This window comes from Pristiophorus japonicus, chromosome 4 (genome assembly GCF_044704955.1).
Source record: "Pristiophorus japonicus isolate sPriJap1 chromosome 4, sPriJap1.hap1, whole genome shotgun sequence".
NCBI lineage: Eukaryota > Metazoa > Chordata > Chondrichthyes > Pristiophoridae > Pristiophorus > Pristiophorus japonicus.
This window is the reverse complement of record NC_091980.1, coordinates 210,797,988-210,942,166: the sequence shown is the minus strand read 5'-3', so window position 1 is coordinate 210,942,166 and position 144,179 is coordinate 210,797,988. Positions and strand designations below refer to the sequence as shown.

General features: G+C 43.4%; 1 protein-coding gene across 4 annotated transcripts; it reads right to left on the bottom strand.

The window, feature by feature from the left end:
- Nucleotides 1–44,256: 44,256 nt before the first annotated feature.
- On the bottom strand, nucleotides 44,257–139,769 carry arhgap5 (Rho GTPase activating protein 5). Of its 4 annotated transcripts, none has more exons than XM_070879053.1 (7): nucleotides 139,290–139,767; nucleotides 133,821–137,726; nucleotides 132,843–132,978; nucleotides 66,712–66,789; nucleotides 53,838–53,969; nucleotides 51,022–51,127; nucleotides 44,257–46,379 (listed from the first exon to the last, which is right to left on the bottom strand). In XM_070879053.1, exons 2-7 carry the CDS (start codon nucleotides 137,544–137,546, stop codon nucleotides 46,064–46,066), a joined length of 4,494 nt encoding a protein of 1,497 aa, XP_070735154.1. In that variant the 5' UTR covers nucleotides 137,547–137,726; nucleotides 139,290–139,767; the 3' UTR covers nucleotides 44,257–46,063. The 4 variants fall into 4 exon arrangements, with proteins under 4 accessions (XP_070735154.1, XP_070735155.1, XP_070735156.1 ...); XM_070879054.1 differs by having other exon boundaries at nucleotides 139,640–139,767; XM_070879055.1 differs by lacking the exon at nucleotides 139,290–139,767 and adding an exon at nucleotides 139,018–139,205.
- Between the last annotated feature and the right edge of the window lie 4,410 nt (nucleotides 139,770–144,179).

Below are 144,179 nucleotides of genomic sequence, written 5' to 3'. Positions count from 1 at the left end.
AGCACACAATGTTTCATAGTCCTTGTCCGTTGGACTTAAGGGCGAGAGGAGACTCTTTATGAGTCCATAGATTTTCGGACCACAAACCGTGAGGAGGACCGCCTGGCGCCGAACTGCGTCTGCCTCTTTCTCCATTTTGTTGGCCACAAAGTACTGGTTCAAGCAGGCTACAAAGTCTGCCCAATCTTCTCCCTCCACGAATCGCTCCAGAATTCCAATTGTGCTCATTGTTGCATGCAAAGGTTCTTGTTACCTCGTCGTCAAATGTTGTGTATGCAATAACTCAATAGACTGAATACTGTAAACTCCGGACAGGTACAAACCTGGCTCTACTTTATTAGGGCCCAAAGTGATTACATTACAAGATGGCTGGCCTTTTGTATCTGGGCCGTACACATATGTGCACAGCCCAATGACCTCCGACAGTGGCGCCACTTGGTGGCAATAAAACCAAGCATACATACATGACATTGAGCAGTAACCTTTTATGTGGCACCTTATTGAATGCCTTCTGTAAATCCAAATATACCACATCTACTGGTTCCCCCTTATCCACCCTGCTCGTTACATCTTCAAAGAACTCCAGCAAATTTGTCAAACATGATTTCCCTTTCATAAAACTATGCTGACTCTGCCTGACTGAATTATGCTTTTCCAAATGTCCCGCTACTGCTTCCTTAATAATGGACTCCAGTATTTTCCCAATGACAGATGTTTGGCTAACTGGTCTATAGTTTCCTGCTTTTTGTCTGCCTCCTTTTTAAAATAGGGGTGTCACATTTGCAGTTTTCCAATCCGGTGGGACTGCCCCAGAATCCAGGGAAACATCTTTGTTTTTTTTTTAAAAACGATAGCTGAAGGAATAGAAAAAACACAAAGTACTGATAGCAATAGGTTCAACAACTCAGCTCTGTTGGGGGCAAAATTGTGCACCGCCCCGGTTGGGGGCAGTAACAGCTGTGAGGTGGGACTTCCTGCACCAGGCACAGAAGTCCCGCCCCAGCAGCTAAATTGGGCTTACCGCCCTGAGAGAAAGTGGAGCACAAAATCTCACGCTCCACTTCCTCTCGGGGGCGGGACCGGGGCGCTAACCATTGGGAATTTTCCAGTGTTATGCGGAGAGGCACGTAGCACTGGCAGAGCACAGAGCCCTTCCCTTCCATTAAAGGTGAGGGCATGCTGTGGACTCTGCATTGGGGAGAATGGGCCACCACTCCACCATTGGGGAAAGGGGTGTCGTGGCAGCAGCCCGGCACAGAAGTGGAGTGCCAGGCTGCAACATCGTGGCACGAATCCCGTGATATGAAGAAGAGAATGCCACCACCGGTAAGTCGCCCATTTATAACATTTTCAGCGCTGCACCTCCCCTTTAATTTTCGCCCCGCGAGCAGCCTAAAGCCCGGCATGTGCCCCGAGAAGCTGTCGCCGGCATCACCTGCGGCAACCACACGGGACTACACTGAACTTACGCTCCAGGGCGAAAAAGGATTGCTGTGCATGGTGATGGCGTTGTCATTGCTGGCACAGCGGCCCGGGGCTCTACTGGTTATCTCCACTGCTAAACTCCCACGGAATTTCGCAGGAGCCAGTAATGATATCGGGCCCAAGCGGAAAGTCATTTGCGCCCTGTTAGCGCTAATGGGAAGCGCAACCGACCCGAATACCCCCCTGCCCAAGTGTTTTAACTCTCAACATAGTTTCATTTGGACTAGACGCTTGCCACGTAGCCATCAAATAAATTAAGTTACTTGAAGTTTGCAATGACCAAATCTTTACACTTTCCATGTAAATTAATTATTATACGTGTTTGCAGAAAAGGCCATAGGTTATTGTAAAGCCAATTACCTACAAGAACAACAACTTGCATTTATATAGCATCTTTAACATAATAAAACACCACAGGAGCATAATAAGACAAAAATTGACACCGAGCCAAAGAAGGAGACATTGGCCCAGAAATCGCGGCCTCCCTGGGTCCGTATGGAGTGTGTACGGGCCTGGGAAGGCATCACAAAAGCCGGTTTTCATTGCACAATGCGCATATGCTAAAAAACGGCATTTCCGATCTGTTAAGCTCCAGTTTGACAGATCCTCCACATCTCGGGAGCCAGGACATTTGCAAGGGCAAGATTGCAGTATTTACCCATATCTTGCCCAACAAATGTCCTGAAAACTCTTGTGCCTGATAAAAGCAGGCGCATAGCCTACTTTTACAGGTGTAAGAGTTTTAAAACACACAAAAACATCATAAAATAAAATTTTAAAAACACATTTTATTGTTAAAAACCCTCCCCACTACGGTAAGTTTATTTTAAACCATAATTAAAAAAGCTTTTTTAAAAAGCGGAATAATATTTTGTTTTTATGACATAAATAACTCATTTAAATTAATAGTAAATATGTGGTGTACTTTTTCTATTTTTTTTATTAGTGTTTTGGGTGTTTAGGGGTGGTTCTCAATTATAATAACGGGAACTCCAATTTACGGAGTTCCCATTATTATGAATGAGAAAATACTTTACCTGGATTGGCTGCCCAGAGCCATGTGACTGCAGCTCCAGCTGTTCGGATGTCCTGACATGCACGCGCTCCGACGCGCAGTGAGTGGAGGCCTCAGGACCAGGATCGCTGGTGGGTGCAATAGGTTCAGGTAAGTGTGCATCTTTTTCCCCTATTTCAGTCGATCCCCCATGGGAAGCAGCCGACCGGGATTTCTAGGCCATTAGGATAGGTAGCCAAAAGTGTGGGTAAAGAGGCAGGTATTAAGAAGCATCTTAAAGGAGGATGGAAGTGGAAAGACAGAGAAATTTAGGGAAGGAATTCCAGAGCTTAGGGCTTAGACGGCTGAAGGGATGGCCACCAATGGTTGGGGCAACGGAAGGATGTGGGGGCTACACGAGAGGTCAAAGTTGGAGGAACGCAGATCTCGGAGGATTATAGGGCTGCTGGAGGTTACAGAGATAGGGAGAAGCGAGGTAATGGAGGGATTTTGAACACGAGGATGTTAACCTAAAATTATTTAGGCTAATACACTCACTTACGTGCTGCTGTCCATACTTCCACATTGATACATAAAATGGCATTTTCCTTTTTGAATTGGGATGTAGCTCTCCAGCTATCATGCACTATTCGCAATGCATACTTTTTCCAGTAGAGGGCTATACTCCCTCAGTGTTACACAACAAAACAGGAAGACAGGGATTTTGTTCACACGAACTGAATATGTATATATGGTGATATCAGTCCACTGGCAGCCAATCTGCTGCTTCTGAGAAGCACCTTTACCAAATCAACAAGCATCTTACATAAAAATGAAAGGAAACAACATTCTAATATGTTTAGAGAGCTAAACCAATAATCAGTGGTCCATCGTAAGATCAGTGCTTCTATTGGGGTTGAATCAGCTGCTTTCATTTCCCCAGCGTAAATAATTTCTCCCATTTGAATCATCAGTGAAAGAAGCATATCAGATGGTTCAACAACTATTTTAAGGAGAAGTGTACATTTTTTAAATTGATATACTGCAGTTCTCAACTCTAGGTCATCAGTTCCATTGAACTAACCAGGATCCTTTTATGTAATTGTACCAAAGTTAGACTACAGCTAAAGAGTAGACTTGAATATTTAGGAGAGCTCAGATAATTATACAGACATTTTGTAACAAACTTTTGATGACAAAAATCACTTCATGGTTCACTGCCGTTATCTTTACATCACTTCAATATTTTATCATATACTGTGTATGATGTATTTCCCCTCCATGCATTTCTTAACATGAGATAACTGGTCCTCCATATAACATGGATACATTCGGAGCAGGGGGCAGAGGAGGAAAGCACACATCACATACACTGATTATATTTCCATTTATTGAATTTTAATGCAGAGCTCCATGCCCTACAAACTGTGCCTGCCTGTGCTACATTCAGTTCTTCACCAAAAAACATTAAGTACAGGGGGAAAAAGTTAAGTGATGAGGCCAGGAGAGAAATATAACACTTCGATTTGACTGCAACGGGGAATATATACAGCAAGTTAGAGAGAGATAAGAGAGCTTGTGTACACCATTCCACATTTTAACTAAGAACTCAAACATTATGCCCCAGAATTACCTACAGTGGTGATAACGTCATGTCCCACCTTTGTGTGCCCCAATCCTCCATTGGTGAATTTACACCAACATTTCCTGAATTTCTAATGCGAATATGCCACAGCGAGCAAAGCAGCGAATCAGAAGCGACACAGCCAATGGATAGTGGCAAAATCAAATTTCACATTTTATTCCATTCAGAAAGTCCATTTTAGCAACCACAAGACAATCATTGTGCAGAACCAACAAATGGAAACAGATCCACTTAAACCCTTCACTGAGAACAAACACATTTCATATACACTTAAACTTTTTAAAATACGCAGTCCCAAATTATGATTGAAAATTAATTGTGAATTGTACAATAAATGTAATAGATGCAACCTTCCCGTAATTAAAAAGAGCGTGTCTAGTAAGTGCTCAGTAGACTTTACAATAAAAATAATAACATAAAAGGTAAAGCTTCCCTCACAGCCAAAATCACAAAAAAACCTTGCAGACTTCTTTAAATTAAAAACATCTCAGAGACCAAGAGCAATCGAAGTCACATGGTCTAAGGATTGTCTGAATGATCAATGGCTAAGGTATCCTGACCATCTGATATCAGAGCCATTGAAATGATGGTTTTCGGGTTTAAAAATCTAAAATAATTGTTGTACCTTATATCAATTCACAGGGGTGGTGGACTCATTATTCAATTTTGTCCAGTTACTCTGTTATAATAATTAGTCTTGCATGCCTCAAGAAAACTTGGCATAACCTCAGCTTACTGGGACTTTGGGACTATACTTGCAAATAAAACCAGTAATCGCATTGGTCCGAAAACCCGTGATCGTACTCTGTCGCTGTAATTACCACAGGGCAGGATTTGCATTTCCTGGTCCCAACCCCATTGAAATTTCTGAGGTCCCATAAAGTGGGTGGGCAGCTCCACCAGTGGTGCTGGTTTGGCGGGGGTGGAGGGGGGGGGCGGTGCAGGGGAGAAATAAAGTTAGCCAAATGCCAGAACCTAGCATTGGCAGATGCATGGATCAAAAAAGAATGGGCCCTTTTTCAGGAAGAACGGTTTGCGACTGCCTGCTGCAAGGAAACTGGTCTTTCTAATTTGAAATGGCCCACTTTTTCCATATTGCAGTACAGTGCAAGTTGCGGGCACCAAGAATGGAACTGGCAGGAATTCCGCGGGATTGGGTCATCTTACCAGTCTCACCTCCTTCTCTGCTGTCATTTACAAAGGGGGACAGACACAAGATACAACCAGCTCACATTGTGGTCAAACAGGATCCTAAGGTTGGAAACAGTCTATTCAGTCTGAGACATTGACTAGGAGGGGGGATGGAATTTGTGGTGGAGGACAAGATGATGGCTTAAGTCTTCTAAGTGTTTAGCCAGAGGAATTATGGCTTTTGGAAGACTGGATATTGAACAAAAGCCACCTGACAGGAGAGAAGCAGTAAAGGTGTGGGTAAGTGACGAAGAGGTCATACTGGGTTGTCATCAGTGTACATATGGCAATGACCCCTCTCTGTGGATGATTCACCAGGGGACAGCATGTAGCTGAGAAAGAGGAAAAGGCTAAGGATGGTTCCTGCACCATCACCTTGCAAGACAAGCCATTGCTGGATCAGCTTTGGCTCTGATCAGATGGATAAGAGTGGAACCAGTTAAGGGAAGTCCCACTGAACTGGGCAATGGAGGAGAGGTGTTGGAAGAGAGCTATGTGGTCACCTGTGTCAAAGAATGCAGAGAGGTCAAGGAGAGATAATGTACCATTATCACAGGTACAGTGAATGTCATTCATAGCTTTGGTTAGAACATAACATAAGAAATAGGAGCAGGAGAAGGCCATTTGGTCCGTCCAAAAATCTATCGATCTCTGTTTTGAATATACTCAACGACTGAGCTTCCAAAGCCCTCTGGGTTAGAGAATTCCAAAGATTCACAACCATCTGACTTAAGAAATTTCTCCTCATCTCAATCCTAAATGGCCAATCCCTTATTCTGAGACTGTGACCACTGGTTCTAGACACCCCAGCCAAGGGACACATCCTCCCTGCATCGATCCTGTCAAGATTTGTAAGAATTTTGTGGGACCGAAATTGTCCCTCTCCTTAAGGCCTGTTACCACCGCAAATCGGCGGCCACACTGCGGAGTGAAGTGGCCGCCGACTTTGTGGATGGCCACTAATAGCCCAATTGCCCTTCCGAGGTTTCCCGGCAGTGCCCATTTGCCACCCCCCCTACTGCTTCGCTGCTGCCAATCTGTGTTATGTGTGACATCACCAAGCACACCGCCGATCTACCGCCCCCCCCCGCCACCAACTCTCTCCACCCCCCCCACCGGCGAAATTCCACTCTGAAAATCTTCAGCCAGCCCAATGGTGCCAAAACCTGTTTTTTTCCCAGTGGTTCAGTGAGGCTGTGGCCTTCTGTAATGACGGTGCAGATTCCCTTAAAGGGGAGGATGCACTGCCGCGGCTGCCATGTTTTTTTTTTGTCGGCCGACTGCCATATCGGCCCAACAATTATGCCCCTGGGTTCGGCCGGGCTGTCAACAGGCAGCCTGGCAACCCCTCTTGGGTGTCCCCTTTAAGTGAAGTAGAGAGCCGTGGTGATGCAGTGCCGTGATGATGTCATCATGACGGTCACTCCACACCCCCACTAAATTCCACCCCTCAGGTGTTGCCAACGCCGCACATCTAGCCCTCTCGTGTACTCACCGCCCCCATTAAGAACGACTTCCGGATCCAAGTTTTAAAAATGAGTGGAATTTTACTCAAGGGGCGACCTCAACCACCGCAACGGTGAAAACACACAAAACAGGGTGGGAGCGCCCTGTTTCGAGCGGGGGGCAATTTCGGCCCCTGTATGTTTCAATGAGATCACCTCTCATTCTTCTAAACTCTAGAAAATATAGGCCTAGTCTACTCAATCTCTCCTCACAGGATAATCCTACCATCACAGGAATCAGTCTGGTGAACCTTTGTTGCACTCCCTCTATTGCGAGTATATCCTTCCTTAGGTAAAGAGACCAAAACTGTACACAATACTCCAGGTGTGGTCTTACCAGAGTGCTATATCATTGCAGTAAGACATCTTTACTCTTTTATACTCAAATCCTCTTATAATAAAGGCCAACATACCATTTGCTTTCTTAATTGCTTGCTGTACCTGCATGTTAACTTTCAGTGATTCGCGTATAAGGACACCCAGGTCCCTCTGAACACCAACATTTGCCAATCTCTCACCATTTACAAACTACTCTGCTTTTCTATTTTTCCTACCAAAGTGGATAACTTCACATTTCTCCACATTATATTCCATTTGCCATGTTCTTGCCCGCTCACTTAGTCTGTCTATAGCCGCTTGAATCATGATTGGCAGAGAGGGGGTAGGGAAAGCCAACTCCAGCGGTACCCTACTCCTGACAAAATGTTTAGAACATGAACTTGTCATCACCAACACCTTGTTCCGCCAGAGGACAAATACAAGGAATCGTGGCAGCACCCTTGCTCCAAACACTGGCACCTGCTCGACTATGTCATCGTCTGAGCCAGGGATCGCAAGGGTGTGCGCATCACCCATGCCATGACAGGAGCTGACGACTGCTGGACGGACCACCACTAAATCTGATGCATCATTGACATCAACATAGCCCCAAAGCAGAGGGGGCAGCAGAAGCAGTGCCACAAAAAAGTCAATGCTGGGGCACTTAAAGACCCAGCTAAAAGAGCCCTATACAGTCAGCACCTCACAGCTAACCTGATGGTGCCTTGATGACCCTGAGACGCAGAATTCCCACAGTGCTTGGACTGCCCTCCAGGCCTCCATAACCAGTGCCTGCAAAGAGACGCTCAGTCACTCAACCAGGAAAAACCAGGATGAGAATGATCAGGAGATCCAAGAACTGATAGATCGTATGCGCAGGGTATTTCTGAGCCTTAAACAACAACCCAACTCAGGAGCAGCAAAGCAGCATTACAGACGGCTCAAGGCTGATGTTATGTCCTGACTCTAATGTACTGACTTACACGAGACATGCTGAAGTCAGGGTCACTCAGGACCTGCACCTTTAATTCACAGCTCTCCAGTGCTGCACTTGCCTGAGACCTCCCTTTATATACCTCAGTGGGACAGGTATGGAGTGTCTCCTGCAAGTGCACCCCTGGTGGTAAGGTATGCTTATTGTTACAGGTCATATCCAGTTACAGTCATGGAAAGCATGGTAAGATACAGTTATATACAGTAATGTGAGATACATGACATCACCCTCCCCCAAGGTCTTATTGCCTTTATAGATTCAGTCTCTCAGGTGGTCTGCGCTCTCGCGTGGAGCGTCTTAGTTGTGGTTCAGTTGTTTGCCTTGGTGCCTGTGTTTCGTTCGGTGTGATTGCTGGTATCTTGCCTGGGCTGTCTGTTTCGTTTGGTGTGATTGCTGGTATCTCGCCTGGGCTGTCTGTTGAGACTGCCCTTTCCTCAGGTTGTTCCACCTGTCTGTCCACCAGGTGTGGTTTGAGTTCCACATTGTAGTCTGTCTCTGGTTCTTCAGTGTTATCAGTGAATCTACTTTTTACTTGGTTTACATGCCTCCGGCAAGTTTGGCCATTGTCCATTTGTACAACCAGTAGCCTGTTTCCCTCTTTGTCTGTTACTGTCCCTGCAAGCCATGTGGGACCCCAGCCATAGTTTAGCACAAACACTTTGTCTCCTATCTCATTCCACCTCCCCCTCGAATGTCGGTCATGGTACTCAGTTAGCTTTTGACACTTAGCCTCAACAATTTCATGCATGTCTGGAAGGATTAACGAGAGCCTGGTCTTGAAGGTTCGTTTCATCAATAGTTGTGCGGGGGGAACCCCAGTCAACGAATGCGGACGAGATCTGTATGCCAGCAGCAGTCGCAACAGGCGGCTCTGCAGCGTAGGACCTTGGATTCTGAACATGCCTTGTTTAATGATCTGCACAGCTCGCTCCGCCTGGCCATTGGAGGCCGGCTTAAAAATGTGCCGTCTTAACTTGATTTATACCGTGGTCAACTATAAAATCGTGAAATTCTGCACTGGTGAAGCATGGACCATTATCACTGACCAATATGCCAGGAATGCCGTGCGTTGCAAACATGATTCTAAGGCTCTCCACAGTGGTGGAGGTGGTGCTCGAGTTTAAAATGGTGCACTCGATCCATTTTGAAAATGCATCAACGACTACGAGGAACATTTTGCCCATGAATGGGCCCGCATAGTCTACATGCACCCGCGACCACGGTTTGGTGGGCCAGGGGCTTAGTGGGGCCTCCCTGGGGGCGTTACTGAGTTGGGCACAAATGGTGCACCGATGAATGCAGAGCTTCAAGTCTGCGTCAATGCCAGGCCACCAGACATGAGATCTGGTTATGGCTTTCATAAGGACAATCCCCGGGTGCTCGCGATGGAGCTCCCGGACAAACGCCTCCCTGCCTCGTAAGGGCATAACTACTCGGCTGCCCCACATCAGGCAGTCTGCCTGTAGTGTGTGGCCTCACCAAGGCCCTGTACAACTGCAGTAAGACTTCCCTGCTCCTTTACTCAAATCCTCTCGCTATGAAGGCCAACATACCATTTGCCTTCTTCACCGCCTGCTGTACCTGCATGCCAACTTTCAATGACTGATGTACCATGACACCCAGGTCTTGTTGCACTTCCCCTTTTACTAATCTGTCACCATTCAGATAATAATCTGCCTTCCTGTTTTTGCCACCAAAGTGGATAACCTCACATTTATCGACATTATACTGGATCTGCCATGCATTTGCCCACTCACCTAACCTGTCCAAGTCACTCTGCAGCCTCTTAGCATCCTCCTCACAGCTCACACTGCCATCCAGCTTCGTGTCATCTGCAAACTTGGAGATATTACATTCAATTCCTTCGTCCAAATCATTAATGTATATTGTAAATAGCTGGGGTCCCAGCACTGAACCTTGCAGTACCTCACTAGTCACTGCCTGCCATTCTGAAAAGGATCCATTTATTCCCACTCTTTGCTTCCTGTCTGCCAACCAGTTCTCTATCCACGTCAATACATTACCCCCAATACCATGTGCTTTAATTTTGCATACTAGTCTTTTGTATGGGACCTTGTCTAAAGCCTTTTGAAAGTCCAAATACACCACATCCACTGGTTCTCCCTTGTCCACTCTACTAGTTACATCCTCAAAAAAATTCTAGAAGATTTGTCAAGCATGATTTCCCTTTCATAAATCAATGCCGACTTGGACCGATCCTGCCACTGCTTTCCAAATGCGCTGCTATTACATCTTTAATAATTGATTCCAACATTTTCCCCACCACCGATGTCAGGCTAACCGGTCTATAATTCCCTGTTCTCTCTCTCCCTCCTTTTTTAAAAAGTGGGGTTACATTAGCTACCCTCCAATCCATAGGAACTGATCCAGAGTCTATAGAATGTTGGAAAATGATCACCAATGCATCCACTATTTCTAGGGCCACTTCCTTAAGTACTCTCGGATGCAGACTATCAGGCCCTGGGGATTTATCGGCCTTCAATCCCATCAATTTCCCTAACACAATTTCCTGACTAATAAGGATTTCCTTCAGTTCCTCCTTCTCGCTGGACCCTCGGTCCCCTAGTATTTCCGGAAGGTTATTTGTGTCTTCCTTAGTGAAGACAGAACCAAAGTATTTATTCAATTGGTCTGCCATTTCTTTGTTCTCTATTATAAATTAACCTGATTCTGACTGCAAGGGACCTACATTTGCCTTCACTAATCTTTTTTTCTTCACATATCGATAGAATCTTTTGCAGTCCGTTTTTATGTTCCTTACAAGCTTTCTCTCATACTCTATTTTCCCCCTCCTAATTAAACCCTTGTCCTCCTCTGCTGAATTCTAAATTTCTCCCAGTCCTCAGATTTGCTGCTTTTTCCGGCCAATTTACATGCCTCTTCCTTCGTTTTAACACTATTCCTAATTTCCCTTGTTAGCCACGGTTGAGCCACCTTCCCCATTTTATTTTTACTCCAGACAGGGATGTATAATTGTTGAAGTTCATCCATGTGATCTTTAAATGTCTGCCATTGCCTAGCTACCATCAACCCTTTAAGTATCATTCGTCAGTCTATCCTAGCCAATTCACGTCTCATACCATCGAAGTTACCTTTCTTTAAGTTCAGGACCCTAGTCCCTGAGTTAACTGTGTCACTCTCCATCTTAATGAAGAATTCTACCATATTATGGTCATTCTTCCCCAAGGTGCCTCGCGCAACAAGATTGCTAATTAATCCTCTCTCATTACACAACATCCAGTCTAGGATGACCAGCTCTCGCATTGGTTCCTCGACATATTGGTCTAGAAAACCATCCCTTATACACTCCAGGAAATCCTCCTCCACCGTATTGCTACCAGTTTGGTTAGCCCAATCTATATGTAGATTAAAGTCACCCATGATAACTGCTGTACCTTTATTGCAGGCATCACTAATTTCCTGTTTGATGCCCTCCCCAACCTCACTACTACTAATAAGGTGTCACATAAAAGGTTACTGCACAGAGAAGAGCAAAAAGTATGATCCCAAGTTTAAAGAGGATGAGTTATAAAGAAAGATCAGTGGCTGGAAGCATGAACGGATGCAAGCAGCAGTTACGACCACAAGTGATTATTGATGACATTTAAGAGGGAATTGGATGAATACTTGAAAGAGAAAAATATTGAAATGTAAGGAGAAAAAGCAGGGAAATAAAAAGAGAGTTTATATCTAGCACTGCACAATGAAGAAAATGGGTTCTATTTCTGCCAAATTTTCTATGATTAGCTTAAGCTCTGCTATGCAGAGAGAAAGTTAAGTGGAAGGGACTCATTGTATATGAAGAATTTAACAGAATATATAAGCTGAACCCAGCAACTTCAAGGCAAGTCAGGCCAGTGGGTCAGGGAACATAAATTTAAATGAATTCAAAGTAAATTTGGAACAGATACCAGAAAAAAATCTTTACTCACAAGGTGATAAACATTTACAATAATCTACCAGGTAAAATAATAGTCAAACGCATTCAGAGCTTTCAAAATGGAGGTAGGTTAAGTGATTTAGAGCACGAAATGAATGAATAGTACACATCTTTTTGAATGTTTTAGTATTGTCAGAGAGACACATAAAGAGCCAAAGTAGGACAGAGGATTCATTTAAAAAAATTGACAACAAAATATCATAGATATCAGAATGATTCAATGTGTAACTTTGTAAGCATTGACTGTAAGCACTGACATAAGGGAAGTTTGGCAGAAACTGTCCCCCAAAGGTAACTTTGAGGCTCCAAATTCATTCCCAGTATGAGCAAACTTGCAGAGACAGACTTGTTAGCTGATTGTTGGGTTACCCAGAACTGCTTGTGGGAGGAAGGAATCCAGAGTTGGGGTAGTGCTCTGCTGCTGCTCCCTCTCCTCGTTCTCTCTAATCACATTGTGGCTGTGCAGAGGTACTGACATAGGGAGAGCTGCTGGTGTTTCCTAGAGTATAAACAGAAAGTGTTGGAAATATTCAGCATGTCAGGAAGCATCAGTGGAGAGAGAAAGAGAGTTAACGTTTCAGGCCAGGGATCTTTCGTCAGAACTGGAAAATGTTGCAGATGTAACAGATTTTAAGCAAGCAGAGACAGGGATGGGGCGGGGGGAGCAAAGAACAAAAGGGAAGATCTATGATCGGGTGGAAGGCAAGTGCAATTAACTGAACAGCAGAATCATTACCAGCAGCTGCTGTCCGAAAAATGGGAGCAGTGGTTAGGATCTGACATTTTTGAACTCGATGTTGATTTACAACCAGAAGGCTGTAAAGTGCCTGATCGAAAGATGAGGTGCTGTTCCTTGAGCTTCATTGGAACAGTGTAGAAGGCAGAGAACAGAGAGGTCAGAGAGGGACAGAAAATTAAAATAGCAAGCAACCGGAAGCTCAGGGTCACACTTACGAACTGAACGGAGGTGTTCCGCAAAACGATCACCCAATCTGCATTTGGTCTCCCCAATGTAGAGGAGACCACATCGCGAGCAGTGAATACAGTATACTAAATTGAAAGAAGTACAAATAAATTGTTGTTTCACCTGGAAGTTAGCCTAACATCTGTCATTGGAAAAATACTGGAGTCCATTATTAAGGAAGTGGTAGCGGAACATTTGGAAAAGCATGATTCAATCAAGCGGAGTCAGCATGGTTTTATGAAAGAGAAATCATGTTTGACAAATTTGCTGGAGTTCTTTGAGGATGTAATGAGCAGGGTGGATAAAGGTGAACCAGTGGATGTGGTGTATTTGGATTTTCAGAAGGCATTCGATAAAGTGCCACATAAAAAGGTTACTGCACAAGATAAAAGCTCACGGGGTTGGGGGTAATATATTAGCATGGATAGAGGATTGGTTAACTAACAGAAAACAGAAAGTTGGGATAAATGGTTAATTTTCCGGTTGGCAAACAGTGATTAGTGGGGTGCCGCAGGGATTGGTGCTGGGTCCTCAACTATTTACAATCTATATTAATGACTTGGATGAAGGGACCGAGTGTAATGTAGCAAAATTTGCTGATGATACAAAGATGGGTGGGAAAGCAAATTGTGAGGAGCACACAAAAAATTTGCAAAGGGATATAGACAGACTAAGTGAGTGGGCAAAAATTTGGCAGATGGAGTAAAATATGGGAAAATGTGAGGTTAACCACTTTGGCAGAAATAATAGAAAAGCAAATTATAATATAAATGGAGAAAAATTGCAATGTGCTGCAGTACAGAGAGACCTGGGGGTCCTTGTGCATTAAACACAAAAAGTTAGTATGCAGGTACAGCAAGTAATCAGGAAGGCAAATAGAATGTTGGCCTTTATTGCAAGGGGGGTAGAGTATAAAAGCAGAGAAGTCCTGCTGCAACTGTACAGGGTATTGGTGAGGCCACACCTGGAGTACTGCGTACAGTTTTGTTCTCCGTATTTAAGGAAGAATATACTTGCATTGGAGGCTGTTCAGAGAAGGTTCACTAGGTTGATTCCAGAGATGAGGGGTTTGATTTATGAGAATAGGTTGAGTAGATTGGGCCTATACTCATTGGAGTTCAGAAGGATGAGAGGTGATCTTATTGAAACTTATAAGATAATGAGGAGGCTCAACAAGGTGGATGCAGAGAGGATATTTCCACTCATAGGGGAAACTAAAACTAGGGGACATAGTCTTAGAATAAGGGGCCGCCCATTTAAAGCTGAGATGAGGAGAAATTTCTTCTCTGAGGGTTGTAAATCTATGGAATTCTCTGCCCCAGAGAGCAGTGGAGGCTGGGTCATTGATTATATTTAAGGCGGAGATTTTTGAGCGATAGCGGAGTAAAGGGTTATGGGGAGCGGGCAGGGAAGTGGAGCTGAGCCCATGATCAGATCAGCCATGATCTGATTGAATGGCAGAGCAAGCTTGAGGGGCCAAATGGTCTACTCCTGCTTCTTATGTTCTTATTTAAGAATGTTTTGGCTTTGGACAGTGGGAAGGGAGGAGGTCAAAGGGCGGGTGTTGCATCTCCTGCGCTTGCATGGAAAAGTGAACCAGAGTGTCCAGGGCTGGATTAATGGCCAAATGGGCCTGGGGAAAACTGATCCAAATGGGCCTATAGTTATGTTTGTTCATATTCATTACATTATGTATGTGATTCTGATTCTGAGTATGAAAACATAGGCCAGTATATTCAACAATGAAAGCATATATTATGTATCGATTAGGTACATATTCTGGTTCTGGTAACATTACAATACTAGATTCTTATGCATATATGCAAATTTCTCTCCATAATATGTGAAATAAAACAGACTAGTATATATTCTGTTCTATATATAGGTACATTAGTGTACATCAATATAAACAAGTGAATCTAGCCTGTATAAGCAAGTATATATTGTTGTGTATGTAAATAAACAGACTAACTGAAACAGGAGTAGTGTAATTAACTGTGTCTTTTATAGCAACTCTCAAAATGGCGTCCAAAACCAGCCTGTTTACAGCAGATGTGAGTAGCCACCTGCAGGGTCCTAATGCCTGTCTATGAAGGTTCGTGTAACCAACAAATAGAGTATGAACACAATATATTTCCCCCCTTCTGAAAAATATGAACAGTCAAAGTCCTTGAGATAGCCAGGTCGTGTTCTGATACGCTGAGAACTGCATGGAGTTTGTGGTGTTTGATCGAGGTTTTCGGTTGGGAAACAGAACGGTGCCTCTGTTCCATCCTGCTGGTCTGTTGGCCTGTGAGTTGGGATCAATCAACGAGCATTCCATTGAGCTCATAGGTGTGAGGGCTGAACTTTCGCCTGATCTGTTTTGGAGGCGAAAGTGAAGAAGTGAGCTTATGACTATGGTTTGGGCGCTTAACTTTGACCCAATCTCCATTCTTCAGTTGGGGCTTTTGAGCACGTCGTTTTGTGTCAGCGTACGACTTTGCTTTTCATTGGTGTTCCGAAATCTGGGATGAGAGTGTGGTTATCTTCGTGTTAGGTTTGGCTGGGGGTTTGAGAATGTCCAGTAGCAAGCAAAGATTCCGCCCAATCATCAGCTCAGCGGGTGTCTTCCCAGTTAGCGAGCGCTTTGTCGAACGTTATCTGCAGAGAATGGTTTGAACTGCTTCGTCAAATTTTGGCCTGCTGCGAGGTTGGTTTTCTTTGATGACGCGGTTAAATTGCTCAACACCTCCATTGCTTTGAGGATTGTACCAAGCAGTAAGGCGATGCTCGATAGCATGACGAGTGAGGAAATCCGCGAACTGGTCAGACACAAACTGTGGTCCATTGTCAGTGATTATGACCTCTGGGAGGCCCCACTTCGTGAACATACGCTGCAGAATAGTGATGATTGTTGATGAGGTCTCAACTTGTAACGATTTCTGGCCATTTGGAATGGTCAGATACTACAACAAGGAAACGCTGGTGCTGTGGAGCTGCTTCAACTGGACTGAAGATATCCAACTCAAGTTGTTGCCATGGTCTTTGTGGCCATAGAATGGGCTTCATTGGCACTGGTCAGTTTTTTTTGGCCTTTTTGCTCAGACTGCATGCTTTGCAAAGTGAGACAAACTCCTCGATGCGAATGTCAATCCCAGGCCACCATACTGAATCGCGCCATCTCTGCTTCATGTGGACAATGCCAGGGTGTCCATCGTATGCTAATGAGAGAACACGCTATTGAAGCGATTTGGGAATTACTGTACTATCACCATGAGCTAGGCAGCCATCGTTCGAAATGGAAAATTCATCGCGAAGTCTGTGCAAGGTTTTCAACTCTTCCGGAATTTGCTTAAGCCACTCAGTCTGGAAGAAGTGGCACAAATGCTGGTAGCATCATGCTGTGATTCGGTTTTGAGTTTGTCGCAGGAGACAAGGTTTCTGATGGACTGAGCGATGATCGATGTGACATATGTGTTGTCATCTGTGAACAAGGCAGCACCAGAGTCCAAAGCAGGTGTCAAGCAGCTGAGCATGTCAGTTACGTGGTTGCTGATATGTCCTCACTATACAGTATAAATGCACACGAGGCCCATACTTGAGAGAAGGTCACTCTGTGACCAGTTACCTTTATTACCAAGACCTCAAGTGATGAAGGTGGGTGGAGCATCCCCTTTTATACCTGAAAGTCCAGGTTAGGAGTGACTCCCACAAGTTCACCCCCTTGTGGTCAATGTTCTCAAGGTGTACAACTTAGGTCAGCTGATATATGGGTTACAATGATAGTTGAATACATGACATCACCTCCCCCCCAAAGTCTTATTGGGATCACAGGTTAAGTCTCTCGGGTGGTTTACGCTCCCTTGTAGAGCGCCTGAGTTGGGGCTCCGGTTGTTGGGCGCTGGCCTGAGTGTCTGCTGTTTGTGGTGCCTCAGGCCTGTCCGGACTGCCCACAGTGACTGGGCTCTCCTCCACTTGGTTCTGGTGTTCGGTCACCTGTGGTGGAGTAAACTCTATGTCGTGTTCTTCCTCTGCTTCTTCTATGGCGTTGCTGAACCTCCTTTTAGTTTGATCCACGTGTTTGCGGCAGATTTGTCCATTGGTACGTTTAACTACCAAAACCCTATTCCCCACTTTGGCAATCACAGTGCCTGCAAGACATTTGGGCCCTGCTGCATAATTAAGGACAAAAACAGGGTCATTGACTTCATTACATCACGCCTTCGCATTCCTGTCATGGTAGTCACATTGTGACTGACGCCTGCTCTCAACAATTTCGTTCATAGTAGGGTGTATAAGGGATAACCTGGTTTTGAGCATCCTTTTCATTAGCAGCTCTGTGGGTGGAACCCCTGTGTGCGAGTGTGGTCAGGATCTATTGGCCAACAGGAGGCGTGATAAGCGGCTTTGTAGGGAATCCACTTGGATTCTGAGCATCCCCTGTTTGATTATCTGCACTACTTGTTCCGCCTGGCCGTTTGAGGCTGGCTTGAACGGTGCCGTTCTGACGTGGTTGATTCCATTGCCTGCCATGAAGTCCTGGATACAGTGCTTGTGAAACATGGGCCATTGTCGCTGACCAAGACATTCGGTGGACCATGGGTGGCGAACATTGCCCGTAGACTTTCTACCGTGGCAGAGGATGTGCTTGAATTTAAAATGGCACTCAATCCATTTGGAGTAGGCGTCTACTACAACCAAAAACATTTTTCCCATGAAAGGACCTGCGTAGTTCACATGGATGCGTGACCATGGCTTGGCGGGCCAGGACCAGGGGGGGCTTCCCTGGGTGCGTTGCCCAGCTGAGCACACATGTTGCACCTGCGAACATGAAGTTCCAGGTCTGCATCTATCCCTGGCTACCAAACTTGTGACCTGGCAATTGCCTTCATCATGACAATGCCCGGGTGCTCATTGTGAAGTTCGCTGATAAACACCTCTCTGCCCCTCTGGGGCATGACTACTCGGTTTCCCCACAGTAGGCAATCGGCCTGAATCGAGAGTTCATGCTTGTGCCTATGAAACGGTTTAAATTCCTCAGGGCATGCCCGTACGTGGCTGCCCAGTCCCCATTCAGGACACATTTCTTAACTAAAGACAGTAGCGGGTCTTTATTTGTCCAGACTTTAATCTGACGGGCTGTCACAGGTGAGCCTTCACTTTCGAAAGCTTTAACAGTCATGACCATCTCAGCATCATGCTCAGTTGTCCCCTCAGTGGTGGCTAGTGGGAGCCTGCTGAGTGCATCGGCGCAGTTTTTAGTGCCCGGTCTGTGCCGAATGGTGTAGTCATAGGCGGCTAACATAAGTGCCCACCTCTGTATATGGGCCGATGCCTTCGCATTTATGGCCTTGTTGTTGGCCAAAAGGGACGTTAGGGGTTTGTGATCTGTCTCCAGCTCAAATTTCCTGCCAAACAGATACTGGTGCATTTTTTTTTACTGCATATACACATGCTAGAGCTTCCTTTTCTCCCATCCCGTAGCCCCTTTCTGCCTGGGACAGACTTCTGGAGGCATAAGGTACCGGCTGTAACTGACCATTGGCATTCACATCCTGCAACACACACCCGACCCTATAGAACGACGCATCGCACGTTAGAACAAGTTTCTTATACGGGTCATATAACGTTAACAGTTTGTTGGAGCATAACAAGTTGCGTGCTCTATCAAAAGCCCTTTCCTGGCTGTCCCCCCAGACCCAATTGCGACCTTTGCGTAGGAGCACGTATAGCGGCTCTAGCAGCGTGCTCAATTTGGGAAGAAAGCTACCAAAATAGTTCAGGAGCCCCAGGAACAAACGCAGCTCCTTCGTGTTACGGGGTCTGGGAGCTCTCTGAATTGCTTCCATTTTGGACGCAGTAGGTCTGATCCCGTCTGCTGCTACCCTCCTCCCCAGGAATTCTACCTCTGGAGCTAAGAAGACACACTTCACCTTTTTCAGTCGCAACCCTACCCGGTCCAGTCTGCGTAGCACCTCCTCCAGGTTGTGGAGGTGTTCTTCAGTATTGCGACCCGTGATGAGGATGTCGTCCTGAAAAACCACCGTTCTTGGAAGTTACTTGAGGAGGCTTTCGATATTTCACTGAAAGATCGCGGCGGCCGAACGAATCCCGAACGGACATCTGTTATACTCAAACAACCCCTTGTGTGTCGTGATGGTGATCAGCTTCTTCGACTCACTTGCCAGCTCCTGGGTCATGTAAGCTGAGGTCAAGTCCAATTTTGAAAAAAGTTTGCCACCGGATAGCGTCGCAGAGAGGTCCTCCGCTCTCGGTAGAGGGTACTGGTCTTGGAGTGATACCCGATTGATGGTGGCCTTGTAATTGCCACATATCCTGACCGACTCATCTGACTTGAGCACCGGCACGATTGGGCTCGCCCAGTCACTGAATTCGACTGGCAAGATGATGCCTTCCCTCAGCATGCGGTCCAATTCGCATTCTATCTTTTCCCGCATCACGTACGGCACCGCTCTGGCCTTGTAGTGTACTGGCCTGGCGTCCGGGTTTATGTGAATCACTACCTTGGCCCCCATGAAAGTGCTAATGCCGGGTTGAAATAATGAGTCAAATTTGTCCAGGACCTGTGAGCATGATATTCGCTCCACAGAAGAAATTGCATTGACATCGCCCCATTTCCAGTTCATGACAGCAAGCCAACTCCTCCCCAGTTGTGCGGGGCCGTCCCCTGGGACAATCCAGAGTGGCAACCTGTCCTCCAAATCTTTGTGGGTTACGACTACCGTGGCGCTGTCTAGCACCGGAATTATCTCTTTTGTATATGTCCGTAGCTGTGCGTCAATCGGCAATAATTTTGGCCTCCTGGCCTTGGACACCCACAACTTTTTGAACTGTTTGATACTCATCAGGGACTGGCTGGCCCCCGTGTCTAGCTCCATTAATACTGGGATGCCATTGAGGAGCACTTTCATCATTATCGGTGGCGTCTTGGTATATGAACTGTATATGTGCTTCACATGAACTCACTCAACTTCAGCTTCCAGCGATTTCCCCCAGTATTCATTTGGCTTCGTAGGGCTTACATCGGGCCCGTCCTCCTCGTACACCAACCTGGCTGCAGGCTTCCTGCACATATGTGCCAAGTGACCGCTGACGTTGCAGTTTCTGCAGGTATATTGCTGATACCTGCAAGCTCTGGCTGAGTGTTTGCCTCCAGCATGAGCTGGAGGCCCCGTTGTTGGAAACAAAAGGTCCATTACCAGTCGATCGTCTCTGACTGTCTCTGCAACTGTCCTTAAGTGTACCATTAACAAGTGTTGATGGCCGCATTGTCCATTGTGATGGCATGAATCGCCGTTCAGCTAGCCATTGTCTCTGTTGAGTTCCCCCTTTGGGTTCGACTACATGCTGGGGCATGTCCGATTGCCCTTGGATGCCTCAAAAACTGTGTGCCGCATTAACAATGTTGACTCCCTGGTCGTTTGCCACATTTGAGCCAAGATTTTTGTCATACATCATTCTGGTCTCTTCCTCCCGAGATAAATATCTGGGCTATCAGAGCCGCTGCTTCCAAGGTCAAGTCTTTGGTCTCAATCAGTTTCCTGAAAAACCCAGCATGCCCAATGCCCTCAATAAAAAAAGTCTCGCAGCATCTCCGCTCTGCATGCATCTGGGAACTTACATAGCCTCGCCAGTCGCCAGAGATCTGCCATGAAGTCAGGAACGCTTTGCCCTTCTCGCCGCCGGTGTGTGTAAAACCGGTGTCTCACCATGTGCATGCTGCTCGCCGGTTTAAGGTGTTCCCCGATCAACTTACTGAATGTCTTGTCCGCCGGCTTCTCTGGCGCTAGAAGTTCCTTCATCAGGGAATACATTCTGGATCCACAAACCGTCAGGAGATGAGCCCTGCGTTTGTTGGCCGAATCCTGTCCCAACCATTCCTTAGTGACAAAACTTTGCTGTAGTCTCTCAATAAAGTCGTCCCAATTATCACCAACACAGTACCTCTTTTCTGTGCTGCTAGTGGCCATGCTCGCGTGGTTTAAATCCCAGTTTCTCATCGCCAATGATATGTCCTTACTATACAGTATAAATGCACACGAGGCCCATACTTGAGAGAAGGTCACTCTGTGACCAGTTATCTTTATTACCAAGACCTCAAGTGATGAAGGTGGGTGGAGCTTCCCCTTTTATACCTGAGAATCCAGGTTAGAGTGTCTCCCACAAGTTCACCCCCTTGTGGTCAATGTTCTCAAGGTGTACAACTTAGGTCAGCTTATACATGGGTTACAATGATAGTTGAATACATGACATCTGCAACTGCCATCAAAGTTATACTGATGAAGCCGATCTGACCATCAGCTGATTCATAGTGGTCTGTGCCCAGATCCAGTTGTAGCGAGTAGCATAGTTAGCACTTGGTGATCTGTATAAAAGGGTAAATTTCCTGCCATAGAGGTAGATGTGCCAGTGCTCACATGCGTAGATGCAAGCGGATGCTTTGCATTCTCCTGAAGCGTATTTACGTTCTGCAGACGAGAGTGTGCGAGAGGCGAAGGCTACTAGGTGTTCCAGGCTGTCAATCCATTGCAAGAGCACAGCACCCATTGCGGTGCCTGATGCATCTGTGGTGACGTACGTAGTGGCATTTGGATCAAAGTGCACGAGGATAGGAGGGGATGTGATTTTCTCCTTCAGGGTGGTGAATGCCTGACCCAAGGGATGTCTTGGCGTAGCAACTTGCGAAGTGGTTCGGCAATGTGCTGTATTGCGGGACGAACTTCAGATAGAAGTTGCAAATGCTGAGGAATGATGAAAGTTCTTTGACGTTGGTAACTGCCTGCATTCGCTGGATCATGTCAGTGTTGTTAAGCATCTGTGCTATAGCTCTGTAGCCCAGAAAGTTTATTTCTCCAGCAGCGAATGTACACTTATTGGCATCAAGTGTAATGTTATGTGTAGCAAGTCTAGCCATAACTGCGTGAAGTCGCTGGTCATGTTCTTCCAATTGTCCATCCATGGACGACGATATCGTCAAGCAGATTGAGGGCTCCTTCTATGCCTGCTATCATCGTAGTGACAATCTTCTGAAATGCACTTGGTGCAGAAGATAGTCCGTAGGGCATGCGTCGATACAGATACAGACCATCATGCGTCGTGAATGCTGTGAGCGGTTTGCTGCCCTCCGCTCGGGGTATTTTCAGGTAACTGTCGAGTTTCGTAAAAACTATTGAGCCGTGGAATTCTGAGGACAGTTTGTCGATGGTAGGAAGAGGGTACTTGTCAGAGATGATGGCCTCGTTGACCTCTTTCAGGTTGATGCATAGGCGTCTCCAATGTCTCCGCAAGATCCTGCAAATCCCCTGGGAGGACAGACGCACCAATGTTAGCGTCCTCGACCAGGTCAACATCCCCAGCATTGAAACACTGACCACACTCTATCAGCTCCGCTGGGTAGGCCACATTGTTCGCATGCCTGACACAAGACTCCCAAAGCAAGCCCTCTACTCCGAACTCCTTCATAGCAAATGAGCCAAACGCGGGCAGAGGAAATGTTTCAAGGACACCCTCAAAACCTCCCTGATAAAGTGCAACATCCCCACCGACACCTGGGAGTCCCTGGCCAAAGACCGCCCTAAGTGGAGGAAGTGTATCCGGGAGGGCGCTGAGCATCTCGAGTCTCATCGCCGAGAGCATGCGGAAAACCAGTCCCACCCACCCTTTCCCTCAACGACTGTCTGTCCCACCTGTGACAGGGACTATGTTTCTCGTATTGAACTGTTCAGTCACCCAAGGACCCATTTTTTTTTTTTTTTTTTTTAAAAAGAGTTGAAGCAAGTCTTCCTCAATTCCGAGGGACTGACTATGATGATGATGATACATAGGTGAATCGCCCCATTTTTATGCCAAGCAATGACTAAGTTCGAGATCCAGGCTGAGTCGTCGATGCTCCCTGAGATTCAAGTCATGTTAATTCTGCGGATACTTGGTCGCGAACTGAGAATGGGAGGTGGCTAGGTCACTGCGTAATCAGTTTGACGGAAGGGTCAATGCAGGGATGATGGCAGAATGTTGTTGTCACTCCAAACCCTGTGAAGATTGAGGGATACTGCTTGTCAAAGTCCATCATGTACATAGGTGTGCCGGTTGGGTCATAAACTTTGAACCCAAGCTTGTCAAAAAGGTCAACACCCTTGAGGCTTCGTCCCTTCGCGACATGAAAGGAAAAGTTCTCCAAAGTTATGTTCTTGTAGTATATTGGGACAGGTATGACCCCAAGTACCTCAATTTTGGAGTTGGAGTACGCATGTAGAGTGGAAGTTGCGGGCTGCAGTTGACAGTGAGTGAAGTGGGTTTTGTACACAGCCTCACTCAATGTGAAGACTTTGGCTCCAAGGTCAATGTTTACATCACAGTTCTTGAATTTGCCCGAACTGATGTTCAAAATGTCACTGACGGTGTAAACCATACTGGGTTCATCACGATCGGGGTTGTCCACATGTCGAATATGCTGTGATGAGCAACAGGCACTAGCAAAATGGTTCATTTTACCACGTGCAGGGCAGTTAGGACTCTTTAGTGAATGTGATTTGTCTCCACCGTTAAAGCAGTGAAAATTAGGCCTGCAATCCATAGTGGGTGGCTTATTACTAGCCCTGAGTCTCTGGTGCTTTTTCTGCTTTGGACGAACGCCTTGCACATGGGCTGTAGCTGAAGTCTGCTGCACAGGGGGAGCAGGGGATCTGATCGCTTTTGAATCAGAAAGCGCTGATTCGATTTGGATGACCAAATTAGTTGCTTTGTCCAATGTAATTTTGTCATCCTCATTAGTAAGTGTTCCCGAATGTGGAGGCTTGTTGTTTTCTCAATAATTTGATCCCTGGTCATTTCCTCTGTGAGTGCTCCAAAGTTACATGTAGCGGTCAGTTCAGTTAATGAAATGATATACTGTTTGAATGGTTCAACGTTTCCTTGCGGCCTTTGATGAAATTTGTATCGCTCCATCATAATACTTTCCTTTGGCCCAAAATATTTCTCTAGGGCACTTACCGCTTTGTTGTAGAGCTCCGTGTCTTCGATTTGGCCAAAGATGCGCTGGCCTTCAGTGCCGAGGCAGTGGATAAGTATTGCACGGTGGCGAGCTGGTGTTACGTTGTCGCCGTCTAACCCACTCGCTGTGATTACAGAGAAAAGCTTTTTATCCATTTCAGCCATGGAATTGGAGGGTCCCCGGGTATGGAAGGAAAGGCGGGCGGGGGGGGGGGGGTGGGGGGGGGGAGGTTCATTTGATTGATTCTCATCAGCAAATTATGTTGAGTACATAACTAAACAGACTAACTGAAACAGGAGTAGTGAAACTAACTTTGTCCTTTATAGCAACTCTCAAAATGGCGTCCAAAACCAAAATTTTTACAGGTGTGAATAGCCCCCACAGGGTCCTAACGCCTGTCTAATGAGGGTTCGTGTAACCAACAAATAGAGTAATAACACAACATATATCTTGCAGATACTTTATAAGATAACATTGCGAGACTTCGTATATGCAAATTTCTCAATGATGTCTCCCATTTCAATTGTAATCAACAAGTCATGTTCGATACACAGAAGTGAAAAGGCATTCAGTCAGATTTGGCCCATCGTTGGCCAAATTTGATTTTTCACTCTCGAGCACAGAAAACGATCGTTCTCCGCTACTGTTCGTAATCATCAGGGATAGGTACATCTGAAGAGCAATTGAAACATTAGGAAATGTTATACATAGTCCATTGTCACTGATCAGTCTGTGCATTTGAAGTTCCCTGCTTTCCTTTCTTATTGTCTATTCTATTCAACCTATTTGGGAGGCCTTATTTTTTTTCCCTACATTTATTTGGTGAGCTTATGTTCTTTGGTGGGCCTGGGGCTGTAGCCCCATCCGCCCCATGGTTAATCCGTCCCTGAGAGCATCACAGAGGGAACGGTCCCATTGGAATGCTGAAAGGAGAAGGATGGGGAAGATGTGTTTGATGGTGGCATTGCATTGGAAGTGGTGGAACTGGCAGAGCATGATCCGTTGAATATGGAGGCTGCTGGGGTGAACGGTGAGAACAAGGGGAACCTAATCCTGGTTCTGGGAGGGAGGAGAAGGGATGAGGGCAGATGTGCAGGAAATGGAACGGACACGGTCGAGGGCCCTGTCAACCATGGTAGAGGAGAATTCATTGTTGAGGAAAAAGGAAGCTATATCAGAGGCACTGGTGTGGAAAGTGGCATCACCAGAACAAATGCGACAGAGAAACTGAGAGAATGGAATAGAGTTCTTACAGGAAGTCGGGTAGTAGGATGTGTAATCAAGGTAATTGTTGGACTCAGTGGACTTATAATAGACATTGGTTGACAGCCTATCCCCAGAAATGGAGATAGAGAAGTTGAGGAAGGGAGGGAAGAGTCGGAGATGGATTGTGTGAAGACTAGGTTGGGGTGTAAATTGGAAGAAAAGTTGATAACATTTTCCAATTCAGGGAGAGAGCAGGAAGCGGCACCAATACAGTCATCAATGTACCAGAAAAAAATATGAGTACTGATTCCTCTTTTTTTTGGTGTGTGGTCCCTTTAAATGGCTGCGCAGCCCATTCAAATTTTCATGCATGCGCGGTTTCTCCCATATAAAAGCTGGTGAGCGGTCTGTGAGGGATCGCCAGACTGCTGCAGCTTAACGGGAATGTTGGACCTGAGTATTTCAATATATCCCACAAAAAGGCAGGGATATTTAGGACCCATGTGGGTTCCCATAGCGACACCTTTTATTTGGAGGAAGTGAGAGGAGTCAAAGGAGAAGTTATTCAATGAAAGAACAAGTTCAGCCAGGTGGAGGAGGATGGTGGAGGATAGGGACTCATTGGCCCTCTGTTCAAGGAAGAAGTGCAGAGCCAGCAGACCATCATGGTGGAGGATAGAAGTGTAGAGTGATTGGACGTCCCTGGTGAAAAGGAGACAGTTAGGGCCAGGAAACTATTAAAGTGGTGGAGGGCGTCAGAAGAGTTGCAGATGTAGGTTGGAAGAGACTGGATAAGGGAAAAAAAAAGTCGAGATAGGGAAGAAATAGGTTCCGTGGGACAAGAACAGGCTGAAACGATGGGTCTACCAGGGCAGTTCTGTTTGTGGATCTTAGGAAGGAGGTAACAGCGGGCTGTATGGGGTTGGGGAACTGAGGTTACTGGCCATGGAGGGTTAGTAGATTAGAATGAGTGAAGGGAGCAGAGAAATTGAGACTGCCCAAGTCACGCTGGCAGTTCCCAATGAAAAGATCTAGAGAGGGTAAGAGGCCAGACGGAGGGGTCCAGGTGGACTGAGATTTCTGAAGGCGGGAGAAAGGGTCTGCTGTGCAGGGGAAGACTCCTGGCCAAAGGATTGGGCATGGAGATGAAGGCAAAAGAAGAGTTCAACATCATGCCAAGCTCGAAATTCATTTAGGTGGAGGTGTAATGGGATGAAGCTGAGGCCTTTGCTGAGGACTGATCGCTCAGGTTGTGAATGTTTAAAAATGTATAGAGACATTGAAGTTGAGAACGTGGAATTGTATAGGGACAGTATAAGCTAACACAGAATTCATGGAGGAATAGCCATGACATCTCAGACTCGAGACTGCGAAATGTTACAACACTAACACATATTGAAACAAAACCCACAGCTTGCAGAAAAACCTCAAGGTCTTATTAAATCATGTTATTAACCTGAAACATTAACAGAAGGTCTTTGTTTAAAATCAGACCATACTTAGGTCGACTTATGAGTGGACAAAGGGAAAGAGGGATCAAAAGAGATAGGCTGGACTAGGATGTCACTCTAGCCCTATCTTGTTATCTTTTGCCGAAAATGTATAACCGTCGTCCCTTTACAATGTAACGTCACTTTGTCCGTAGGAAGTGGGTGCGTTCGAACAGACTTGCATTCCTTCTGTCTGATAAAGTCCCCGATCGGGATTTGCTTTTTAAATAAAAGCTTGCTTTGTTTAAAGCACAAACGGTATTCGTTTCAGTAATTTTGCTGAACCAGATTGAGGTAAAAGAATCCAGAAATCAACAAGGTCAGAGAGTGGAAGGTCAAACAGGATAATGAAAACATGGCAAGGGGTGTGATGTGGATAGGATTGGAGTTCCTAACTTGAACCCCTGCTGCTGGAATGCCTTCTGATGTAATTGGAGTAATTAGAGACTATTTACATGAAGACTTCTCACCAACCAGATGAGCAAAAGCCTGAAGCTATTGTAAACTTACACTTATGAGGTCTTTGCATATAGTTTAAGCACTACAGGGCACTATAGTGGGTAGCAAAGTAAACAGTTAAGAGATTGTTACCTTTTATAGAAAAGAGGTACAGATAGTGAAACAGCTGTGTAAGGGGTATAGAGTTGTAGCAGGAAGGGGCACTTGTAAAATATATAATTTTAATGCCCCCAAAAAAAAATCACAAAAAAACCCACAAAAAAAAATATAAAAAAAGAGGGCAGTTAAAAGTGTCTGGAGTGTCCCCCAGATCGGGGGGGCACTTGATCTAATATTTATTTTGTTCCCCTCCCCAAAAGAGTTGTAGCAGGCAAAGAGCAGACAGATAGGTGGTCAAGAATGGAGATACTGAAGGTGGTGAATTGATTCTGACACCTAAAATGGTTCAGATTAAAAGGGCTTATCAATATTAGGAGGGTCTGAGGAATCGGTGAAGTTCTTCTACCTTATGGTATGGATTATAATTGCCTATTGTATATAACACTAGCTTATGTATGTAAAGCACACTTATAACATAATTAAGGCTGATGGTTAATGAACCATCCTTAACTTAGTAACACATAACTGCTGACCTACTGTCTTTGTTAAGATACATTTTGACTAGAATCTCTGGGGAAGAGAAAAGAAAGCCAATGTTTGGGAACAGTTACGTCAGGCGTCATGGGGACGAAGGCAAAGTTCACATCACTGAACAAACACAATTAACATAGGATGGGAGATGGACAGTTGGGAAACACCACTCAGAGCCAGTCTGATACGAGATGCCAAATCAATGGCGCTGAAATTCCGATGTCCCGGGTCCGTACGAAGTTTTTACGGACCCGGGAAGGCATCGGAAAAGCCGGTTTTCAGCGCGCAATGCGTATGCGCTGAAAACCGGCATTTCCGCTCTGTCAAGTTTCTAGCTTGACAGATCCTCCGTATCTTGGGATCGAGGACACTTGCAGGGCAAGATTTCCGATATTTACGAATATATTGCCCTGCAAATGTCCTTTAAAATCTTGCGCCTGAAAAAGCAGGCATATAGCCTATTTTTACAGGCATAAGAGTGTAAAAACATAGAAAAAACATGATTAAAATAAAAATTTAAAAAACACATTTATGTTAAAACCCTGCCTACTCAGATAATTTTATTTTAAACCCGAACCCTAATTTTTTTAAAAATCTGGAATTTTTTTTAATCTAAAAAAACGTGTAACATTTTTAATTTCTATTTATTGTGTGGTGTTTTTTAAATGTTTGGTAGTGTTTGTGCGTTTTGGGGTTTTTCTCATTTATAGTAACTTACGAATCTCCTACTACTATGAATGAGAAAAGACTTACCTGTGATTGGGTGTCCAGGCACATGTGACTCCTGCGGACGTCCTGACGTGCACACGCTGCGTGTCGTTGGGAGAGGAGGCCTGTGAATCGGAAGTCCCAACGTGCGCAGCAGCTCCAGGTAAGCGCACAGTTTATTTCTATTTTTTCAGGATTTACCCGTGGAAAGCCCTCCTCGGAATTTCAGGGCCAATGTAACTTTGCTGATAAGCAGTAAACCAACCGGTGCTTTTGTGAGGGAGGCACACACTTGGGTTTGGTGTATAAACTGTGGGTAAAAACCATTGTTCTGGGAAGGTTCACGTTTGAACTTTTCCCTTGCATGTGCTCGAAATAAACAAGTTGAACCGAAGGTTTCGTTTGAGTGATTCCGTGGTCGTTATACGGGCACGGGTGTCGGTTCCTTATATCAGGGAGTCCACCTTTAAGGCGAGAAGACTTCTTTTAACCCCTAATCTTGAGTTGAGGAAGTTTCAATTCATTTACAGTCAGTTAACATTTAATGTGCTCTTCTCTATATATGCAGCTTTCCTCATCTCCCGTTTTAATGTCACTTCAAAGGGCCCATGTACATTGCTCAACAGGTGTGAATTGCCATAGCCATACAAACGACAAAAATATTTTATATAATTCTTTGGTTGAGACAGATTAAATCATTTATCCTATCAGGGAGTCCCTACAAGAAACATTCTCACAGCTTGGCTTTGTTCTAAAAGGGAGTGTCTAGTCAGAAACGTTTCTCGGAATGACTTTGAACCCTACTGAATGACCGCTGTATTGAATGATGAAAACGCCTTTTTCACATTCCTTAGTCTCAGTTTGGATTTCAAAATAGAGAGTGGGTATAATTATTGCACTAATCTAGACGAGAGCGAAGGTATGCTTTTGCTGGATAATTGACTATCTGCAGCTCATGAGTACTCTGAATACCCAATTTTGTTAATAAACTTTGCATTACAGATGTGCTATCAGAGAACCTCTAGGATTTTAAAGACTTAAAAAAGCTGGTCTGCAACGGTTCACGAGATGAGGAATATATTGTGATTCATTGTCATCGATCTGTTTATTTTTGCTTCTATTTAATTTCTGAATAAGCCTGATTCCGAATTCATTCTCTGCATGATATGGTCTGTCATTATTTGTCAATCTATCAAAGAGAACCAGAGAATACAAGACATCTGCTGTATTCAATCATAAAGACAGCAGACAACCTTGGCCTTGCCCTCTATTCATGTTTTCCTTCCAATGGAAATGTGGACGCCTCTTACTGATGGCACAGTTGACAAGCACCCTCAGTTCTTTTGACTAAATTTGAGATATGAACAAATAGAAGATAAGATATATTTCTGCATTTGATTACCATGAACTAATTCATTTTTCTGAGTTTTTTTTACATTTTGGAGAATTCCCCTCTTTTTGTAAAAAATATTTGTGTAGAGACCACTCACCTCCACATAACCTTCAAGATTGCTGCCAAAGCCACGCCATAATCAGATAATAGAAGACTGGCTCATTGTAGGTGCAAACAGGCCATGTCAGGTTTTTCTTCTTTCCTCTCGCTAGAGCATTCTACGCGAGAATGCCCTCGCCAGATGAATAATAACCAGCTGAGAGAAATTACACAAAGACCAATGAGTCATGTACTGAAAGGAATGCCTTCATATTAGACAGTTTACTTGGTCACCCAGCAGATAGCTAACCAAGCATATTTCAACAACGGCGGATTCAAGGAACTACAAGCACTGGCCAGCTATCTGTGCTTGTAACTCTACTTCTCCTTTCATTTTAATGGGAGCTAAATCCTAATATGAAGGCATTTCCCTGTGTGTTATCCATTGGTTTCCATTAATGACGCTGAATGTTTCTCTGTTGGTAATTATTCATCTGGTTAGGGCATTATTTGCCTTGTTGAGGTCACCTGGGTTTCCATGATGCTTTTGCATCAGCAAATGTATGTTCAAGGATTCATAGTTATTGTGTAAGTAAACCCATCCCAATATGATGTCAGCTTTCTCATTGAATAGAGAATGATTGGCAGGGTGAACTTTTGAGTTTGCAATGATTATTTACCCACAATTCCTACCAAGTACTTGTTTCTCTGCTATTTTAGTTGGTCTAAATAAATGAACACAGTAATTTAATGGTGAGATAGGTTTCAGAGATGTCGAAAGCCAGTTCTGGTGCAAGATCTATTATGTGAAGTATTTTATTTAACATCACTCCTATAAAAAGTCTGAAAACGCACTGACTGGTATTAGTTGGATAAACTACTAAATTAACTTCACCTCATTCTAAAGTAAAGTTGTTTCAATGTTTTTTTATTTTAACATTATTTGACTTTTTATTTTGCAGAGCTTGGAAGTGATGTAATTTTTCAATGAAAACAAAGTAAAAAGATTAAAATATTAAACATTGTACAGGATTGTGTTACTGTAGAATTTTCTACAAAAGGAATATATCAGATCCTGGGTAAAATAGATTAATAATGGGAACATTTTCTGTTTATGCCGTCATTAACCTCTGGGTGGCAGGCACACACCACAAAATCTCGATGTACATCTGAAATAGTTTAATTTCAAAGGAAAGTGATTCAAAATAATTTGTGGGATTATTCGAGCAGGAAAAATACAAAATTCAATTTTGACAAAAGCCCCTTAAAAGGTGCTTCCATGACAGCACCTCCCCAAAATACGTGACTTCCACCACCAAGCAGGACCAAGGCATGAGGTTTATAGGCAATAAGGGACGGGCAATAAATGCTGGCCTTGTTAGTGGTACCCACATTCAAAGAATTAATTTTTTTAAATGCATTAATGCTACCTGCTTCAACCACTTCCTGTGGCAGCATCTTCGACATTCTCGGCACCCTGTGTAAAGCAATTCTTCCTAAATTCTCAATTTGATCTGTTAGTGGCTATCTTATACTTATTCACTCTTTTTCTGGACATACTCAGAAGTAGAAACAATTTATCCACATCCACCCTGTCGAACACCAAAGATCTCCATCAGGTCTCCTCTTAGATAGTTCTGATAAAAGGTCATCGAATTGAAACGTTAACTCGGTTTCTCTCTCCACAGATGCTGCCTGACCTGCTGAGTATTTTCAGTTTTTATTTCTCCTCTTTTCCAGAGCAAAGAATCCCAGACTGCTCAATGTTTCCTGATAGTTGCATCCTCTCAATTCTGGTAACATCCTTGGCTTTATATATTCACAGGAAGTGCTGCTTTTCTGAAATTATAGTATTGCCTCAGTGGTTCAAGGAACAGTTAAATGCTTACTATGTTCAGTACTTAGTGAATCATAGATTATTTAGCAGTGTTTCTTCACTCTGATTGTTTATGACGTGTAGGCAATGCAAAATAGAGCATTTAATGAAATGCAAAGCCTCGATAGCCTGCTGCCATTTATGCTGTTCGATTTGTCATTGTAGAAAGTAATGTGTAGGACTTACATTACAATTGCATCTTGAGCAGTTACACAAATAAAACTACTTTGGGTTCCATCACTTTGAAAATAAAATGCAATTTCTTCAATCCTTTCGATAACAACTGATAACCCAGTTCAAAGCCGGCTAGTCCCTTCTGGTATACTTTGAAATACACGATTCTATAATTTTCTTCTGTTTAGTGCAGACAGGCAAGAAGTGATTCAATGTCACAATATAATTTGGGATAACTCCTCATATGAGCAATAATCATTCTCTCCACCTTGTGCCAAAGGGAGGGGAAATTGTTACTAAAGTGAGCCAATGGTTGTTATGTAATGATGAGCAGTGATACTTAAAAAAAATGGCCAAATATCAAGATTTTAGCACCACAATTCATTGCCACAATTTCCTATATGGGAATGTAAAAGTACATCTGGGGGCAGTTTGAAAACAAGCTATTAATCATCATCATAGGCAGCCCCTCAAAATCGAGGAAGACTTAAAATACATACATTATAGTTAATAGCAACATGGGAAAATGGACACCCCGGCTGACAGAGAGAGGAACTCAAAGGCCCTTAGCTTCCACGTCTCAAGTTGGCAAGGCTGTAGACAAAGAGGAAGTGTCATTATCTCCTAGAGTTTCCAAACAAGAAATACTGACATGGAGGAGTTCCTGGAAGGATTCTCCTTGCCCTGTCCTCTTTGTTGGATTGAATTTCTGGCAAAGGGAATTAGAGGAAGGAAACCCTTCCACTTTGGAGCCAACCAGCCAGCCTCTAAATACAATGCAATGACCACTGGCTCCCAAAGGAAAACAATGAACTGTATAAGCCAGAATTTTTGGTTAACATGTAACAGACATTTAAAATCCCCAAAGCTATGTTAATTTATAAATGGACTTGTTTTACCATTCCAGTAACCCTCCAGTGTTTGGAGTGCAATTTCTTTCTTTTTAAAAAGCAACACTTCTAGCACCTTCCATCATTGTGGTGAGGATATAGGACCGTTAAAATATTTACATAAACTATAAATGAATTCCACTGTTTGGCATGGAACTGCATTAATTGCTTTTCTAAGCTCTACATTTCCCTTAATGCTAATTACCTAAATCCAAGTAGACTTTTATTGATGAAAAATTATTTTTTTCCTGTCACTGAATTATTCCATTCTTTACAAATACACACAAGCAGTGGAATTCACATTCAAATATTACACTGCATTTTTTCCCCCCAGTAAAACAAACTGGACATAAAGTACTTTATCAGATTTTTTTTTTTATTGAAACTGAACCAAACTTCCAAAAGACAAAAATTTGCCACCTTTTGAACTCCCAGTGAAGATCTGTGAAACCATTCTCAAACTATTTTAGATACATTGGCAAATGCAAACCCGAGTCATCAATCATAAGCAATCCCTCTGAGTCGAGGATGACTTGCTTCCTCTCTAAAAATGAGTTCTCAGGTGACTGAAGAGTCCAATGTGGGATCTGCAGTCTCTGTCACAGGTGGAGCAGATGATGGTTGAAGGAAGGGGTGGCTGAGGTACATGGTTTGCCATGCGATCCTTCCGCTGTCGACGCTTGGCTTCAGCTTGCTCTTCGCGAAGAGACTGGAGGTGTTCAGCGCCTTCCTGGATGCTTTTCCTCCACTTGGCAGTCTTGGGCCAAGGATTCCCAGATGCCGGGGGGATGTTACATTTTTTCAAGGCAGCTTTGAGGGTGTCCGTGAAGTGTTTCCTCTGCCCACCTGTGGCTCGCTTGCCGTGTTGGAGTTCCGAGTAGAGCACTTGTTTTGGGAGTCTCGTGTCAGGCATGTGGACGATGTGACCCGTTCAGCAGAGCTGATCGAGTGTGGTCAGTGCTTCGATGCTGGGGATGTTGGCCTGAGCTAAGACACTTACGCTGGTGCACCTATCCTGCCAATGGATTTGCAGGATCTTGCGGAGGCAGCGTTGCTGGTACTTCTCCAGTGTTTTGAGGTGCCTGCTGTACATAGTCCATGACTCTGAGCCATATAGCAGGGCGGGTATCACCATTGCTCTGTAGATCATGAGCTTGGTGCCAGGTTTGAGGTCCTGCTCTCCAAACACTCTCTTCCTCAGGCGACCGAAGGCTGCACTGGCATACTGAAGGCGGTGTTGGACCTCGTCGTCGATGTCTGCCCTTGTTGACAATAGGCTCACAAGGTATGGAAAATAGTACACTTTGTCCAAGACCTCATTGTTGATTTTGATAACTGGGGGACAGCGCTGTGTGGCGGGGGCAGGTTGGTAGAGGACCTCTGTCTTACGAATGTTTAGTGTAAGGCCCATGCTCTCGACCTCATTCAGGTTGGTAAAGGTCCTCTACCAACCTGACCCCGCCATACAACACTGCCCCTCCGGTTATCAAACCAGAGTACAAATGTCAATATAACTGATAGGCTTCCAGTAGGAAACCTAAGGAGACTTCCTGACTGAAGTGCTACCTCAAGAAAGCTGCAGATCCACAGGTAACACACAAATTATCTCTCAATTTTAATGTCATCTTTATTTTGTTTGGACTAATCTAAATCCAGTTTTATAAGGTTTCCCTACATCTGTTCTCCTCTATCAATGATATCAAACTGAAACTGACAGAACTTCAAGAAGAAAACTGGTATGAAGCCAGCTGACTTAAATAATTATTTAAAACTACTGTTGGGAATATCAGTTTGGCCTGGAACTAACTGGAGGATCATTAAAATAGCCAGCCAAATACATCAGTGATTTGCAAAATCCTTGTAGAGAAAATGACAATTTAGTGCAACTCAGATTTTAAAATGTTAGAAACAATGTCTGTGGAAAAGAACACACTTCCTGGTCCTTCAGTGAACAGAAATTCAACACTACTGATGACAAAAATATTATCAAAACTTGGTTTTGAAAATACTTTTAAAATGCTAGAGCTGGGAATTATGCTCAATTGTTGCTACCAACTACTCCATATGGCACATTTTGATGATCAGATGGAAAGGGAATGGAAAGATTTTAACAGGCTCACAGATAGTATGAAGCAGACAAGAACAAACTTATCCTTTCCTTTGCGTAACATTTATACAATCACAGGTTTGATCCTGAGTTAACTGTCAATGTAATGTTTGTTAGGGTTTTTTTTAATCCATTGCTAGGTATGTTTGATACATTCAATGAAAAATATAAACCTTACTGCAAATTTACTTTACAGTTGAAATAATAAAACTACACATGCAAAGCACTCTCTCTTCAGTTATTTCACCATCTCGCCCCAGCAAGACCAAAAACGAAGTGCGATACAACACAAGTTTCTACCAAGAATACTCCCCAAAATCCTTTTTCTTGAGACGGTACTTAGTTTGCATCTCAATGACCACCATGAAACTTAAGCTTTTGTACATCACTCTAAAGAAATGATTGTCATACATATTAACTAATGCAATATTGGTTATGTAGATGTAACTAATAGAGCACTTTATCAGCTGAATTAAATTACTTTGTGTTCTGCAAGATTGTTAACATCATCTCCCAAGTTTTGTCACTAACCTGTTTTTGTGATCTGACCTCTTTATCTTCAACTGATTTGCAACATTCTGCTTCTAGAAGTGAAACATCTTAATTTCTAATCTAGTAATCTTCAGTGTTCCATCCTAGTTGTACAAGTATATTGGGTAACTTTTATTCCAAATCAGGATTAAAAAGTTCATTAACTCTGGAAGACATAAATGGATATTAAGGGATAACATGCTTCCTCGGTGTATGGGAAATAAAATAGATTCCTTTACAATGAATATGCGCATAATGTTGGCACTCCCAAGCCCAGGGCCTTGTATTATAAAGGAGAACATAAAGATGTTATTTAGAGACACAAAATACAAAATGTCTTTCAGTCCTAGCTCCACAGATGCTAGGAAGATTTGGTACACCTGTTCTGAAGAATTTCCAAGAGAGAATCTCCAACTTACTTCTAAATAGTGAGTTTTTCCTGGAACAAATGTACCTCCCAATCAAAATGGAAACATCCTTAGCCAAAAGCATCTCTGAGTGACAATGGGGACTTTATAACGTCATCCCTTACTATCAATTACAAAGAGTGCTTGAAGATAAATCACGCAATTTTGGAATAGAGACTGACAATAAATGCTAAAATGATACGAATAGTAATCACAAAGTTTTAGCCAAAAATTGACCTTAGAATGAATTTCAAAATAGAACGAATAAATAAATTTTACATGGCTGCAATAATAAAGGCATTAAACTGATAATAGCAAAAGAGACATTTACTAGCATTAAGGAGTTGCCTTGTAACCATAAAATCAACTGGTGATAAGTAGATTAAGTGTGAAGTATGGTTAACAGAGTCAACATGGTTTTATGAAAGGGAAATCATGCTTGACAAATTTGCTGGAGTTCTTTGAGGATGTGGATAAAGTGGAACCAGTAGATGTCATGTATTTGGATTTCCAGAAAGCATTCGATAAGGTGTCACATAGGTTACTGCACAAGATAAGAGCTCACGGGGTTGGGGGTAATACATTAGCGTGGATAGAGGATTGGCTAACTAACAGTCGGGATAAATGGATCATTTTCAGGTTGGCAAACTGTAACTAGTGGGGTGTCATGGGGGTCAGAGCTGGGGCCTCAACTATTTAAATTTATATTAATGACTTGGATGAAGGGACCAAGTGTAATGTAGCCAAATTTGCTGATGATACAAAGATGGGTGGGAAAGCAAGTTGTAAGGAGGATGCAAAGAATCTAGATAGGTTAAGTGAGAGGGCAAAAATTTGGCAGATGGAGTATAATGTGGGAAAATGTGTGGTTCTCCATTTTGGTAGGAAAAATAAAAAAGCAAATTATAATTTAAATGGAGATGGTACAGAGGGATCTGGGGGTCCTTGTACATGAAATACTAAAAGTTAGCATGCAGGTACAGCAAGTAATTAGGAAGGCAAATGGAATGTTGACCTTTATCGCAAAGGGGATGGTGTATAAAAGTAGGGAAGTCCTGCTACAACTGTAAGACCACACCACAGTTTTGGTCTCCTTCTTTAAGGAAGGATATACTTGCACTGGAGACAGTTCAGAGAAAGTTCATGAAGTTGATTCGAGATGAAAGGGTTATCATATGAAGAAAGGTTGAGCCTATACTCATTGGAGTTTAGAAACATAGAAACATAGAAAATAGGTGCAGGAGCAGGCCATTCAGCCCTTCTAGCCTGCACCGCCATTCAATGAGTTCATGGCTGAACATGAAACTTCAGTACCCCCTTCCTGCTTTCTCGCCATAACCCTTGATCCCCCGAGTAGTAAGGACTTCATCTAACTCCCTTTTGAATATATTTAGTGAATTGGCCTCAACTACTTTCTGTGGTAGAGAATTCCACAGGTTCACCACTCTCTGGGTGAAGAAGTTTCTCCTCATCTCGGTCCTAAATGGCTTACCCCTTATCCTCAGACTGTGACCCCTGGTTCTGGACTTCCCCAACATTGGGAACATTCTTTCTGCATCTAACCTGTCTAAACCCGTCAGAATTTTAAACGTTTCTATGAGGTCCCCTCTCATTCTTCTGAACTCCAGTGAATACAAGCCCAATTGATCCAATCTTTCTTGATAGGTCAGTCCTGCCATCCCGGGAATCAGTCTGGTGAACCTTCGCTGCACTCCCTCAATAGCAAGAATGTCCTTCCTCAAGTTAGGAGACCAAAACTGTACACAATACTCCAGGTGTGGCCTCACCAAGGCCCTGTACAACTGTAGCAACACCTCCCTGCCCCTGTATTCAAATCCCCTCGCTATGAAGGCCAACATGCCATTTGCTTTCTTAACCGCCTGCTGTACCTGCATGCCAACCTTCAATGACTGATGTACCATGACACCCAGGTCTCGTTGCACCTTCCCTTTTCCTAATCTGTCACCATTCAGATAATAGTCTGTCTCTCTGTTTTTACCACCAAAGTGGATAACCTCACATTTATCCACATTATACTTCATCTGCCATGCATTTGCCCACTCACCTAACCTATCCAAGTCACTCTGCAGCCTAATAGCATCCTCCTCGCAGCTCACACTGCCACCCAACTTAGTATCATCCGCAAATTTGGAGATACTGCATTTAATCCCCTCGTCTAAATCATTAATGTACAATGTAAACAGCTGAGGCCCCAGCACAGAACCTTGCGGCACTCCACTAGTCACTGCCTGCCATTCTGAAAAGTACCCGTTTACTCCTACTCTTTGCTTCCTGTCTGACAACCAGTTCTCAATCCACGTCAGCACACTACCCCCAATCCCATGTGCTTTAACTTTGCACATTAATCTCTTGTGTGAAGACTTAGAGGTGATTTTATTGAAACGTATAAGATTCTGAGGGGGCTTGACAGGGTAGATGCAGAGAGAATGTTTCCCCTCATGGGGGAACTTAGAACAAGGGGCATAATTTCAGAATAAGGGCTTGCCTATTTAAAATAGAAATGGAGGAGCTTCTTCCCTCAGAGGGTCATGAATCTTTGGAATTCTCTACCTGAGAGCTGTGGAGGCTGAATCATTGAATGTATTTAAGGTGGAGATAAACAGATTTTTGAAAGATAAGGGAATCAAGCGTTATGGGGAGCAGGCAGGGAAGTGGAATTGAGGCCAGGATCAGATCAGCCATGATCTTATTCAATGGCGGATCAGGCTCAAGAGGCCAAATGGCCTACTGCTGCTCCTATTTCTTCTGTTCTAATGTGAAGAATATTGTATGGCTGTGAAAATTGGACCTTGAACACTGAAATAAGTTGGTGCTTGAGTTATGGTGCTAGACGCATGCTAAGAATGGAAAAGAATGATTAATGAAAGGGTCTTTAAGTTAGCACAAGAGGGCGAATAAAGCAATGACATGAAGAATGACACTGTTTGGGAATCACAAGAACATTATTGGGGATGTTACGGTCTGGAAAGGTTGATGGAAACAGATATCATACAAGCCAACTTAGAAAACTAGCAAATGCTGACTAATAGCTTCAAGAAAGCGGACAACTCAAGAACTTGATTATAAGTCACATGAAAACAAGGAGTTACATGGGTTTTATAATTTAAGATGCAGCTAATCCAACATTCCTTCACTTGTATAGGATGAGGGGGAAAAAAGTACTTTGAAGTCTGAAAGAGAAAATCCAAATATTAAAAACACAAAATTGGTCGTGCATTTCTTGGACCCGTCCTACTCGCAGAAAATTTTGAATTCTACATTAAAAAAATGATGCATTTTGATTAATTTCAAGCTTCATAATGTCCAGTTAATCTTAAAAAAAAGGTAAAACACGTTGGCATTTGGATTTTCAACAGGCAAAACAATCACTTCCCTAAAAGTTACAACAGGCACTCTTCCACATCCAAACCTCCTTCCATTCTCAGTTCAGACATCGTTTTCCACCCTACTCTTCCCTCTCCTTCAGAGTCACCCCTTGTTCCTTCAACTCTCCCAGTTCATATTGGGACTCTTCCCAATTCAACTTGGTACTTTTCTTCCACCTCCTGTTCAAGCTGACACTCGTCTCGCTTTTCCTCCCACCCTTCCCATAAACATGGCATTCTTCTCCACCTCCAATCCAGTTCAAACTTGCTCTTTTGTCCCACACTACACTGTTTCTCTCCTCCACTCTGTTGCTCCTACCCAAACAATTATAGCAGCTGACATATACTACAGTTCTTGTAAGAATTCCCACCTATAGTATGAAGTAATGAGAATCACTTGGCAAAGGAACAGGGGTAGAGTGGTGCTGTGGGGCAGGGTCCAATCGGCACTGATTTTTGGTCAGCAAGTACTGACATGGGACTGGGCCTCTTGAAACGCTGACATTTAGCACGTATGAAAATGATTAATAAGGGTCAGGGTTTGCTGTCCAAGAGCCTCAGACTCGAGTTTTTCCTTTGTTAGGTGTAAGAATAAAAGAATAAAAATGTTTAGTAATGATAACATTGATTCTGTGTATGTATATATATAAATAAATGTTAAAGTGTAGATTATACGGAAAGGCTGCAGTTTTGAAAGAAACAAAATGGATAACTTCCCCAAGTCATGTCTCCTCTGGCTGGGCAGAGCTCAAGGAACAAAGGAAGCATGACTTTGAAACTCACCAAAGTAGAAAAGGTGTCAATTGGAAAGCCATTAACCTAATTAAGGAATGGCACCAGGCCTCCGGACAGATATGTATGAGGAGAAGTCAATCAGGAATGGCCCTGGAAACAATACCCAATCCCGAGGCTTTGAGAAACAATGGCCTTCAGGGATATAAAAAGTCAAGCCAAAGATTGCTGGCTCTCTTTCTTTAAGCACACAGCAAAAGCAGGATCTTCCTCTACAGACCAAGAAGCAGGCCATGTGCTTTGTCAGAGGGAAGTGAAGTATACCTTTTTTTTAACTGGAACATCATTGTATTTGTTGTAACTATGTAGATCCATAGGATAGTTGATGACTGCTGTTTCTCTGATAGATGTGCAAGTGTGTGTTTAATAAACTATTCCAACTTGTTTTAAAAGAATCGGTCTTGCTGTCAATTTAATGCCTAAAATCCAATTATCCTGTTTGCTACACACTTTTGAGGTCCACGTTATTGACTCAAGTTCAGATGGGCAATATCTTACAGGCATTTATATCCCACCCCAAGATCTTTATAACATTATGAGAGACCCTGAACGTTTATTTAAATAGGCCCTTTTACTTCCTTAGGGCACTTCAAAGTGTTTCACAGCCAATGTATTATTTTTGAAGCTTTGGTGGCAAATGTGGCAGCCAATTTCCACACAACAATCTCCAACAAACAGCAAATGAAGTAAATGGTGAGTTATCTGTTTCGGTGATGCTGCTTTTCTTCCAATAGTGCCCTGGGATTTTTTTTGCATTCATCTGAAAACGTGAATAGTGGTCTCATTTGGAATACAGCATTCCCTCAGTTTTGGTCTACATTGTGCTCAAATTCTGTAGAGTTTGAACCATCAACCAGAAGCAACAGTACTACCACTAAGCTACGATACCTAAAAAGGAGACCTTGCAACAAGGATAGTATTCTATTGTCCCCTGCTTCTTTATAGTTTTCAAACTGTTAAATAAATCTATTAATTTTCTGTTCATTTAATGAGCAAGATAGCCACATGAAATTGCTGTGGACTTATACTCAATAAAAACTGGTATGAAACGATACAATCACAGTTCATGCAGGACTTCTACATGTGACAGAGACGACGACTTTCATCCCATTATTTTGGGCTCAATTCAAACTCGGGTCTGAGAAGCAAAAGATAATGCATTAACCTATTGCACTACTTAGTCTCCAATCAGGTTAATTTTGAACAATACCAATTGCTTTCTTCATCTCCGAAAAAGATTATGGCCAACAAAGCAAATATGGAGAGAGACCCAATAGTTTAGTAACATTTGAGATAGAAGATTGCACTCTCAGAAATCTTCCATCTTCTATAGTTATATAAAAGTAAATATATTTACTCTGTTCACTCAAAATATTGTTTAATTGTAGCAAAAGAAAACACAGAAAATGTTGTATTTTGTTGAGCATTCCAAGATTCCACCAGTCAGCAAGCACCCTGAACTGAGTCTCTTACTTCTGACTGGGCTAAATAATAACAGGAAACACTAGCAGTAGAGACAGAGTATATATGTGTGAGTTAAAAGGCATTCATTTATAGAATCAAGTGGCAGGCGGCCAAATACTGTTCCATTAATTACTCAAATGCATGAATGTGAGAACTATACGTGGCAAAATGCAAGTTTTTCATTTCAGCATTCAAAACTATGGCAGAGGGAGTACTGTTGTGATCATTAAATGGGAAAAATACCTTTTGCCATTTTTTTCATGTGTACTGCACTCAAAAAAGTAGCTAATCCTGGTCACACTAAATCCTGGTCACACTAAATTACAGTAAACTCCCTCACATTTCTTTCATTTCCCCAACCACATCGTTCCATGATATTCTCCTAATTGCTGTTGGTTCATCAGAGTTTTCTCTTCCATCCATCGATCCAAACTATTCACCACATAAATCAGTTAATATGAATGGTTTTCCAGATTCCAGACAGTTACCCTACAGATTTTTTTTGAATCAGTCAATGGAATTTGTGGTGGCTAACAACAAACCCCCTTTGAAACTGACCACATCTTTTGCGCATGCACATCCTAATGCAGAAATCCTCATGGTTGGTCATTCACTGCTCCGGCACTGGCTGCGCTGTGCCAACTCCCCAACCCCACCATAGCCGACAATCATGTGTAACCAGGGAAATCAGTGAAACTAGCGAAAACATTGGCTTTTCCACAGTAATATCTATTAAGTACCCCATTAAAAGTTAGAATTTGTTGGATTAGCTGTAACTGAAGTTTTAACAGTGTATTGACTGCTAAACAAATCTGATGGCCCTGAAAAACTCACTTCAATTTTGTGGAGTGTCAAATTTCTCCATTCTGGTAAAAAAATTAATTTAAGAAACTTTAACAAAACGTTTTTACCTTTTAAAAAAGTTTTTTCATATTTATTTCAGGTATACTCATGTGAGAACCCCAAGCTTTGTTTTGCTCTCTAATATTTATAAAAGGTCAGAATAAAATTAACTTGACTCCCCGATTCCATCTGAGAATACATTGTGATTGGCTGCTTAGGCAGCTTACCGACGTCACAGCAGCTCACACTATGGGATTCCCACTACGATGCATTGATCTCAATTGAACATTGAAAAAGCCAAACTCCTCACCAGAGATCGCAAGATCTTTGTGGGCAGCTTTCTTCACTGCCAGTGGCGAAAGCTTTTGCTTCGCCGCTGACCGCAAATTACGGTCCAATATTTTAGTAAAAGAAGAGTTGCATTTATATAGCACCTTTCATGGCATCCCAAAGTGCTTTACAGCCAATGAAGTACTTTTTGAAATGTATTCACTGTGGTAATGTACCTTTACCAATATTTCAGTACCCATTTTTCTGAAGTATAATCTTAGTTTCTGTACATGCACCAGCATCAAGTAATTCAAGGAATTCAATTCCAAAACTAAAAAGCAATTTTGGAATCTGAAGTTATGCTCAGTTCATAACATAACTTTATTTCAACTGAATAAATATCTTCCAAGTGGAAGATCCTCCACCACACAGTATACTTGCCAATTAATTTGCTGTCATGAGTTTATCATACTCTTTTGCATTTAGCACTAGTGCATTTTGCAAATGACACTATCAATTTATTATATGGGCACAGTGAGTTCTGGTTACATTTTACCATTAAATTAATCTGTAATACTACTAACTGCTGCAGTCCATTATTTCAACAACAACTTGTATTTACATAGCACCTTTAACGTAGTAAAACGTCTCACGGTGCTTCACAGGTGTTTTTTAAAATTTGACACCAAGCCACATATGGAGATATTAGGGCAGATGACAAAAGCTTGGTCAAAGAGGTAGGTGTTATGGAGCATCTTAAAGAAGGAAAGAGAGGCAAAGAGGTTTAGGGAGGGAATTCCAGAGCTTAGGGCCTTGACTGCTGAAGGCACAGCCGCCAATTGTGGAGCGATTAAAATTGGGGATGTGCAAGAGGTCAGAATTGGAGGAGCGCAGATATCTGAGGGTTGTCGGGCTGGAGGAGGTTACAGAGGTAGGGCGGGGCAAAGCCACGGAGGGATTTGAAACCAGGTGTGCCAATTTTAAAATCAAAGCGTTGCTTAACCAGGAGCCAATGTAGGTCAGTGAGCACAGGGGTGATGGGTGAATGAGACTTGGCAAGAGTTAGGACACGGGTAGTAGAGTTTTGGGTGACCTCAAGTTTACGGAGGGTAGGAACGTGGGAGGCCAGGCAGGAGTGCATTGGAATAGTCAAGTCTAGTCATAATAAAAAGGAATAGTTCCTTGTACTATTTGATTCTGCATCTTTTAGATTCTGAAAATAAGCATTTAAAGAAACTAAACTTCAGCTTTTTGTAATAGTCAACTGTTGTTACCTCTTGTGCTAAACATTGCACGCAAGAGTTGGTTACAATAATAGTCAGCAGTTAGCACAGCAGGCTCAAAACAGGATTCAAACTCTTCTAACTTAGCGAGTTGAGACAACACCAAACAAGAGTTTCATGATAAAGATATTAATAGACTTACCAATCTAGAAAAAAGAAAAAGCAAGTTTCATTTCTTTTAAGGCAGCAATTGAAATGGTCACCTGCACTGTGCAACTCTTTAGTATTATTTCAGTGTTTTATAAAGAATGTTCCAAGGAGTGCAAAAATGTCTTATTCAGCAGTGCTGCAGTTCATAGAAAAAAGGCAGTTTTATTAAGGAAAATGGAGTACAAACTCTTAAGATTTGCTTCTCAAATTATTTATTTACTATAATACATTGTAGATAATGTCAAAATCTTAAGAGTTTTCATACCAGTCCCACTGAGGCAAATAACAACACTGAGCAAAATGAGTTGTTTTCATAGTTAACTAGCACCCAAAACCTATACAAAACATATACTAGCAGCAGAATGTGTACCAAATGATTAACAATTCTCTGAAAGGAAAAGTAGTATTCTGACAAAATAGTCAAATAGCTGCAGCTTTTAACTGACAGTTTATGAACTGAAGTAGAATTGATGCTATTCATACAGCGTTTCTCCACCAAGTACTGAGTACATACCATCCAGCTCAACAATTTATTTTACATTAACTTTCAGGAAAAATTACAGCACTTACTCAAATTAACAAAATATCTACTTAAAGCTGAATAATTTTACAGCAAAATGGGTACCGATTTGAAAAGAAAATGTGTTTTTTTAAAAACAAGATGGTGCTACATACATACAATTTGCACAATGAAAGCTAAAATAATAATCTAAATAAATTTTAGTACAATATACCACAGGAAACAACATGAATACAAGCTTTACAAAATTATACATAAACTGTTGTGTGTAATTGCCAATACCCAAAATATTGATTGCTATGTTAGCAATATTTAAGTCATAACAGGTTACTTGTTAGAGTCACATTAAAATGAGTTAACAGAAACAAGTAGTACTTATAGCTATTTAATACACCATCTTTATTGCAAACACAACATGTGAAAGCCATATAATTGAAGATTATGGAAAGATTTACAATCTCAAATGAAAAATGACTTTTCTATACACCCAATATTCTCTCCTTCCTTCCCAAAGAGGAAAATTATTTCTAAAAATGCATTAGGATAAGGTACAAGACCAACCAGGAATTAAACACATGCATTATTTTCCAACAATTAAGGATACTATAAAATGTCTAAATTTTATCCTTTAAATGAAACAAATGCAATAAGACATATAGGATAAAACTGCGGTAATTTTAAGCTCAGTTTTTTCTCCTGAACTGATCCTTATTGTGCTGTTGGTCATTAAAATAAGTGGATTCTTCCCATAACAAAGAACTACCACAGCTCTATTACCAGTAAACAGAAGGTGCAGTAGACATCAAGTCCTTTACAGTGCACCTGGCAATTTTTCTTAAAACTACATTTTCAGAAGCAGTGCAAATGTTGGGAGGCTGCTATAATGACAGCATGTCCATCTACCCACCCACACAAATATGTCAGGACACAAACACAATGACTCCCAAAACAGCACAAATAAAAGGTCAAATCCAGTCAAACAGATGGAGTTATTTTACTTTATCTTGTTGGCTGAGAAATATAGTTGACTTCATTTTGTACAATTTAGTGTATACATAAACTGTTATTCACAACTGTCAAAAAGTTTGTGAAGAAAACAACCACAAAAGAATCCACAGAAATTGTCAAGATTGCTTTTCTTTCATGCAGCAAGTGGAATGTATTTATTGCAGCCAGTTTGTTTTGTACACAGTAATATTAGAAATTCCATTAATACCCACACTTACAATTGTCTCCTTTGGAAAGTGAGGAAAGGAATGCTAGATTGATTTTAAAGCAATGCTGCTATTATAGTTTGCAAATGCATAACCTTTTTAGATCTTCCAAACTTTTAGCAATTGTACTGTCAGATACACAGTTTAGTTCTTCTAGTAATGAGGTCTGTTCCTATTTTGCTCATATGATATCAAGTTGATCTGTCTGCATTTGTGTTTGGAACTGTTGAGATGGTGGTGGTGGTGGCGGCGGCGGCAATGAGGGCAGTGGTAACAGTGGTTCTACCAACTGACCTGTACAAGGCACCCCAGGAGGGATGAACGTTTCGACAATTTCCCCATTGTAAAAGAGGAACTGGTATTGCTGAATAAACGTCTCAATTGCAGTCTGATTTACTGCAGCATTGGTAAGGGCATCTGGTCTCAGGAAGGTAGGCCAGAAACAAATGGCAAGATTATCTGCATTCATACGATTTGTTTTGCTCTGCTGACTAACCCTGCAACAAAACAGAACACGAAAAAATCAGGTCAGTTTTTCAAAAAAAACATATAAACATTCGGCATTATAACGCCTCAGATCCTGGTCTAGCTGGTTTCTGGTTCAGAGGACTAAATATTTTCTAATGGCCACCATTGTGAACAAACACAGCAGCTACAGAGTTGAAGGTTTGCAACCTTCCAGCAAAGAAGCTTTAAGGTCAGAATTAATTTGCTTTGATAACTTCAAATGCTAACACTAATTATTCATCATACATTCAAGCTGGTCAGTTAATACTGTTGAACATAATGAAATGACATGTTGGAAAAAAAACACATCTGGTCAAAAGTACAGCTCAGCCAAGGATAAAATATTATTCAGTAACGTTCACAGCTTCTTCCTATGGCATAATATATTATTTGTTCCTTTAAATCTTTTCTGATATTCATTTTAAGACAAACCCAAACCTGACTCTGATTTGGATTGAAAGAGGACTGTACAGTGAATCACAAAAGCAATGTAGGACAATGATGTAATTGCCTCAGCACCACCACGAGTCCAATAATCGACTGCTGAAAACTACACACATGCAAAAAGTATAAATATAAATTTTAGGGAAGGAAAAACAGCAAAGACATAGCAAGAGAATAATTTAAAAATATTAAACAGGACAGTAAATGCAGTTGAGTCCTAGTTTTTCAAATTATTCAAAATCTTTTATTCAAATCTAGTTCTAAAGCAGGTTTATTCCCATCATTTGGTTGTTATAGAATTTCAATCATTTTTTTTAAAAAGCTGTAACATAAGTTATAACCTATTTAGCTTGAACATAGTCATGTATGGGATTTGGAGATAATCATCACTCTGAAGTCAAAATCTGAGTCACTACAGTTCAGATTCCTATATCAGTCTGAGAAGACCATGTTGTGTAGATGTTCCTGGTCAGTAGAAACTCAAAATACAAGCAAATGAGGCACTGCTATTGTGAAGATTGGCAAGTTGTTTGGAATATACTTGAGAAAAAGGGGGCTATATGTTTTACACGAGTAAGGATTGCTCAGAAGCAATTAAATCATCAGAGTTATGGAGGACTGTAGAGAGTATAATACCATCCTCTTAAGGCTTCCATCCAATATTCCATTTTTGGAGTTAATTACTGCATTTTTATGGATTTGGGAATAATTCCTAGATGTGGTGTGAAAGGTTATATAATGTTGAATCATCTGCACTTTGAATGACTCAGTTTGTGGTGAAGGAACTGGGATTTTATTAAAATACCTGCTCTTTCAGGTATTAGAGACTTCTCATTTCCTGGCTCAGAGCCTAAAATCTATAGACAATGTGTTCCTCTAATTCATAAATTCAGCCAGCTCTTCCAATTGTAAAAGAACAGTATGTTATTCTGTCAGCATGCAAAGTAAAATAATTAGGACAATGGCTATAACTCAGTGTCCTCCATTTGCACCTGAGGTTAAAGACTAATTCTCCTCGAGATGGAATAGTAATTTGGATTTCAAATACCTGGGGGATACAAATTACTGACCTATCAGGATCAATTCTTCTTCCAAATTTAGACAAGATGATTTAACCTGTTGGGTTGCACTGTCACTTTTATTGCCAGTGTGCTTAAACTGTAATGTTCTTCCCCTTTATTATGCTTATTTCAAATACCCCTGGCTCATATCTCTCGTACCACTATCAAGATTTGCTATTTCTATGAAATGGAAGTGTCCATGAATCATTCTTGATTATCTGCATTCTTCTTCAACCCCAGTCTCCAAGAAAGAAAGGAAATGTTTTCCTTTATTATTCGGTGGCACAACCATATGCTATGCACAGAACATATTTATGGGTAGTCAATCCATAAGGATGGAATAGGGATGTTGCTAACCCTTTCCCATCTCTGATGTTGCTTCTTTATCCAAAGGCAGTGTGTCTCAAGTGATTTGTGAGGCCATGTGTGTATTTGGAGGAATGTGGTGTTTCTTCTACGTTCTAGATGCTGTAAACCAACTCACTACGATGGAGCATCCAGATGTCACATTTACTATAGGCGTGCTGTTACACAATAGGTAGGGATGAACTCATTTCTGTTGCACAAACCATTCATCATTATCCATTCAATTGATGGGGGTTTCTTGCCAGCCTGCTTTAATATTAATTACCTTTATGGTTTGGAAAATGTTTTTGCTATGAAAGTGTGGAGTGTATTTAAACAACAATGGGAAATGTATGACTTTTAAACATATTAAGAGATTTCCTCTGAGGAGTTAAGTACTTAAAAATTCCTTTATCAGTTAGTTGATTTGGGGGCGGGGGGGAGGTCTGATCATATGACTTTGAAGATGGTGATTTCTACCACTACCTCCAGATGTATTACTTTTTTTTGACAGATTAGGACATATGGTTAGACCTTTGATGAGATAGTTCTCCCGGTGCCCTGGTCAATATTTATTCCTCAACCAACAACATAAACAGATTATCTGGGCATTTCCTCACTGCTGTTTGTGGGACCTTGCTGTGTGCACATTGGCTGCCACGTTTCCTATTTTACAACAGTGACTACAAAAAAAGGATACTTCATTGGCTGTGAAGCGCTTTGGGACATTCGGAGGAAGTGAAAGGTGCTGTAAAAATGCAAAATCTTTTCTTTCTTTTACTCCACTGGAACCTCTCATTCTCTAGTGCATGCTGGAGGGGTTGTGAAACACCGAATATTTTCTGCCCCTCCTTCTCAATTCAGCTTTATTGGGCAACTATTCTTCAATAAATCACAGACATGCCAGGACTAGAGTTGAATTCTATACATTGCAATGTCTTCTAGAGCTGCAATTGAATGTCTTTCTGGATCCTTATTACAATGGCTCTGAAATTGCGGTGTCTGTGACGGCGCACTGCCAGATTACGCATGCGTGAAATCCGGAACTTTCAATCTGTTAAGGTATGCCTTGACAGATCATCCAAGATACTGAAAAGTATGTATTTCTGGCACAGAGTTGGGCAATTTGCCCAACGACTGGTCAGCAACTGCCCACGTAAGTCCTATGGTAGAGGCAATCAGCATAAGGGTATACACAAGGCTTAAATAAAACATTTAAAAATCCAAAATTGTACACATACACTTTAAATGGTCTTATACAAATATTGGCCTGGCTTAGGGCTAGAAATTCACCGACTTTGCGACCATTTTTTTGGGCGATATTTGGTGAAAAACCGGTCGGCGGGAATTTCAGTGATGTTTTGCTGCGGCGGTTTTCAAGTACCGCTGAGGAGAGGAATGCCGCCATGCAAGACCCGAAATATCGTTTGCGCCAAAAATTTGGTTCTCTGCGCTTCCGTATTTTGCGCAAAAAATACCGACATGTAAAAAGCTGCGATACAGCCCTTGGAGCAGCAGTAAGTATGAATACCTGCAAAAAGGGTGTTAAAATTTTTATTTTTTAATTCTTTTTCAGTGATTCGATAAGTGTCTTGTAAATGTTTTGTGTATTTTTTTTTGTTTTTTCTAATTTATTTTTTGGTATTTTTTCGACCTTGCAAGGCTTAACTCGCAGCGTTATTAGCCTCGGAGTAAAGTTGGCAAGGATCGCGATTTGCGCCACGAATCTTCGGGCAACGCTGATTTTTACTGTTGTGCAAATTAAAGGTTGAATTTTTGGCCTGATAACAATAACGAAGCGAAAACGGTAATTTTGCTGAAAAAATACTGTTTTCGCTGAGAACCGAATTTCTAGCCCTTAATGTTTAAAATTATTTACCAAAAAAATTTAATTTTTATTGAGGTTGGTGCAATGAGTGAACTTGCAATTCTGTACACTCTTAATTATTAGAATTCTGTACATTGTATAATTATTTAGCAATTCCATTGCATATCATAAGGAGATTTCCTTCATAAATGATTGCAATAGAATTCTAATTTTGTCATTGGCAGACCAGGCCCATGTGATCCCAGATACGCTTCTGAATCGCCAGCGTCCCTGGGATCCATGAGCCCGCTGCCTCGAGGCCCGAGACTTCAACTCTTTGTAGCTTGGGCGCCAGGAGGTAATTTTGTAAATGTTTCGTGGGTCGGAGGTGTACTCCAGAGGTACGCCCCTACCCGCAATTTCTAGGCCAATGTGTTGTTCTGGTATACCAGCCATGTCCTAAGATGAGATTGCTAACAAATCCTTGCCAAGTGAGAAAAGCCACCCAAATTCACAAGTTATGACCCAACCTGAAAAAAAAAGGTATTCACTGCATTTTTGCGAGGTCAAATTCCTCCAGAATTGAATCTCTTTCCTGAAAAACTATGAGCGATGCTTACTTGGAGGACCCAATTAGTCCCATCATACTTACCAAAGCCAAGGATCCACAGTTTATATCCCACATCTTAAAGAAACATTGTCCCTCTGATTTTTTTCTTTCACTGATCAGATGAACTTTTTTTAATGGAAGCATACAAATTCCTTCTGCTATCAATTTATACTCAGATTACAATTGCTGAGTGACAATTCTCATCATGCCCACCCAAAGATAAAGACAAATTTTAAGTCAGTACTACAGACGACAAAGTTCATCTTCAACATTTAAGTCAACAGCAAATTCTAACAGCCAAGATACAAACTTATGTAATTTAATAATACACAATAAGGTTCAATTTTAAGAAGTTTTTGACCTACCTGTTTAAGTGGGTAATAATGTATTTGAAAACATCATAGTTTGCAGCAGGAAACTTCCGCAACAATTCCTTAAAACCAGTCAGCTTTTCTGACCTATCCGTCTGTCCTGCAAGACAAAAAAATGAGTAACTATTTTACTGCATTGCCCTTTAATGCCAATTTCTTCTGGCAAACACTTCAAATATCCATTTGACTAGAAGTAACTGGTTCCAAGGTAAATTCTTACCAGTACTATCACTGCATACACTTATGACTGTAGAGGTGAAATGAACTAACAAACCAGCTCTACAGTTGCTCGCCTTGTAGGGTCTTTGTTGTCCGAACAACTCATCCTCCAAATACCAACATAATTTACATGCTGAACGAGAGAGCAGGACGAAAATCACAGGGACAATATACCTTTAGGACACTGACATTAGCGACATGTCAATTCTGTGATTCTCCCTCTCCCTCCTCCCATAAGTGCACTCCTCTCGATGTATCCTCAACTCTTTTTCTGCCCAGAGAAGCAAACATTAAGTGACATTACTGGAATTGGAACCAACCAATTTACAGGTCAGAAAAGGATGCCCGGTTGGGAGGGTGCCTGCTACATGGAGGCTGACTTGTTCAAGGAACAGGAAAGACCTTACAAGGTGGATAAAACTTAATTTCTACTTGAAAGATTATGCTCTACAAGCCACAGGATTATAACCACATTATAATGGAAAGGATGGAACCTTTTGGGTATTTAATGCCAATCTCAAAACCTGATCTGTTACACTCTAGATTTTGTTTTGAATGTATTGACCATTTTGGTGAAACAAATTCAGTGATCAACCGAAGCATTACCTTTGCAGATATTTTCTAGGATTATTCTTTCTAGTTTACCTCAAGATATATTGGATTGACCCTAAAGAGTTTCCAATAAGGTGTTGTCTTGCTAAGTGACAACAGTGCATAATTCGTAATGTTAAACAGGTACCATCTGTCTCGACATTGGGTTTCCCATCAATTACATTTCATAAAAGACAAAAGAAATATCTGGTTATATCCACATCGAAGCATAACTCATGGCATCCATACAATTGCATTACCCTGTATCAGTTAAACTTCAAACCCTGCAGAGGAAGCTGGGACCGAGTGGGCAGGAATTTCAACCCACTTTTCTCGGCAGTAAACCGAGCGGAGTGTAGCCAGCTCCCAAGCTGTGCGCACGTGGCTGCCAAGCTCCGCCCCGAGAAACCAGAGATCGTGGTAGGGCGAGAGAGATATCGCGGTGGGGGGGATTACAGATATCGGGGATGGAGGGTGCGAGAGAGAGCGAGCAAGAGACTAAAAAAAATTATTTAAGTTCATTAATAAAGGATTAAGTAAGGCTTTATTATACCATTTGTATTATTGCCTAACACTAGAAAATACCACAATCCATGTAAAAATACATCAAACTGTGGAGAACTATAAAGATCTGTGAAATATCAAACAAATCTGTCAGTTCTGTGTACATACCGACCACTTAAGGGCACCTTCTCCAGATATGCATTTCCGGCAGTATGTCACGAATTTTGCACTTTTGGGTGGTATGTCGGCGGTCTGCATGGGCGGGCCGTGTACATACCACCCGGCAGTATGTCACGGATGAATTTTCCGCCAGACGGTATGTCGGCAGTATGTGTATTTTATTTACCAAAATCGCATTTTTGGGGCGGTAAGCGGGTATGTCGATGAATTTTGGGCCCTATATCTATGTACTATCCACAGTTCATGGTTTCTTTTTTACTCCCTTATCTATTTCCATCCCATCTAAAACTCGCTGTGACGAAAATCACAGTAGTAAATGTTTCCATAACTCTTCCTCATACTAAGTTATTTATTTCCATTTCATTCGATATTTCAATCCCATAACAGATATATTTCAAATACATCCAAAATCAAGCCTATTAAATATTAACAGCAGATAATCCAAATCGGTCAGTTGAATTCTGTTAAGATAAGATCAGTCTTTGAGAGAATTGAAATAAAAGAAAACAAAAGTTCCTAATTCCTTCTCCTTATCTATGTCCTCTGTCCTCAATTTCTCTTCTTCACCCCCCCACCCCATTCCCAACACAGTGGGTCCAACAGAAGAACTTTAAAAAATACATTATAAATAGAAATGGCCAAATTTTATCACAATTTATGTTAATGTTAAAGCTGATATGAAGGCCAATATCCTGAATTGCCATACTAAAATTGTACCTATTTAGAGCATAAAATTAGAAAAGCTTGTTGCTCTATACAAAAAACAATTCTGCAATACCTGTGGATTAGAAATTGGTTTACTTTTCTGGCTGGCATATTTTCTAACATTCTTATACGATCATGACAGGTTTAGACCCTCACTTACTCCACATTATTAAAACATTCACAGTGGTGAACAAGGGAAGCAGAAAATCCAATCTCAGTAAGTTCTTCCCGCACAGCAAGGGAGAGGGGAAAAAAAAAAATCATACGGTAGTAAACTCTCATATCTCCTCAGTTAGTCATTACAAAGTACGAACAGAGGACATATCATCTGGGCCCACAGATAACAGGCACTCTATATTGTAGGGGGAAAAAAAATGAACAGACGAATTGAACAGATACTCAACACCAGTATTTGATAATACAATGATCATTCAATGGTACAAAATAAGCTTTCAGTGCACTTTATTCAATGTAAAATGTATCTTTAATATCATTATTAAAAATATGAATAATAAATATAATGAATGCTTAATGTGGAATTTCCCAGTAACCAACAGCTGATAAGTCAGCAGCATATACTTAAAAGAATAATCAAAACTCAAGTTACTTACTAGCTGCTTCCAACAGTTCTGAATGTAGATTGTAAGGAATTAGAGGTTCAGGCAGATCAGCAAAGAAAGCCTTAAGAGCTCCTGCCACTGCATTAACAGTCACATCCATTGCCACAAGATCAATGTTGTGATCTAAAAGATAGAGTAAAGTAACATAAATAAGGAAAAGTGACTGCTGTCATTGTACAAAAGTGCCTCATGAGGGAAATAAATGCAAACAACAATGTGCAAAGTTTCTCTTAATAGTGTAATAAATACAAAATAAGCCAAATCTTTCTATAGTTTTATTGTACATTCAAAATATAATGAAAAGCTCAAACAAATCAGCCTTTGCTAAACAAAAAGTTTCCATTGTCTCATTTTTTCCTGAGAAACCAACATTGTAAGTTGTAAGCAACATGATCTATAAGTAAGTTTGAACAAAATATGCACAAAATTTTGATAAACTCTAATGAAGGCAGAGGGCAGAAAGAGAGGCAAACTATAATGCTGTATGTTCTCACACCCAATTATATATTTTCAACAACCCATATATCACAAGTTATGAATAACAAAAAGCACATGAAAGCTTTTATTATTTATTTGGCAGTCGAAAGAAATTCACTTTCTTTATTCAAAAAAATTTAGCATCACCCATTGGCCAATAAAATCACCAGGTGGCCGGTTTAACTATGACTATGAACATAACTAAAAACTGTAAATCTGAATCAGATGAGAGCTTTTCTTACTAGAAAACCTAGGCCATTGAGAGATTTAAGAGGACGGGTTGCAGTAGGGAAAAGAAGCCGGGGGTTATCTTTGCATTCCAGAATCATCCTGGAATACCGAGCAGTTTTGGCAGACAAGAGCAGGGCAGAAGGTGTCAGCCATGGCTCAGTTGATCGCACTTTTGCCTGAGTCAGAAGGTTGTGGGTTCGAGTCCCATTCCAGAGACTTGAACACAAAAATATTGGTTGAAAGTCCAGTGCAGTAGTGAGGGAGGGCTGCATTGTCGGAGGTGCCGTCTTTCAGATGAGATGTTAAACTGAAGCCCCGTCTGCTCTCTCAGGTGAACATAAAAGATCCCATGGCGCATTTTCGAAGAGGAGCAGGGGAGCTATCCCTGGTGCCATGGCCAATATTTATCCCTCAATCAACATAACAAAAACAGATTATCTGGTCATGATCACGTTGCTGTTTGTGGGAGCTTGCTGTGAGCAATTGGTTACCCTGTTTCCTTATATTACAACAGGGACTACACTTCAAAAGTACTTCATTATCTGTAAAGCACATTGGGATGTCCAGAGGTCTGAGGATGTGAAAGACGCTATATAAATGCAAGTCTTTCTTTCAGGACCCAATAGTGCTTCATATGGTCGAGCCAGAATGGCCAAACCAGTTGTCCGCCATATATGTTCAAGCCTGCGTCCCTTGGACTTAAGGGAATGGAGCTGAGGGCTGGACCAAGAGGAACGACTAGGGTTTTAATGGGGACTAGGGCATCAAAGGTGGAGGGAAGGATGTGGCTGAGTAAATCTGTAGCTGCAGAAATGTTGTGGTGAATGGAGGGCCAAAGGTTAAACAGCTGTGATTTTGAAAGTGCAGTTGTAAGGCAATGCGCAGAGTTTTTTCCAAGGGAAAGTAGGGTTGGGAGGGGGAAGGGGGTGGAGAGTGATATAAGGAAGAGATCAGAGATGCCTTTATCTGTGACTGACATGATAGGAGTAGCGAGGCCATGTAAAATGAGAAAGTCAAAGGTGTAGCCATGAATATGGGTTGGGGAGTTTATATGGAGGGAGAGATTGAAGGAGGATGGGGGGCAGTGAACTCAGAGAGAGAGCATGATGAGTTGAAATGGAGGTTGAAATTACCGAGGATGAGAAGTTACTCAGTGAAAAGGCTGAGAGAGGAAAGCAACGCAGATATCTAGGTGAGAAAATTGTCACAGTACTTGAGTGGGCAGTAGAGAACGAGGATTTTAAATGAGGGGCAAAGGAGTGGATCAAGGTGAGATGCTCAAAGGAAGAGAAGGTGTCAGGAATAGGGGGACAGATCAGGGTGTGATTTGGTGATAAGAGCCACACCACCACTGCGACAGTCTGGACAGGCAAGTGGTGGAAGGTATAGCCAGGCGGGGTGGCTTCATTTCGGGGAAGTTGTCATCACCCCGCAGCCAGGTTTTCTGGCCATGATGTTGATGCAATCGTCCACAATAAGCTCATGGATGACAAGGGCCTTGTTCACAAGTAAACAGACATTCTGGAGAGAGATGCGGTAATAGCTGATCCAGTAGCAGAGTCCACTGGGTCAGCATTGGGAGGGGTGAGTGGGACAGGAAGGAGGGAGAAAAGATTAGCCACCAGTGGTCGCACTGTGCGAGAAGGTTGACGAGAGAGTAGGATGGGGCAGTTGGGGTTGCTGCTATCTTAAGACAGTCTATTTTTGTTCTTTTAAATAAGGTTTTAGAATTAGAAATTTGATCATTCACATACTTAAAGCTTTTCATGACATCAAACCTAAACATTTTTACATTTTCTTGGTTTGTTCTGTATCTGCTTTCAGATCAACTATATGGTCATCATGAAAATGTTAAAAACAGGACACTGACAGCAGAAATTATCCACATTTGTCTGAACTGTTAAAATGCTGCTTAAAATTGCATTTGCATAGAATCATAAAATATTACAGCACAGGAGGCGGCAATTCTGCCCATCAAGTATGCATCAGTTCTTTCAGAAGTGCAATCTAGTTAGATCCACTCCCCTACTTTTTCCCACGTCCCTGCAATTTTTTACTCCTTTAAGTATTTGTCCAATTCCTTTTTGAAGGCTACTATTGAATCTGTATCCACCACCCTCAGAGGCAGGGCATTCAAAATTCTAACCACCTGTTGCCTAAAAAAGGTCATCCTCATGTTGCCTCTGGTTCTTTTGCCAATCACCTTAAATCTGTACCCTCTCGTTAAGAATCCTTAGCTCTTGGAAACAGTTTATTTTTATTTACTCTCTAAATCCTTCATGATTTTAAACACCTCTATTAAATCACCTCTTGGCCTTCTCTGCTCTCAGGAGAACAACCCCAGCTTCTCCAGTCTATTCGTGTAACTGTAATTCCTCATCCCCAGAACCATTCTAGTAAATCTCTTTTGTATCCTCTCCAAAGTCTTCATGTCCTTCTTAAAGTGTGGTGCCCAGAATTTGACACAATCCTCCAGCTGGGGCCAAATTTGTGTTTTATATAAGTCCCTGGCTTAGCATAACTTCCTGGCTTTTTTACTCTTATGCCTTTATTTTTCAAGCGCAGGATCCCATATGCTTTATTAATTGCTTTGTTAACCTGTCCTGTCACATTCAATGATTTGCACACAAACACCCTGGTCTCTCTCTTCTTGCACCCCCTTTAAAATTGTACCATTTAGTATGTTTGGGCTCTCCCTCATTCCTCCTACCAAAATGTATCACCTCACACTTTACGGCTTTGAATTTCATCTACCATGTGTTTGACCATTCCACCAGCCTGATTATACCATTTTGAAGTGAATGTTTGGAATTCTCTACCCCAGAGAGCTGTGGAGGCTGGGTCTTTGAACATATTTGAGATGGAGAGAGACAGATTTTTGAATGATAAGGGAGTCAAGGGTTTATGGGGAGCGTGCAAGGAAATGGAGTTGAGGCCAGGATCAGATCAGCCATGATCTTATTGAATGGCGGAGCTAGCTCGAGGGGCCAAATGGCCTACTCCTATTTCTTATTACTATCTTTCTCACTGTTTACACTTCCAAGTTTCACGTCATCTGCAAATTTTGAAATTGTGCCCTGTACCGCCAAGTTCAAGTCATTAATCTATATCAAAACCAGCAGTGGCCCTAGTACTGAATCTTGGGGAACGCCACTGTATACCTCCCTCCTGTTCGAAAAACAGACAGTCACCACAACTCTGTTTTCTAACCCAATTTTGTATCCATACTGCTACTGCCCTTTTTATCCCATGGGCTTCAATTTTACTAACAAGCCTAATGTGGTAATTTATCAAATGCCTTTTGGAAGTCCATCCATCCTCTCTGTTACCTCATCAAAAAACTTAAACAAGTTGGTCAAACATCATTTGCCCTTATCAAATCATGCTGGCTCTTCTTTATTCATCCATGCTTGTCCAAGTGGCTGTTAATTTTCTCCTGAATTATTGTTTCAAAAATCATCCCACCGTTAAAATGGCTGTCCTGTAATTGCCAGGTTTATCCTTCTCCCCCTTTTTTGAACAAGGTGTAACATTTGCAATCCTCCAGTCCTTTGGCACCACCCCTGTATTGAAGGAGGATTGTGGCCAGCACCTCCGCAATTTCTATCCTTACTTCCCTCAGCAACCTAGGATTCTCATCCCATCCGGACCGGGTGATTTATCCACTTTAAACACCACCTAGTACCTCCTTTTTATCTCATCCAATATTCTTGCAACCTCCTTGTTTACCATACCTTTGGCAAAGTCGTCTGCTTTGGTAAACAGTGATGCAAAGTACTCATTTAGTACCTCAGCCATGCCTTTTGCCTCCATGAATAGTTCTCCATTTTGGTCCCTAATTGGCCCCACCACTCTTCTGACAACCCATTTACTGTTAACATGCCTATCAAAGATATTTGGATTCCCTTTTTTGTTAGCCACCAATCTATTCTCGTACTGTCTCTTTGCCCCTCTTATTTCCTTTCTCCTCTGTACTTTTTATATTCAGCCTGATTCTCCCTTGTATTATCAAGCTGACATTTGTCCTATACTCTAACTCCTTTGTCATCCAGAGAGCTCTGGTTTTGGTTGCCCACCCTTTCCCCCTAATTTACCTAGACTGTACCCGAACCATTTCCTCTTTAAAGACAGTCTTTGACTTCAATTCACCAGGCCAGATCCCTCCTCAATTTGCTGAAATTAGCCCTCCTCCAGTTAAGTATTTTTATTAGATTGCTTCTTATCCTTCTCCATTACTAATCTAAAGCTTACGATACTATGATCACTCATCCAGAGATGCTCTGAATGACATTCTCCACGTGACCCACTTCATTCCCCAGGATGAGATCCGGCAATGTCTCCTTCCTCGTTGGGAAGCAATCATACTGATCAAGAAAATACTTCTGAACACACACCAGAAATTCCTGACCTTCTCTGCCCTTAACACAATCACAGCCCCATTCAATATTGGGCTAGTTAAAAGTCTCCCATTGTCACTATCCTATAGTTCTTGCATGAAAATTAAGCATCCAATCCTCCCCTTTTTTGAGGCAGGATGTATTGCCACTACATCATATTCCCACGTGGCTATTTGCGCTTGCAACTCACTAACCTTATTGACCACGCTTCATGCATTTACACACAAGCATTCCATAAACAGATGGCAGAAACAAATTGGAACATAACATTGTGCTTTGGAGTGGTGGTTACGAGTTGAATCTCCCACTCATCATAAATTCCCAATTTCAGCCACACAGCCAGAGGGAAGTGCAAGCAGAAGCCCTGAGCTTCCCTCATCATGCAGGAAAGAAAATCGATACTGACATTTGCATCACGATAAACCTGGGTTCCAAAAGCAAATTTTCAACTACAAATCAACATGACAATTCACTTGCCTTCTTTGTCATGGTTTGCAGTTTTTCAGCTTTTCACTTTTAACAGAATGTGGTTATTAAGCTCTTTTTTCAAGTATAGAAAGAGAAATCATGTTGTATGTAGGTTCCATAAGAAATTGAAGGGTGGTCAAGATTGAAATTAGAGGCAGACAAGCCTTCGACATGGGCTTTTTCCTCTTTTTGTGTCACGGATTGGCAAAACTGGGATATACATAAAAATGCAAGATTATCCATTTGATATGGAATCCCATTTTAATTTTTAGAGTATGCTTTAAAAGGGGAGGAAACTACTGAATGACGTATTTACTTATGAAAATACAAAGTTTCACAAATTGTTGGTTTCAGTTGATTCCTCAATTTGGCTATGCTGCACTTGCCAGAATTTTCACATCTGATGCATTTCAGAACACTTTAGATACATATTATAAAGCTAAAATAAATATTCACCAGGATTTAAGTTACATACAAATTCCAAATGAAGTACTTTAGTTTTAAACTAATTAAAATATTTCAAAAAATGAATCTTCCATAGAATAAATAGCTGTACTAATTCCCATCACTTAAAATGTAGTATGTGTACAGCCCTACACATCACAATTCTAAGCAGTTGGCTGGTTTACCCTGTAATCCCCAAATTATTTAGCATTGCCTGAAAAAACTATGGGCTCGACTTTGCATTGGTGTCCAGATCGCCCCAAAATGGGCAGTATTTCCGGCATTAGCAATTATATATTTTTTCGACATCGCCGGAATATCGGACATTTTGAAACCCGCTAGTTTCCACTTTTTAATTTGGCTGTTAGCCGTAGCCCTGAAAGCCCAGGTCAATTTGGGAATAAAATTTGGGAAATTCCTCTCCGAGCCATCTAGGCGATCAAAACAAGTCCAGATCATCACTCTGGCCTTGAATTCCCTGCAGTACCTATCTTCTGTAAGAGGTGATTTCCGCTGCAGCCAGAAACAAATCCAGTTTTCGCATCCACCACATGAAACGGCAGCTTGTTCCAAAGATCTACTATTCTCTGGGAAAAGAATCACTTCCTCCTGTCGAACCTAGATATAGCCCTATACAACTTAAATTTGTGACCCCTGGTCCTGCCTAACCTATTTAATTGATGTAGACTGTCAGCTGATAAACCATCTATTTCCTTCTTATAAACCTCAATTAGATCTCCCCAAAGTCTACGCTGCTCTAAAGTGTAGAGTCCCAACTCTGTTAGCCTATCTTGATAACTAAGATGCTTTAGACTTGTAATTAGTCTAGTGACCCTCTTCAGAATCCTTTCCAGAGCCTCAGTATCACCAACCATGTGAGACCACCAAAACTGGACACAGTATTCCAAGTGCAGTCTGACTACGGTCTTGTACAATAGCAAAACAGTACGCCCCGTCTTATACTCAAACGTCCTATGGATATATCCCAACGCCGTATTGGCTCTAGCTTTCACTGCACGGCATTGCTCATGTACCTTTAAGGATGCATGCACTCGAATGCCCAAATCTCTTGTTATCTCCACCATCTTTAATGCCTTTCCCTGGAGGATGTATGAATGTTGAGCATTTGCCCATCCCACATGCATAACATTGCACTTATCTAAGTTATACATACTTTTCCAGTCGAGCCCAATCTTCTACCACATTAAGATCTGCCTGAAGCAGACGAGCATCTTCTACAGTTCTAACACCCGCACAGATCTTGGTATCATCTGCAAATTGTGCCCCCAAATCCAAAATCCAGATCATTAATAAAAATAGTAAAAAGCAATGGTCCCAACACGGATCCCTGCGGGACACCACTGGTGACCGGTCTCCAAACATATCCAAATCCATCTATAACTACTCTTTGCCTGCGTCCTGCCAGCCATTTCTGAATCCAACTCAATATATTTTCACTAATACCAGAGACTCCAATCTTATAAAGAAGCCTCTTATGAGGTACCCCTTCAAAAACTTTTTGGAAATCAAAGTAGACAATTGGGGGGGGGGGGGGCAATTGTGGTCAGAGGCTTCCTTCGGACGAACGCCTTCAACCCAAATTTTTTTTACAAAATACCCGGTGGTCCCGGAGGAACGTAGGATTACGGTCGGAGGCCTCCATTCGCTGTGCAGCATATGGGAACATGTCTTCCAGGTACGTATTCATAGCCTGGGATCATGTGGGCCTGGACCACCAATGGACATCTAGTATTCTCATTGATAATAATGGGAGCTCTGTCTGTACGAGCTCCCATTACTATCAATGAGAACACCCCCAAAAACATAAAGTAAAAAAAAACATCTAATTTAAAATTAATTGAAATTGAATGTAATTAAATGTTTTAGAAAAAAATATACATTTTTGAATTTTTTTTAATGTATTTTAATAGGGTTAAAAAATAAACTTGTCTTAATGGACAGCGTTTTTAATATAAAAATGTGTGATTAAGTTTAATTTTTCTAAGTTTTAAAACTCTTACGCTGGTAAAAGTAGGTTATACACCTGCTTTTACCAGTCTTAAGAGTTTGAAGAACATTAGCTGGGCAAGAGTTGGGCAAATTTTGACAGATCGCAAAAGCCAGTTCTTGGCACATGCGCACTGCTCGGCGAGAACCAGCATTTGCGAGGCCTCTTCGGGTGTGCGCGCACATCGTATGCACCCGGCGAGGCCACAATTTCCGACCCATTGTCTACTGGGCTTCCCTTATCCACCAACTTTGTAACTTTTCCAAAAAAAAACAATTAGATTTGTGAGACATGACCTCTTTTTTAGCCATGTTGGGTGTCCTCAATATGTCCCCCCCTATCCAACTATTTATATATTGCATCCCTTATGATTCCTTCAAGCAACTTACCTATTACTGATGTTAAACTGATGGGCCTATAGTTACCCGGGTCCCGTCATCTTTTTAAAAAAAATGGGAACTACATTAGCCTCCTTCCAATCTGTAGGAACCATTCCAGAGTGCAGTGAGCTATTAAAAATACAGGCCAGGGGCTCGCACAGCACATGTCCCATCTCCTGGAAGATCCTCGGGTGGATATCGTCCTGCCTGGCTGCTCGATCGATTTTCAAGTTCTTAATTCTTTCTAAAACAATATGTTTATCTATGTTAATGTTACTAACAAACTATTATTAAATTCTAATATTCGAGCATCATCTTCAAGGGTGAAGACTGATGCAAAGTACTCATTTAATATTTCTGCCATACTTAGTGAGTTTCTCCCTTCCCCAAGCCAAATCTCCCTCCAGGATTCCCAATGTGCAGGCCCTGAACCCTTGTCTATCCCTACTTTTTCCTCCCATCATGCCCCCTTTGAGCTCACCTCGTCCATGAGACTTACCTTACACAATGTACAGCATAGAAACAGGCCATTTGGTCCAACTAGTCTGCTGGTGTTTATGCTCCACACGAGCCTCCGCCCACTTAATTTAACCGTCAGCATATTTTTCCATTCCTTTCTCTCTCGTACTTATCTAGCATCACTGAAACACTCATCACTGCCTCTCCATGAGCAGCATTCCCAACTGCCCCACCTACTCGCTCGCCGATCTTCCTGGCCAGCGCGACCGCTGGGGGCTAATCTTGCCAATCTGTTCCCCATCCAATTCGTCCCTCCCAATGCTGAACATGTGGACTCTGCCTGTGGATCAGCTATCACCACCCTCTCTGCATGTCCCTCCAGAATGTCCATTTACTTGTGAACAAGGCCCTTCCCATCCGTGAGCTTATTGTGGATGATTACATCGACGTCATGGCCTTGATGAAAACCTGGCTATGGGGTGATGACACCTTCCCCCTAAATGAAGCCTCCACCTTCCACCACGTTCCCGCCCAGACCGTGGCAGTGTGGCTCTGATCACCAAATCACATCTTGGTCTGTCCTCCAAATCTAGCACTTTCTCCTCCTTTGAGCATCTCACCTTATTCCATCCCTCTCATGTCATTTAAAATCCTCGTTCTCTACAGCTCATCCAGGTACCATAAAGATTTTCTCACCAAGATACCCTCACTGCTTTCCTCTCCCCATCTCTGCACCGAGTGACCTCCAATATTCAGCGATTTCAATCTCCATCGCAATTCATCAAGCTCTCTCTCCTGAGTTCGCCACCCTCCTACCCTTCTTTAATCTCTCCCTCCATGTAAACCCCCCCACCCATATTTCACCCTTGACCTTGCCATCTCAAGTGACCTCGCTACTACCATCAAGTTAATCACAGATAAGGCCATCTCTGATCACTCCCTTGTATCGCTCTCCCCCTTCCCACTTTTAACCTTACTTCCTTCTATGTCCGCCCCGGGAAAAAAACTCCCCCAATTCACTTACAACTATACTTTCAAAATCGCAGCTGTATAGCTTTTGGCCCTCCATTCACCACAACATTTCTGCAGCTCAACCACACCCTTGCCTCCACCTTCGATGCCCCACTTCCCATTAAAACCATTACTCTTCTTCACCCTAGTCGTTCCCCCGGGTCCAGCCCTCATCTCTGCTCCCTTAAGTCCAAGGGACGCAGACTTGAACAGATATGGCAGACACCTGGTTTAGCCATTCACCGCCGGATCTGGCTGGACCACAAAGCACTATTGGGTCCTGCTCTCGTCTGCCAAAACAGGTTCATTCTGGAATGTAAAGATAACCCCTGGCTTCTATGCTCTGCTACAAACCGTCTTCCTAAACCCCTCTCCAGTCTCCTCCACCCTAACCTCCAACAACAAATGCGCAGAGCTCCTGGACTTCTTTGTCACTGAGATGGAGACCATCTGATCAGCTGCCTCTGCCATTTCCCTCAGTTTCCTACCCCATTGGCCCTGAACTTTAATCTTTCTCCTGTTTCTCTCCAATCTCCCCTCATGCCCTCTCCGTGCTCATTTTGTCTATGAGACCTACATCCTCGATCCTATTCCCACTAAACTGCTGACCACCTAACTTCCCTTCCTGGTTCTCATGTTAGCTGATATAGTTATTGTTAATGGTTCTCTCTTTTCAGCTACTGCCTCCCCCCTTCTCCTTCAAATCTGCCATCATCACCCCTCTCCAACCCTTGACCCCTCTGTCCTTGCAAACTACTGCCCATCTCCAACCTCCCTTTCCTCTCCAAAGTCCTTGAATGTGTTGTCACCCAAAATCCATGCCTATCCTTCCCGCAACTCCATGTTTGAATCCTTCTATTCAGGTTTCCGCCCCTGCCACAGTACCCAAATGGCTCTCATCAAAGTCACAAATGTCATAGGTAAACTATCTCTCCTCGTCCTTCTCGACCCGTCTGCGGCATTTGAGACAGTTGCCCACATCATCCTCCTCAAACGCCTCTCCACCTTCATCCAGCTGGGTGGGACTGCACTCGCCTGGCTCTATTCTATCTATATAATCGTAGCCAAAGAATGGCTTCTCTTCCTGCTTCCGCATCATTACCCCTGATGTGCACCAAGGAATTAATCGTGGCCCCCTCCTATTTCCCATCTACATACTGCCCCTTGGTGACATCATCCAAAAACACAGCGTCAATTTCCACATGTAAGATAACAACACCCAGCTCGAACTCAACACAATCTCTTTTCAACCCCTCCTCTATCTCAAAATTGTCTAACTGCTTGTCTGACATCCAGTACTGGATGAGCAGAAATTTCCTCGAACGAAATACTGGAAAGCCATCGTCTTCGGTCCCTGTCACAACTCTCTTCCCTAGCCACTGACTCCATCCCTCTCCCTGGCAACTTTCTGAGGCTGAACCAGACTGTTCGCAACCTTGGTGTCATATTTGACCCCGAAATGAGTTTCCGATCACCTATCCACGCCATCACTCAGACTGCCTATTTCCACCTTCGGGCCATCGCCAGACTTCACATCTGCTGCTGAAACCCTCATCCTTGCCTTTGGTAGCTCCAGACTTGACTATTCCAACGCACTCCTGACTGGCCTCCCACGTTCTATCCTCTGTAAACTTGAAGTCATCTAAAATTCGGCTGCCCGTGTCTTAGCTCGCACCAAGTCGTGTTCACTCATTATCCCTTTCGCTCACTTACCTACAGTGACTCCCGGTTAAGCAATGCCTCGATTTTATAATCCTCGTCCTGGTTTTCAAATTTTTCCATGGCCACGACCCTCCCCATCTCTGTAATCTCCTCTAGCCCCACAATCCTCCAAGATATCTGCACTCCTCTAATTCTGGCCTCTTGAGTATCCCTGATTTTAATCACTCCCCAATTGGTGGCCGTGCCTCCAGCTGCCAAGGCCCGAATAAGCTCTGGAATTCCCTGCCTAAACCCTCTCTACCCTCCTTTAAGACATTCCTTAAAACCTACCTCTTTGATCAACCTTTTGGTCAACTTCCCGCATATCTTCTTTTGTGACTCGGTGTTTACTTCCTACTTCCACCTCCATATCATCATCTGCGTCCAACCCACCTCACTCCACATGCTGCCTTTGTCATTTCCAGACTCGACTATTCCAATGTCCTCATGGCTGGCCTCCCATCCTCCAACCTCTGTAAATATCATGTCATCCAAAACTCCACTGCCTGTATCCTATCCAACACCAAGTCTTGCTCATTCATCACACCTATCCGCCCTGGCCTACATTGGCTCGCAGTCCCCCAATGCCTCCAATTTGAAGTTCTTTGTTTAAACCCCTTTGTAAACTCGACCCTCCCTATCTATAACCTCCTCCAGCCCTAAAACTACCACCAAACTCTCCATTCCTCGGACTCTAGCCTATTCGGCATCTCCCCCTTTGCCCTACCATTGGTGGACGTGCCTTTCTGCTGCCTAGATCTAGAAAGTGAACAATGGCACGTTACTGTGGACTTACAGAAAATACACGTTTAACAATCCCTTCTTGTCAGATGGAAAATAGTAGTCACATTGGCTACTCAAAATTACAACACAAGGAGGAACCAGACACAGGGTCCCTTCATGTTGTTGACTGCCCATGGAGTGTCTCTCTGGCTTCAGACAAGACTTCTCAATTTTAAGACTGACTGAGAAATACTTTATATATACACAAGTAGTAACAACTGGGGTAAAGGAAATTAAATGCGTGTCTCAGAATTCCAAAACAACTGTCAATTAAACATGTATACAAATAAAACCGGCAAGATGCATTTATCTCAACTGAATAACTTGATTTCTCCTTGGACACCTGGCCATATCTATCATGATTGTTCTTTTTTCAAGCATCAAACCAAGCTAGCCCATTGGCTTATTAACCCTATATGTAGTTATAGAAAGATGCCAATACCATGATACATTACTGACAAAAAGCTTTATTTTTGGAGCTTAGAAACAATGGTATTAAATGTTACCTTGATCAAACTGCCGTTGAATGTTATCTTGATCAGTTCTGTTCCCACTTACACGATACAGTCCTTCAGTGCTCAAACCTAAGAAGAAAATAAGAACTTGTAATCAAATTATGCAAGCAAGGGGTTGAAAAATTAAACTAGTCTTATTTTGCACTGAATGAAAACCCTATTTATTACTTAAATTAACTGGGACAAAAAACAAGTTTGATTATCTACTATTGATTTGCTGCTCCTTTAAATCCAGTCATAGTATTAAAAAAAACTATAGTTCAGATTATTCCAAGCTCATTTCAATACAATATTGTTAATTACAGACAGGAGAGGGGTACAATACAAACTTAAACAATGCTGTGTGCGATTGATTCGGTTTGCACATGAATGCCAGTTTCTTTTTAAATTGTTTTCTGGAATATTCAAAATCTAGGGATATAAAACTAGTGATTCTGTTCCAAAAAGAGGCTTGTAAAGAACAGATTGATTTGAAACTTCTGCAAGATAGTGGAAGAGACAGTTTTGATTACAACTAATAATTTATATGTTTAATTTTCTTCCTATGTCAAAAGGGGAAAAAAAAAACTATTTAAAGGTTTTTCTGCAGCATTAGTCCTTAGAGTTATGATATCAGAGCCAAAATATAGTGAAATAAAGTGTACCCGAAAACGAGGTGCCACCCTGCTGAAGCTGCAGCACAGAACTACATGCATGCTAAACAATGGAAGCAGAATGCTATAAACAGAACTAAATTATCTCACAATGAAGTCGCAAATGGTGATGGGCAATTAAGCAACTAATGGAAGGGTGGGGGGGGCAGATCCCCATCCTCAAGGATGCCGATGTTCCAGCATGCAAGTGCAAAAGACTCAAGTGTTCGCAACCATCGTCAGACAGAAGTGCCAAGTGGATGATCCTTCTAAGCCTCCTCCTGAGGACCCCACCATCACAGATGCCAGTCTTCAGCCATTTTAACTTACTCTACGTGACATTAAGAAACGGTTGAGTGCACTGGTCGCAGCAAAGGCTAATAATATCCCGGCTGTAGTGCTGAAGACTTGCACTCCAGTACTAGCCATACCCTTAGCTAAGCTCTTCTAGTACAGCTGCATCACTGGCATCTACTAGATAATGTGGAAAATTACCCAACGAAATCCAGTCAACAAGAAGTAGAGCAAATGTAACTTGTCCCATCAGCCTACTCTCAAGGAGTCATCAACAGCGCTATCAAGCAGCACGTACTCACCAATAACCTGATTACCGATGCTTAGTTCCGGTTCCGCCAGAACTACTTGGCTTCAAACCTCATTCAAGCCTTGGATCCAAATATGGACACGAGATCAATTCCAGAGGTGAGGCGAAAGTGACTGTCCTCGACATCAAAGCAGCATTTGACCAAGTGCGGCACCAAGGAGCCCCAGTAAAACAATGGGGATTGGGGGAAAACTCTCCACAAGCTTGAGTAATACCTGGCTCAAAGATAGATGATTGGTGTCGTTGCCGGCCAATCATGTTAGCCTCAGATCATCTCTACAGGAGTTCCTTGGGGCAGTGTCCGAGGCCCAACTATCATCAGCTGCTTCATTTCTGACCTTCCCTCCATCATAAGGTCAGAAGTGATAATTGCATTGTTTTGCTCCATTCGCAATGCCTCAGGTAACGAAGCAGTCCATGCCCGCATGCACCAAGATCTGGACAACATCCAGACTTAAGCAAACATTACTTGTCACAACAGCCCAACACAAGTGTCAGGCAGGAACCATCTCCAATGAGAGAGAGAGCATAACCACCTCCCCTTGACATTCAATAGTGTTACCACCACTGAGAGTGGCTCACCTCCCGACTCCCCAAAGCCTCTCCACCATCTACAAGGCACAAGTCAGGAGTGTGATGGAATTCTCTCCACTTGCCTGGATAAGTACGGCTCCAACAACAGTCAACAAGCTCGACACTATCCAGGACAAAGCAATCCACTTAATCGACACCCCATCCACTGGTTTAAACATCCACTCCCTCCGCCATCGGCGTAGAGTAGCTGCCATATGTAGTAGCGAGCCAAGGCTTCTTCGGCAGCACCTCCCAAACCCACAACCTCAACCACCTCGAAGGTCAAGGGCAGAAAGTGTATGGGAGCACCATCATCTCCAAGATCCCTTCCTAGTCACACACCATCCTGACTTGGACATATAATTGCTGTTCCTTCAAGTCCTTACCCAATAGCAATTTAAACATAGAAACATAGAAAATAGGTGCAGGAGTAGGCCATTCCGCCCTTCGAGCCTGCACCACCATTCAATAAGATCATGGCTGATCATTCCCTCAGTACCCCTTTCCTGCTTTCTCTCCATATCCCTTGATCCCCTTAGCTGTAAGGGCCATATCTAACTCCCTCTTGAATATATCCAATGAACTGGCATCAACAAATCTCTGCGGCAGGGAATTCCACAGGTTTAACAACTCTCTGAATGAAGAAGTTTCTCCTCATCTCAGTCCTAAATGGCCTACCCCTTATTCTAAGACTGTGTCCCCTGGTTCTGGACTTCCCCAACATCGGGAACACACGTAGGAGCACCTTCCCCCCATGGACTGCAGTGGATCAAGGAAGCTCACAAACCAACTTCTCAAGGGCAATTAGGAATAGGCAATAAATGCCAGCCTGGTAGGAAAGCCCATATCCCAAGAATGAATGAACCCAAAAACATGCCAACATAAGATTAATATAGAAGCAGACGTTCTTTGAACACACTTAAACCTCTCCATAGGAATTATGTAGTTTATGTTGTGATATACAATAAAAGAAATACCCTTATACCGCTGGTAGTGAAGGAAATTTGTACCAACAATGGTTTTGCAAGGTCAGGAATTCTCACCATAGTAGAGTTCTATCTCCTAGAGTAGCATTGTCAGGGGTCAGAGAGAACGATGCCACTATGAAATGGGAGTGAGTGCGAAGGAGGCTATTTTTGACGCAACAGTTTTAAAAAAAAAAAGCAGTATCACCAGTTTGAAGCTATTGGTTTAATTTTCTAGGTTGGCATATATGAAAGAACAAAATGATCTTTTTATTGAACATCTGAAGATCTTCTTTATCCAGCTTACAGCTCAAAATAAGTCTTAGAACGTTTGGTCTAAAGTTAATACATAACCATTCAATTAATGGGAGACTGCAGGAATTAAAGATTAATCTCCGAGACACTGCTGCGAGCAACTTCAGGGAGAACCCAGGGTAGTAAAAAAAATTATGTTTTCATTTTTTTTGAACACTTTAATTTATTAGTTATAAAAATATTGTAGATGAAAGGGGAGCGAGGAAGCTTTTTCGATTGGGTGAGGTAATTGCAGGCAGGAGGTTATGTGATGAAACCTCCAGGAATACTTCCAACCAGAGTTGGCAACCCCAGTTCTGTGTAAGACAAAGATTGCTGCAAAGGCTGCACGATGGTGACTGACCATTTTAAGTATGAAATCGATTGCAGACAAGAATAAGACAAAGTGTCCCAGGTAATAAATGCTCATCTGTGCTGCCTCCCACTTGCTGTACAAGTTTAGCCTAGGAATGGCTGAACCATGGAGACGAGCAAGGCCGTGTGTTCATTGCCCAGTGTGTGCTAAGTTAACTAACAGCCAGGGCAAGGGGAAGGTATTATAAAGGCCCTCCTAATGGGCCCCAAGCTCTGGAATTCCCTCCCTAAACCTCTCCATCTCTCTATCACTCTCTCCTCCTTTAAGACATTCCTTTAAACCTACCTCTGATCAAGCTTTTGGTCACCTATCCTAATATTAATGATTTGGACTTGGGAACAAGTAACTATCAAATTTGCAGATGATGCCAAACTGCAGGGTGTAGCCAACACTGAGGAAGAATGCAACATAATACAAGAAGACATGAGAAAACTTGCAGACTGGGCAGTTAAGTGGAAAATGAACTTTAACATAGATAAATCTGAGGTGATGCACTTCGGTAGGAAAAATAGAAACATCACCTACACTTTAGAAAAAAAGAGACTGAATGGGGTAGCAGAAGACCAAAGGGATCTAGTGATACAGGTGAACAAATTATTAAAAGCAGCATTGCAGGTCAACACAGCAATTAAAAATGTCAAAGCACAGGGATTTATTTCTAGGGGTATAGAATTCAAAAGGAGTGAAGTTGTTAAACTTGTATAGGACCTTGGTCAGGCCATACTTGAGTGCTATGCACAGTTCTGGTCTCCATACTACAAGGAGGATATAGAAGCACTGGAGAAAGTGCAAAAAAGATTTACAACTATGGTACCAGAACTGAGAGATTACAGCTATCGGGAACAGGTTGGGGTTTTTTTTCTTAGAAGTGACCCAATTGAAGTCGATGGGCTAAACTTTCCATTATCATTGCTTGGACAATATTTCTGGCATTAGTGGTTGTTTTACTTTTCAGTATCGCCGGAATATCGCCCATTTTAAAAACCGCTAGTTTCGCCTTTTTAATTGAGGCGATAGCCTTAGCGGTGTGAAATGGACGATAGCGATGTATTCAGTCATGCAAGGGCAGTGTCCATAGCAACGGCCGTTCTGCGCATGGGCGTTCTTTTTTTAATCAGTTCATTAACTTTTCCCACGATTCGGAGGTCAGGGGTCATCAGGGAATGAGAGAAAAGGAAGGTTGTGTCACGGCAATGGAGATGGAACAGGAGAGAGTGATGTTGCGGAAGTTACAGGGAGAAGGAGGGCGAAAGTCTTTACTGATGAAGCCAACGAAGCTCTGGTCCACAAGTTGGAGACTTGGTGGGGCCAATTAACCCGGGGTAGGTGTGAGAATCCTCCCCCCCCCCCGGATATACCAGCGAATATGGGCGGACATCGCCTAAGTGGTAACTTCGGCAGCCCACAACGAGAGAGCGCCAAACCAGTGCCACAAGCGCTGGAACAGTCTGGTGGCATCTGAAAGAGTAAGTATTAAATTAATAATTGTAATGATGCACTGACATCAATTAGAATGTAAATCTGCTGGATTGTAATTAAGCTGGGTAATCTTGGGTAGCATCCCTGTTAAAATTTGGATTGGGGTCGAAACCTGCATCCCCAGGACTCTAATCCTGGGAGGGCAGGGCCCAGGACTCTAACCCTGGGAGGACAGGTGTCCCAGGAACCATTCCTTGCAAATGTGCATTTGTAATCTTGCTGAAATGCCTTAAACTGAATCAACAGTATTATTATTTAAACACTTTGATCGAAAATTGGGGCCAAAGGAATGTCTGGAAACAGACAGACCGCAAACACTCGGCATTTCTACCACTTTAGTTTAGAAGGAGAATTATTAAATTATATCACTGCTTGTGTGCTATGAGCAACTCTTTAACTTGGGCACCGTCTCCTTTTTGGTTAGGTTGGTGGATGGAGGCATAACTGAGTGGTGAGGGGGCCGCTCAGCTTTGCCCAGACTGTGAGTCTCTCCGGCTGCTGTCAGTCACACAATGACCCAGCCTGGACTGGGGGAGAGCTGCCCTGGGACACTTGGGACATTAGCTCTGGCCACACGGAGGTCTCAGAGCACAGCCCAGGGTCACGGTGCCCCTTCCCGTCATGGTCTAGACATTGCCGAGCTTATCCCCTCAGGCAGCAAATGGCACGGCCCGTGGATTATACGCGAGGGGGTTGGTGTCACGCATTTGTTCCTAACCACGATCTTATTAAATTTCTTCTCTGAACGTAGATATTATATAACCATGCATTAATTGCATACAAACCATATTAGTGTATAAAGTTAACAATGAATAGCATGTCTGATGACTAATTGTGGATTACAATATATGTGTGTTTCCATAATAGTACCTCGGCAATCAGTTTATGTCATGCTCTTGTCACAGTTGCAGAAGATATTGAAGAATCAGACAGAGCAAAGGCGGACCGGAGGAGGGCCTGCGGATCTTTTTCAGTTAACCAACCTGGAGGAGCGTGCCTTAGCCCTTGTAGGGGCGCATAATCGTTCTGGCACCTGTGGTGTTGCTGATCCCGTAGTTGCGCCACGTGAGTAATGTGTAAACCAGTGGTCATTTAAAGTAATTTAGTGCCATTTGATTAAAATATATGAATGATGTAATGTTATGCACGCAGCTTCTGTACTCTCATGTTAATTATATGCAACGCCTCTCGTTCACATATGCCTGCGCAGCACAAGCACTCTCATTTCTCCTCTTCTCTTCTACTAACCTCAATTATGTTTTCCAGCTCCCCGGGCGCAACAGGAGGCCCCTGGAGCATCACCCTAATTGCTGCAGGTTGTGCTGACCACGGGGGAAGAAGATACAACCGAGGAGGATGAGCCGCCTCAAGGATCATCCTCAACGGATGAAGTAGCGGGGCCAAGCGGCCTGCAGCAGGGCACTCAGTCGACCAGTGCCCATACCGACCCCGCGGGAGGTTGGGCCGGCTAGGTAGTCACGCGCAGATGTGAATGAGGACACGGTGTCTCTGTCGAGGGCGAGCGTCGACATTGGTCGAGAGTTCCTCCAAGTGTTTGGTGGGTTGATCGGCAACACTGCCACACTATCTGCTAGAATCTCAGGCCATGGGGCAGATGGTTGCGGCAATGCGGCGAACAGCCAACTCAGTCGATGCCATGCAGCAGGCCATGGTTTCGGGATACGGCACTGCACCCCAAGGTGCCGTACCACCTGCTACAGATGCGAGTCAGGAGGAAGCGGTTGCTTCTGACTCGGAAGACTTTTCTTCGGAAACGTCTTATCCTCGGCCCCCCGAATTGAATCTGCCAACATCACCCCTCCCCCCACAGCAGCAGCCCTTAAGGTGGCCCCCTACTGCAAGACGACTTGGCTCCATTACTAGGGGCATAAGTGGGGGGGGGTTAATGATGAGGTGGTTAAGGTAGAGGAGGGAAGCATAGCCGCAGGTAGGGAGAGGGGCCTAATCGATTTTAATTAAAATTGTTGCCTATTCTTATTGTTATTAAAAATTTGTTGAATGTTGGGGGTGGTGGGAGGGTGTTTTTGTAGTATTAGCGTTATTTAAAATTTATTGTTGGGTGAAAAATTTTGTTGACAGTTGAGGGGTGGGAGGAGGAGATGGGTGTTATAGTTAGTTTATAAAAATTTTTACATCAATTGTTAAATTATTTAAACATTTTATTGAACTTTACAATTGTTGTGCAGTGTCTTCCAATAACGTACGGTCAAACATCAATACAAGGGTTGTAAACATTGGCCAGGCCAGGCAAGGATGAAACGTAATGCAACTGTAACGGTCACCAACGTAGCTTCACGCAAAGCATTCATTTTTGAGCTGCTGACGCAACAGTCTTGCAGCTGTGTAATTACCACAGGGCTTTTCCAGTGGTGTGGTGTGGTGGTGGTGCTGGGGGGGCACATGGATTCATCGCCAGTCTGATTGTCCACCCAGAGGTCCTTATCTTCCTCCTCCTCCCCTCTCTCCTGAAGTGGACCGACAGTCCCATCTAGCAATTGTTGTCCTCTCCTGATATCTAGGTTATGCAAGATGCAACACACCACAATCAACTCAGCGACCTGCTCAGGGTGGTATTGTATGTTGCCTTCCAAGTAGTCCAGACATCTGAAGCGTGAGAACTCCAATTGTCTTTGAGACAATATCGAGTGTGGCTATATGGCTTTCGTTGTAGCGCTTCACAACTTCTGTCCGGGGATTATGCAGGGGGGGTCATGAGCCAACTGGCAAGGCCATATCCTTTATCCCCCAGCATCCAACCGTGACCTTGTGGCTGATTGTTCAACAGGTCAGAGACAGTGCTCTCACGCAAGATTTGTGCATCATGGCCGCTCCCTTGAAAATATGCATTTACTGCCATGATTATTTGCTTGTGGTCAACAACGAGCTGCACATTCAGGGAGTGGAATCCCTTTCGGTTCCGAAACACCTCTAAAAGGTGCTCGCAGGGTGATGTGCGTACAGTCTATTGCTCCCTGCATCTTGGGGAAGTTTGCTATTCTCGAGAACCCCAAAGTCCTCTCACTCTTTGCCTCCCTGGTCATAGGGAAGCATAAAGGGCTTCAGTCACCTGTCGAATGCAACATTGTGCGGCGTGCTGATAGTTGCAGCAAATATCGCCAGCTGAAACCGGAAAGGAGCCAGATGCATAGAAGGAAAGTGCCGCAGTAACCTTAACCTCAATGGGCAGTGCGGTCCTGATAGGCTGCAGATCTCCATTAATTAGCTGGCATATCTCACTGATGACCTCCTTTCGGAAGCGCAGCCTTCTAACGCATGCGTTATCGGACAAGTTCAGGTATGATCACTTATCCCTGTAAATGCGTTGAGTGTAAGGTCTCCTCCTCCTCCTCCTCAGCAGTCTGCCATCTCTAGATTGGGAATGCTCTTCAATGAACCTTCGCCTATTTCTATTCTGCAGCATGTAAGTAGTCATCAATACTGGTTGAGAAATTACAGGCCCCATCACAATAAATACCCTAATCTGTCTTCAAATATTCTTAAATTGTCCTCAACAAATACAATATAAACTCAAAATTGACCACAATGTGATTAGATGACTGGCAAGATTCTAAAACGCCCTTAAAATCACTCGAGAATTACTTCAATGCTCCCATCCACTTCAAGCAGCCTTTTATTAAATTTCCTCCGATTTACAAAATGGCGTTCATACTGCCGGTTTAAGGTCAGGTGAGTGCAGCTTTTCTTGAGCGTCTTTTTGGGCGATCCATCATTTGGGCGCAATATGTGCAAAACGGCGAAAGTAGTGCTCGGTGATAATCTGGGCGATATTTGGGCACTAGTTTCCATTATAAACAGCATTCTGGGCCTTGCACGAGTGATGTCGTCAGACTTTATTAAAAAAAATAGGCCAGGCGATTCAACTCATTCCTGTGTGCCGGAAGTTGCGGCAGCTATAAATGGGTGATAAATCGGGTGCTAGTTTCTATTTATCATCAAATATGGGCGATAAACAGCATCTCGGCGCTTATATAGGCTAATACGTGCCATATAAAATTATGAATGGGTTGGACAAGGTAGATGCGGAGAAAATGTTTCCACTTGTGAAAGAATCCAAAACTAGGGGGCAGATGTACAAGACAGTTACTCATAAATCCAACAGGGAAATAAGGAGAAATTTCTTTACCCAGAGTGGTTAGAATGTGGAACACGGTACAACAGGAACTGGTTGAGGCAAATAGCTTGGAAGCTTTCAAAAGGAAACTTGACGAGCACAAGAGAAAAGGGAATAGAAAGATAGGCTGTAAGGCTGAGGTGACGGCGATGGAATGGGAGACGACACGGGGGGAGGATAAACACCAGCAGACTAGTTAGGCCGAATTACCAGTTTTCTGTGCTTTATATTCTATGTAATTCTGTGCACTATAAAAGTTGAAATTAATTCTATTAAAACTTCTCTAGAAAGCCAGAGAATGTGTAAATCATCTTGGAAAAATTTTAAAAGCACAATCAGTATCCTTGAAATTTGCACACTAAACCTTTTTTTAAAAATGCAGTCCTGCCTCCATTACACCACCCCAATCTCCCACCCCCCACCCCCAAGGCATTAAGTACTTCACACACAGTATGACAAATATCCTTTGAACATTTACACACTCAAATTTTATGTCCTTCTGTTTGTTCACATGGCTGACATAAATATTACATTTCTTGCTAATGTAAAGTGACATGCAACAAAGCACAGTCCCTGTAGCTCCTCTGGCAAAGCTGGGTCTCTAAGCGGGCAATAAGGTTGAGTGACTCAGCCCTGAAGATTAAGATCAAGACAATGTGATTGTATGTAGCTGAATAGTGTGCAAGGTTGCTACTGGGAAAATGCTTCCAGTTCAGTCATAACGTGCAGACATTTTATGTGGAAGTGTTCTCTGGATAACTAATTTTTTAAAATAAGCATTTTATAGACAGAATGACAAATTAAAACATATCATGTTGCACTGTGCAAATTCACTATTATATTAATGGAATTGAACCCCAGACATGTCACCTTTTACTACCTGTCAACTACTGCACTGAGTCTTGATCAGTGAGCCCGTCCTACAAGCCATGGTTATGTGATGTTACATTGTGCTGAAAATTCTGGCCTCACCGGGTCTGTACAAAGTGTGCACGGACCCGGCGAGGCCTCGCAAAAGCCAGTTTTCGGGACAGATCCTCCACATCCCTGGAAGAAATTGGGTTATTTGCCCAACAAATGTCCTTCAAACTCTTATGCCTGGTAAAGTTTTAAAACAAATAAAAATTAAATTTAATCATACATACTTATGATTAAAAACCCTGTCCATTAAGGCAACCCTATTAAAACAAAAAAATTCCAAAAAATATTTGTTTTCCTAAAACAATTAATTAACTTTAATTTCAATTAATTTTAAATATGCGAGGTTTTTTGTTAATTTATTATGTGGTGTTTCTTGTTTTAGGGGGTTATTCTCATTGATAGTAATGGGAACTTGTAAAAACGGAGTTCCTAATATCAATGAGAATATTGCAGTGATTGGTGGTCAAGGCCCACATGACTCCAGCATTTTCGTACGTACGGGGAAGTCATCGTCCTGTACACTACGCATCGAATGAAGGCCTCCGACCAGAATCAAAGGCGCCTCCAGGACCACCAGGTACTTTCGTTAAAAAATTTGGGGTCGCATGTGTTTGTCCGAAGGAATTTAAGAGAGACTGCCCTCGACATTAAGACAGGATTTAACAGAGTGTGGCATCTAGTAAAACTGAACTCAATGGGAATAAAGGAGAAAACTCGTCACTAGCTGGAGTTATACCTAGCACAAAGGAAGATGGTTGTGGTTGTTGGAGGTCAATCATCTCAGCCCCAGGACATTGCTGCAGCAATTCCTCAGGGCAGTGTCCTAGGCCCAACCACTTCAGCTCCTTCATCAATGACCTTCCCTCCATCATAAGATCAGAAATGGAAAGGGAATGTTCGTTGATGATTTCAGTGTTCAGTTCCATTCACAACTCCTCAAATAATGCAGTCCATGCCCGAATGCAGCAAGACCTGGATAACATTCAGGCTTGGGCTGATAAATGGCAAGTAACATTCGCGCCACTTAAGTGCCAGGCAATGACCATATCTCCAACAAGCAAGAGTCTAATCACCACCCATTGACATTCAACAGCATTACCAGCGCCAAATCCCCCACCATCAACATCCTGGCAACACCAGCGACCAGAAACTGAACTGGACCAGCCATAATGTGGCTATAAGAGGTCAGAGGATAGGTATTCTGCTGCAAGTATCTCACCTCCTGACTCCCCAAAGTCTTTCCATCATCTACAAGGCATAAGTCAGGAGTGTGATGGAATACTCTCCACTTGCCTGGATGAGTGCAGCTCCAACAACACTCAAGAAGCTCGACACCATTCAGGGCAAAGCACCACCTTAAACATTCACTCCGTGCATCACCGGCACACCGTGGCTGCAGTGTGTACCACCTACAAGATGCACTGTAACTCGCCATGGCTTCTTCGGCAACACCTACCAAACCCGCGACTTCTACCACCTAGAAGGATAAGGGCAGCAGGCGCATGGGTGACACCATCACCTGTAAGTTCCTCTCCAAGTTACACACCATCCTGAGTTGGAAATATATCACCGTTCCTTTATCGTCGAAATCCTGGAACTCGCTCGCTAACAGCACTGTGGGAGTACCTTCACCACAAGGACTGCAGCAGTTCAAGGTGGCTCACCACCATTTTCGAGGGCAATTAGGGATGGGCAATAAATGCTGGCCTTGCCAGCGATATTCACATCCCAAGATGAATTTAAAAAAATTAAATAGAAAGGCATCATTTGTTGATAAAGTTAAAGGGCAAGAAAAAGAGAGAAAGAGAAAAAAAGCCTTATATATTGCATGCATCAAAAAGCATGATTTTTGAGACATCATAGAGTTGGATCCAAATTTTAAAGAACTTGCCCTACATTTGACACCATAGGTTGACTTTAAGGACCAGCATCAGATGCTGTTGAGCATTTGTTTGCCAATCAGAAAACCAAGAGGCCAAGAGCTGGTTGTCACTCAGACTAGCTTGCTTCCACTGCCCGAGTTCTGCACATAAAATGCCACATAAATGTGGTGTCCTACCTTTTATTATGGCGTGTGTAGAGGGGGGTTGGGGGGGGGGGGGGTGGGAAAGGGGAGTGACAGGGAAGAACAGAGATCAATAAGATCTTACATAATATAGTACTCTTTCCAGTTCTAATAGAGATTCCACCCAGGTTAACACGGTTTCTCTCATGGTTTATGAGTTCTGCAGTTTAACAATCCCACACAACCAAAATGGAAAGGAATTGAGGTACGAGTAATATTCCAGGTTTGGGGAGGGGCAAAATTCAATGGCAATACGTTTTTCCCTTTACAGCTTGTGAGTCATGTGTGTCCACTATAAACAAGCACTCGAACAAGTACAAAAACAATTTGTATTTGAGAATAAAGTCTACTTATAAAAACATTCTCCTGAAATTTCAGAGGACTTGATAATAAACAGGAATAATCATAGAATAATTGCAGCACTGAAGGCGGCCATTCGGCCCGTTGAGCCTGTGCCGACTCTCAGCTGGTCCCACTCCCCTGCCCTTTCCCTGTAGCCCTACAAATGTTTTCCCTTCAAATACTTATCCAATTCCAGTTTGAAAGATAAAATTGAGCCTGCCTCCACCACCCTTTCAGGCAGTGCATTCCAGATCTTAACCACTCAGTGTAAAAACATGTTTTCTTGCGTTGCCTTTGATTCTTTTGCCAATCACCTTAAAGCTGTGTCCTCTGGTTCTCGACCCTTATGCCAATGGGAACAGTTTCTCTCTATCTACTCTGTCCAGACCCCTCATGATTTTGAACACCAGTATCAAATCTCCTCTCAATCTTCACTACTCCATTGCAAACCCCAACTTCTCCAGTCTATCAACATAACTGAAGTCCCTCATTCCTGAAATCATTCTCGTAAATCGTTTCTGCACCCTCTCCAAGGCCTTCACATCCTTCCTAAAGTGTGGTGCACAGAATTGGACACAATACTCCAGTGTTTCATACAGGTTCATCATAACTTCCACACTTTTGTACTCTATACCTCTATTTATGAAGCTCAAGATCCCGTAAGCCTTCTTAACTGTTTTCTCAACCTGCCCTGCCACCTTCAATGATTTATGCACACATATTCCCCCACATCTCTGTCCGTGCACCCCCTTTAGGACTGTGCCATTTAGTTTATATGTCCTTTCCTTATTCTTTCTACCAAAATGCATCACTTCACACTTTTCTGCATTAAATTTCATCTGCCACATGTCCACCCATTTCACCAGCCTGTATGTCTTCCTGAAGTCCATCACTCTCCTCCTCACTATTCACTATACTTCCAAGTTTTGTATCGTCTGCAAAGTTTTTAAATTGTGCCCTGTTGGGAAAGGGCAAGAAGCGAGCAATAGGACAAGACTTAGAAATGAGTGAGAATGTGAAGAGAGGCACAGCAGAGAATAAGTGGCAATAGGAACAAAAATTAAGTATTAGGGAAGATGAAGGATGGTAATCGAGCATCCAGCTTGTAGTGCTGGCAATGGAGTTTGCAATGTGCTGGCAGCGGAGTTTGCAATGTGCTGGCAGCCAATATGCAGGGAACATGTCTTTATTTACATGTTTGCTGAATTGCAAGTGAGAAGCTGAAAAGCAGCTGACTTTTTTCAAAATACACATGATTGGTTGTTTTTCTCAATAGAAACCATGAATCAAATCACAAAGCTCACTTGAGACTTCAATAAGACAAACCAAGGACTAAAATATTATATAGTTAATAAGCACTTTACAAACAAGTATTGTTTCATTTTGTTCATGCAAGAGGTAGCTATTTTCTTAAATCATTGGGAAAACATGTGCAGTACAAATAATTATTTCCTTAGCCTACTGAACAGTTAGCCTGTATTATTGACACAGCAAAGGGCTTTTCGGGTTGACATATTTGACAGCAGATTTATTGTCATAATTTTCACAGTAGTGATTAGCAGGCCACAATTTGATGGTGATATAATAATTCAAATTGCATGTTTATTACAATGAATTTCAGAATTTTCACCGGTGTTTTGGGGAGCAAGTTCTGCAATTTTGACCTTTTTTTCCATGAAATCCAGTGCTTTTTGTGAATGGAGCACCGTGGTGGCTTTAAACATGCCATTTTACACAAGGCATTTTTCAGTCAACAAACTTCAACTGTAAAAAAATGAACCTATTTAAATAGACTAAAGCCATTTATAGTTTAACATACATTTTCACCTCCATTGTCTCTAAACTTTGAATGTAATTTTTACCAACATGGCTCCCAGAAAGCTTTCAATGTTTGTAAAATGTAGACACTGCAAATAGATTGCAATATCAGGATTTACATGAAAATGAGGACATGGAAAATCAAATGCAACAACTCTATATTCTCCTCCCCCTATTTTTCTAGCAACTTCTCTCATCTACAGTCTTGAGGTTGCCAGGAAGACTTGATGAAGATTAAGACTGTTGGAGGAAATTGGGTCAAATAGTTATGTGTACAGAGGCAAAAAGACTTGAACAAACTTAATGAAGCTGAAGTGATTTGAAGACAACTTGCATTTACATAGCTTCTTTAACATAGTAAAATCATCTCAAGGCACATCATCAGCAGCAGGGGGGGGGAAATAAGCACAGTGAGCAAAGAATAAATGTTAAGGTGGTGAGAAAGGATTAAACAAGGCAGTTTGGGAGATAGTTCAATAATGTTGGGGCACGCTAGCTGAAGGCTGTGCTTCCAATGGTAGAGCATGGAGGGGAAATGCACAAGAGATCAGAGTCTGGACGAGATGACAAAGGTACATAAATTGGAGGGATTTATAGACAACGATAAGCATTTTGAAGATAGAATATATATAAATATATCAATAATGCCTGCATTGAAAAGGATTCCTGTTGCCATGATAATTCAATTTAGCATGGGTTGATAATGTACATAATACCAAACAACAATATAATTCCTTAAATCTGAATAATTTCAAAAGATTGTTGCCTCATTAAGACTAAATGCTTTGCTCAATGCATCTAATGATTTGGGGAGTGGAAACTGCATTCCAAACACAGGAAGCAACATATATTCCATCTGCTCCAGTAAGTAGTGCACCTACTTAATGCACTAGTCATAGGTGGTTCTTGTGTCAGAAACTATGACAACACAAAGAAACTGTTTAGTTGGAATAGGATAAATAGAAGCACCTGAAGCAAAATAGTTAATGTGACTAACTAATTTAACCAGCAAGTACTTAATGATTTTGTTTTTGAAATGACCACATAGCATGTACTTAAAAGTCTTCCCATGTCAAAGCCAATTAATCCAGAAAGCTTTGACATACCAAAATGAAATGTACACATAGTGGCCCCAAGTTTCCACATGGTTTGACCTAATTTTTAGGAGCAACTGGTGTAGAACGGAGTATCTTAGAAATCGGAATTCTCCACATTTAGTTTCCTCCAGTTCTAGTCAGGTAGAACAGTTTCACTTTGGAACAGAATTTTTTTTTCCAAAAGGGGGCGTGTCCGGCCACTGACGCCTGATTTCAAAGTTTCCACAATGAAAACGTACTCCAAACTAACTTAGAATGGAGTAAGTGAAGATTTTTGAAGGCTTGAAAAAATCAGGCGCAGGTTACAAATTAGGCGTAGGGAACGGTGGGGGGGGGGGGGGGGTGGTGTTTAAAGGGAAGTTTACAAACATGAAACACTTCAGTTTTACAAATAAAGAGCCATCATCAATAATAACTGATAAATACATCAATAAATCAACCAATAAATCAATCAAAAAAAATTAATAAGAAATTTTTTTTTTTTTTTTTAAATCAATAAATAAAACATTTTCTACTTACCGACTGCAGCACCGGGAGCACTCCAATAGCGTGCTGGGATGTCCCACTCAGTGTGTCTCTGTCAGTGTCTCTATCTCTCTGTCTGTCTGTGTGTCTCACATTCTCTGTCTGTCAGTATCTGTGTTTCTGACAGCGAGGGGAGGGGACGGGGGAGAAGCGGGGGGGTGAGGGACGGGGGAGAAGCGGGGGGGTGAGGGACGGGGGAGAAGCGGGGGGGTGAGGGACGGGGGAGAAGCGGGGGGGACGGGGGAGGGAGGATGGGGAGAAGTGGGAGAAGATGATAAAGGGGGGGGGGCGGGGAAGGAGATCTGGGGGGGCGGGGAAGGAGATCTGGGGGGGCGGGGAAGGAGATCTGGGGGGGGCGGGGAAGGAGATCTGGGGGGGGCGGGGAAGGAGATCGGGGGGGCGGGGAAGGAGATCGGGGGGGCGGGGAAGGAGATCGGGGGGGGCGGGGAAGGAGATCTGGGGGGGGCGGGGAAGGAGATCTGGGGGGGGCGGGGAAGGAGATTTGGGGGGGGCGGGGAAGGAGATTTGGGGGGGGCGGGGAAGGAGATTTGGGGGGGGCGGGGAAGGAGATTTGGGGGGGGCGGGGAAGGAGATTTGGGGGGGGCGGGGAAGGAGATTTGGGGGGGGCGGGGAAGGAGATTTGGGGGGGGCGGGGAAGGAGATTTGGGGGGGGCGGGGAAGGAGATTTGGGGGGGGGCGGGGAAGGAGATTTGGGGGGGGGCGGGGAAGGAGATTTGGGGGGGGCGGGGAAGGAGATTTGGGGGGGGCGGGGAAGGAGATTTGGGGGGGGCGGGGAAGGAGATTTGGGGGGGGCGGGGAAGGAGATTTGGGGGGGGCGGGGAAGGAGATTTGGGGGGGGCGGGGAAGGAGATTTGGGGGGGGCGGGGAAGGAGATTTGGGGGGGGCGGGGAAGGAGATTTGGGGGGGGCGGGGAAGGAGATTTGGGGGGGGCGGGGAAGGAGATTTGGGGGGGCGGGGAAGGAGATTTGGGGGGGCGGGGAAGGAGATTTGGGGGGGGCGGGGAAGGAGATTTGGGGGGGGCGGGGAAGGAGATTTGGGGGGGGCGGGGAAGGAGATTTGGGGGGGCGGGGAAGGAGATTTGGGGGGGGCGGGGAAGGAGATTTGGGGGGGGCGGGGAAGGAGATTTGGGGGGGGCGGGGAAGGAGATTTGGGGGGGGCGGGGAAGGAGATTTGGGGGGGGCGGGGAAGGAGATTTGGGGGGGGCGGGGAAGGAGATTTGGGGGGGGCGGGGAAGGAGATTTGGGGGGGGCGGGGAAGGAGATTTGGGGGGGGCGGGGAAGGAGATTTGGGGGGGGCGGGGAAGGAGATTTGGGGGGGGCGGGGAAGGAGATTTGGGGGGGGCGGGGAAGGAGATTTGGGGGGGGCGGGGAAGGAGATTTGGGGGGGGCGGGGAAGGAGATTTGGGGGGGGCGGGGAAGGAGATTTGGGGGGGGCGGGGAAGGAGATTTGGGGGGGGCGGGGAAGGAGATTTGGGGGGGGCGGGGAAGGAGATTTGGGGGGGGCGGGGAAGGAGATTTGGGGGGGGCGGGGAAGGAGATTTGGGGGGGGGCGGGGAAGGAGATTTGGGGGGGGGCGGGGAAGGAGATTTGGGGGGGGGCGGGGAAGGAGATTTGGGGGGGGCGGGGAAGGAGATTTGGGGGGGGCGGGGAAGGAGATTTGGGGGGGGCGGGGAAGGAGATTTGGGGGGGGGGTGGGGAAGGAGATTTGGGGGGGGCGGGGAAGGAGATTTGGGGGCGGGGAAGGAGATTTGGGGGGGGGGGGGTGTCGGTTCCAGTCCGGGAGCAGGGGGGGAGCGGGTGTCGGGTCCGGTCCGTGGTACAGGTGCAACGTCGACAATCCGGAGTTCCGGAATCCAGAATCCGGGACCATCGGTGGCAGGGTCATCCGGAATCCGTAAAATGTTCCGGAATCCGGACCAGACGACCTCGGGGCCCCGGCGCTGCCCGACCTTGGGCCTCGCCTTGGCCACTGCCCTTATTTCAGGGCCTCCTCGGCAGGGCCGGCCCGCCCGACAACATCCTCGGCTGTACGATCTCCTTGGCGGGGCCCGCCCGACGACGACCTCCTCCTCGGCGGGGCCCGCCCGACGACGACCTCCTCCTCGGCGGGGCCTGCCCGACGACGACCTCCACAGGGCCGGATGGCTCGAACAGCTCCTCGGCAGGAAGATGCGAGTTTAGGGCTCGGGCACGGAGGAGCTTCATAGGAAGTTTCGCCCAGTGGGCTAGGGGAAAGAAGGGAACTCATAGAGGCAGCTGATCAGATGGTCTCAATCTTTGAGACAAAGTCGTCCATGAGCTCCTCACAGGGGAGAGGGGTTTAAGACGACGGTTAGCAGTAGAGAACAGTAGCCCGGGTGTTATTTTTGCATTCCATAATGATCCTGGAATAGTGAGCAGTTTTTGTAGACAAGACTAGACCCGATAATGCTTTATGTGGTCCAGCCAGATCTGGCGGTGAATGGCTAAACCAGTTGTCCGCCACATCCATTCAAGACTGCGCCCCTTGGACTTAAGGGAGCAAAGATGAGGGCTGTACCAGGGGAACGGTCAGGGTGAGAGAGAGTCATTGTTTTAATAGGGATTAGGGCATCAAAGGAGTTGGTAAGGGTGTGGTTAAGCAGATCGGTGGCTGCAGAAATGTCATTCAACCCCATGAAATAACTTCAGTTCTGTGTATACGGCTAAAGTAAATATGTCTAATTGCTCAACTGAACCAGAAAATACCCAGTAAAATCATTCCACTGCCAGTTTGCGTGAGATTTAGTGAAAAACTGAATACAAAAAAGGCAAATCGTGTTTGATTATCTTGATTGAGTTCTTTGAAGTAGTAACAGAGGGGGTTGATAAGGGCAATGCAGTTGATATGTACATTGACTTTTAAAAAGGCATTTGACAATGTGCCACAGACTTGTTCGCAAAATTAAAACCCACGGACAGATAGCAGACAGTAGTAGTGAAAGGTTGTTTTTTTTTCAAACTGAAGGGAGGTATCGTGGTGTTTTACTGGGGTTGGTATTAGGTCCATTGTGATTTTGATACATGTTAACGACTTAGACTTAGGTACACAGGGCACAATTTCAAAGTTTGCAGATGACACGAAACTCGGAAATGTAGTAAACAATGACGAGGACCGTAACAGACTTCAGGAGGACATAGACAGACTGGTTAAATGGACAGACTAAATTTAATGCAGAGTGTGAAGTGATACATTTTGATAAGAATGAGGAGACGCAATATAAGCTAAATCATACAATTTTAAAGGGAGTGCGTGCACACAAATCTTTGAAGGTGGCAGGACAAGTTGATAAGGCAGTTAAAAAAAATAGCATGTGGGAAGTCCTGGATGCTTCGCGCAGCCGGGACGACCGCGTGTGCAGGTGTCTCCAGCTGCACCAACTCGAGCTCCGCGTTTTGGAGCTTGAGTGGCAACTGGAGTGACTGCGGTGCATCCGTGAGACTGAGAGCTACAAGGTTAGCACGTTTCTAGGGGTGGTCACCCCGCAGCTTAAGAGTGTGCAGGAAGATAGGGATTGGGTGACCGCCAGACAAAAGGAGGAAGACTAGGCAGGTAGTGCAGGAGTCCCCCGAGTCCATCTCGCTCTCCAACCGGAGTACCGGTGGGGGCGATGGTGGCTCTGGGGAGTGCAGCCAGAGCCAAATCCACAGCACCATGGGTGGCTCAGCTGGATGGAGGAAGAAGAACGGAAGAGCTATAGTGGTGGGGGATTAAATAGTCAGGGGAGCAGACAGGCATTTCTGCGACTGCAGACTTGACTCCAGGATGGTGTGTTGCCTCCCTGGTGCCAGAGTCAAGGATGTCATTGAGCAGCTGCAGGGCATTCTGGGGGGAGAGGGTAAACAGCCAGAGGTCGTGGTCCATATTGGGACCAATGACATAGGTAGAAAGAGGGATGAGGTCCTGCAGGCAGAGTTTAGGGAGCTAGGAGAGAGATTAAAAAGCAGGGCCTCAAAAAGGTAGTAATCTCCGGATTACTCCCCATGCCACGAGCCAGTGAGTATAGAAATAGGAGGATAGAGAAGATGAATACATGGCTGGAGAGATGGGGCAGGCGGGAGGGCTTTAGTTTCCTGAGGCATTGGGACCACTTCTAGGGGAGGTGGGACCTGTACAAGCCGGACAGGTTGCACCTCAGAGCCGGGACCAATATCCTCACGGGGTTTGCTCCTGCTGTTGGGGAGAGTTTAAATTAGCTTGGCAGGGGGATAGGAACCTGAAAATAGATTCAGTAGGGAGGGGAGTAAATCTGGAATAAGAAAGCAAAAAGAAAGTGAGTTAAAGGAGAGGAAACAAGCAGGAAAAAAAGGTTAAAAAAAAATTGAAAAGCACTTTGTCTAAATGCACGTAGCATTCATAACAAAATAGATGAATTGACAGCACAAATCGATACAAATGGGTATGATTTGAGAGCCATCACAGAGACATAGTTGCAAGATGACCAGGACTGGGAATTAAATCTTCAGGGTTATTTGACAATCCGGAAGGACAGACAGAAAGGAAAAGGAGGTGGGGTAGCTCTGTTGATAAAGGATGGAATCACTGCAATAGTGAAAAACAATACTGGCTCAAATGATTAGGATGTTGAAACAGTTTGGGTGGAGTTAAGAAATAATAAGGGAGAAAAAAAAATCACTGGCGAGCATAGTCTATAGTCCTCCTAACAGTGGCAACTCTGTTGGTCAGAGTATAAACCAGGAAATAGTAGGGGCTTGTAAAAAGCAAACAGCAATAATCATGGGTGATTTTAACCTCCATACGGATTGGACAAATCAAATTAGTCAGGGTATCCTTGAGGAAGAGTTCATAGAGTGCATAAGGGACGGGTTCCTTGAGCAGTATGTAACAGAACCAATCAGGGGGCAGGCCCATCTTGATTCTGGTCCTGTGTAATGAGACAGGATTAATAAACAATCTCCTAGTAAAGGATCCCCTTGGAATGAGTGATCATTGCATGGTTGAATTTCAAATTCAGATGGAGGGTGAGAAAGTTGGATATCAAACCAGCGTACTAAGCTTAAATAAAGGAGTCTACAAAGGTATGAGTTGGCTAAAGTGGACTGGGAAAATAGATTAAAGTGTACATTTAAGGAGATTCCAGTGAGGAGGAAAGGGTGTAAAAGAAAAGATAGCCATCCGTGGCTAACTAAAGAAAAAAAGGACAGTATCCAATTAAAAACAAGGGCATACAAAGTGGTCAAAACTAGTGGGAGGACAGAAGATTGGGAAGCTTTTAAAAGCCAGCAAAGAATGACACAAAAAATGATTAAAAAAGGGAACATTGACTATGAAAGTAAACTAGCATGAAATATAAAACCAGATAGCAAGAGTTTCTATAGGTATATAAAAAGGAAGAGTGGCCAGAGTAAATATTGATCCCTTAAAGGATGAGACCGGGGAATTAGTAATGGGAAACATGGAGATGGCAGAAACTCTGAACAAATATTTTGTATCAATCTTTACGGTAGAGCACACAAACAATATCCCAACAGTGGATAATCAAGGGGGGTGGGGGCAGGGGAGGAACTGAACACAATCACAAACACTAAGAAGGTGGTACTCAATAAGATAATGGGACTAAAAGAGGATAAATCCCTTGGACCTGATAGCTTGCATCCTACCGTCTTAAGAGCAGTAGCGGCAGGGATAGTGGATATATTGGTTGTAATTTACCTAAATTCCCTGGATTCTAGAGAGGTTCCAGCAGATTGGAAAACTGCAAATGTGAAGCCCCTATTTAAAATAGGAGGCAGACAAAAAGCAGGGAACTATAGACCATTTAAGCTTAACATCTGTGGTTGGGAAAATTTTGGGAGTCCATTATTAAAGAAGCAGTAGCAGGACATTTGGAAAAGCATAATTCTATCAGGCAGAGTCAACATGGATTTATGAAGGGGAAGTCATGTTTGACAAATTTGCTGGAATTCTTTGAGGATGTAACGAACCGGGTGGATAAGGGGGAACCAGTGGATGTGGTGTATTTGGACTTCCAGAAGGCATTTGACAAGGTGCCACATAAAAGGTTACTGCACAGGATAAAAGTTCACGGGGTTGGGGGCAATATATTAGCATGGATAGAGGATTGGCTAGCTAACAGAAAACAGAGAGTCAGGATAAATGGTTCATTCTCGGGTTGGCAATCAGTAACTAGTGGTGTGCCGCAGGGATCAATGCTGGGACCCCAGCTATTTACAATCTATACGAACGACTTCGAAGAAGGGACCGAGTGTAACGTAGGCAAGTTTGCTGACGATACAAAAATGGGAGGAAAAGCAATGTGTGAGGAGGACACAAAAAATCTGCAAAAGGACACAGGCAGGCTAAGTGAGTGCGCAAAAATTTGGCAGATGGAATATAATGTTGGATAGTGGGAGGTCATGCACTTTGGCAGAAAAAAAATCAAAGAGCAAGTTATTATTTAAATGGAGAAAAATTGCAAGTACAGCAGGACCTGGGGGTGCTTGTGCATGAAATACAAAAGGTTAGTATGCAGGTACAGCAAGTGATCAGGAAGGCAAATGGAATCTTGGCCTTTATTGCAAAGGGGATGCAGTATAAAAGCAGGGAGGTCTTGCTACAGTTATACAGGGTATTGGTGAGGCCACACCTGGAATACTGTGTAGTTTTGGTTTCCATATTTACGAAAGGATATTCTTGCTTTGGAGGCAGTTCAGAGAAGGTTCACTAGATTGATTCTGAAGATGAGGGGGTTGACTTATGAAGAAAGGTTGAGGAGGTTGGGCCTCTACTTATTGGAATTCAGAAGAATGAGAGGTGATCGTATCGAAATGTATAAGATTATGAGGGGGCTTGACAAGGTGGATGCAGAGAGGATGTTTCCACTGATAGGGGAGACTAGAACTAGAGGGCATGATCTTAGAATAAGGGGCCGCCCATTTAAAACTGAGATGAGGAGGAATTTCTTCTCGCAGAGGGTTGTAAATCTGTGGAATTTGCTGCGTCAGAGAGCTGCGGAAGCCGGGACATTGAATACATTTAAAACAGAGGTATCGGTTAAAAACTGTCTAAGGGATTAAGGGGTTATGGGGAGCGGGCAGGGAAGTGGTCCCGAGTCCATGATTGGATCAACCATGATTGTATTAAATGGCGGAGTAGGCTCGAGGGGCCGTATGGTCTACTCCTGCTCCTATTTCTGATATTCATTTGGGATCCTTGCCTTTATTAATAGAGGCATAGAGCACAACAGGAAGGAAGTTATGTCAAACCTCAATAAAAGCACTGGTTAGGCCTCAGCTGGAGTACTGTGCGCAATGCTGGGAACCACACTTTAAAAAGGGTGTTAAAGCCTTGGCGGAAAGGTAAAGAGCACGCAGCCCAACCAGTCCGCCCCACACAACTGCGACACCGCTTACACTGAAACATTCTACACTCCACCCCAACCAGAGCCATGTGATTTCCTGGGAAAGGCAAAAAACAGAAAAAAAAACAAGCCAATTGGGGAAAAAAAATATCTGGGAAAATTCCTGCCCAACCACCCCAGGCGATCGAAACTAATCCAGATCACCCTGGCCGTATTCGATTCCCTGCAGTACTTACCATCGTATCTGCACCAGCCAACAAGAGATTATACAGTCTAATACCAATTACCAGCTCCAGGTCCGTAGCCCTGCAGGTTTCGGCACTTCAAGTGCCCATCCAAGCACTTTTTAATTATGGTGAGGGTTTCTGCATCCACCACCCTTCCAGGCAGTGAGTTCCAGACCCCCACAGCCCTCTGCATGAAGAAGCCCCCGCCCTTAAATCCCCTCTGAACCTTCCACCAACCACCTTAAAACTACATCCCCTCATAATTGACCCCTCCACCAATGGAAATAGACCCTTTGCTATCCACCATATCCAGGCCCCTCAAAATTTTGTACACCTCAATGAGGTCTCGCCTCAACCTCGTCTGTTCCAATGAGAACAAACCCAGCCTATCTAATCTGTCCTCATAGCCAAGATTCCCCATTCCAGGCAGCATCCTTGTAAATCTCCTCTGCACCCTCTCTAGTGCAATTGTGTCCTTCCTATAATATAGCGAGCAGAACTGCATGCAGTAGTCCAGCTGTGGCCGAACCAGAGTATTATACAATTTAAGCATAACCTCCCTGCTCTTGTATTCTATGCCTCGGCCAATAAAGGCAAGCATTCCGTATGCCTTCTTAACCAACTTATCCACCTGGCCTGCTACTTTTAGGGAATTGTGGACAAGCACTCCAAGGTCCCTTTGTTCATCTACACTATTAAGTGGCCTACCACTTAATGTGTATACCCTTTCCTTATTAGCCCTCCTAAAGTGCATTACCTCACACTACTCCGAATTAAGTTCCATTTGCCACTGCTCTGCCCACCTGACTAGTAGATTGATATCCTCCTGCAATCTATGACTTTCCTCTTCATTATCAACCACACAGCCAATTTTAGTATCATCTGCAAACTTCTTAATCATACTCCCTATATTCAAATCTAAATCGTTGATAGATAGATATGTAGATACACACACACACATGCCACAAAAAGCAAGGGACCCAGTACTGAGCCCTGCGGAACCCCACTGGAAACATCCTTCCAGTCACAAAAACATCCATCAACCATTACCCTTTGCTTCCTACCTCCAAGCCAATTTTGGATCCAACTTGCCACTTTGCCCTGGATCCCATGGGCTTTAACCTTCATGACCAGTCTACCATGTGAGACCTTATCAAAAGCTTTGCTAATGTCCATATACACTACATCGTACCCACTACCCTCATCGACCCTCTTGGTTACCTCCTCAAAAAATTCAATCAAGTTAGTCAGACATGACCTTCCCTTAACAAATCCGTGCTGACTGTCCCTAATTAATCCTTGCCTTTCCAAATGTAGATTTATCCTGTCTTTCAGGATTGTTTCCAATAATTTTCCCACCACTGAGCTTAGGCTGACAGGCCTGTAATTATTCGGCCTATCCCTTTCTCCCTTCTTAAACAAGGGTACCACATCAGCAATCCTCCTGCATCATGCCCAAATCCAAAGAGGACTGGAAAATTATATTTCCTCTTTTACTTCGCTCAACAGCCTGGGATGCATTTCATCCGGGCCTGGGGACTTATCTACTTTCACAGCTGCTAAACCCCTTTAATACCTCTTCTCTCACTATGTTTATTTCATCCAGGATATCACACTCCTCCTCGCTAGCAGTATCTTCTTTGCCCCTTTCCTTTGTGAAAGCAGACGCAAAGTATTCATTAAGAACCATACCAACATCTTCCGCCTCCACACAAAGATTATCCTCATGGTCTCTAATAGGCCCTACCCTTTCTTTAGTTACCCTGGGTCTTAAAATATTGAGTTTTCCTTAATTTTACTAGCCAAGAATTTTTCATGCTCTCTCTTAGCATTCCTAATATCTTTTTTAATTTTACCTCTTAATTTTCTATATTCCTCCATAGATTCTATAGTATTTAGCCGTTGGTATATGACATATGCTTCCTTTTTTTCTTTATCCTCCCCTGTAAGTTCCTAGACATCCAGGGGGCTCTAGAATTGTTATTCCCACCCTTTTTCTTTAAAGGCACATGTTTGGCCTGAGCCTTCCGGACCCAGTCTCCTTCTTGAATCCTCCCACTGTTCTGACACCGATTTACCCACAAGTAGCTGTTTCCAGTCCACTGTGGTCAAATCACTCCTCAACTTAGCAAAGTTAGCATTTCCCCAATTTGGGACTTTTATTCCAGGCTTATCCTTGTCCTTATCCATAACTAACTTGAATCTGACTGAATTACGGTCAGTTTTTATTTGTCAAACGACTGCAATACGGTTTGTACTACTCTGGAGCTTATGACTTCATCTTCCCCTTACTTGGTCTCTTGGTTCAATTACTTATCATATTGAGAACATGATCACAACAATTCTGGTCAGTGCGCAGCACTGTCTTCAGTCAAGTCCTTCCTGAACCATTCCTGTCAGTCTCTCAAATTCAGTTTACCACCAGTATTAAAAACATTGGTGTCCATCCTTCTTGGAGATGTTAAATATTTCAGTAGCTAAAAAGTTTGCATAAAATTCAGTGCAAACTTTTGTCAAGTATAGTCCACAAAGCTGCACGTCTCCAGTTTGAGAAATTGGGACTGTATTTAGTATGGTATTTGGCAACTATGTGCAGGTAAAAACAAAACATTAAGCATTGGATAACTAGATATGGTTCAATTTTACAGTTCCTCTTTATAGAATGGTACTAAGGGTTTTAAGTGTTTCAATAGTTATTAAATTGTCAAATAAAAGTTCAATACTACATATCATGTAGAGAAAAGTAAAACCTCTTTGTCGGATTTTGATTATTGTAATTGCACTTTCTGCTGCTACAATTTCAAGACCATGATACAATTTTAAACTTGCAGAGCAGTTTGAAAAGCCAGGTCTTTTACAATGTAAATGTTTGTCAGACATCTTATTATAACTGTCTGGTTATTTAAAGTCCAGCAGTCAGCTTCAATTTGTTAGTACAATACCCTTGTTAACTTGACAAATTGTCTGGCTTAAGGTCCACAGGTTGTGCATAAGACATGGACATCATATAATTACTGTACTTACTGTTCACATCGAAGTACAGACATGCAAGTCCAGCGTGGTCCCAGCATTCAAGGTTATCAGCAGGTTGGGGCCATTAAAGGGAGTAACGGCATGCTGCTGCAGGAGGGAGACAGCTGTGAAGAGGGTGACTGGATTTGACATCACCCAAATCCAGATCGCTGATTGGAGCATGGGCGGGTACAGCAGGAGCGGCGAGGTTAGGGCGCAGGAGCTGTAAGAGTTCATAGAGGGACGTGATCGGGGCCCAGAAGAGGCAAGGGCCATGGGGCAGTACGGGCTAGCCCACACTGCGATATGTGTGCACGCTAGGTCCGTGCAGCAGAGCTGGTCTCCAGTCGTCTTGGTTAATCCTTGCCACTGGACCAAGACCTAGCTCTGTCAAGCCAATGTTGTGGCTGGTGTGCAACGTCCACCACACGTTTTAAAAAAAATCAATGCACAGGCATCTTCCACCCGTCAAGATGTAGTTCGGGACTGGAATATTAGGTCCTTCATTAAAACACCTGTGAATTCATCACTTTTTGGCGTGGAAGCAAGTCATCCTCGTTTCAAGGGACCACCTATGATGATGATGATAGTTCGAGCAGAAAGCCTTTGCTTGATTTTGAATTCTGATCCTAGGGTCAACCATATTTATTGTGGCCAAACACAGCCAACTTGGGAATTCTATTGTGTGTGTGCTCCTATTGCAAAGATTTCTGTGGATTTTTTGAAATGCTTAAAAATATTTTTTGAAGTTCTACACGTGCTGCCCCAACAGAAAGGCTCATTTATCCAATGAACAGCCAAGCCCTTGAGAAGAAAGACCCAAGTCAATTCCCATTCTGATCACATCTGGAGCATCAGTATTGGCACTCAATTGATCCCAGTTGGTTAGAAAGTGGAAAATGAACAACCGAAGCTGGAAGTGGGGATGTGTGGATGTCAGGTGGGGATCATAAAGCTCTGTCGTTATACGCTCAAGCAGCTGAATCGCCTTATACTTTCAATACTCACATGAAAAATGACTACTTGGGCAAGGTAGTAGAGAACTGACTGCTTCAGTGAAATTGTGCTCCAGTTAAAATTTGGCAAGGGAAAAAATAGGCAGCTGACAATGAATATCCTATGGAATGTTGATTCAAACAGGCATCTGCAGGCTGCACAAGCAAATAAATTCCCTGTTGTAATTACTTTTAAATGTCTACAGCACTCAGTAGGAATTGGAAATTCTACCAATCCAACATCAAAATATGTGTTTTTTTCTTCAGCAGCAGGAGGATAATAATACTCTATTTGAAGCATATGTTAGTTTGAAATTTGTCACAGGTGGAAAATTATTGGTAAAGGATAGTGTGTTACTAAAACATATTAAAGAGCTACCACACAACTTACCAATTACTTGAAATGGTGGAAAGTGTCAAAAACAATACAAGAATCCCCTGTCAGATCATATAACAAGAAACAGCAGAGAACAAAATGCTACGAGGTACCTGTTCTTGTTGGTCAGTTACTCGTTCAAAAATTCAAGTACAAAAACTCTATCTAATTACATTTTCAAAAGCAGTTGTTGCAGATTTTGTCAGCCACCCTCACCGCACCCCCCCCCCCCCCCCCCCAACCCCACCACCACCACATGTGCACAGATTCTCTTTCATTCAAAGAAAACAGACCCCAACACCAATAATGCTCTGACCATAACAAAATAGGTGGTAGTAAACGCAGAAATGTACTCATTTTCCATATAAGTAAAAAAAACACTTCATCTCCACTGTACATCGCCTCTGGTTCTTTTGCCAATCACCTGAAATCTGTGTCCTCTGGTTACTGACCCTTCTGCCACTTGAAACAGTTTCTCCTCAATTACTCTATCAAAAGCATTTATGATTTTGAACACTTCTATCAAAGCACCTCTTAACTTTGTCTGCTCTACTGAGAGCAACCCCATCTTTTCCCATCTCGCCACATAATTCAAGTCCCTCATCCCTGGTACCATTCTAGTAATTCTCTTCTGCACCCTCCCCAAGGCTTTGACATCCTTCCCAAAGTGTGGTGCCCAGAATTGAACACAATACTCCAGCTAAGGCCGAACTAGAGTTTTTATAAAGGTTTAGCATAACTTCCTTCCTTTTTACTCTATTCCTCCATTCATAAAGCCAAGCATCCCATGTTTATTTGATTTTAAAAAGCAGCCTTCTCAACTTGTCCTGCCACCTTCAATGATTTAGATACACACACTCCCATATCATTCTATTCCTGCACCCACTTTATAATTCTACCATTTAGTTTATATTGCCTCTCCTCATTCTTCCAACCAAGAATGTATCACTTCACATTTCTCTGCGTTAAATTTCATCTGCCATTTGTCCGCCTATTTAACCAATCTGTCTATGTCCTCCTGAAGTCTGTTGCTATCCTCGTCATTGTTTACTACATTTTCGAGTTTCGGATTATCTGCAAACTGTATGCCCCGTATACCCAAGTCCAGGTCATTAATATACAGGAACAATGTCCGAAATCCGGAAAGCTCAGGACAGAGGGCTTGCCGGGTTTTTCCGGATTTCGGAACAGAAACCCGCCATCCCGAATTCCGGTTTGTGGAACTCTGGATTTCAGCACTCTACCTGTATATCAAAAAGAGCAGTGGTCCCAATACCGACTCCTGGGAACACCACTGTATACTTCCCGCTAATCTGAAAAACAACCAACCATCACCATTGTTCCCTGTAATTTTACATAAGAACATAAGAAATAGGAGCAGGAGCAGGCCATCTGGCCCCTCGAGCCTGCTCCGCCATTTAATACGATCATGGCTGATCCGATCATGGACTCAGGTTCACTTCCCTGCCCGCTCCCCATAACCCCTTATTGGTTAAGAAACAGTCTATCTCTGTCTTAAATTTATTCAATGACCCAGCTTCCACAGATCTCAGAGGCAGCCAATTCCACAGACTTACAACCCTCAGAAGAAATTCCTCCTCATCTCAGTTTTAAATGGGCGGCCCCTTATTCTAAGATTATGCCCCCAAGTTCTAGTCTCCCCTATCAGTGGAAACATTCTCTCTGCATCCATCTTGTCAAGCCCCCTCATAATCTTATACGATTCAATAAGATCACCTCTCATTCTTCTGAATTCCAATGAGTAGAGGCCCAACCTACTCAACCTTTCCTCATGTCAACCCCTCATCTCCAGAATCAACCTGGTGAACCTTCCCTGAACTGCCTCCAAAGCAAGTATATCCTTTCTTAAATATAGAAATCAAAACTGTACGCAGTATTCCAGGTGTGGCCTCACCAATACCCTGTATAACTGTAGCAAGAATTCTCTGCTTTTATACTCCATTTCCTTTGAAATAAAGGCCAATATTCCATTGGCCTTCCTGATCAGTTGCTGTGCCTGCATACTAACCTTTTGTGTTTTATGCACAAGTACCCCCAAGGTCTCGCTGTACTGCAGCACTTTGCAATTCTTCTCCATTTAAATCATAACTTGTTCTTTGATTTTTTTTCTGCCAAAATGAATAACCTCTCACTTTCCAACATTTTACTCCATCTGCCAAATTTTTGCCCATTCACTTCGACTGTCTACGCCCTTTTGCAGATTTTGTGTCTCCTCCTCATACATTGCTTTTCCTCCCATCTTTGGATCGTCAGCAAACTTGGCTACGTTATACTTGGGCCCTTCATCCAAGTCATTAATATAGATTGTAAATAGTTGGGGTCCCAGCACTGATCATTGCAGCACCCCACTAGTCACTGATTGCCAACTGAGTTCGAGCAGCGGGAGTCCGGTGGAGGCCTATAAAAGGCCCAACGTCGATGAAGAGCAGCAGTCCAAGCAGCGGGAGTCCGGGGGAGGCCGATAAAAGGCCCAACGTCAAGGAGGAGCCAGCTGGTGCAGCTGCAGCGGAGAGAGAAGGCAAAGAAGTAGAAAGAAATCAAAAGGTGAGGTCACAGCCAAGGGGATAAGTGATTGGTAAGTAGATTTTCTTTGTCTCTTCTTTATCAGTAAGTAACCTTTAGCATTGTTGTTGCCAAATTAAGTTAATCTAAGGGTTAAGTCATGGCAGGACAGCTCGGACGTGTTATGCTCCTCCTGTACTATGTGGGAAGTCAGGGACGCTTCCGGTGTCCCTGACGACTACGTGTGCGGGAAGTGCATCCACCTGCAGCTCCTAACAGACCGCATTGCGGCACTGGAGCTGCGGGTGGATTCACTCTTGAGCATCCACGATGCTGAGGTGGACGTGAATAGCACATTTAGTGAGTTGGTCTTCCCGCAGGTAAAGGTTACACAGCCAGATTGGGAATGGGTGACCAACAGGAAGAGCAGTGCAAGGAAGGTAGTGCAGGGATCCCCTGCAGTCATCCTCCTGCAAAACCGATACATCACTTTGGGTACTGTTGGGGGGGAAGGGGGGGGGGATGACTCATCAGGGGAGGGCAGCAGCAGCCAAATTCATGGCACCGTGGGTGGCTCTGCTGCACAGGAGGGCAGGAAAAAGAGTGGGAGAGCTATAGTGATAGGGAATTCAATTGTAAGGGGAATAAACGTTTCTGCAGCCGCAACCGAAACTCCAGGATGGTATGTTGCCTCCCTGGTGCAAGGGTCAAGGATGTCACGGAGCGGGTGCAGGGCATTCTAAAAAGGGAGGATGAACAGACAGTTGTCATGGTGCAGATCGGTACCAACGATATAGGTAAAAAATGGGATGAGGTCTTATGAGATGAATTTAGAGAGCTAGGAGCTAAATTAAAAAGCAGGACCACAAAAGTAGTAATCTAAGGATTGCTACCAGTGCCACGTGCTAGTCAGAGTAGGAATCGCAGGATAGCTCAGATGAATACGTGGCTTGAGGAGTGGTGCAGAAGTGAGGGACTCAAATTCCTGGGACATTGGAACCGGTTCTGGGGGAGGTGGGACCAGTACAAACCGGACGATCTACACCTGGGCAGGACCGGTACCAATGTCCTAGGGGGAGTGTTTGCTAGTGCTGCTGGGGAGGAGTTTAACTAATATGGCAAGGGGATAGAAACCTATGCAGGGAGGCAGAGGGAAATAAAAGGGAGACAGAGGCAAAAGATAGAAAGGAGAATAGTAAAAGTGGAGGGCAGAGAATCCCAAGGCAAAAAACAAAAAGGGCCACATTACAGCAAAATTCAAAAGGGACAAGGTGTGTGAAAAAGACAAGCCTGAAGGCTCTGTGTCTTAATGCAAGGAGTATCCGTAATAAGGTGGATGAATTAACTGTGCAAATAAATGTTAACAGATATGATGTGATTGGGATTACAGAGACGTGGCTCCATGATGATCAGGGCTGGGAACTCAACATACAAGGGTATTCAACATTCAGGAAGGATAGAATAAAAGAAAAAGGAGGTGGGGTAGCATTGCTGGTGAAAGAGGAGATTAATGCAATAGTTAGGAAGGACATTAGCTTGGATGATGTGGAATCTATATGGGAAGAGCTGCAGAACACCAAAGGGCAAAAAACGTTGGTGGGAGTTGTGTACAGACCTCCAAACAGTAGTAGTGGTGATGTTGGGGAGGGCATCAAACAGGAAATTAGGGTGCATGCAATAAAGGTGCAGCAGTTATCATGGGTGACTTTAATATGCATATAGATTGGGCTAACCAAACTGGAAGCAATACGGTGGAGGAGGATTTCCTGGAGTGCATAAGGGATGGTTTTCGAGACCAATATGTCGATGAACCAACTAGGGGGGAGGCCATCTTAGACTGGGTGTTGTGTAATGAGAGAGGATTAATTAGCAATCTCATTGTGCGAGGCCCCTTGGGGAAGAGTGACCATAATATGGTGGAATTCTAAATTAGGATGGAGAATGAAACAGTTAATTCAGAGACCATGGTCCAGAACTTAAAGAAGGGTAACTTTGAAGGTATGAGGCGTGAATTGGCTAGGATAAATTGGCAAATGATACTTAAGGGGTTTAGAGACCGCATGGATGAACGACAACAATTGTACATCCCTGTCTGGCGTAAAAATAAAAAAAGGAAGGTGGCTCAACCGTGGCTATCAAGGGAAATCAGGGATAGTATTAAAGCCAAGAAAGTGGCATACAAATTGGCCAGAAATAGCAGTGAACCTGGGGACTGGGAGAAATTTAGAACTCAGCAGAGCAGGACAAAGAGTTTGATTAGGGCAGGGAAAATAGAGTACGAGAGGAAGCTTGCAGGGGACATTAAGACGGACTGCAAAAGCTTCTATAGATATGTAAAGAGAAAAAGGTTAGTAAAGACAAATGTAGATCCCTTGCAGTCAGAATCAGGGGAAGTCATAACGGGGAACAAAGAAATGGCAGACCAATTGAACAAGTACTGTGGTTCGGTATTCACTAAGGAGGACACAAACAACCTTCCGGATATAAAAGGGGTCAGAGGGTCTAGTAAGAAGGAGGAACTGAGGGAAATCCTTAGTAGTCGGGAAATTGTGCTGGAGAAATTGATGGGATTGAAGGCCAATAAATCCCCAGAGCCTGATGGTCTTCATCCCAGAGTACTTAAGGAGGTGGCCTTGGAAAGAACGGATGCATTGACAGTCATTTTCCAACATTCCAAAGACTCTGGATCAGTTCCTGTGGAGTGGAGGGTAGCCAATGTAACCCCACTTTTTAAAAAAGGAGGGAAAGAGAAAACAGGGGATTATAGACCGGTCAGCCTGACATCGGTAGTGGGTAAAATGATGGAATCAATTATTAAGAACGTAAGAACATAAGAATTAGGAACAGGAGTAGGCCATCTAGCCCCTCGAGCCTGCTCCGCCATTCAATATCATGGCTGATCTGGTCGTGGACTCAGCTCCACTTACCCGCCCTCTCCCCGTAACCCTTAATTCCCTTATTGCTTAAAAATCTATCTATCTTTGACTTGAAAACATTCAATGAGCCAGCCTCAACTGCTTCCTTGGGCAGAGAATTTCACAGATTCACAACCCTCTGGGAGAAGAAATTCTTTCTCAACTCGGTTTTAAATGGGCTCCTCCATATTTTGAAGCTGTGCCCCCTAGTTCTAGTCTCCCCCACCAATGGAAACAACCTCTCTGCCTCTATCTTGTCTATCCCTTTCATTATTTTAAATGTTTCGATAAGATCACCCCTCATCCTTCTGAACTCCAAGGAGTAAAGACCCAGTCTACTCAATCTATCATCATAAGGTAACCTCCTCATTTCTCGAATCAGCCTAGTGAATCGTCTCTGTACCCCTTCCAAAGCTAGTATATCCTTCCTTAAGTAAGGTGACCAAAACTGCACACAGTACTCCAGGTGCAGCCTTACCAATACCTTATACAGTTGCAGCAACACCTCCCTGCTTTTGTACTCCATCCCTTTCGTAATGAAGGCCAACATTCCATTTGCCTTCCTGATTACCTGCTGCACCTGCAAACTAACCTTTTGGGATTCATGCACAAGGACCCCCAGGTCCCTCTGCACCACAGCATGTTGTAATTTCTCCCCATTCAAATAATATTCCCTTTTACTGTATTTTTTCCCCAAGGTGGATGACCTCACACTTTCCGACATATAAAATTCTGACGGGGTTAGACAGGTTAGATGCAGGAAGAATGTTCCCAATGTTGGGGAAGTCCAGAACCAGGGGTCACAGTCTAAGGATAAGGGGTAAGCCATTTAGGACCGAGATGCGGAGGAACTTCTTCACCCAGAGAGTGGTGAACCTGTGGAATTCTCTACCACAGAAAGTTGTTGAGGCCAATTCACTAAATATATTCAAAAAGGAGTTAGATGAGGTCCTTACTGCTAGGGGGATCAAGGGGTATGGCGAGAAAGCAGGAATGGGGTACTGAAGTTGAATGTTCAGCCATGAACTCATTGAATGGCGGTGCAGGCTAGAAGGGCCGAATGGCCTACTCCTGCACCTATTTTCTATGTTTCTATGTTTCTATTCCATCTGCCAAACCTTAGCCCATTCGCTTAATCTATCTAAATCTCCTTGCAGCCTCTCTGAGTCCTCTACACAACCCGCTTCCCCACTAATCTTAGTGTCATCTGCAAATTTTGTTGCACTACACTCTGTCCCCTCCTCCAGGTCATCTATGTATATTGTAAACAGTTGTGGTCCCAGTACCGATCCCTGTGGCACACCACTAACCACTGATTTCCAACTGGAAAAGGACCCATTTATCCCGACTCTCTGCTTTCTGTTCGCCAGCCAATTCTCTATCCATGCTAATACATTTCCTCTGACTCCGCGTACCTTTATCTTCTGCAGTAACCTTTTGTGTGGCACCTTATCGAATGCCTTTTGGAAATCTAAATACACCACATCCATCGGTACACCTCTATCCACCATGCTCGTTATATCCTCAAAGAATTCCAGTAAGTTAGTTAAACATGATTTCCCTTTCATGAATCCATGCTGAGTCAGCTTGATTGCACTATTCCTATCCAGATGTCCCGCTATTTCTTCCTTAATGATAGTTTCAAGCATTTTCCCCACTACAGATGTTAAATTAACCGGCCTATAGTTACCTGCCTTTTGCCTGCCCCCTTTTTTTAAACAGAGGCATTACATTAGCTGCTCTCCAATCCGCTGGTACCTCCCCAGAGTCCAGAGAATTTTGGTAGATTATAACAAATGCATCTGCTATAACTTCCGCCATCTCTTTTAATACCCTGGGATGCATTTCATCAGGACCAGGGGACTTGTCTACCTTCAGTCCCATTAGTCTGTCCAGCACTACCTCCCTAGTGATAGTGATCATCTCAAGGTCCTCCCTTCCCACGTTCCTATGACCAGCAATTTTTGGCATGGTTTTTGTGTCTTCCACTGTGAAGACGGAAGCAAAATAATTGTTTAAGGTCTCAGCTATTTCCACATTTCGCATTATTAAATCCCCCTTTTCATCTTCTAAGGGACCAACATTTACTTTAGTCACTCTTTTCCGTTTTATATATCTGTAAAAGCTTTTACTATCTGTTTTTATGTTTTGCGCAAGTTTACCTTCGTAATCTATCTTCCCTTTCTTTACTGCTTTTTTAGTCATTCTTTGCTGTTGCTTAAAATTTTCCCAATCCTCTAGTTTCCCACTAACCTTGGCCACCTTATACGCATTGGTCTTTGATTTGATACTTTCCTTTATTTCCTTGGTTATCCACGGCTGGTTATCTCTTCTCTTGCCGCCCTTCTTTTTCACTGGAATATATTTTTGTTGCGCATTATGAAAGAGCTCCTTAAAAGTCCTCCACTGTTCCTCAATTGTGCCACCGTTTAGTCCTTGTTTCCAGTCTACTTTAGCCAACTCTGCCCTCATCCCACTGTAGTCCCCTTTGTTTAAGCATAGTACGCTCGTTTCTGACACAACTTCCTCATCCTCAATCTGTATTACAAATTCAACCATATTGTGATCACTCATTCCGAGAGGATCTTTTACAAGGAGATAGTTTATTTTTCCTGTCTCGTTACACAGGACCAGATCCAAAATGGCTTGCTCCCTTGTAGGCTCTGTTACATACTGTTCTAAGAAACAATCCCGTATGCATTCTATGAATTCCTCCTCCAGGCTATCCCCTGCGATTTGATTTGACCAATCGATATGTAGGTTAAAATCCCCCATAACTACTGCCGTTCATTTTTCACATGCCTTCATTATTCCCTTGATTATTGCCCGCCCCACCATGAAGTTATTATTTGGGGGCCTATAAACTACGCCGACCAGTGACTTTTTCCCCTTACTATCTCTAATCTCCACCCACAATGATTCAACATTTTGTTCATTGGAGCCAATATCATCCCTCACAACTGCCCTGATATCATCCTTTATTAACAGAGCTACCCCACCTCCTTTCCCTTCTTGCCTATCTTTCTGAATTGTCAGATACCCCTGTATGTTTAATTCCCAGTCTTGGCCACCTTGCAACCATGTTTCTGTAATGGCCACCAAATCATACCCATTTGTAATGATTTGTGCCGTCAACTCATTTACTTTATTTCTAATGCTGCGTGCATTTAGGTAGAGTGTTTTCATCCTAGTTTTTAAACCATGATTTTTAGTTTTTACCCCTCCTGCAGCCCTTTTATATTCAGTGGCCCTTTTTGTTTCTTGCCTTTGGTTTCTCTGCCCTCCACTTTTACTCATCTCTTTTCTGTCTTTTGTTTTTGTCTCCTTTTTGTTTCCCTCTGTCTCCCTGTATTGGTTCCCATCCCCTGCCATATTAGTTTAACTAAGGATTAGTTAAGGATGTCATAGCAGCGCATTTGGAAAGAGGTGACATGATAGGTCCAAGTCAGCATGGATTTATGAAAGGGAAATCATTCTTGACAAATCTTCTGGAATTTTTTGAGGGTGTTTCCAGTAGAGTGGACAAGGGAGAACCAGTTGATGGTGTATTTGGACTTTCAGAAGGCTTTCGACAAGGTCCCACACAAGAGATTAATGTGCAAAGTTAAAGCACATGGGATTGGGGGTAGTGTGCTGACGTGGATGGAGAACTGGTTGGCAGACAGGAAGCAAAGAGTAGGATTAAATGGGTACTTTTCAGAATGGCAGGCAGTGACTAGTAGGGTACCGCAAGGTTCTGTGCTGGGGCCCCAGCTGTTTACATTGTACATGAATGATTTAGAAGAGGGGATTAAATGTAGTATCTCCAAATTTACGGATGACACTAAGTTGGGTGGCAGTGTGAGCTGCGAGGAGAATGCTGAGGCTGCAGAGTGACTTGGATAGGTTAGGTGAGTGGGCAAATGCATGGCAGATGAAGTATAATGTGGATAAATGTGAGGTTATCCACTTTGGTGGTAAAAACAGAGAGACAGACTATTATCTGAATGGTGACAGATTAGGAAAAGGGGAGGTGCAACGAGACCTGGGTGTCATGGTACATCAGTCATTGAAGGTTGGCATGCAGGTACAGCAGGCGGTTAAGAAAGCAAATGGCATGTTGGCCTTCATAGCGAGGGGATTTGAGTACAGTGGCAGGGAGGTGTTACTACAGTTGTACAGGGCCTTGGTGAGGCCACACCTGGAGTATTGTGTCTCCTAACTTGAGGAAGGACATTCTTACTATTGAGGGAGTGCAACGAAGGTTCACCAGACTGATTCCCGGGATGGCGGGACTGACATATCAAGAAAGACTGGATCAACTGGGCTTGTATTCACTGGAGTTCAGATGAATGAGAGGGGATCTCATAGAAACGTTTAAAATTCTGACGGGTTTAGACAGGTTAGATGCAGGAAGAATGTTCCCAATGTTGGAGAAGTCCAGAACCAGGGGTCACAGTCTAAGGATAAGGGGTAAGCCATTTAGGACCGAGATGAGGAGAAACTTCTTCACCCAGAGAGTGGTGAACCTGTGGAATTCTCTACCACAAAGTTGTTGAGGCCAATTCACTAAATATCTTCAAAAAGGAGTTAGATGTAGTCCTTACTACTAGGGGGATCAAGGGGTATGGCGAGACAGCAGGAATGGGGTACTGAAGTTGCATGTTCAGCCATGAACTCATTGAATGGCGGTGCAGGCTCGAAGGGCCGAATGGCCTACTCCTGCACCTATTTTCTATGTTTCTATGTTTCTAAAACGCTAGTGGGAGTTGTGTACAGACCACCAAACAGTAGTAATGAGGTTGGGGACAGCATCAAACAAGAAATTAGGGATGCGTGCAATAAAGATACAGCAGTTATCATGGGTGACTTTAATCTACATATTGATTGGGCTGACCTAACTGGTAGCAATGCGGTGGATGAAGATTTCCTGGAGTGTATCAGGGATGGTTTTCTAGACCAATATGTCGAGTAACCAACTAGGGAGCTGGCCATCCTAGACTGGGTGATGTGTAATGAGAAAGGACTAATTAGCAATCTTGTTGTGCGATGCCCTTTGGGGAAGTGTGACCATGACATGGTAGAATTCTTTATTAAGATGGAGAGTGACAAAATTAATTCAGAAACTACGGTCCTGAACTTAAGGAAAGGTAACTTCGATGGTGTGAGGCGTGAACTAGCTAGAATAGAATGGCAAATGATACTTAAAGGGTTGACGGTGGATAGGCAATAGCAAACATTTAAAGATCACATGGATGAACTTCAGCAATTGTACATCCCTGTCTGGAGTAAAAATAAAACGGGGAAGGTAGCTCAACCGTGGCTAACAAGGGAAATTAAGGATAGTGTTAAATCCAAGGAAGAGGCATATAAATTGGCCAGAAAAAGCAGCAAACTTGAGGACTGGGAGAAATTTAGAATTCAGCAGAGGAGGACAAAGGGTTTAATTAAGAGGGGGGAAATAGAGTACGAGAAGCAGCTTGCCAGGAACATAAAAATGGACTGCAAAAGCTTCTATCGATCTGTGAAGAGAAAAAGATTAGTGAAGACAAACGTAGGTCCCTTGCAGTCGGATTCAGATGAATTTATAATGGGGAACAAAGAAATGGCAGACCAATTGAACAAATACTTTGGTTCTGTCTTCACGAAAGGAGACACAAATAACCTTCCGGAAGTACAAGGGGACCGAAGGTCTCGTGAGAAGGAGGAACTGAAGGATATCCTTATTAGGCGGGAAATTGTGTGGGGGAAATTGATGGGATTGAAGGCCGATAAATCGCAGGGCCTGATAGTCTGTATCCCAGAGTACTTAAGAAAGTGGCCCTAGAAATAGTGGATGCATTGGTGATCATTTTCCAACAGTCTATCGACTCTGAATCAGTTCCTATGGACTGGAGGGTAGTTAACGTAACACCACTTTTTAAAAAAGGGAGGGAGAGAGAAAACAGGTAATTATAGACCGGTTAGCCTGACATCAGTCGTGGGGAAAATGTTGGAATTAATTATTAAAGATGAAAGCGCATTTGGAAAGCAGTGACAGGATCAGTCCAAGTCAGCATGTATTTATGAAGGGGAAATCATGCTTGACAAATCTTCTGGAATTTTTTGAGGATGTAACTAGTAGAGTGGACAAGGGAGTACCAGTGGATATGGTGTATTTGGACTTCCAAAACAATTTTGACAAGGTCCCACACAAGAGATTGGTGTACAAAATCAAAGCACATGGTATTGGGGGTAATGTACTGACGTGGCTAGAGAACTGGTTGGCAGACAGGAAGCAGAGAGTCGAGATAAACGGGTCCTTTTCAGAATGGCAGGCAGTGACTAGTGGAGTGCCGCAGGGCTCAGTGCTGGGACCTCAGCTCTTTACAATATACATCAATGATTTAGATGAAGGAATTGAGTGTAATATCTCCAAGTTTGCGGATGACACTGAACTGGGTGGCAGTGTGAGCTGTGAGGGGGACGCTAAGGCTGCAGGGTGACTTGGACAAGTTAGATGAGTGGGCAAATGCATGGCAGATGCAGTATAATGTGGATAAATGTGAGGTTATCCACTTTGGGGGGCAAAAACGCGAAGACAGAATATTATCTGAATGGCAGCAGATTAGGAAAAGGAGAGGTGCAACGAGACCTGGGTGTCACGGTCCATCAGTCATTGAAAGTTGGCATACAGGTAGGTACAGCAGGCGGTGAAGGCGGCAAATGGTATGTTGGCCTTCATAGCTAGGGGATTTGAGTACAGGAGCAGGGAGGTATTACTGCAGTTGCACAGGGCATTGGTGAGGCCTCGCCTGGAATATTGTGTTCAGTTTTGGTTTCCTAATCTGTGGAAGGACGTTCTTGCTATTGAGGGAGTGCAACGAAGGTTCAGGCTGGACTGACATTTGAAGAGAGACTGGATCAACTGGGTCTTTATACATTGGAGTTTAGAAGGATGAGGGGGGATCTCATAGAAACATGTAAGATTCTGACAGGACGGGATAGGTTAGATGCGGGTAGAATGTTCCCGATGTTGGGGAAGAACCAGGGGACACATTCTTAGGATAAGGGGTAGGCCATTTAGGACTGAGTTGAGGAGAAACTTCTTCACTCAGAGAGTTGTTAACCTGTGGAATTCCCTGCCGCAGAGAGTTGTTGATGCCAGTTCATTGGATATATTCAAGAGGGAGTTAGATATGGCCATTATGGCTGAGGGGATCAAGGGGTATGGAGAGAAAGCAGGAAATGGGTTCTGAGGGAATGATCAGTCATGATCTTATTGAATGTGGTGCAGGCTCAAAGGGTCGAATGGCCTATTCCAGCACCTATTTTCTATGTTTCTATGTTAACCCGAGAATGAACCATTCATCCCGACTCTGTTTTCTGTTAGTTAGCCAATCCTCTATCCATGTTAATATATTTCCCCCAATCCCATGAACTTCTATCTTGTGCAGTAACCTTTTATGTGGCACCTTGTCAAATGCCTTCTGGAAGTCCAAATACACATCCACTGGTTCCCCTTTATCCACCCTGTTCATTACAAAGCATTCCAGCAAATTTGTCAAACATGTCTTCCCTTTCATAAATCCATGCTACTGCTTCTTTTATAATTGACTCCAACATTTTCTCAACCACAGATGTTAGGCTAACTGGTCTATAGTTTCCTGCTTTTTGTCTGCCTCCTTTTTTTAAAAAAAATCAGGGGCATTACACTTGCAGTTTTCCAATCTGCTGGGACTTCCCCAGAATCCAGGGAATTTTGGTAAATTACAACCAATGTATCCACTATTCCTGCCGCTACTTCTCTTAAGACCCTAAGATGCAAGCTAACAGGTCCAGGGGATGTATCGACCTTTAGTCCCATTATCTTACTGAGTACCACCTCCTTCCTGATTGTGATTCTGTTAAGTTCCTTCCTTTCCCCGTCCCCCACGCCCCCCCCCCCCACCGCCCCCCCGTTAGTGTCCTCTACCGTAAAGACTGATACAAAATATTTGTTCAGAGTTTCTGCCATCTCCATGTTCCCCATTACTAATTCCCCGGTCTCGTCCTCTCAGGGACCAATATTTACTTTAGCCACTCTTTTCCTTTTTATATACCTATAGAAACTCTTGCTATCTGGTTTTATATTTCATGTTAGTTTACTTTCATAGCCAATCTTCCCTTTCTTAATCATTTTTGTGTCATTCTTTGCTGGCTTTTAAAAGCTTCCCAAACTTCTGTCCTCCCATTAGTTTCGGCCACTTTGTATGCCCTTGTTTTTAATTGGATACCGTCCTTTATTTCTTTAGTTAGCCACGGATGGCTATCTTTTCTTTTACACCCTTTCCTCCTCACTGGACTTTATTTTTCTTGAGAGTTGTGAAATATCTCCTTAAATGTACGCCACTGTTCATCAACTGTCCTACACTTGAATCTATTTTCCCAGTCCACTTTAGCCAACTCTGCCCTCATACCTTTGTCGTCTCCTTTATTTAAGCTTAGTACGCTGGTTTGACATCCAACTTTCTCACCCTCCATCTGAATTTGAAATTCAACCATGCTATGATCACTCATTTTGAGGGGATCCTTTACTGGGAGATTGTTTATTAATCCTGTCTCATTACACAGGACCAGATCTAAGAACTCAGAATTGTGAACCTGTGGAATTCTCTACCACAGAAAGTTGTTGAGGCCAGTTCGTTAGATATATTCAAAATGGAGTTCGATGTGGCCCTTATGGCTAAAGGGATCAAGGCGTATGGAGAAAAAGCAGAAATGGGATACTGAAGTTGCATGATCAGCCATGATCATATTGAATGGTAGAGCAGGCTCAAAGGGCCGAATGGCCTACTCCTGCACCTATTTTCTATGCTTCTATGTTTCTATGGAAGATAGCCTGTCTCCTGGTTGGTTCCATTATATACTGTTCAAGGAATCCGTCCCTTATGCACTCTATGAACTCTTCCTCAAAATTACCCAGACCAATTTGATTTGTCCAATCAATATGGAGGTTAAAATCACCCATGATTATTGCTGTTCACTTTTTACAATCCCTCATTATTTCCTGGTTTATACAACGACCAACAGAGTACTGTTGGTTACTGTTAGGAGGCCTATGGACTACGCCCACCAGTGACTTTTTCCCCTTATTATTCCTTATCTCCACCCAAACTGTTTCAACACCCTGATCATTTGAGTCAGTCTCATTTCTCATTATTGCAGTGATTCTATCCTTTATCAACAGAGCTACCTCATCTCCTTTTCCTTTCTTCCTGTCCTTCCGGATTGTCAAATACCCCTGAATATTTAGTTCCTGGTCCTGGTCACCTTGCAACCACATTTCTGTGATGGCTATCAGATCATACCCATTTGTATCTATTTGTGCCATCAACTCATCTATTTTGTTACGAATGCTACATGCATTTAGACAAAGAGGCTTTAAATGTGTTTTTTTTACTCTTTTTTTTCCTGCTCGTTTCCTCTCTCCTTCAAACTCTCTCTCTATTTTTGCTTTCTAATTCCGGGTTTTTCCCCTCCCTACGGAATCTATTTTCAGGTTCCCATCCCCCTGCCAAGCTAGTTTAAACCCTCCCCAATAGTATTGGTAACCTCTCCCTCGAGGATATTGGTCCCGGCTCTGTTGAGGTTGTTTGAGCTGGGTGGATAATTCAAAATACCACACATGCGCTGATTTTCTCATTGAAAAGGCAACAAGCTGGCTACGTGGGGTCCCTGGAGCGCTGTGCAGCTTACAAGGAACATTGTTCACCACTACTCTCCGCTTCCTGTCCCTCAGCCAATTTTGCATCCATGCTGCCACTATCACTTTAATTCCATGGGCTTTAATTTTGCTAACAAGTCTATTATATTAATGCTAATATATTGAGCTGGATTGAGAACAGGCTGGAAGGCCGTAGGCAAAAATAGTTATAAATGGATTTTGATCTGTTTGGAGACACCAGTGATTAATGATCTTGCTATAGATGTTAAGAGCACAATCTGCAAGTTTGCAAATGATAAAGATGTGTGCAATTCTCAAGCCTGTACAACTTCAACCTCTCTTATCCGGCACCCTCGGGATCTGGCTTGTGCCAGATAAGGGATTTTGCTGGACAAGGGGAAGTCACATTAAATTGGATGGTGCAGGTACTGAGCAAGGGGATATCAAGGCTGGCTGGCTTGGGGCTGGGAGTGCGGCAGAGAGATCATGGGGTGGAGGGGGCGGTGGATCGCGGTGTCAGGCCAGCGATTGCAGGAGTTGGCAGCGAGGAAGGACTACAATTTGTTCACGTCGGAATTCTGCACTTGCAGGCCGAATGGCCGGGACTGGTGCTGGATGAGGGAGTCCCAGATAAGGGAGACTCAACCTATATTCAATGCTTAACTGCTGCAGGCAGATCTTGATGCATTGGGCTTGTGTCTGGCAAATTATGTTTAACTTGGAAAAGTGCAATGTCATGCATATGGGCAGGGTGAATTCTGAACATAAAAAAGTATTAAAGTAGGTAGAAAAAAGAAAGCTATGAGTATTCCAAGTGCATAGATCTCAAAGTCCATTAGCAATTTCGTTGTGATCGTGAGAACGAATAGAGTGTTGGGCTATATTTATAAGACAGTTGACTACAAGACAAAGTATACTATTATGTCCTTGAACAAGACCTTGGCCAGGCCTCAGTTGGAATACCGTGTCCAGTTTTGATCTCCTCACATGGTGGGTGATACTTAGGCTTTGAGAAGGGTGCACAGGAGGGCCACTACATTAATTCCCAGTTTTAAGCATCTTAAGATAGGCTACAACTCTACACTTTAGAGAAGCGTAGACTTAGGGGTGATCTGACTTTTTAAAATTCATTTACAGGATGTGGGGGTTGCTGGCAAGGCCAGCATTTATCGCCCATTCCCAATTGCCCTCAAGAAGGTGGTGGCGAGCCGCCTTCTTGAACCACTGTAGTCCCCGTGGTTACATACCCCCACAGGTCAGGGCTACAAAAAGTGCTGGAGCGGTATGCCACTACAACTTCCAGTGCGACAGCTACAAGGTGGGCGACTCGGTGACGTCATCAGGACCCAGGTCGCTGTTTGGAGCGTGGGCGGAGATAGACAGATTTTTGAGCGATAAGGGAGTAAAGGGTTATAGGGAGTGGAGCTGAGTCCATGATCAGATCAGCCATGGTCTTATTGAATGGTGGAGCAGGCTTGAGGTGCCAAATGGCCTACTCCTGCTTCTATTTCTTATGTTCTTATGAAGGTTGGCCAAGTTTTGCTGCATGCGGGCACGGACTGCTGCATTATATGAGGAGCTGCGAATGGAACTGAATGTGGTTCGGTTTATAAGATGATGAAGGGAACAGATGGTGTTCGATTTGAAAGTTTGTTCCAAAGATATGTTACGGATTTTAAGTTTAAGTTGTACAAGGCCAGATCTAGGTTAGATGTCCAGAAAGTGGTTCTTTTCCTAGAGAACAGTGGACCTGTGGAACAGCTGCTGGCTTCTGAGGTGGACTCGCTAAATTATTTCAATCGAGAGCTGGATCTGTTTCTGGCTGGGGCCTCGTACAAAAGATAGGTACACCATAAAATTATCAAGGCCAGAATAATCTCATGATCCAGTTTTGATGCCTAATGGAATCAGAGAGGATTTCCCCCAAATTGGCCTGGGCTTTTTTTTTTCCAAGAGCTGGATTATCATCTCTCCCAGGAGATCACATAGTTTCGGGTGGGTATCACAATTGTGTGAGGCAGGCTGGATGGACCAAAGGGTCTTCTGCTAGCTGTCATTATTCGCATGTTCGTGTCACCCTTTTAAGAGAATAGAAAAATCATCTTTATTTTGCAATGTCTATATTTTGCATTCAAGATTGCAACTAAGACCACCACTTGCATTTCTTCAGTTGATGTTTGCTAGATTTCATGACTGAAGAGTAACAATGCTTTCTTTGTTTAATGGAATATCTCAAAGTCCAAATCCTCAGATGATCAATTCTGTTTAAAAACTTGATCCTACTAAATTAGTCAAATGAAACAGAAAAGTCTGCCAATGCCTACAGATGAATCTAGTGGTTATAATATGCAATAAGCAACAGGTTGTAAAATATTGCAACAAATATATTCTGCAGGGTCTAGTACTACCATCTATTGTGATAAATAAGGTGTTCCAAAAAAAAAAATCAACCATCCCCTTTGTTAATTTGGAACCAGTTTCACAACATCCATTAATATCAACCATTTTTAGATTATTTTCCATTGCACAGTCTGCCTAATCCAAATCCCCCGTTCAAGAATTGAATCATAAATTCAGCTCTGAAGAAACTCGTGCTGGTGCTATGAAACCATTGCTATTCATACTCTAAACTCTGCGCTGAAAATTATTGCTTTCTTTAGCATATTAAAATCATACACATAGATGTGCATATATTCCAGGTAGAGAAAAAAGGTAATTAGAGGAACTTCAAACAATGTGAGTAACCAAGAACTTAACTCCCAAAGGCTTAAATCTAAATACGAGTCTTGGCTCACCATGATTAAGGAAAGATTTCCCTTAATGAGTAAGGGTATGACAGTAGACAAGCAATGGCTAGAATTTAAAGAATACATAATTTATAACAAATATATATTCCTTTAAGGCACAAAAACCCCACAGGAAAAATGGTCCCGCCGTGGCTAACAAGAGAAGTTAAAGATAGCTTTAGATCAAAGGAATAGGCTTATAATGTTGCCAAAAAGATCAGTAAGCCTGAGGATTGGGAAGATTTTAGAATTCAGCAAAAGATGACCAAGAAATTATAAAGAAAGGGAAAATAGAATGAGAGAGTAAACTAGCGAGAGACAGTAAAAGCTTCTATAGGTATGTTAAAAAGGAAAAGATTAGCAAAAGTAAATGTGGGTCCCTTACAGGCTGAGACAGGAGAAATTATAATGAGGAATAAGGATATGGCAGAGAAATTAAACAAATACTTTGTGTGTCTGTCTCCCGGAAATAGTGGAGAACCAAGGATCTAGCGAAAATGAGGAACTGAAAGAAATTATTATTAGTAAAAAAATAGTACTGGAGAAATAAATGAGACTGAAAGCCGATAAATCCCCTGGACCAGATGAGCTAGATCATAGGGTTTTGAAAGAGGTAGTGGATGCGGATGCATTGGTTGTCATCTTCCAAAATTCCATAGATTCAAGAACGGTTCCTGCGGATTGAAAGGTAGCAAATGTAACCCCATGATTTAAGGAGGGAGAGAGAATGGGGAACTACAGAGCAGTTAGCCCGACTTGAGTAGTAGGGAAAATGCTAGAAACTATTATTAAGGATGGGGTAACAAGGCACTTCGAAAATAGTATTAGGATTGGGCAGAGTCAACACAGATTTATGAAAGGGAAATCATGTTTGGCAAATCTGTTATCAGGTTTTTTTGAGGTTGTAACTAACAGAATAGATAAGGGGGAAACCAGTGGACGTGATATATTTGGATTTTCAGAAGGCATTCATTATCGTGCCACACGAGGTTATTAAACAAAATTAGGGATCATGGGATTGGGGGTGGATTGAAGATTGGTTAACAGACAGAAAACAGAAAGTAGAGGTCATTTTCGGGTTGGCGGGCTGTAACTAGTGGGATACCACAAGGATCAGTGCTTGGGCCGCAGCTATTCACAATCTATATCAATCATTTGGATGAGGGGACCAAATGTAATATATCTAAGTTGGCTACTGATACAATGGGCTCAAAATTGGTCATGACTTGCTCCAATTTTTTTGGAGTAAGTTGGTTTTTCTGGCATAAGTTAAAAAACGCCACTTTCCCCAATCAATTTGCTCCAGAGTAACTCAGTTCGGTACGATTTTTTTTAGTTGAGTTTTATTTCCCCAAAAGGGGGCATTCCCAGCCACTTACGCCAGTTTTGGCCATTTATGCCACTTTGGCCAGCTAAAACTTATTCCAAATTGAACTAGGTCAGCGTATGTGGCCAGCTCTGAAAAACCTTGCGGGCAGTTAAGAAATCGGCACACATTAGTACATCGGCTGGGATAGGGGCAGGAAGGGAACCGGAGAGGACCTGAAATTAAACAACCAAGCAGCAAACATTGCAAGGAAAAGCTCAAACAACTAAAATACTAATAGAAATAGTAAATCCTACCTTAATCTTTAAAATCGGCCCAGGAAGGCAGAGGGCCGGCCTGTGCGTGAGGCCATTCAGCCTGGGATAGGGGTGGCAAGACACGCACCGGGAGTCCAGTCGGCCAGGGCTAGGGGCGGCTGCAAATGAACGGGGTGGGAGGGGGTGCGGGGGAAGAGAATGAGAGATGCTGGCCTTTAAATCAACAGGGGGCGGGGTGTGGGGAGCAGAGCGACCGAACGCTACATCGGTGGGGGGTGGAGAGAGATGCTGCCTTTTACACAGGCAGGACACTGCTGCTTGTATTCAGCAGTTAATGCGGTTCACAGCTCTCCTTCTGGCACGAAAACAAAACCAGCTGCGATTACCTTTAAAAATGGCTGAGTGCCAAGTTTCGGCACTACTAAGCATGCGCGCACATCGGACCTGACACCAATGCGCACGCGAAGAGCTGCCAGCAGAGTCTCTGGTGCATGGCCTTAGCTCCGCCCCCCCAATCGACTGGCCAGGCTGCACCAAGCCACGGGACACACAGCAGAGCGGCCAGGATGGGGGCACATTTTTTCGGCGCCGTTTTCAGCGCACAAAGTCACCGCATCTCGGGTGAGTGCGCTAAAAAAAGGGGTTGGGGAAAATTGAGCCCAAAGCTAAGTGTGAATGTAAGTTGTGAGGAGATGCAGAGGCTTCATGGGGATATAGACAGGCTAAGTGAGTGGGGCAAGAACATGACAAATGAAATATAATATGGAGAAATGTGAAGTTATCCATTTTGGTAGGAAAAATAGAAAAGCAGAGTATTATTTAAATGGTGAGAGATTGGGAAATGTTGGTGTTCAGAGGGACCTGGGTGACCTTGTACACGAATCACTGAAAGTTAATATGGAGCTACAGCAAGCAATTAAGAAAGCAAATTGTATGTTGGCCTTTATTACAGGAGGATTTGAGTATAAGAGTAAAGACGTCTTACTTCAACTATATAGGGCCCTGGGGAGACCACACCTGGAGTAATGTGTACAGTTGTGGTCACCTTACCCAAGGAAGGATATACTTGCCATAGAGTGAGTGAAACAAAGATTCACCAGACTGATTTCTGGGATGGGGGGGATCGTCCTATTGAGTAGACTACACCTATAATTCTCTAGTGTTTAGAAGAATGAGAGGTAATCTCATTGAAACATACAAAATTCTTACAGGGCTTGACAGGGTAGATGCAGGGAGGATGTTTCCCCTCACTGGGGCATATAGAATCAGGGTTCACAGTCTCAGAATAAAAGGGGTCGGCCATTTGGAACTAAGATGAGGAGATATTTATTCACTAAGAGGGTGGTGAAACTTTGGAATTCTCTACCATAGAGGGCTGTGGAGGCTCAATCGTTGAGTACATTCAAGACAGAGATCGATAGATTTTTGGATATTAAGGGAATCATAGGATATGGGGATAGTGCAGGAAAGTGGAGTTGAGGTAGAAGATTAGCCATGATCTTATTGAATGGCGGAGCAGACTTGAGGGGCCGAATGGCCTACACCTGCTCCTATTTTTTTATGTTCTTATGTTATATTCGCAAACCATCTTTAGTGTCACTAAAAAGTGGTTTTTGCTTTACAGTGAATTAAAGATGGTGCGTCAACAGCGTAAATGGCAGACAGATTCGACCTTAACACCAGAATGTGGAAACCTCAGCACCTGATGGTTTCAGACTCGTGTTTAGATCCAAAACCAATGTTTTGCAATTCTGGTCCCCAAGACCAAAGTTCAGTGGGGCTAGGAAGGAAATTGTTTACTAATCGTTTTTCAATTGCTTGCCCTTCCTGGGATAATGTTAAAAAAATCATCTAAATTTAACCTAACTATTTAGTCTGCATGCAAGGTGATGTCATAACATCACCATACAAATCCCAAACATCTGAGATTCAGTTTTGGAGGTGCCAGTACGAATGGGTTCTCCAAACCTGAAGTGAACTTGGGAATTAATTCACTACAAATTCAATTGCTGCCATTTGAATATGCTGTCAATTTCACTTAATCTCAACAAGAGCAACACAGTTTACCCCGTTAATTCTTATCCTTTTGCTAGAAAAAAAATCAAATTATTCAGTCGTTTAAACTATACAGCACAGGAACGATTTTTGCATGGAAAAAAATTATGCATTGAATAATTTGAACAAGCAATTTCAAAATGTGAGACGCAAAAGTATTTTACAGTAACTCTCCAAAGAAAAAAACGATAAACAAGGCAGACCATTATCATCCTGCAAAACAGTGCAAAGTTAGCTGATTACAACAAATCAAGAAAGGCATTTGCACAGAAGGCTGAAGCCCAGACCCTCCCAACCCACTCTTCTAGATGAAAATAGTGTGCACATGATATCTGATAGCATGGTGATCAACCAAGTACAGTAAATTTCCCCACCCCCAATTTTAAAAGACGCTGTATGCAGGATTCAGGCTTAAACTCGCTCTTCACCAAGTTTCCAATTTCAGTCATGCTGAATGGAGGTCAGACTTGCTATTACAGGAAAAAGGAAAAATGCAATGGGGCACTTTCCCACACCCTCACCACTACCTTTGATGCCCTAGTCCCTATTATAACAAATACTTTCTGTCACCCTGGCCATTCCCTCTGGTACAGCCCTCATCTTCACTCCCTTAAGTCCAAAGGACACAGACCTGAACAGATATGGTGGACAACTGGTTTCGCCATTCACCACCAGACCTGGCTGGAACACGTGAAGCATTATCAGGTCCTGCTCCGGTCTGCCAAAATTACTCACTATTCCAGAATCATTCCAGCTTCCATTCTCCACTGCTAATCATCATCTTAAATCCCTCTCCAGTCTCCTCCACTCTCACCTCCGACAACAAGTGTGAGGAGCTCGTGGACTTCTTTGTCTCGAAGATTGAGACCATCCATTCAGCTGCTTCTGTCATTTCAATTCCTTCCTCTCAGGTTCCCCCCTGACCTGGCCATGAACTTGCATCTTTCTCCAGTATCTCTCCGATCTTCTCTCATGACCTCGCCTCACTCAGCTCCTCCACAAGACTCACTTCCTGCTCCTTCGACCCTATTCCCAAACTGCTGACCATCAACTTCCTTTTCCGGCTCCCATGTTAGCTGACGTTGTTAACTGTTCACTCTCAGGTATTGTCCCCCTCTCCTGCAAAGCTGCCGTCATCACCCTCCTCAAAAAAAAACCCTGGACCCCTCAGTCCTTGCAAACTATCATCCCATCTCCAACTCCCCTTTCCTCTCCAAAGTCCTTGAACATGTTGTCACCTTCCAAATCCGTGCCCATTTTTCCTGCAACTTCATGTTTCAATCCCTCCAATCAGGTGTCCACTCCTGCCACAGTACCGAAATGGCTCTCAAAGTCACAAATTACATCCTTTGTGACTGTGACAAAGGCAAACTATCCCTCCTCATCCTTCTTGACATGTCTACAGCCTTTGACATTGTTAACCACTCCATCCTTCTCCAACACCTCTCCCACCATCGTCCAGCAAGGTGGGAGTGCACGCGCCTGGTTCCATTCTTATCTATTCAATCATAGCCAAAGGATCACCTGCAACAGCTTCTCTTCCGGCTCCCTCATCATTACCTCTGCTGTTGCCCAAGGATTTATCCTTGGCCCCCTCCTATTTCCCATCTACATGCTTCCCTTTGGAGATCTAATCCAAAAACACAGCATCAATTTCCACATGTATGCTGATGATACCCAGCTCCACCTCACCACCACTTCTCTCAACCCCGCAACGATCTCTAAATTGTCAGACTGCTTGTCCGACATCCAGTGCTGGATCAACAGAAATGTTCTCCAATTAAATATTGGGAAGACTGAAGACATCTTCAGTCCCTGCCACAAACTCCATTCCCTAGCCACTGATTCCATCCCTCTCCCTAACATCTGTCTGAGGCTGAACCACACTGTCCGCAACCTTGACGTCATATTTGATCCTGAAATCAGTTCCCGACCACATATCTGCGGCATAACTAAGACCATCTATTTCCATCTCCATGACATCACCCTACTCCGCCCTTGCTTCAGCTCATCCGCTACTGAAACCCTCATCCATGCCTTTGTTACCTCCAGACTTGACTATTCCAATGCACTCCTGGCTGGCCTCCCACATTCTACCCTACGTAAACTAGAGGTCATCCAAAACTCAACTGCCCATGTCCTGCTCACCCACCACCCATGGATATACTTGCCATTGAGGGAGTGCAACGAAGATTCACCAGACTGATTCCTGGGATTGGGGGGGGGGGGGGGGGGGGGGATTGTCCTATGAGGAGAGATTGAGTAGACCAGGCCTTAGAGGTTAAAAGAATGAAAGGTGATCTCATTGAAACATACAAAATTCTTACCGGGCTTGACAGGGTAGATGCAGGGAGGATGTTTCCTCTGGCTGAGTTGAGGCGAGATTTCTTCACTCAGAGGGTGGTGAATCTCTGGAATTCTCCACCTCAGAAGGCTGTGGAGGTTCAGTCTTTGAGTATATTCAAGACAGAGATTGATAGATTTTTGGATATTAAGGGAATTATGGGATATGAGGATAGTGCAGGAAAGTGGAGTTGAGGTAGATCAGCCATGATCTCATTGAATGGCGGAGCAGGCTCAAGGGGCCGAATGGCCTACTCTTGCTAATTCTTACATTCTTATGTTCACCCTGTGCTCGCTGACCTACATTGGCTCCCGGTTAAACAATGCCTCAACTTCAAAATTCTCATCCTCGTTTTCAAATCCCTCCATGGCCTTGCCCCTCCCAATCTCTAATCTCCTCCAGCCCCACAACCTCCCCGAGATACCTGCGCTTCTCTAATTCTGCCCTCTTGAGCATCCCGAATTATAAATCGCTCAATCATTGGTGGCTGCGCCTTCTGTTGCCTCGGTCCCAAGCTCTGGAATTCCCTGTCTAAACCTCTCCGCCTCTCTACCTCCTTTAAGACGCTCCTTAAAACCTACATCTTTGACCAAGCCCTAATTTCTCCTTGTGGCTCGGTGTCAAATTTTCTCATCTTATAATACTCCTGTGAAGCGCATAGGGACATTTTACTACTTTAAAGGCACTATATAAATACAAGTTGTTGTTGAAGAGTGGGAATGGGATGCAAACACCAGACACTCCTGGATAAAGATGGTATGTGGCCTGGAGGAAACGCCTGGTTGGCAGGGGGGGGGAGGTGGATGGAAGGAAGAGGGAGGAAATGGCCACGAGAGCAGCAAATATTCAAAATTTTAAAAATGTTACAATCATTTCACAAAGGAAACCATGACATAATGCAGCTAAGCTTAAGACCACCAACTAATTTAACAAAGTCATACAGATATTTTAAACAAGTGGTTATGATCTGGAATGCACTGCCCGAAAGGGTAATGGAGGCAGATTCAATTGTGGCTTTCAAAAGGGAATTAGATTAAGTACCTGAAGGAAAAAAAATTGCAGGGCTACGGAGAAAAGGAGAGAGACTGGGACTAGCTGAAGAGCCGGCACGGATTCGACAGGCCAAATGGCTTCCTACTGTGCTATAACCATTCTATGACCGCTGATTTTCGCATAGTTTTCACATCGATGAGTGGCTAGGATATAGCACAAGTTTTTTTTTAATTTGTTAAAAAGTTTGCGCATTTTCTTTAATCTTTCAATTTATGAATTTGAACTTCATTAGCAAGATGTTTCCCTTAGTCTTAATTGCTTTAGAAACATAGAAACATTGAAAATAAGTGCAGTAGGCCATTCGGCCCTTCGAGCCTGCACCACCATTCAATAAGATCATGGCTGATCATTCACCTCAGTACCCCTTTCCTGCTTACTCTCCATACCCCTTGGTCGCTTTAGCTGTAAGGGCCATATCTAACTCCCTCTTGAATATATCCAATGAACTGGCATCAACAACTCTCTACAGTAGAGAATTCCACAGGTTAATCATATAAAATGATTTGGTGATGCTTCCCAATATATCCAAAGACTGGTTAAAGAGCTGGGTTTTCAGGAGATCTTGTAGTAGGGGGAATGGGGTAGAGAAGTTTATGGTGGGAATTCCAGAGCGTAGGGCATAGACAGCTGAAGTCATGATCACCAATGGTAAGGGAGGGTGGGGGGGCATGCACGAGAGGCCAGAATCAGAGGAGAGTTCTGGGAGGTTTGTATGGATGGGGGAGATAATAGACATAGGGAGGAGCGAGGACATGAAGGGATTTGGATATGAGGATGGGAATTTTAAACTTAAGACATGGGAATTCAGAACCCAATTTAAGTCAAGGACAAAGATGATGGGTGAGTGCGACTTGGTGTGCGACAGGATACAGGCAGTACTGTTTTATATGAGCTAAAGTTTATGCAGAGCGGAAGATGGAAGGCTGATCAAGAGAACTTTGGAATAGATGAATCTGAAGGTGACAAAGGTTTCAGCAGTACAGAGGCTGAGGTAGGAATGGAGGTTAGTAACGTAACGGAGGTGCAAGTCGGTGGTCTTTGTGATGGAAAGAATATGGTCCAATAGTATCCTGAAGTTGCAAACAGTCCAGTTCAACCCGAGACAGGACAGGGGAGGGGGATAGAATCAATGACATAGGTATTTGCTTGTGACCGGGGCCTTGGATGACAGCTTAGGTCTTACCAATGTTTAAATGGAAGAAATAGTGGCTCATCCAAGACTGGATATCAGATGAGCAGTCTAACAAAGATGCAGTGGAAGGAGTTGAGAGTGGCATTAGAGAGGTAGAGCTGGGTATCATCAGCAGACATGTGGAAGCTGACACCATGTCTGCCAAGGGACAGTATGCAGGTAAAGAAGGAGACACAACCAAAGAGGTTGGGAGGCTGTAGTGGTAACAATGTGAGGCAGGAAAATATGTCATTGCTGAAGATGCTCGAGTTACGATTAGATGGACAAGAGTGGAACGAAGTTGGGGTAGTTTCACCGAGCTGGCTAATAGAGGAGAGGCATTAGAGGCGGTGTAATTGACCGTATCAAAGGTTGCGGAGAGGTCATGGAGGGCGTAGAGGAACAATGCACCATGATTACAGACACAGAGGATGTCATATGACTTTGGTTAAGGCCATTTCAGTGCTGTGGCAGGGCCTGAAAACTGATTGGAGTAATTCAAACGGGGAGTTACAGGAAAGATAATCACAGATTTGGGAGGTAACAATACATTCAAAGGACTTGAGAGAGCAGAGAGGTTCAAGATGGAGCAGCAGTTTGCAAGGAAAGATTGTTAGAGGGTGTTTTTCTTTAAAAAAGTGGAGAGGAGTGATGATAGTGATTTTGACGACAAGGTGGCTAGATCAGAGGAGCGGCATTTACAATGTCAGCTATCAAAAGGGACCAGCAGTATAATGGGAATAGGGGCAAGGGAGCAGGAAGTGGGTTTCGTGGATGAAATAAGCTCCAACAGAGCATTATGGAAAATGGAATAGAAATGTGGGTTCAGGGCTAGGATAGGGGGAGCTCCGTGGCAGACTTGGTGGCCAGGGGGAAGGGAGGGAACCAGCAGAGGTAACTGAATGGACGGAAAGACCCAGGAAAGTGTCCTTTGCAACAAATTTGTATCAAATCAAATTTTTAGCGCAAAAGTTAAAACAGTTGAAAAACTTCAAATGAACAGTTTTTTTCCAAGCATACCGACTAAATCACGCAGAGGGAAACAATACCAGTTGAAAATTTGATGTTTAGCTACTCAAGCGATCTGCCACGACCGCACAAAACTCCTAAGTCATTAAAAATCGTTGGTTAGGGTCATGAAAATCTATTTAATACCACACGCAACTCAATTCTCCAGACGGTAGAATGATACCTTTCCCTCCCCATAGACAATACAGCCAAGAATGATGAACCTTTGCTTCCTAAAGCAGGAGTACCTTGTGAAGATTATACAGCCTATGGACCAATTGTGGTACTTAGTAGGACCAATTGTCCTACAGCCACTCTTGCACTGGATCAGATCTACTTGCATTTATGCTGACATGAATTATTAGAGCTATTCTACTGGTCAATCAATCCACAACTTTATGAGTATCATCTTAGCTTAGTTGGAAGCAGTCTCACCTCTGGAATCAGCAAGTTGTGGGTTCAAGCCCAAGGCTAACATTTCCAGTGCAGCACTGAAGACTGCTGCCTCAGGGGCATCATCCTTCGGATAAGTCATTAAACTTATTTATCAGCTATGTGGTCCATATGGACAGAAAATTCCCACAGCACTATCAGAAAAGCAGAGAATCCTGGCCAACATTTGGGATCTTGCTAAGACTGCCATGTTTAACCACATACCGACTTTAAACAGTAGTCAATGGGCCCAAGTTTCAGGCCGTGCCTAGAACGGCACAGCCCCGACCTGGACGCCCGTTTTTCGCGCCACAAAGTGCGCCTAAAAAAAAACTTACATATTCTCCGGCTCCCTGCTGGTCCTCTGGAGCCTGGCGGGGCGCAGCACGAGCTGTAGGGGGCGGAGCTAGGTCCCTGCGCTGAAAACAGTGCCGGGACCTCTGCACATGCGCGCTACAGTGGGTGCGCATGTGCAGTAGCTCCAGGCGCCCAAAACTGTGTGGGAGGGGCCCGAAGCACGCAGCCCCTAGCCCTGGCCGAATGGCCTCACTGGGGCTACGTGCATAAGGCTGCCTCCCACGCCCAGCTCCTGCTTCCTCCCGACCCGACTCCTGCTTCCACCCCCCCGCCCCGCCCCCGGACCGGACCCGACCCCCCCCACCGACCTGACCTCCCTCTCCCTCCTCCCTCCCGAACCGAGCCAACCTCCATCCCGACCCCCACCCCCCACCTGGACCGGACCGGACCCGCGCTCCCCCCCCCCCACCCGACCTGACCTCCCTCTCCCTCCCCCCCCCGACCAGAACCAAACCAACCTCCCTTTTCCCCCCCCCCCCCGGACACAACCCGACCTCCCTCCGCCCCCCCGACCCGACCCGCGCTCCCTCCCCCCACCCCCCCACCCGACGTGAACTGAACCGAACCGACCTCCCTCCGCACCCCCCCCTCTGCCCCGACCCGACCCGCGCTCCCGACCCAACCCAACGCCACCTACCTGTAAATCCGGTGCTGGGGACGGGCCCTGCCCGAAGTCTTGGGCCCGGCCCGTTCAGCCTCCCTCCCTCCCTCCATCCCCCCCCCACTTCTCCTTTCCTTTCCTCCTTTCTCCTTTTCTTTCCCCCCGCCCCCTCCTTTCCCCTTCTCCTCCTCCCCCGCCCCCCTTCTCTTTCGCCTTCTCCTCACCTCCCCTTCCCCTTCTCCTCCTCCCCCCCTTCCTCCCTTCCCCTTCTCCTCCCCAACCTTCTCTCCCATCCCTCCCCCCCTCCCCCACCCTGCTCCTCTCTCCCTCTCTCCCCCTCCACTCGCTGTCAGAAACACAGACACAGACAGACAGAGAGATAGAGACACTGACAGATACACACTGGGGGACGGGGGGGGTATCCCAGCACGCTGTTGGAGGGCTCCCGGTGCTGCAGTCGGTAAGTAGAAAATGTTTTATTTATTGATTTTTTTTAAATTATTTCTTATTAATTTATTTTGATTGATTTATTGGTTGATTTATTGATGTTTTTATCATTTATTATTGATGATGGCTCTTTATTTGTAAAACTGAAGTGTTTAATGTTTGTAAACTTCCCTTTAAACCTCCCCCCCCCACCCCCACCCCCCCATTCCCTACGCCTGATTTGTAACCTACGCCTGATTTTCTAAAGTGTAGACAAGGTTTTTTCAAGCGTACAAAAATCTTCACTTACTCCATTGTAAGTTAGTTTGGAGTAAGTTTTCACTGCCGAAACTTTGAAAACAGGCGCAAGTGGCCGGACACGCCCCCTTTTGAAAAAAAAATTCTGTTCCAAAGTGAAACTGTTCTAACTGACTAGAACTGGAGCAAACTAAATGCCAAGAATTTGAATTTCTAAGATACTCCATTCTACACCAGTTGCTCCAAAAAATCAGGAGCAACTGAGGCCGAAACTTGGGCCCTATAGATGTCAAGCTCTTTGGGAAGTCCTTCGAGACATGACAAGGTGCACAATAAATGCAAGTTCTTTCTCGGACTAACATTTTGTGCAAGTTCACTGAATGAAACACCTGCTGGTGCATACAGATAGCAGGAACCAAGCATATTGTTCATACTGCAAACATGAAACTGTGGTGAGGATAATACAAAAGGTGTGAAGGAAAAGACAAAGTTGAATTTTTAATCACCAATTTTTGTAAATATAATTTGAGGAAGGAATACTGGATTTTTTCTCTTCTTCATCATCTTGCATTCTGTCATCTCTCTTTACTGTATACTTCATTCCCCTAAGACAACAGACTGCAAAGCTGACTTCACAAAGCCATATCTTCACTGTTGGTTGTTAACTGCAAATGGCTTCATATTATTCCACATCATTTGCCCATCTTTTTGATCCTTAATCCCAATTAGGAGGTGTTTGAAACTAGAAAATTCAATGTCTGTTACTGACTATTCCAGTCTCAGATGCTCCTAATGGGATTGAGGACAGAAAAGGATGTCAAATGGCAAGACAAAGTTATGAAGCCCATTTCAATTTCAATCCCATAGCTAAAGTACAAGCCTGAAGACAAATCCCCTCCCCTAGCCCAAAGATACTCAAGCTAATTCTAGTAGCCCATCACTACCCAGGATTTGATGCTTGTGAATTTCTGTTGGTATTTTCCTTTTAGCGGTGTACACTTGGTGCATAGTCTATTGTTAAAATTAAGCACAGTGAGTTGCATTATATTAAGCGTCAGATAACAGGCCTCAAGCAACTTACTGTTGGATTTCAACCCTCAAAACAAATAACCCTTCCAAAAGGAGAGTATGTCAAAAACTGGAAATCAATGTGAAAACTCAAAACTGAGGCATTCTGTAATAAATTGCCACAAAAGTGTTAATCATTAAAAGGGTAAAGTACAATATCCTTGAATAAAAAATAACCTGTTAACAATCTACCTATTTTTAAGCAATAGTTTCGACTGCAGTTATGTAAATATTGCAACACTCAAACAAAGACACCTCTTCCTTCCTATGAATTTATTTATGTACGTTCATTGTTATATTAACTGCTCCTGCCAACATAATTAATTGCAATAAAAACAAACACACACACTTGGATATCTCACAGCTACAAAACCACACCACTAGACTCCAACCAGGAGATGTGCAAACATTAATAGTTGGCCTTCCATAAAACATCATATCTGCATCAAATTTAAGTGCAAAAGAACTTGTGACAACATACAAGTAATACTTGGAGTTTGTTTCTTAAACAGACTTTCATTTTTCATCTCAAAAACAAGTTGCTATTAACAGCAACCTCACGTTAGCGGCCATAAGAACAGGAGCAGGCCATATGGCCCTTTGAGCCTGCTCCGCCATTCAAAATGATCATGGCTGATCTTCAACCTCAATCCACTTTCCTCCCTTGAAGTCCTAAAATCCATCTAGCTCAGCCTTGAATATACTCAAAAACTGAGCATCCACAGCCCTTTGGGGTAGAGAATTCGAAAGATTCACAACCCTCCGAATGAAGAAATTTCTCATCTCAATCCAATCCAGGGTCAGCAGCAGTCGGGGAGGAGCAGCGGCGGCCTAAAAAAGGCCCAGCGGCAGTCCGGGGTTAGCGGCAGTCAGGGAGGAGCAGCTAGCTGCAGCGGGGTCAAAAGAAAGAAGTAAAAAGTAATCAAAGTGTGACGTCACAGCCAAGAGAGTAAGTGACTGGCTAGTTGATTGATGAGTAGTTTTCTTTATCTTTATCTTTTTTTTTTATCTTTATCATTTTCTTTTCAATAAGAAACCTTGTCATTATTGCCAAATTAAGTAATTTAACGGTTAAGTCATGGCAGGAGAGCCCAGACCCGTATCATGTTCCTCCTGTGTTATGTGGGAAATCATGGACGCTTCCAGTGTCCCTGACTACTATGTGTGCGGGAAGTGTATCCAACTGCAGCTCCTGACAGATGCATTGCGGCACTGGAGCTGCACATGGATTCACTCTGGAGCATCCGCGATGCTGAGGATGTCGTGAATAGCACGTTTAGTGAGTTGGTCACACCGCAGGTAAAGGTTACACAGGCAAATAGGGAATGGGTGACCAGCAGGAAGAGCATTGGAAGGTAGTGCAGGGGCCCCCTGCGGTCATCTCCCTCCAAAACAGATATATCACTTTGGATACTGTTGGGGGAGATGGCTCATCGGGGAAGGCAGCAACAGCCAAGTTCATGACACCATGGATGGCTCTGCTGCGCAGGAGGGCAGGAAAGAGTGGGAGAGCTATAGTGGTAGGGGGTTCTATTGTAAGGGGAATAGATAGGCATTTCTGCGGCCGCAAACGAGACTCCAGAATGGTATGTTGCCTCCCTGGTGCAAGAGTCAAGGATGCCTCGGAGCGGCTGTAGGGCATTCTGGAGGACGAGGGTGAACAGACAGTTGTCGTGGTGCATATAGGTACCAACGATATAGGTAAAAAACGGGATGAGGTCCTATAAGATGAATTTAGGGAGCTAGGAGTTAAATTAAAAGTAGGATCTCAAAGATAATAATCTCAGGATTGCTGCCATTGCTCATGCTAGTCAGAATAGAAATAGCAGGATAGTTAAGATGAACCCGTGGCTTGAGGAATGGTGTAAGAGGGAGGGATTCAAATTCCTGGGACATTGGAACCGGTTCTGAGGGAGGTGGGACCAGTACAAACTGGACTTTCTGCACCTGGGCAGGACTGAAACCGATGTCCGAGGGGGGAGTGTTTGCTAGTGCTGTCGTGGAGGATTTAAACTAATAGGGCAGGGAGATGGGAACCTATGCAGGGAGACAGGGAAGTAAAATGGGGTCAGAAGCAGAAGGTATAAAGGAGAAAAGTAAAAGTGGAGGGCAGAAAAATCAAAGGCAAAAATCATAAAGGGCCACATTACAACATAATTCTAAAAGGACAAAGTGTGTTAGAAAAACAAGCCTGAAGACTCTGTGTATCAATGCGATGAGCATTCGTAATAAGGTGGATGAATTAACTGCGCTGTTAAAGAATATGAAGTAATTGGGATTACGGAGACATGGCTCCAGGGTGACCAAGGCTGGGAACTCAACATCCAAGGGTATTCAATATTCAGGAAAGATAGACTGAAAGGAAAAGGAAGTGGGATAGCATTGCTGTTTTAAAGAGGAGATTAACACAATAATAAGGAAGGACATTAGTGTGGATGAGGTGGAATCTGTCGGAGTCGAGCTGCGGAATACCAAAGGGCAGAAAACGCTAGTGGGAGTTGTGTAGACCACCAGCCATAGTGAGGTTGGGGATGGCATCAAACAGGAAATTAGGGATGCGTGCAATAAAGGTACAGCCGTTATCATGGATGACTTTAATCTACCATATAGATTGGGCTAAACAAACTGGTAGCAATGCAGTGGAGGAGGATTTCTTGGAGCGTATTAGGGATGGTTTTCTAGACCAATATGTCGAGGAACCAACTAGAGAGCTGGCCATCCTAGATTGAGTGTTGTGTAATGAGAGGGGATTAATTAGCAAGCTTGTTGTGCGAGGCCCCTTGGGGAAGAGTGACCATTTTATAGTAGAATTCTTCATTAAGATGGAGAGTGACACAGTTAATTCAGAGACTAGTAAAGACAAGTAACTTCGACGGTATGAGATGTGAATTGGCTAGGATAGACTGGCGAATGATACTTAAACGGTGGATAGGCAATGGCAGGCATTTAAAGATCACATGAATGAACTTCAACAATTGTACATCCCTGTCTGGTGTAAATATAAAACGGGGAAGGTGGCTCAACCGTGGCTTACAAGGAAAATTAGGGATGGTGTTAAATCCAAGGAAGAGGCATATAAATTGGCCAGAAAAAGCAACAAACCGGAGAACTGGGAGAAATTTAGAATTCAGCAGAGGAGGATAAAGGGTTTAATTAGGAGGGGGAAAATAGAATATGAAAGTAAGCTTGCAGGGAACATAAAAATTGACTGCAAAAGCTTCTACAGAAATGTGAAGAGAAAAAGATTAGTGAAGGCAAATGTAGGTCCCTTACAAGTCAGAACCAGGTGAATTTATAATGGGGCACAAAGAAATGGCAGACCAATTGAACAAATACTTTGGTTCTGTCTTCACGAAGGAAGACACAAATAACCTTCCGTAAATACTAGGGGACCGAGGGTCTAGCGAGAAGGAGGAACTAAAGGAAATCCTTATTAGGCGGGAAATTGTGTTAAAGAAATTGATGGGATTGAAGGCCGATAAATCCCCAGGGCCTGATAGTCTGCATCCCAGAGTACTTAAGGAAGTGGCCCGAGAAATAGTGGATGCATTGGTGGTAATTTTCCAACATTCTATAGATTCTAGATCAGTTTCTTTGGACTGGAGGGTAGCTAATGTAATCCCACTTTTTAAGAAAGGAGGGAGAGAGAAAACAGGGAATTTAGACCGGTCAGCCTGACATCGGTGGTGGGGAAAATGTTGGAATCAATTATTAAAGATGTAATAGCAGCGCATTTGGAAAGCAGTGACAGGATCGGTCCAAGTCAGCATGGATTTATGAAAGGGAAATCATGCTTGACAAATCTTCCAGAATTTTTTGAGGATGTAACTAGTAGAGTTGACACGGGGGAGCCAGTGGATGTGTTGTATTAAGACTTTCAAAAGGCTTTTGACAAGGTCCCACACAAGAGATTACTGTGCAAAATTAAAACACATGGTATTGAGGGTAATGTACTGACGTGGATAGAGAAGTGGTTGGCAGACAGGAAGCAAAAGTAGGAATAAACAGGTCCTTTTCAGAATGGCAGGCAGTGACTAGTGGGATACCGCAAGGTTCAGTGCTGGGACCCCAACTATTTACAACATACATTAATGATTTAGACGAAGGAATTGAACGTAATATCTCCAAGTTTGCAGATGACACTAAGCTGGATGGCGGTGTGAGCTGTGAGGAAGATGCTAAGAGGCTGCAGGGTGACTTGGACAGGTTAGGTGAGTGGGCAAATACATGGCAGATGCGGTATAATGTAGATAAATGTGAGGTTTTCTACTTTGGTGGTAAAAACAGGAAGGCAGATTATCTGAATGGTGACAGATTAGTAAATGGGGAGGTGCAACGAGACTTGGGTGTCATGGTACATCAGTCATTGAAAGCTGGCATACAGGTTCAGCAGGCGGTGAAGGCGGCAAATGGCATGTTGGTCTTCATAGCGAGAGGATTTGAGTATAGGAGCAGGGAGGTCTTAAAACAATTGTACAGGGCCTTGATGAGGCCACACTTTGAATATTGTGTAGTTTTGGTCTCCTAATCTGAGGAAGGACATACTTGCTATTGAGGGAGTGCAGCAAAGGTTCACCAGACTGATTCCTGGGATGACAGGACTGACATATGAAGAAAGACTGGATTGACTAGGCTTATATTCAATGGAATTTAGAAGAATGAGAGGGGATCTCATAGAAACATATAAAATTCTGACAGGATTGGACAAATTAGATGCAGGAAGAATGTTCCCGATGTTGGGGAAGTCCAGAACCAGGGGTCACAGTCTAAGGATAAGGGGTAAGCCATTTCGGACCGAGATGGGGAGAAACTTCTTCACTCATAGTTGTGAGCATGTGGAATTCTCTACCACAGAAAGCTGTTGAGGTCAGTTCGTTAGATACATTCAAAAGGGAGTTAGATGTGGCCCTTACGGCTAAAGGGATCAAGGGGTATGAAGAGAAAGTTGGAATGGGGTACTGAAGTTGCATGATCAGCCATGATCATATTGAATGGTGGTGCAGGCTCGAAGGGCCGAATGGCCTACTCCTGCACCTATTTTCTATGTTAAAATGGCCAACCCATTATCCTAAGACTACGCCCACTAGTTCTAGATTCTCCGGCCACGGGAAACAACCTCAGCATCTACCCTGCCAATTCCCCTCAGAATCTTATATGTTTCAATGAGATCACCTCTCATTCTTCCAAACTCCAGAGAATATAAGTCCAAACTACTCAATCTCTCCTCATAGGGCAACCCTCTCATCCCAGGGATCAATCTATCATTCGTGATAAAAGTACAACAGGTGCATTTCAAGATGGTCTAAACCACTTTTAAAGATTAAGTATAAATTATGAACAAATGTTACAAGAGACTATATAAACATCTTGTTTAAAATACACCATCTCTTCTGAGAAGATGGCCACTATATACATGTTTACATTACATCAATGCATTACTTCCAGTTTTAAGCTTTAATATAAATCAGGTAGTAATGTCTGGGTTTTTTTTAAAATCGAGACACATGCAGGGATCTTTTTAATGGATTACATAATTAATTTTATCAAGAATGATAGGACAAAGAGAGACTGCTCAATTGGAGTGCTGCATGGATTTTTTTTTAATTCATTCTCGCAATGTAGGCGTCGCTGGCAAGGCAAGCATTTATTGCCCATCCCTATAACCAGCAATCAAGTCAATGGAAACTTCATAGAGACATTAATCTTCTGTGCCTTGCATCAAAATGGCTTAATTTTAAAAAGTAAAATAAAACCTTGTGCTGGCATAACACTTGCTATAATTATAAAGGATTCATATACAGGTGCAGCATCAAGAATTTGGAACCCTCAGAACCGAGGCCGTTCCGGACTTTCAATCGTCTTTCTGATGTCACGAATCCAGAAACACCCGAACCCAGTTTCGGGTATTTCCGGATTTTGGAACATCAGAAATGGTGGGGGTGGTCCCCGCCGAGGTGCTGTTCGGGTCGGCCCCGTCGAGATGGTGGTGTTCAGGCCAGTCGGCGAGGAGACCCCGAGTTAAGGGCAGCGACGGTGAGGTCCCGAGGTAAGGGCAGCAGTGGCGAGAGGGGCGACGCCCAAGGTCAGGCAGCGGCGGAGCCCCCCCCACCCCCCCACCCAAAGGTCGGCGGGTCCGGATTCCAGAACATGTTATAAATTCCGGACGACCCTGCCACCGATTCCGGATTCTCGACGCTGTACCGATAATCAGTGCTGCCCATGATGCTCTTCCACTTTCAGTGGAACAACTTTGCTCGAAAATTGTGCCACCCTGTAAAGCCTTGGCTTCACTGCCACATGCCATACAATTTATTTGCAACACGATACTTCACATAGTAATGGGTAATCCAAGCAGGAATTAGTAGCCGAGTGAGTCCATTATCTTATATCACACCCCTTACAGATGTAAACCCGCCACGGGCTCTGCATCTGCAGGAATGTCTCCCAGAACCTGGCCACAGGTCTTTTGCTCTCAGGTAGGAGGACAGGTTTTGTTCCTGGTCCTCCACAGATGTTTTATAGTGATATATTTGAAATGCATTCAGACAGCAGTGTGTTTTCACAGCAAGTATGTCTTTGAATTGATAATTACAGTGCAGTTGCAAATCACTGCAAATGATGGGAATGAATGAATGCAGCATACCTGGCATAATTTCCCCCTTTTCCATAAAAGCAGGCACAACTGTACTTTTATAAATACAGGTATAGCAATTTGTGATGCTAGCTGAATCAAAATAAAGGCAATATTTATTTTCTTGACATTAAGCACTGTGGAGTGGGTACAAATTTTAACACTTTCCAAGAATCCGCAAAAAAACGGCACATATTATTTATTTAGTTTGCATTCTTTTTGCACAAAGCAATTAAAATGGTCATAATCCTATAACCAGCAATCAAGTCAATGGAAACTTCATACTGACATTACTCTTCCGTGCCTTGCATCAAAATAGCTTAATTTTAAAAAGTAAAATAAAACCTTGTGCTGGCATAACACTTGCTATAATTATACATTTTCACTATGTTTAACTGAAAGATTATAGCATGCCAGAACTGGCATCATGACAACAAGCATTTTCACAATGAGCTCCACCATCACAAATACAACAACACAAGACACCAGTATACTCATGGTGGGCCAAAGCTTCCTGAAAATCACACATATTTTACTGAAATCTTCCAACCAGGAAAATAAACAAAGAGTAATATTGTTCCACGGTAACTTTTTTTCTATTCTTTGTCAGAACATAACTTAAAACCTGAAGGCCCAAATTTTGAGTCCACCTAAAATAAACGATTAAACACAGTGCATTTCCTGAAATCATTAGAGAGCATCTTTCACTGGAAGTGTTGTGTATATGGACTTTTGAAAAAGTGTTTGATAAAAGTGTCACATAATAGACTTCTTGACAAAATTGAAGCCCCTGGATTAAAAGGGACAGTAGCAGCGTGGATATGAAATTGGCTAAGGGACAAAGTGGAGTAGTGGTAAATGGTTGTTTTTCAGACTGGAGAGAAGTATAGAAGAGAGTTACTAGAATTATACCAGGGTGAGGGACTTCAATTATGTGGAAAGACTAGAGAAGCTGGGATTGTTATCCTCAGATCAGAGGTCATGGTGAGATTTAAGAGAGGTGTTCAAAATTAAGAGGGGTTAGAAGAATAAATGAGAAACTGTTTTCGCTGGTCGAGGGGGGGGGGGGGGGGCAGACGTCAGTAACCAGAGGACAGATTTAACGCAATTGGCAACAGAACCAGAGGGGAGATAAGATTTTTTTATGCAACGAATTATGATGATCTGGAATGTATAGCATGATAGGGTGGTGATGGAAGCAGATTCAATATTAATTTTAAAAAGTGAATTGGATATATTCTCAAAAAGGAACAATTTGCAGAGACTATATTGGAAAGAGCAGGGCAGTACAATTAATTGGAGCGCTCTTTCAAAGTGTTGATACAGACACGATGGGCAGAATAGCCTCCTGCTGTGCTGTAAATTTCTGTGATTCTATGAAGTATTTTGTAGATGCTTAGATTTTAGCAACAGTATAATGCACATGTCCTACCTGTAGATTCAATGTACTCCACACATCTTTCAATAAAATGTGGTACAGGTTTATCAGGAGTAACCACATCTTGAAGGGGCACCCCAAAGTAATTGCTGTCCCAATTTCTTCTTGCCGGTAATGTAGATTTCTGCCCCTTTGAAGAGTGATTATAAAAAGGCAAAATTATCAATTCAATTAATTTGAAGAGTAATTATAAAAAGGTAAATTAGTAATTCAATTAGCTTTCCATACACAGCGCTCAAGGATTAGAAACTGATGGCCCATTAGGTGAACTAAAATATAATTTCACAAGTCTTTCATACTTGGCACATTCTGAAAACATGGTACTTCTTGACAATTTGCTACTTTTCAGAAATGTGAGTGAATTTCCACACATTAAATGCTCTTTCTCTCTTAGCAAATTTGGAGAATATTGTACATGCTGGAATATAAGAGTCAGATCTGACTGAAATAAGCTGTTCTTTTCCAGTAGGAATAATCTCTTATGATCCAAAAACTTCAATATTGATAATTCCTCTACAATACTACCTTCAAAAGTTAATGGATCTTCCAAATTAGAAACAAAAGAAAATAGAGACACAACTAGTTTGCTCATTGTAAATACAGTATAATAAACTCAATTTGAAAAAGAGATATATGAAGGTTGATATTTGAACCAAAGTCATACAATTTCCTGTGCTCACATCTAGAATTGGGGGCGGGGGAAAGAGAGAATGGGACCAGCTATATCCAAAAAACTGCACAACTTTGACGAGTTACAGTTCTAGGTTTATTTTGTAATTTAATTACTTTCTGAATATTAATTCTATCTAGCTTTCCTTAATAAAAACACTAAGAAGCTCATAATGGTAGGTCATTGTGTTGACTATCATTTAGAATAAACGTTCAACTATCTGAATAATTTCGTGTCATGTCAGGCCACAATTTAAAACACAACTCTCTGCAAGCAAAATAAATTTCAATGATAAAACTTGCCTTTTTGTTTGGCTTGTGAGACTTTGGTTTTGCTGGTTTCTTATCTTTTCTGTGTCTCCTTACGTCATCAACTTCTGGATCAGATGCAATAGCAGGATTATCAATCCCTGCTTTCCCACAATTTTCTGGGGACAGTAAAGGATCTTCCTCACTCCCACGATGAGTTTTTCCCTTCTTTGGCTTGCGTGAGGAAGATGGCACAGATTCGTCATCACTAACATCAAAGCGTTCTCTCCTTCTATAGTATAATCTAGCCTTTCTAAAGAGAGTCTTGGATTTGTATTTGTACTTTGAAGGTTTCCGTGTTATTGGTTGCTTTGATAATCGATCAATTAAGCCATTTTCTTCCTCACCTTGAGAATTATTTCCACCAATCAAATTTGGCTTTCTTATGATCTTCGTACTCTTGGAATCCTGGGGGGTTGAGTATATTTCATCCTCCGCTTTGGGTTTTAATAAAGCATCTCTTGGGACAGAGTAATTGTCAGATGGATCCAAGTCATCCAGATGGCCAAAAGGTCCTCGATTGAGTCTCTTTGGGTTTTTACCAATAACCTGTTCAATGGTTTTCACAAGATTTGGATCAAGTTTTCTCACATCATGCCTTGAAACAACAGGTTTAGGTTTAATGGGTGGAGGCACTTTATGGTTGTCATGATTAACTGGACTGTTGTGAACTGGATATTCAGTTCCTTCAAAATCTGATCGCTGTTTGGAACGATCACTGGATGATGGAAGCAACTGTACATCATCCCCAATAGGGCTGTATGGTGGGGGTGCTTCATTGTCATCTTCTGAATCTGGGTAATAATTGTAAGCAGGAGAACTTGCCCGAGGAGATAAAGAAAAGTCTTCACTAACATTAGTGGATTCTCTGGTGCTATCGTACATATAGGAATTTTCAATACTATTTTTCTTCTCCAGAACTTCACTAAAGAATGGTGTGAAGACCTCTGTCTGCCGATGATACTGTGATAAAGAATATATAGCAGTGAACTTTGCAGAAATCTCAGTTGCTATATGCTCGCCCTCAGTCATCAACTCTTTAATTGCTTCATTTTCAAAAAAGTCAGCTTGACTGTCAGTAACTGCCACCAGCTGAACAGGAATGACATCTTGCACTTCTGCCAAAAAAGCACGGAGCATTGCCATGGATGCTTTTCGTTTTGCTGAATAAACTAGGATATACCCATGGACTAACTCATCTTTCCTTACACAAATCGATGAGTGGTACGAAAGTATTGTAATCTGGATTCGTTTGCGCTTTTCACCAATAATCTTCTCAAGCAGGAGTGAATTATTATGACCTGGTTGAGCAGCACTGCAAAATTGGGATTCCAGGAATGGTGAAAGAATTAGGTCAACGTTGAATGGATCCCCACACATGGCACACATTACAATTCTCAAGTCAGCTTCTGACAGATCTTTAATACTGGGCATGGGACTAACAACATTCAAGTTGTGTTTCAATGCTTCAAGAAGTCCTCTAAGAGCTTGTTTTATTTGGAATTCATGAAATTTGCGAGTATAGGTTCCAGACGGTACGTCAACAAAAGGACATTGCAACTTATTGGCAAGTTGCTGCCCCTGCAATCTTAAAACAGGCAAGTTCTTGCAACCAATGTCTCTCTGGTTTGCTAATATTAGTGTAAATGGAAGATTGGCTGTAAACCTGCCTTTCCTGTTTGGGGTAGTTTCGCTTCTTATTCTTTCTATGCAATCTGCCATACAACTAAATGATTCTGTAGAGTTATAAACACAGAAATATCCATGAGGTTGATATGTTGTAGTCAGACCAGACAATACAAAAGTGTTTAGATCCAGTGGTTGAAGATCCAGTTCATAAATCTTACCATCCAAAGTGTACTCATCATCAGTACACTGAGCTCGAATCTCATTGGCCAGTTCTTGTGCAAGCCCATCCCTACCCAACAGAACAAGATTAAGTTTATCAATATTGGCACTATCCTGATACATGTTTGGCCGATTGTTATCAAACTGTATAAGGTTGGTAGAAAGCAACTGCTCTACCTTAATGTCCATGCAATTATGGCTACTTAGACAAGTTTCTTTAGTTGGGTGATACACAAATCCTATGTGTTTTAACAAAAGAGACTCCCGGTCTGGTGCAAGTTTCTGTAAAGCCCTGTATCTTGGTTCTTCACTAAGAACCGTATTGATTTCACTCATTTTGGGTGTTGCATTAAGATCTAGATCATAAAAAAGTTCAGAGTGTTCAAAAAGCATTTCCTGGAATTCCTCTTTTGCTTTTTCAACTATTTCTCGCTGATGTCTACTATAAACCTCTCTACGATCAGCATCAGTTATAAACTTGCAAGCTTCATTGTCCATGACAAAACATAAAACCTCCTCCCAGGGCTTACCAGGTGTTATGAACTGTACCTTTTCAATGTGTTTCTTAAACTTTTCCTTCATTTCAAGCCTTCTCCTCTCAGAAATCAAATGTTGCACATGATTGTGGTAAACCTTTTCTCCTTCTGATGTATTAAGCAGATCAAAGGGAAGTCTTTTATCATTCATATTATCTATGTGGTCAGTTTCATCCCAGGGTGTTTTTTCAAGTACAACAAACCAGAGGGGAAAGTCAGGCCTTTGTTCCAAAACACTTTGAGCTTCTGACCAGTTCAAGTGTTCAATTTCTTCAAGCTCAGGAAGCAGTGTATTAAGGGCTTTTGGTAACAAAGCAATATATTCTTCCCGTCGCTTTTTAATATGTTCCTGTTTGAGTTGCTCTATGTGCTTAGAAAATGTGTTTTTTGCCTTTCTTGTCCCCTCCAAAGTTATATACTCTTCATGATCAGGGTGGTTTTTCAATTTATTACTAACAGTTTTCCACTCTGCATGATAATCTTTCACTGCCTGAACAATCAACTTTTCAAACTTGTCTGCTGCTGAAGCAACAAGTTGTCTCTGCTGCTTATAAGCATCCAGATATGGAATAATCTTCGGCTTTCCCCGTGTTTTATCCAACAACTGGATTAAAGTAGCAAAACACAAGTCTACATTCACATGAAAACGTGCTGAAGTTTCCACAACAGGCATATTTTTTTTATTTGTTGCAAAAGCCTGCACCTCCCGCAGGTAGTGATCAACACATTCATCACATTTTGTTGCTGCTATAACAACAGGTTTTTTTGTTTTAGCCAGCTGAGCAGCAAGGTTATTTACAAACTTAAGCTGATCATCGAATTTCCTATTGCACCCTTTGCTTACATCAATACACAAGAGGAAGCCGTCAATGGTCAGCTTTCCATCTGGCATCTGCTTCTGCTCGAAGTCTTGCTCCAAACCCAGCTGATCAGTGCAGATGTACATCAACTTTTCAGCTGATTGCAGTTTTGATACAGCTGCCCGTTTTATATATAGTTGTAAGTTTGTGCTTCGATGAGGCAGAAAGGTTTGGTCATCAATAAACTCAGTCTGTTCAATGACTTGTACTTTATATTCAGTTCCTTCCTCACTTGTATGGTTTACGTCACCCCAGAACAGAAAATGGTCATTGTTGACAACACGGCCTCCAAAATCAATCGTGCTGAGTACTGAGGTATGCTCTGGATAATAATCATCAGCTTTTGAGTGCACATATCGATTGCACAAACAGGACTTTCCAACACCACTTGTACCTTTCTCCTTCTCGGTCCCGGATAATCCCACCACACTAATACTGTACGTTGGGGGACGCAGTTCTTTGTTTTTTGCCATCATATTTCTCCACTCATCCCATTATATTTGAAGACAACATTGGAAAGTGCTCATTTAGTAGTAAGCCCACACACAGTGGGTCACTTCATCTGTTCACGACCAGTCAACTTGAATTCCATTTTCCCTGAAATTGCATTTCTCACTTGAATTTTTTTTTATCCATAGTTTCTCAAAATATAATTTCTGTTTAAAAACAAACAAAGTCAGTTGAAAGATACATCAATCACTTTTGAAAAAACAGCCCCAAACAACAAATTGGTCATGTGTTACTGATTTCCAGTCAACTTGCATAGGATAAATAAAAGGACATATATCAATATGATATGGCAACTACCTCAAAGTGAAGATGAGTAGATAATCCACAAGGGATTTTTGATCAGCCTTATACTTGAACATAGTTACCAGCTCACTCTAGGCTGTACATTATATTCTATTTGTATTGCTTCAAAGTACAAAAAGTGCAATTGGATTATGGCAGTGATATCATATTTTCAATTGTGTCTCATTCAATTATTAGAAGCAAAGTAGTAGGAAAAAAAAGGATTTAAAAGTTGAAATATTCAAATAATGAAGAATACAGTACTATAATTCTACTGCAATTTGTAGTCCACTCAGTCAATTTCACCCTTTGTAGTTCTCAATCATATAATCATTGCGAAATTTAGAAAACACACTTAAATAAATATATAAATAAGTTTTATTTGAATATTTCAATTTTTTTTAATTGTGTTTAGCTTCACTTTTAAAAACAGACTTCCAATACTCTGTAATGGTTATCTACTTGAAGACATATAAATATAGTCTACAATTATTTGAAATACCCGTGCCTCTTGATTTTAGCGATATTTAGTGAAGTATCTGCGAATTTCACTTTTAAATTTGCACAAATAAAATTCACTGACTCATGTAAATTCAAAGCTTAAATTTTCTTCATTTAATAGATCCCGATTATGGACCAAACTATTAGGGAAAAAATTACAGTACCGTACAAACAGAACGAGCCTCCGATTATTAATTACACGCACAGCTGCGGCAATTTCACCGCAGACAAAACGTATAAATTCCCTCTGCTTCACTCAATGCGTTACGGCAGGTTTATAAAACACCACTCTGATGTATAATAATTATTTTAAAAGATCTTGCATCATTTCATGCGACTTACGATGACGAATATGTGACCCGATCCACAGAAATAAAGATGAAATTAAAAAAATTTTAAAAGTGTATAAATTAACCGTGATTAATTTTCAGTTTTCCTTTTCCAGCCACTTCAAGGCATATGATTTAAGGAGCGCAAAATAACAAATCTGAATTTACTGAGTACTGGGCATTCCAATGTCATTTCCTACAGACATCTTCAACCGGCCTACCAGTACCCTCCCCCACTAGAAGCAGGAATCAGGAATCCAGAATCCCATATATATGATATATATATTTATCTGAATCAAATAAACGCGAATTCCAGTTCACTTACATCAGCACCATTTTACCATTAGGTATTTTTAAGGATTCTTTAAACTGTTTCAAGGCACACTGGTCTGGACAGGTCAAGGAAGGATCATACCCCCCCCCAAAAAAAATAGGAGAAATGGGAGGGGAAAAAAACTATACAGCAAAAATATCAACCATGTACAACAACGGCGACACTCGGAGAGAGCTCGGTGAGGCTGGTTGCCAAATGCTCCATGTTAACCCCCCCCACCCCAAGCTCACGATCCCTCCATTGTATGGGGAATTTCCCCTTACCCAACATGGTCGCTGCCAGGCTTCGCTTCCCTCAGCGGCTCGGGCTCGGCTCGGCTCACTCCCCCGCCTCGGCACACCGGGATTAACAAGACAGCGCTTGGCTCCAACAGCGCCAGATGTGGGCCTCCACCACTTGTCCTTTTATTTTATTTTTTTCAACTCCCTCCATGGCACAATTTTATTTCAAAAAAAATAATAAATGCATTTTTTTGTTTTAATTTAAAAAAAAACACAAGTCTGCGGCAGCTGTAACACTCAGCTCGCGCCCAAGTTTTTTTTCCACCCCCTCTCTCTCCTCCTCTTAACTGAGCGGGCAAATCAAAGCGTCCGAGGACTGAAATGGCGGATACCGTCAGCACAACTTTTCCTGCTATTTGGGCTCCTACAGCAAACTCGTCTCGACGCTCGCTCCTCCGCAAACAACGACACCAGACGGAGCGGCGTCGTTCCAACGGCAGCCTGACTCGGCTCGCGCTCACGCTCACGTCCTCACGCACGGGCGCAATCCGCGAGGTGGTGATTACGTCACAACATTGAGGGGACGCGGGTGGGAGAAGAGCGGAGGGACCGAGGGAAGGGAAGGAATGTCGCCTCCTCCCACTCCATTCAACGCAGAAGGAGGGAAACAGAACAGCTATGGGTCGAAACAGCTTTCGCTGCCAGTGTCAATCGAGATTCCTGGGACGTCAGGGGCCAAGGAAATGCCCGTCCCCGTGGAGGAGGGGCTGGAAGAGGAGCTGGGAACTGAGGAAGAGAAAGCACAGCTTTTCGACCGGGTCCCTGCTTTTGTTCGTAACATGCCCGGGTTAAAAGAAGAGATCGTGGTGTGGGAAAGTTTTATTTTTGTTTTTCGGTACGAAATACTACGTGGCAGGGACTGAATTCTGATTTTAGGTTGCAGCAGCAACTACAAACCCACCCCACAATGTTGACGAAGGGTCACAAGACCTGAAACATTAACCCTGCCTTCTCACCACAGATGTTGCCTGACCAGCTGCGTATATCCAGAATATTCTCATTTTATTTCCGAATGTTGGCTTATTGCAAGTAAAATTACAATAATGGATCATATTTAAAGTCAAAACCTGCACGTGGTTAGTTGTTTTCCTTGGTCTTTTTGTCAGCTAAACATTATTGTTACTTGGAACTTTTTATCTGTGCTTAGTCTTAACTTCCCTCCAATTAGTTTGTTCTTGCGAATACTGCTTTCATTTAATGACGCCACAGCTTATGATTGAAATATGTATTCCCTCCCAATTTCTCCAACTGACGATGACCTCCAACAATTCACCACACCTACAATTTTGAAACTTTTAAATGAAAAGAGAAAAGAATTGAAAACATTGTTAATATTGATTGAATATTTAAAAGAGACCCATACAAATAGATTATACTTCTCTGAAAAAGGAAACCTAGTAACACGTTTCTTGTACCAACTTGTAATAATACGTTTTAAGAGTAAGACTGGAACTAACAGGTACAAATAAAAGTTGACAACTCGCTGGATTTTCAAATCTCCTTGAAATCACATTCTTAACTCTCCAATACCACCTTTCCAAAGTTGTATGGCATAACACTTTTTTAATAACACATTGTGAATCTTCAGTTAATTTTATGTAGGTGTCAATGGTAACATTTGTGCGTTTGAGTCAGAAGTTGCGGCAGAGACTTGAGCACATAATCCAGGCTGAGGGGGTGCTGCAGTGTTGGAGGTGCCGCCTTTCAGATAATAGGTTAAACAGAGATCCAGACTGCCCCCTCAGGTGGATGTAAAAGATCAGGGGGTTTCTCCTGGTGTCCTCACCAATATTTATAACCTCAACTTACATCACTAATAAACTGATTGTCTGGTCATTGCCGTGTGTGCAAATTGTCTGCTGCATTTTCTTATATTACAACAGTGACTACACTTCAAATGTACTTCATTGGCTGTGAAGCAATTTGTGATATCAGGAAAGGTGCTGTATAAATGTTCTTTATTTATTGATTTTGGTAACGGTGAGAAAATCAGAAAAATAACTTATTAAACAAAATATGCTAACATACTCAAACTGAACAATTAAAACATTCAGATCCCATATCATTTTAGACTTCATTCTTCAAGTGTTCAGACTGCACTGTAGAAATGAAAACCTCTGAGAAGGAAAGTGGGGAAAGAAAAAGATCAGATGACAAAAGAGAAGTCACAAAATCAGAGCAGAGCTTGTCTATAGTGTCAGCTGTGGCTCAGTTGGTAGCAGTCTTGCCTCTAAGTCAGAAAGTTGTGGGTTCAAGTCTCACTTCAGGGACTTGAAGCATAAAAAAATCTAGGCTGACACTCCAGTGCAGTGCTGAAGGACATAAGAACATAAGAATTAGGAACAGGAGTAGGTCATCTAGCCCCTCGAGCCTGCTCTGCCACTCAACAAGATCATGGCTGATCTGGCCGTGGACTCAGCTCCACTTACCCGCCTGCTCCCCATAACCCTTAATTCCCTTATTGGTTAAAAATCTATCTATCTGTGATTTGAATACATTCAATGAGCTAGCCTCAACTGCTTCCCTGGGCAGAGCATTCCACAGATTCACAACCCTCAGAGAAGAAATTCCTTCTCAACTCTGTTTTAAATTGGCTCCTCCGTATTTTGAGGCTGTGCCCCCTAGTTCTAGTCTCCCCAACCAGTGGAAGCAACTTCTCTGTCTCGATCTTGTCTATCCCTTTCATTATTTTAAATGTTTTTATCTTCATCCTACCCTCATCCTTCTGCACTCCAATGAGTAAAGACCCAGTCTACTCAATCTATCATCATAAGGTAACCCCCTCATCTCCGGAATCAGCCTAGTGAATCGTCTCTGTACCCCCTCCAAAGATAGTATATCCTTCCTTAAGTAAGGTGACCAAAACTGTACGCAGTACTCCAGATGCGGCCTCACCAATACCCTGTACAGTTGCAGCAGGACCTCCCTGCTTTTGTACTCCATCCCTCTTGCAATGAAGGCCGACATTCCATTCGCCTTCCTGATTACCTGCTGCACCTGCAAACTAACTTTTTTTGGGGGATTCATGCACAAGGGGGGGAGAAATGTTCCGGACTCCTGGTGGGTCAGTGGCGGGTGGACTCCCTGCCGGAGGAGCTCAGGCCTTTTGCCTGGAGCACGACCCATCTCCTCTATCTGTGAGTCTACCTTAGCCCCGATGAGGGAGCCTGGCCGGCGAACTGGCAGGAGCTGGAGGCCAAGGTCGCCGCTCGCCTAGGGCGCTGGACAGGACTGCTCCGAGTGCTGTCCTACAGGGGTCGAGCGCCAGTCATAAACCAGCTGGTGGCCGCAATGTTGTGGTACCGGCTGGTCACTTTGACCCCTCCCCCTGCGTTTGTCGCCAAGATACAGAAGAAGCTGGTGGACTTCTTCTGGAACAACAGGAAGCACTGGGTCTCTGCCGCGGTCTTGAGTCTCCCGCTTGAGGAGGGCGGTCAGTCGTTGGTGTGCGTCAGCGCCCAGCTCGCGACTTTCCGTCTTCAGACCCTGCAGAGATACCTTTACGTCGAGCCCCCTCCTAGGTGGTGCGCTCTGGCGACGTATTTCTTCCGCCAGCAGCGCGACCTCAATTACGACACGCAGCTCCTGTTTGTGAACTTGGGGGGTGTCAGGACCGCCCTCTGGGAGCTGCCTGTCTTTTACAAGGAACTCATCAGGGTCTGGAACAAAGTCTCCACCAAGCGCAGCTCTCCGCCGGCTGGAGTGGCGGCCGTCCTGCAGGAGCCGCTGCTCGGGAATCCGTACCTCCACGACCGAGGTTTTATGTGGCGGTCGGAAGAGAGGGCTGTGGCTGGTGAGGTGACCAGGGTCAGGGACCTGCTCGATGGCGGAGGAGCGGGCTGGATGGCGCCAGGCACGCTGGCGCGGCGCCTAAATTCTGCCAACGTCCGCCGCGCGGCCGAAGCCATCGAGTCGCTAAAAACAGCTTTGGGCCCTGACTCTGTTAGGTGCATCGAGGAGGCTCAAGTACGTGGGGAGATCCCGTCCGAACTGACCCCCGTCCGGACGGGATTCCTCATTGGCGCCAAACCCCGGAACCTCCCTCGGGGGCCGGCACCTCACAACTTGAGCCACCTCAGGGAAATCCCCTCCGTGCCTTTCAGTTCCGCGCGGAGGGGGTTCCTGTACGGGCTGCTCCTGCACACTCTCAACTTTGCCATCCTCGCCGGCCGTCCGGACACGCCATGGCGTACCATCTTGCCGTCCGGAGGAGGCGGGGGTCCCCGATGGAGGGCACTCTATGCGGGAGTCCTCCCACTATTCATTGGGGACATGGCCTGGAGGGTGGTACACGGAGCAGTGCCGTGCAACAAATTTTTAAGCCGGTTCACGGACTCCCAGGCCGCTTGCAATTTCTGCGATCTGGAAGAGTCCGTGTTCCATGTTTTTATTGAGTGCACGAGGTTGCAGCCCCTGTTTCATTATTTAAAGTGGCTGCTCCTGAAATTCTGGCTGCACTTCAGTCCCACTCTCCTGATCTTTGGGCACCCTGTGCGGAGGGGAGTGGGTAGGTCCGAGGGCCTCCTCGTAGGACTGCTCCTGGGCATGGCCAAGGGTGCCATCAGCCGGTCCAGACAGCGGCCGGTCGAGGGGGTCGTTCAACCTGACTGCCTGCCTCTCTTCCGCTCTTACATCCGGTCCAGGGTGTCCTTGGAGATGGAGCACGCGGTGTCCACCGGTACTCTCGCGGCCTTCCGCGAGAGGTGGGCACCGGAGGGACTGGAGTGCATCATCACGCCCGGCAACCAAATTTTAATTTGATTTTATGTTTTTAAGTTAATTTGTTTTAATTGCCGGTGCTTTTAGTGTCCCCCTCCCCTTTTATAGGGGGCACTGGAGGAAAAAAAAAAATTTTGATTTTAGTGCCCAAAG

Coding starts and splice junctions, on each gene's coding strand:
- arhgap5 (XM_070879053.1), bottom strand. CDS start 137,546: ATGATGGCAAAAAACAAAGAACTGCGTCCCCCAACGTACAGTATTAGT. Junction 132,979..133,820: donor CTCACAAGCCAAACAAAAAG/GCAAGTTTTATC, acceptor CACTCTTCAAAG/GGGCAGAAATCTACATTACC. Junction 51,128..53,837: donor AGAACTGTTGGAAGCAGCTA/GTAAGTAACTTG, acceptor TTTGTCTTGCAG/GACAGACGGATAGGTCAGAA.